This window comes from Falco peregrinus, chromosome 8 (assembly GCF_023634155.1).
Source record: "Falco peregrinus isolate bFalPer1 chromosome 8, bFalPer1.pri, whole genome shotgun sequence".
NCBI classification, from domain to species: Eukaryota; Metazoa; Chordata; class Aves; order Falconiformes; family Falconidae; genus Falco; species Falco peregrinus.
In genome coordinates, this window is record NC_073728.1 from 34,062,881 (window position 1) to 34,207,059 (window position 144,179).

General features: G+C 39.8%; 3 protein-coding genes across 4 annotated transcripts; 1 reads left to right on the top strand and 2 right to left on the bottom strand.

The window, feature by feature from the left end:
* The first annotated feature begins 14,497 nt into the window (after positions 1-14,497).
* Positions 14,498-65,789, top strand: CCDC93 (coiled-coil domain containing 93). The gene is made up of 23 exons (XM_055812009.1): positions 14,498-14,714; positions 15,806-15,919; positions 17,671-17,765; positions 20,356-20,467; positions 24,382-24,480; positions 25,743-25,799; positions 30,562-30,662; positions 34,202-34,241; positions 35,668-35,760; positions 36,229-36,279; positions 37,345-37,431; positions 42,257-42,373; positions 46,711-46,773; positions 46,968-47,041; positions 47,572-47,653; positions 48,941-49,012; positions 50,099-50,170; positions 50,443-50,551; positions 53,722-53,804; positions 58,031-58,068; positions 59,432-59,516; positions 63,300-63,413; positions 64,595-65,789. The coding sequence occupies exons 1-23, from the start codon at positions 14,673-14,675 to the stop codon at positions 64,646-64,648; spliced, it is 1,854 nt and encodes a 617-aa protein (XP_055667984.1). The 5' UTR covers positions 14,498-14,672; the 3' UTR covers positions 64,649-65,789.
* Positions 65,790-65,920: 131 nt separating this feature from the next.
* On the bottom strand, positions 65,921-83,594 carry LOC101923431 (5-hydroxytryptamine receptor 5A-like). The gene is made up of 2 exons (XM_005242398.3): positions 82,798-83,594; positions 65,921-73,500 (listed from the first exon to the last, which is right to left on the bottom strand). Exons 1-2 carry the CDS (start codon positions 83,578-83,580, stop codon positions 73,168-73,170), a joined length of 1,116 nt encoding a protein of 371 aa, XP_005242455.1. The 5' UTR covers positions 83,581-83,594; the 3' UTR covers positions 65,921-73,167.
* A 9,647-nt stretch (positions 83,595-93,241) lies between these two features.
* Positions 93,242-105,383, bottom strand: DDX18 (DEAD-box helicase 18). 2 transcript variants are annotated; one of them, XM_055812683.1, is made up of 14 exons: positions 105,182-105,383; positions 104,859-105,035; positions 103,719-103,862; positions 103,084-103,219; positions 102,501-102,601; positions 102,189-102,388; positions 101,986-102,100; positions 99,901-100,040; positions 98,894-99,055; positions 97,933-98,085; positions 97,104-97,217; positions 96,117-96,173; positions 94,611-94,788; positions 93,242-93,984 (listed from the first exon to the last, which is right to left on the bottom strand). In XM_055812683.1, exons 1-14 carry the CDS (start codon positions 105,297-105,299, stop codon positions 93,842-93,844), a joined length of 1,938 nt encoding a protein of 645 aa, XP_055668658.1. In that variant the 5' UTR covers positions 105,300-105,383; the 3' UTR covers positions 93,242-93,841. The 2 variants fall into 2 exon arrangements, with proteins under 2 accessions (XP_055668658.1, XP_055668657.1); XM_055812682.1 differs by having other exon boundaries at positions 104,859-105,041.
* Between the last annotated feature and the right edge of the window lie 38,796 nt (positions 105,384-144,179).

A 144,179-nucleotide genomic window follows, 5' to 3' on the forward strand; every position in this document is an offset into this window, starting at 1 on the left:
ATTTGCTCTTGTACAATGCCTAAATTTACTGTGGGTAATTGAGAGAGATCTATAGATGCAGCACACAGTAAAAAGCAGTTTTCCAAAGATCTATTGTAAATTGTGCAGATTTGGTTCAGTTGGAAAAATATTGTGAAGTCCTGGACACCAGTCTCTGCTAATTAAATTTTTTTTTTTGTGCGCTCTGAAAATATTTTTAATGGATCACAGCGAACAGAAAAGTGCAAACAGCAGCCTGGTTAAAATGTCTCTCATGCAGCTAGGAAAGCAATGGCAAAACTTTTGAACTTTAAGAAACCCCAAAAAGAGGTAGGCAAATGAGTGAATGTAGGCTCCATTGCCCCTTGTAAGACTTATGGATCATATAAAGTAGACTGATGGTATTTTTTTTTTTTATCTGTCTTGTGTTTACATAGTGCAAAGTGGGATATTACCCATTTAATCTGACTTCCTCTAGTTCTTTAGAAAATCCTCCTTAAACAGGGCAGGCAACTCCATTTTATTTTTGCAACTCAGATTATTCATCCTAACTGAAAACGTTGCTGTTAAGTTCTATGCATGGTCTGTTGATAAAAAATTAAAATAACGTTAAATGCGTGGCTCATTTTTTTCCCAGCTGAATACTTACTGCTCTGCTCATGAAATAGATATGCTGAGCATTTTCAACCATTTCTGTTGTTTCCTTTTTTGAAAAAAATTTACTCATTTCCATTAACAGCTAAAGGAAATTATTGGTATCCTTACTGATCACAGACTTTAATATTTGTTAGCCAATTACAATTGTGATATATTCTATAGCTTTTTTCCTAAGCCACAAACAGAATAATAGCATCACGCTCCACTGCAAGTGAAGTGATCTCAGCCTTTACATTAGGAGAAAATCAGAATGGTATGACTGCAGTTCATTACTGAAATAGGTAACTGATGAACTGAAAAGACAAAGGGCATTGTTAAATGAAATGTCATTATTAGAGCTGCTCATGTTTAACAAATGTACTGTAAGTTAATTCAGTGGTGTTTTCTCCAAAGTTCTCTGTAGGATGTTCACCATTCATGCTTACGTTTTTCATATGTTCAAGGTATTTTATTTTCTTGGTGGAAACAACACTGACTAAAGCTTAAACAAACACCAGTTAAACTCTTGCAAAAAATGATACATCAACTTCTGCACAAAGTTTACCTCCAGAGCTATTCCTCAGCCAGAGACCTCTGAAAGAGAAACCTTTTTGAATGTTTCTTTATATTATATTTGAATAAATGCCTTGTTTTCCTTGAAGGAAAATGGAAGGTAGATTCTGAGTTTCGTGGAGAAAAGATTTAGTCTTTAGGCTCCAATTCAGCAATCTCTGACTATGCAACAAAGCACTTTGGCACGTGTTTAATGTCAGGACCTGAAGCATCTGTTGTAATATGTTGCTGAATTGGGGCCTTAAAGCACAACCAGAATCTTGGACCTCATATTTTAAGAGCTGTGTAAAAGTGGTGTTCCGATATTAAATAAAAAACATATCATACTTTCAGCATCTGTGGGAAACTGTTTGCATTGCCCCAGAGGTGATAAAAATAATTTATAGACCTCAGTATTTTTCACAATAAGGAAATGACCTCAGCTTTGGCAATCTGAGGTAGTTAGTGAAGCTTTTCTGCTACATTTATGGATTTACTTGAGCTACATATTCTTTGACCTGTATTTTAGATTTATTGGCAGATACATAAGTCACAGTAAATAACCTAAAAAGCAATTGATGCTCTGTGCATTTTGTGCATGGACTGATTGACAGATTAAGAAGGGTTGCTTCTTCACAAGTGATTGAGACTTGTGCCCTTGCTTGTTATAAATATGTCTGCTGGGGTGTCATGTACATTTTTTAACCCAAAATTCTAATATAACTGAAGGATTAAAAGCATATTCAGATGATAATGCATGTAAATACAAGCTTGAAAGGAACATAGGTATTTATGTATGCTATGATAAGGGTAATCAAATCCTTGAGAGCAGCCTCGAAGCCCTCCCTTCTCTGAGCAAGTCCCACCAGCTTGATACCTCTCCCAGGAACAGGGCTGCATTCAAGTCTGTGCTGCAGAGCATTAATGGTCCAAAAGAGGGGGACAAGAAATGTTCCTCTCCTGCGGCTGTCACGCTGCTGACTTTCAGATCAGCACTGTTAAATAGCTGAGGACTTCAGCCAGAGCTTGCTAATGTCTTGAACAGGTTTTGAAATTAAGATCTGGGCCTTGAGTGCATATGCAAGGCACTCTTTGAGTGCTTTGCATAATCATACAGGATTGAGCAATTACTTTGGGATGTGATGGGGGGAGAGGAGAGTTGTGCTGGGTCTCTTCAAGTGGATCAAGCACTGAGCCGTAAATAGGGGAAATAGATACTGTATTTGATGGGCGAGCATCTGAGTGGAAGTCACAAACCCCGCAAGCATGTTTTTATCATGACACTGCTATGGAACTGAGATATTAATGACATTAAGTAGATATCCCTGATATCCTTTCATCCCTTTTTCGCTTTAGGCAATGATCTTCAAAAGCTGCAGTCAAATATCTATACAGACATCCCCATCATTTGCCTACTGGAAATTGGAAAACAAACATCCCCCTCTCCCATCCTTCCACCAGAAATGAGATTAATTTAAAGTTTAAGACAGGACTGTACAAGTTTATTCTCAGTCTCTTTGTTCTTGTGGCTTTAAACAGATCACTTATCAACCCTTTCGTGCAGCCTTTTTGATGGTAAAAAATGGCATTACAAAAGTTTTAAAGCGACCCATGGTGATATATCTTCATTCTCTCAGATGCAGCACAAGATAGGTAATAAAGAATAAAAGTTTACTCACTTGAAACTGAGCTTCATCCTCATCTGTTCAGCTATGCATAGATTTTAAATATGGATGTAAGAAAGAAATTATAACAGCTTCTACCTGTTCTACTGTTTCTATGATCAAAAACGTCACAAAATAAATATGACTTAGATTACAAACACCTATGGATGAATTAATATTTTCTGTTACTTGAATGTGCCAGGGGTGATCCGTGCACTGGAAATGAACCTTGCACAGCCGGAATATGCACGGAGCTCTATGAGCTATCTGCAGCAACACCATCCAGCAGGCAAAACACATTTTCTCGATTTATTTCACCCATTTGTTTAACTTCACTGCCATCTGCTGTTAAAGAAGGCACCCTGTACCGCAGGCCAGGCAATAGCTGTGATGTGCCCAGGCACTGACTGCCATAGCACTTCTAACTCTTCCACATTTTGATGTGCTATAAAGGATAGGAGGGAGATATTTGTCCACAAGGCTTGTGTCCCACGGGACACTATGCTACTGCTACCATTGCCAGGGGTTCTTCTAACAGACAAGAAGATGCTGTGTTTCTACTAAATTAAGTGTTAAAATGGACACTGACTAAATCCGAAGCAAGTCTGGCCCCAAGTAGGGTTTGTGCAGTCCTGTGCATGCTTATACCACTACCAAGGGAGCATTTTATCACCATCACATATTGTGAAGACTCCAGCAACACCAGCCTAAGTAATGCCATCGTTCTTTGTGCATGTTTCCCCTTCTGCATCTTCCCCTCCTTTTTGCTCTAGAAAGAAAGCCTTCCTCATGTTCCTTTTCACAGCACTATTGCCCCACGTTTCTTCAAACAGGTCCTGGAAAATCCCATCTTTTCCACCTAGCTTAAAAGAACCTAGAAGAACAGCTTGAAAAGTAATCAGTAATTATAACATCTCTCATTCTGTGCAATGGAAGCACCAGAAGTTTATTAGGCAGAGAGGACCAGACCAGATGGATCATCAGCTCTTGTCATTCAGTATGTCAGGTAGTTCCTTCCAGTCTAATTACTTGATGCTGTCATTTTCACTGTATTTAACAAACAGAAGTAATGGAAGTACTCTCTGTATGGGTAATGGGTTGCATCCAGAAAGAAAAAAAAAAAAAAAAAAGGAAAAAAAAAAAAAGATGGGCTATATATAAAGGCTATGAATTAAAAAAACAGAGTTTGATTATGGAAAATATGTTAAAAGTAGAAAATATTCTACCACCGATGGGTGCAGTTAGACATAGGAAGTCTGTAAAAGCATGACATTTTCTATTAGTTCCTACGTATGCTTATCCAGCTTTGACTCAATGACTTTAATTCTTTGGCATGATCCAATATAAAGCAACAGAAAACTTTAGTTTGACCTCAGTAGGCTTTGGCTGAGGCTGTCAGTAAAACTACTGTGCAAGCTAAAGCATTATTTGAAGATTAACCTAAATATTGTGTTTAGATAGTTAATCTGATGGCTTTGAAAGGCAAATGATGACATTACACGGCTATATACATTTATTACAAATAGTGTATTTTTACTTCGAAGTGTCAGAGATAGGCTCTTTTCAGAAGCAGGTTGCTACTGCAGCAGTAGCTCTTTCGCCATGGCAACACCTACAATCTCCTTGCTTTTCTGATATTTTTATTTAATTAACAAAAGGCTTGATAATCAATACAGCTGTAGAAAAAGCAAGATACAGTCTACCTCTTCTTATGCCTCAGCAATAAAACTGCAGTCCAGTCCTGATCTCAGAATATCTGTTCCTATCAAAGCTAAGTTATGAACTGTATGGCAGAAAAAATGTAGCTCAATTTTCAGACACTCTGTTAAGTGCAGACCTTGGCAGACAGAAAAATCTTATTTTGCCTTATAAATGGAGCGAATTTGATATGGAATTCAGTGAAGAAACACCAGAGTGGAACACCAACATGCCAGTTCCCAAGTGGAACACCACCCCTTGGGGCAACCACATTTGCATGAAAAGGTATTATCCAGCACTGGGTCACCTCTTGGCACTGGAGTGTGTTCTGGTGGACAGAATGTATTATCAGTCACACTCATGTCCAGATCTCCTGAAAAGCCTCTGTGTGAGACATGGAATAAAACACTCTTAAAATGGAAAAGTAAAACACTTTGGAAAGGTGTTGGTCTAAAGCTGACCAAGGTCAAAGGCCACAGATGTAGGGTTTTTTCATTATGATTTATTTCTTCATAAAGCATGTAAAATAACTGCTCTGGCTCTAACCCTTTTACCATTCATTTCTTCTTTTCTTCGATTTCTCCTCTGAAACAGGTGGATGTTCTCCTATGAACATGCACTCTTCGGCACAACTGCCTAGCATATACGCAGGCAGACTTTTGTAAACCAGAATCTTGTCAGAACTGGCTCAACATTTGAAATTCTGCCTCTGCTAGCAAGTTCATGAGAAATCACTGGTACTGCTGACTTAACTGCATGGCCTGAGAGCCACTGCTTGCCATCTCACTTTCGAACCCTCGGTTCACTTCATCTTACTGAAAGCAGACTTGGCTTTTGTCTCTCCCAGATCAGGACAGGCCTGTTTTCTCTGAGCAACTGTGAAGCATGCTGCTTCGCTTCATTTACACTTCCAGAACTAAAGGCAGGTGAATCCTGATGTGATGTTCACATAAAGCATATGCAGCTCATTTCGTCCTACTTTCTAAATCAAAAAATTGCAGGTTTTTTTCTACTATACAAAAGGAGAAGTAGAGCAGAAGGATTGACTACAAGGCAGCCAGCTAGGGAAACAGAGACTGACAAAAAAGAAAATGCATTATCAGATTTTTCTTTAAATGTGCAGGAGAAAGGGAGCTGGGAGAGAGTCTAGCCAGAAGAGATGAAGACAAAGCAGTGACTTTAAGCTCAGTAGAGCAATAGTCAAGGTAAAAGGTTAATTATGCTCTCTGTGGAAGTTCTAGTCCCCGAATCAAACGGGGCAACTGCATCTCCCTCTTTAAAGCAGTTACTGGATTTGGTCATTTCTGCTCCACACAGACTGTGCTGAACTGCCAATTTACAGCAGGGCTCAGTGCTCAGCCTCCCACCAGCCCTTGGCTTCCCCAAAGGAAAGGAAGTAATTCCTGCTAAGTCCATCTGCAGGGAACGGACAGTTTTATAGGATGGTGGTTTAGTTTACAAAATGTCCAAATAAGAGAAGGAACTTGTCTCTGCAATCACAGGTCACCACAGCCAGGGGCACAGTGCTCAAGGAGCACCAGTAAGTTCTAAGAGCAGGGCCAAGAGATAGGAAGCTGGAAGAGGTTATATCCCCTACTCAGAGGCAGGTTTAGGAGGAAAGCGGTAGTTGCACATCTACTTCCTACACTAAGCAAAAGTAACATGGATTCCAAGAAAGAAGGCAGCAGCAATGGGAAGCAGAGCTTGCTGGAGCTATTACCAGTTGCTTTGTGAATAAGCTGTGACTTTCGTAGCCATTCCAAAAAAACCCATACTGGACAGTATATGCCATGGCCCAGGTCTTCGTGTGTCTGTAGGAACTTTTTTCCTGATTTCAAAAGTCATGGAAGTTACAAGATGTCCTTCTCCATCTTTGGTTTCTAGAAGGCATAGTCACTGGTAAGAGGGTGCTTTGGGGATATGCAGTATAACTCCAAACATGTTACTTCCAGCCTTTCAAACTCACAAGAATATGAACTACTAGAGACAGTGGAGAAATTGCTAGAAGAATTCTACAACAAAAAGACCTCATTAGCCTTGAAGTATAAAAAAATCCAACACAGTCACTGAAGTCGGCCAAACTGCTGCTTCTGAGTTGACTGATAAGAAAACTGCTAACAATGTCAGAAATAAATCTTTGTCCTAAGTGGCCCTGCATAAAGGATGTGAAGCTGTGTAATAAGGCGTTGCCAATTCTCCCTAGTTTTATTATGGGCCTTGCAATATTCAATGTTTGTTTAAAGCCTGGCTCCCGGAATCAATCTCTGTTTTAATTAAGAAACAAACAAGAAGGGTTTTCTTCATTTTGTGGTTGCTGGGAATAAAAAACTCCAATGGTGCAAAACCCAAAAAAAGCAGATAGACCAACCTTCATATTGATATATGATTTAGATATACTGAATCACCTCATTTAAGTTGATTACATTATTTACAGAGATGAAATTTTTAATGTTCATTGTTTAGTAACACTAATGATGCTAAACCTGAGAGGAGGTTTCTTTGTTTAAATGACCCACCCTTTAATTAGCAACAAAAGAGCTTCAAAGAGATCCAGGTTCAAGTCAGTTGATTCCTTTGCGATAGCACTTGTGAAGGAAACAAAGCAGGTAGCATTGATGGCTGATGTTACCTGTACCAAGCAGGATATGCAGTAGAGAGACAAAAGCGTGCATCCATGGCTGTTTCCAAACTGAGTTGCCACATGACTGACATTAGATGCACAAGACACTGGCAACAGCATCACTCTGTGGCACACAAAAAAGGAAATAACCTTGTCTGGAACACATAAATCTGCCAAAGAGGAATCTGCACCTCCTGGTGTGTAACTTTAGCTCTTTGGCAAGACTGAAGTGCAGATGTCTGATTCTAAAAGCAAGAATCCCCACTGAAGTTGACTCTCAGCTGTAAACAATACACACATTTCTGGCCACAATGGGCATCTGCTTGTGCTGCTAGAAAGGACAGAAAACTGTCATGGATCAGTGTAGGCTGCTTATTGTCCCTGCAGGAGACAGCTTCTTCGAAGCTGCAGAGAGAGCTGAATTTGATGAACCTTGATTGTGAATGTAACCCGTCTAGATGGCTTTTTAACAGCTGAGCTAGAACCTGGGTCTTCTGGACTTGGGTCTCTTTTGCTTTCCTGCCCTCTAAGAAGCCTTAGAAGTCTTCTACAAATTGGAAGCTAAAGCTTTTGGAGATGTAACTTTTTCCTCCCTCATTCTTTTGGGCAGTAACAAACCTGTTTGCTAATTTACTGTTTAGTATGAGCAATTTCTCTCCGATTCATCAACTACTCTAACCTTCCTTAGCATTCCTCACTGCACAGAACAGTTGACCTACCAGTTGGATGTTTCTGCTACAGTGTGTTCAATATTGAAACAAACCTAACACTTCTAGAAGGCATCACAGGCTGAAGATTTCTCATCCCACCGCTGTGAGCTGGTGAGAGGAAGCAGGAGACTTGACTTTTCTTTCAGGATGATCACCATACGCTATGTGCGGACTTACTCAGACATGCTGCACGGTTTTATGCTAAGTGACATTCTGATAATTATCTTTATACTTTGGAGATGTAATGCTTCACTATCTTATTAAATGAAAGATTAAATCAATATTATGTAGACCAGGTTCGTATGATAAATTTAAAAATGACCTGGTAATTATATGACCATGTTTTTCATTAACTATATAATTGAGTCCCACACAACAGTAAAGAACCTTCATGGTTCCTACAGTTTTTACTTTTACCTAATTTATGGCAAGGTTCCCTGAGGTTTAGGGGGTTTGCACAGATTTGAAGTGTGACTTAGTCTGCACAAACCACAGCCTTATAAAACTAGTTCTTTGCAGACTAAAATTCCAGAAAGTGTTTTCTAAGCTTATTATAATTACTAACAGTTTTTACTAGTTCCTAAATAAACTCATATTAACTTGCCCTTGAACTTTACTGAAAAAATGGGTGCCACCATCACTGTTAAAAAGAACCTATTCAGAAAAATCACGTATTTTATTTTTCAGTACATTCAGGTTCAATTTGTGCTGAAATTAGCCACAATTCACAAATAATAGTCAGGTTAAGATCCATCCTTTTTTCTTACCTCTGAATAACTAGAACAGTAAAAGGTAATTCATTTTTCTTAATAATTGCTTCTGTGGAAAAAGAATATTTGAAAAGAAGGCTAGGCCAAGTTTCCTGAACACTGTAAGAAAATATTTGGATCACACACAGAAAAACCTTGAAATGTCCAGTGTAATAAAACTTGGGACTGCATTTCATTGTGCCCATAAAATCTGCTCCAAATCCTCCTAAAAAAAAGGATCAGAACAATTCAGAAAATGTTTGATTCAAATTACAAGAACTTCTCAGTGATTTATGGGACAGTGGAGATGGGGTCACTGTCACCTCAGATTTGTTTTCAGGACATTCATTTTTGTACTCCTTATGCATAATTGAATAATGAATTAAAAGATATTAAAACACACTGAGACAGGCTTTCCGAAATACAGGCTGCACACCACAAATACATTTTCTAATGGCAGCAGAATATAGTGATGTGTCTGGTGTCACCAGATGGTGCTCTTCCACCATTTGTCAAAGTGTTTGCCTTCCCATGAGCAAGATTATATTCTTAAAAAGATACGTTGTACTAATGGCAGTTTTGGATTATGCCAGAATCCACTGCTTTGAAGTAGTCTGAAGTGGAGACAGTAGAGTGAACAGTAGCAAAGGTAATTTAATTTAGGGTTAAAGTTACAGTGAGGCCAAAATTCCTAAAAAACATAGCTCTGGGGGACTGTTTCATTTCAGAATGCGTGTGTATATAAATTACTCAAACTTGATGTCTCCTAGACAGCATAGTGCTCATTTTTTTCTGCAGGCAAGCTGCATTGTAAAGCACCTTGTAAGTTGTCCTGGATATCTTAAAGGTGTGTTATTAGTGTCATGATGAGAAATTAGTATGAGAAGAAGATGGAGGATTTATAAAGTTAACATTGTTCATCCAAATTTTTTTCATCAAAAAAGGCTGTCCATTTTTTTAAAGTTAACAACGTGAAATAATTGTTGATGCAGTGCTTATCATTCACAGACAAGGCAAGGTCATATTTACTTGAATAAAACAGGAATCAGGTAAGTGGTAACATCTTTGTTCAGTACTTCACATGCCTTTCCACTCAGCCTTCAGCCTATTTTCCTTTTTGCTAAGCTCTATTCAAGGTTACACATCCTGTGCTCACCTTGTATCTCTACCCTTCTGTCTTTTCTACCTCTGCATCACTGATATTTTCTCTTGCTCCTCTTATTGCTTCTCTGCCTTTTCAATTCTCTTTCACAAAAGTTGATGTGGAAGAAGAAAAGCTGAAGAAACTCCTCCACTTTGGATTGTCTTTCTCTTCAGAGTGAGGTGGACCTGTAAGAAGTCTGTTACTGTTTCAGGTTATCTGACTCCATTGGAGAACTTAGTTGATCATTCTTACATCTATTTTAAGTGAAGGAGGTGCCAAACTATTATGACATGTAGAAGGTAAAGTCTAAATAGATAGATTTTGCCTAAAAAGGCCACAGTGAAAATATGTACCTCTCTGCCCCTTCATAAGAATTTGTTTCAAGACAGCCAGTAATCCAACAACCTACATTCTTTTGTTCTTTGGACATCAAATAAATCTTAGAGCATGATTATGTTTGCAAAAATTTTACCTTTTAAAAGTATATTATTAAGTTCCTGGGCTTTTTGTTTTCCAAAAATTCCAAATCAGATTTGGTAAAACAAAACAAAACATTTCTTCCTGGTGCTACCATCACAGACACAGCTGCGATCTGAAATTTAATATCCTGGCCCAAATCAAGAACTGCATGATGCACTTACAGTGCAATTGTTCTCATTTTCTTTGTACCTTCTCAGGTAAAGGCTCAATGACTCAGACTTAATTAGTTGTTCCATGGGTGATACTTGAGTCAGAAAACCCCACTTCATTCTCCCATAGATTAATTTCTCTTGACTGTAACAGCTACGGATGCCCTGAGACTTTCAGAAGAGATGCTGTGTAATGGTACTATCCCAAAGAAACTCCACTGTGGAAAATTACTTTGTGTCAGGGTGTACTGTGCGGGTCCTTGCCTGGACTTGGCAATGTGCGCCCATGTAGAAACCAAGAAACTCCTTGGTAGCCTGATTTTCAAAAAGGGCACAGTAGGCACTCTCTGAAAATCAAGCCTCTCATAGTTTCTCAAAACTCAAAGTACCCAAAATAACTAGTTACTTGAATATTCTGATGACGGTCTTCGAGTGATGTGACCAAAATCATGACATTGCAAAAGAGAAGTCTGGTAAAAACTTTCATATTAATCAGATACTTAGTTATAATATTCTTTTATTCTCCAGACAGACTGCTATGAGAGAGCTTGCATGGATGAAATTGTAAAGAGGACCAGCCACCAATTTTGTCAACTCCTGTCACATAGACCATGAGGGAGCTGTGTTTTATTTCTTACCAGAACATCAGCATTTTCACTATTGGACTGTCTTGTCATCTACGAATTCCACGGGCCACAAAGCCTTTCCTCTTCCTCCTGCTTAGACAAGGAACTATTGCGTGGCCCTTTGCTAACTACATCCCTGAGAAGGTGACCATGTACAGGAGCTTCTTCCACTTTCTCATCCACTACTCCCATCTGATTTACCTCTGTGTTGCCTTGGGTTTGGTTGGGATGAACTAACAGCTTGGTAGGTGAACTAAAGATGTTTGTGTTAATATTGCCAAACTTAATAAACAATATTTAAAATTACACAGACATAATTACCAAGAAAAATATGTTTCTATCTCCCCATATGTTTTAAACTATTAAATGCTGAGAATAGGAAATGTTCAGAGGAGCGACTGAATAGGATCTTGGCTGGACAGTAGCTTTTAGATGTCATCAATGGATGTGATAGTGGACATGCTTAAAATAATATTCAACATTATATGTGATTGCTGAAAGGGCACTATACCTTGCAAAATGTATCAGCCTGTTTGATGGGATGCAATGGTCTGGTGCAACCTCTAACACAATGGCTACTGCAACAGGTCTGTGAGTTTTTCGTTCCACAGTGCACAGTCTCACTTCCACTGATGGTAACTGGGAATTTGCAACTGCCTTATGCCTACTACATCTCAAGCAATAGATGAAGGGGAGCTGAATAACTATAAGGAGATGGGATACAACCAAAACAACAAATAGAAAAGAAGAGTAAATGCACGCAGAAGAAGACTGCTGCTGTGCCTGGCAGTATCGTGAATTTCAGAAATCTAGATGAAAACTTTCATGGCAGGAATCATTTCATTAGGGATCAGGATAGAAGAGATCTCTGTGCTGGAGCCACTGGGCAACAAAATGGGTTGAAAACAGCTTATCCAAGATATGAGCCACAGAAAACAATGCAAAAATTGACACTGCCTTTGAAAGGCTTGGGTTCAGTCCTGTGCAGATGGCTTCAGCTTCTCCTGTAATTAGGAATACAACTCAGAAGATGCAGTCACAGCATTACTGAGGTCCACAGTCCAATGAAATCACTGGGATCCTTCCCGTTTACTCCATGATCTGTCCATGATACTTTGTTTTATGATACACATAAAAAAATGTTGTACCCTAACAAAAAGATGCTGTGCAAAGGACCATTGCGCAGGGAGCTACACTTACTTTATCTATCATGCAGAATTTATGGAAATAAATCTTTTAGTCCTTCTCAGCATACAGAACATTGGACAATTACTTAAGTCTATTTATTTAACTGTGCTTCCCCAACACAGAGTGAAGCCCTTGCTGTTGCTGTTATAACCCCATCTCACGTTTTAATTCTTGTTATGAGAAAAGCCACTTATGTGCTAAAAGGTACAGTGAATATTGCTACATTTTTAGTGGTGACCAAGTCTGATGTCGTCAGAAGTCCGGGCTCAACAGTGAAATAAATCATGCAGTTATAAAGAGGGGAGGAAGCTCTGTAGCTCAGCTTCATGGGGTCAAGATTAATGAAACTGAAAAATCAAGACAGGTTTGTTCAAAGCAGCTGCACCATGTGCCAGAGCTTGCTTCCCTCCACAGATCAAAATAAAGCAGGGAAAGAGAAAACAAAGACTAAAGCTGGACCTGCTAGAGATTTGCAAGCACAAAATCTCCGAAAGAAGTGAGGTTTTTCTTTCTTAGACAGTACCCCTCTTGGGACTTTTTTTTAACCTAATTGGTATTTAGAAGATTGATTATCTGAATGTCATAGGGTACAACGGGTCTGTCTGGATAACTGTCTGGATTTGCATCACAATTAGGTATTGGGAAGCAATGCCTTTGCGGAGTATTTTATTAAGGTTCAAGGCATCAAAGATGGGTTGTAATGACAACAGAGATACATTCTTGTATTTTCATGCCTTTCCTTTTCATTTCTTAATCATAAACTAGGTGAAGGAAAATTCCAGCCTTCTCCTGTAAAGGAGAAAAATGGTTTCAGTCTTTGTGGTCACAAATGACATAAAGCAAATTGAAAGAACATACTACTTTTCTGTAAGTATATAATTTCAAGCCAGGTTTGTGATTTTGGGTGCCAGCTGCATGCATTTTAAAATCCATAGGAGTTAATTAGCCCTGTCTCCCTTCCTCTCCTTCATCATGCTTTAAAAATCCTGGGAAACAGTTAAGGTTCCCAGTGTAGGTTTGATCCTTCCCTTGTCTGATACTCAGTTACTACTTAGCCCCCTAGTTTATACTACCCTTGGCTTTTTATTTTTCTCTAATGTGTTTCTTTGAAAGGAATTTTATGATCATGGCTCAGGGATCTTTTTTCCAAGTTGATGTTTCTTTTTAGTAGTTACCTTGCAGCCTGTGCTGGCTGCTGTGTCTGAAGGTCATGTACATCCCTTCCTCACACTCTTCTGTTTCAACCTTCCTTCTTATCCATGCTTTTTGTTTGTTTGCTTCAGTCTTCCTCTCCATGACAATCAAATTAGAGCCGTACAGTTCTCTGTGAGAAGGCAGACAAAAAGCAGAAAGCCTGTATTGCTCTGGTGAGCATGTTAGCCTCTGGGGCTGCATAACAGTTTTCTGCAACTCTAATTAAGACATGGCCTGTGGTTACACCAGTACGCAGCCTGAGCCGGTCTGGCATATTTTTGCTTTTATTATTATTGTTTTGATCGCTGTGTCAGGGCAGCAGTCGGTGCGGACTGGCCCGTGTACGCTCTGCTGCCTTCCGACAGATGGAAACAACGCTCTCGCGTGGCTTTTCTTGTTCCTTCGCCTCCCTGAGATGTTTCTAGTCACAGGCTAACACCGAGTTTATTTTTTATAATGCTCTGCCTACAGTGAAGGGCCTAGAAACCGGGCTCCTGAGGCAGAATTGAGAAGACACCGCTGTCAGGTATTTCTGAAGCCACTGTCACCAGGAAAGGCCTCCCCGGCCTCCCCACAGGGCCATGCCCCCACGCCGTGGGACAGAGGTAGCACCAGATCAAGGGGGCGCAAAGGTTCCTCAGCATGGGACCTGCCTGCAGGTCTGAAAAAAACGGTTAAATCCCCCTCAGCGTTTGGTCACCAAAGGAAAGCCAGCTGCTAACGAGGCGCACCAGTGCCCTGTGGGGCTGAGAGGCCGTGAGACACCCCTCAGGTCACAGCGCACTGGGCGGCTCGTCCTCCATGCTGGAAGGCCTCAGGTCCCACTGCCAAAGAGAAAACCCCCAGAACCACACAGAGAAGGGCGACCGCCCGTAAGGGGAAGGCGGGGGGGGGAACACAGCCCGGCACCAGCGGGCGGGCGGCTCTGAGTCGGCGCCACCGTGCCCCAGGCGCGGCCGTGGGCGGGGGGCACCGGGCCCCCAGGGGCGCCGCCCGCGGGCACTGGCGGGCGGGGGCGGGACGGCGCTCCCGCGGTTGCGCTCCGTGCCGTCAGTCACATGAGCCGCCGGGGAGCCGCGCAGCCCCCGCCCTCCTTCCCCCGCACCCCTTTGGCCGCGAATGGCACGGCCCGGATGCGCTTATACGCAAGGAGGGTGCGGGTGAACCATTGAGCGGGGGCGGGGGAACCCGGCAGCTGCCGGCTGGGAACTGGGCGTTGCGACGGGGGGGAGCGGACGTGACAGGCTGAGCGGCTGGGCGCAGGCTGCCGGAGGCGGAGGGCGATGGTGGTCCCCCGGGGACAGGAGCACCAGGCCCCCCAGGAGGTACCGTAGTGGCGTCTTTCCAGCCTCCCCCACCCCGGGCAGAGCGGCGTTGGTGAGGCGCGGCCGCCCGCTGTTCCTCCGCCCGCGCTGCACTGGCTTCCGCGGGCTCCCTGCCCGCTCCCTCTCCCCTCTCCTCGGCTCCCCGCGGGCCGGGGCGCTGACCGGCCCTCGCCGCCGCGCCGCCAGCCCGGGGGTCGCCGCTGTACGGCGGGCTCGGCCCTGCGCCCTGCCCCGCCCGCGGCCCCGGGCGGTGGGGTCCCTCGGGGCGCGGGGAGCCGGGTCCCGCTCCCGGGGGCGGCCCCGCGGCGCTGCCGGCAGGGCCCGTGTCGGTCACCCTCCGTGCACCATCGCGCTGCCTTGTCCCCGTGGCCCATGAGGCTGTCGGGGTCCCCGTGGGAGGGAGGAGGTTGGGGGAGAGGGTGGTGGGGAGGGTGCTGGGGCGGGTGCTTGCAGCCCCCGAGGGGCCGGCTGCCCCTCCGGCCTAGCCACGAGGTGCCCGGGGTGCCCGGTGCCTCTGGGCAGCCACGTGTGTGCGTGGAGCCGGGGGGACCCTCCTGGAGCGTGGGGACAAAAGCCCCGCGCAGGGCGGTTGGGGCACCGCGACCATCCGTGCTGCTGTCAGTGGGCTCTTGGCTGGTGCCAGCGTTCCAGTTTGCTTACGCTTGCATTGCCCAAAAAGTGGAATTCCATGTGAAGGTCTCCTCCTGTTTTCGTAAAAAGAACACAGAAGTGTTAAATTGAGGTGTGTGATTTTTGTCAGCCCTGAATTTGAAAGAAATGTGCAAAATGGAGAATAAATTAACTGGCTAATGGCAATGGGGGCAACCAGACTGGCTGGAAGCAAGCTGTGGGCCAGCAGTTTGAACAGCAGAAGCAGATTAAAGTATTCAGCTGGGTGAAAAAAATGTGCTGTTAAATCCATATAGAAATGCGTTGCCTATTTCTTTAACATCCTTCAAATTAACAACCAAGTTACTAATAGAAGTCAAGGTTTTCCACATGGTCTGTGTTAAGGTAAAAGTTTGGAAAATGTTCATTTGCAGAATGAACGAGAAGCGCTGAATTAGTGTTGCGTTGTTTGTTTTGGCCAGGTTGAAACGAGAGAAGATGAGGAACAGAACATCAAGCTGACTGAAATTTTGGAACTGTTGGTGGCGGCTGGGTATTTTCGAGCAAGAATCAAGGGGTTATCACCGTTTGACAAGGTGAGACCAATGCAGTATTTCTAAAAACCTTTTTTTAAGGATAGGAAGATTATATACTTTTTCCTTGTTTAGCGGTTCTAGGTGACTTAAAAAAAAGACACTTGCAACACATGAGGCTTTTCTGTGTAAATAATTCTGGGAATGACCCAGTTTCAAACAGATAAGACCTCCTCAATCTTGAAAAACAATTCTGTGCAGCAAGGCCTGTTTTGGAGGAGGTGATTGGATGCAAGCTAGTTACTGCTGTGCTCTTCTGGCAGTGTTATGGCCGAAGTTAGTCATATATGGGGAATTTTGCCCCTCTCTCAACTGCAGTTAGAAAGACTTGATACTTGGACATAGCATGGTAATATTTTTTTTTTTTTAAAAAAAAAAGTTTTCCTGAATGAGAAATGAAGAAATACTTGTCTTGAGAGACTCTGAAAGAATGGAACAGTTAGCCTAGTGAGATTATTTTTGGGCTGTTTTTACATACCTTTAGAATGTCATGTATGTTAACCTTTCATTGTCCTAGACAGGAAGTATGTGATACTAACAGTGAGCAAAGTTCAGGTTGAAAAGAGACTTCTGAATTGTTTTAGGGCTGACTCTGTAAGAAATTCCTGAACCAAAGTTTGAGAACACAGAGATACAGCAGCATTGAAATGGACTCTTCTGTTTTCTGGTGTTTCTTTGATCATAGCACAGCCTTGCTTTGCAATGCAATTTTAGTTTCTTAAAACTGCTTGGCATTACTGACCTTAGCTGCTCAGGAGGCTGTGCACACAGACACAAAGTAGTTTCAAGGAGACAGCCTTAGGATGTAATAGTTGCATTTATGTGTAGAAATGGACGCATCAGGTTTATACTTGCCTAAATACAATTGCAAAGTTACCATTTCATGAATGCCCAACCTTTACAAAAAGTGAGCACTGCTATTGAAAATGATCAAACTGCTAGTGTAAAAGGGGTACTAGTAAACTGTCTCAGAGGGGAATGTGAGAGGGGGAAATGTGTTAGAAAACCTTGTATAGAACACCCTAATTTACTGTGTGATGTGGTAAGTCACTCCACATTTTAATCCCTTTTTCTGGACTTTGTGTGTGTTTAGACCATCTTGCATATTCATATACAAGGTTGTCTGTATATATTTACGTAATTTATGTCAAGTTGATGAAATGGCTTGGGATTTTTAATATGCCAAAGTATCTGTAGGAATAGGACCGGAAACAGAGGTTTCTACAGAGCTGTGGATTTCCATCACTATGTTGATACTGTGCCTGGCACTTGGTGTTGCATATGTTAGCAAGCAAAGAATAATAGTAGTAAAGGTATGTGTAGATATATGAATACAAAAATTATGATCCTTGATACAATTCTGACACAGTCACTTCTTAAAGATCTGACATTTAACATACTGTGCTGATTTATTTTTATTTTTTTTTTTTTTTTAAATTTGAGAGCTGTTTCAAGACTGATACATAAAATTCAGAATGTCACTGACTGCTGGGGTTTTTTTGTTTTTTTGTATACATGTATTGTATGTGGAAGTTGATACATGTATGCTATCTACATGTCTTTCAGTCTCCATAAGAATACTGAGGATGTATATATAAGGAGATATATATATAGATTATATAAGGATATATAAAAATACTGATGATGAGGTGAAAGTACTGAGTTGTAGTTTCTAAAATAAAGCCTATAAGATGTACTTGGGTTTACCTCTTCAAATTAAGATGGAACTAACCATGCTGTTGCTCCTTTGCTAGGTGGTAGGCGGCATGACGTGGTGTATCACTACTTGCAGCTTTGATATCGATGTTGATTTATTGTTTCAGGAAAACTCTACTATTGGTCAAAAAATGTAAGTGGATTAAATGGCAAGTGTGGTGGGTTTTGTTTTGGTTTTGTTTTTAATTTTTTAGAAAAGGATCAGAGGGTGGGGAGGGGGAAATTACCTGATACTTGCTTGTTATGAGACATACTTTTAGTCCAAGTTTCCTGCTTTTGAAGACCACCCACTTGCAAAACATTGCACTGGTTTCTGGATTTCTCAGACTGTAGTTCCATAACTTCTAAAACCAGAAAGAAGCTTATTCCAAAAAAGGCAGTGCTGTTCGCCTCTGGGCTGCCATGTTCTTGTATCACTACCAAGCAGTGAAAGTGCTTATGAGGCTGCACGTTGAACTGGATTTGGAACTGATCCAGATTAAAACCTACCAAAAAAACAACAAGAAAAGAAAATAGTTTTAATGTGAATCAGTTCCTGGATCTGGTTCTCTATGCAGCTGCACAGATGCTTGTGCTGGCACAAGGGGGTAGTGCAGAGGCCAAAACAAAGGGCAGAGGGAGACCACGCTGCTGGAAACTGGAGTGGAACAGTAGAAGACCTTCGTTGGGTTCTCCATGTCTGCAGATTTGTTGTGTAAATAACCTCTGATTCTCCTTTATGATTCTGAGTTGGAATTGTAGGTGTCAGCAAGCAGAATGTAAAGCATTACACTGTTGCCAAAAGAGTTACCTGCCCCATACTAAGGAGAAGATCCTTCGTGACAGTGACTCAATGAGACCATTTTGATTTGATTCATTTCTTAAGGCATGAAATTTGGTCATCAGTCACCTAATTCCTGTATTAGGGAGGTTTTAAGCATTATTTTGAGCTGAGAAAGGGAATACTTTGTAAACTACATTATTTCTTTATGCATTTCTGTGATAAAAGAGCCATAATTAAAATTTGAAGGAAGTAAGAATAGCTGTCAAGTTACAGTTGCATGAAGAGACTTGTTTGCTCCATGTAGTCAAAAAGAACATCTTTCTGTGCTGTTTTCTTGAAAGTCATTTAGCAGTGGCAAGCCTGTAATACTTGTAAAAATAAAGATTCATGTTTATTGCCGTTAAACTTGGAGACACTCAAATAATCATAGATAACTAACTACATAAAGCATTAAGTGCATGGAATTAAGTAGAGACTAGGAATACAGGTGGTGGTGATGGTTTTTATAGTTGCCATCTTTCCTATCCTGAAGAAGAGCAGGATAGGAAATAGTTAAGTTCTGAAAATGTTCTGTTATCTTTCCAGCTGACTGGAAAACTGGCAAAACAAAAACCAGGCTCCTCTCCCAAAACAGCAACAATGATTTATTTGTAAACCTAGAAGTGTTTGGAGTCACACAAGCATAGGCGGTTTTCATGTCCATGTAATGTTTATGGTGGCTCAGTGCTCTTGTGATCTTCTCGAGATAAGGAAAGTTAAGCTTTGTGTTTTCTCAGTATTATTCTGAAGGCATTTTGATGGTGTCCTGTTATTTAATTGCTGGGTTGAAATAAACATGGAAACATACATTAGGAGATGTTCTTGCATCTATTGGATAAATAACTTTTTTTTCTTTACATTTCATTTGCTTTGATTGTGCTGAGAGGCGCTGCTATTTTCATGTTGTAGAATATTAATATGGGGCCATAGTGGGAATTGCCTTATTAAGAATAAAGTAAAAGTTTTCACTTGTCTTAAGGAATGTAACTTTTCAGGCTCTTTTCCCAGACTATGGTCTCTTGTCTCCTGTCTGTTGCTTCCTTTTTCGTTCTTCCAGAATATCAGTTTTCCATTTGGGGGTTACTGAATATCAAGGTCAGTACTGGACCAGTTAGATTTTTTTTTTCCTTCATGGAAAAACAGTTTTAGTTTTCCCATAAAGTGTTCATCCTTAGTGCTGACACCTGCTTTAAAAACGTGCTTGACAGCACTGGCAACAAAAGAATACCTTGCTCTGAAATAAAGGGTTCAGTAGGAGCAGAATGATGTTCTTGTAGGTGAATCCCTTGTGTTAGGTTAATCCTTCCATTTTACCAGTTCTTACCTGAACTGTAGAATGAGACTGTAGCCAGCAAATTTCGTTTTACTCACTTCAAAACTGTGTGAAATATACTGTGTATTTAGCTTTGAGGTGTAATCTATATTTAAACTCAGTTTCAGTAGTAATGTCAAAATATATTTTGGGAGTTCTGCTAAAAAAATGTTTAAGTCCTTACATTTGATTCTGGACTTCCTTTAAGTGCGTCCATTTTACTTGGTCTAACTGTTCTTAAAGCTAGTGTTTCTTCATGTATGCATATATTATAATATGCAAAGGTGTTTGTAGATACAACTTACACAGGCATTTCAACTGACCAGACATGCAGATCTTAACATTTTCTGTGTAATCCTACGAATGAAATCACAAGCTAGGAGCCTGCAAGAGGGGTTCGATCACCTTTTCACATACATAGTATACATAATATACATAGTACAATGTAAAAGCTATTTCGTAAATGGAAGTCTGATTGCTTTTCACAGCTGTATACAGTGGAAGCCGCTAGAGGGAACCTTCTAACTACTGTGTTTGCAGAAGTAATTTGTAATTCACAAAAGAAAGTTGTAGCGTATATACATGTGTATTTTTGTTGTTTTATAATAGTGCCTTAACTGAAAAAATTGTGTCTGTATTACCAAAAATGAAGTGCCCTCATCGTTTGGAACCACATCAGATCCAGGGACTGGATTTCATTCATATATTTCCTGTTGTACAGGTAAGAATTTTGTGACTTACTGATACTTTGCTGAACAAGGCCCTGAAACTTGCATAAAAATTATAACAAAGATCTGGATTATTGTTTAGCTCTCTATTTAACTTCAGAATGAATAATCACAGAGAAGTAGTTTAAATGAATGTTTTTAAAGAATTGAGTGACATTGTGGATGATCCAATTCTGAAGTATTGCTTGATCCCCATTTAAGACAAACACAAACTCTTCTTCAGTTCTTTGAAATGGAGTCAGATTCTGCTTTTTGTGGAATGGCTGTGTAAAGAAACTAAAGTTTAAGCTTGTTTGGAATCTGATAATCTACTTTGTCAGACTAGGAAATAGAATAAATACCTTACCGTCTGTGTTTAAGCTTATGAAGTAAGTTACACAGTTCAATCAAAGGGATATGAATAAGCTGAAAGCCAGTTGGAGTTGTTTCTTTAAGCATAATTCATCCTTCATTTGTATCACTTAAAAACTGTACGGCTAGAAAAATAAATTGCTCTGATTTGGGATCCTATTACCATGTCTTTGTTGTGCACTGCTAACTGACCGTGTGCATGCTCATAGCTCTCGATTTTATTAAGGTTTAAGCTAACACGTGACGTGTTCCAGTTATGTGTGGTATCTTGAGAATCCTTGGTATGTCCTTATTATTTTTTGATTTTTACTTTCATCTGCACACAGAAATGTATCTTTAAGTAGGGAAAATGAAGACTGTTAAGCAACCTGCTTTTTCATCAAGTATCTCCTTACCTCCTGCCTGAGAAAGAATTCAGCAAGTAAGAGTTTCCTCTAAATTCCAGTTTGTAAGAAGTGGGGGAAACTTCCTGTTGTCTCTTTCTTGTTATCTTCTAGTAGGAGGCTCCTGAGGAAAACCACGCTTAACTGCACTCCCCACAGAGTTACGTGGTGTGTGCTGCTGTTACACAGCTTTCAAGCTGTGCTTATGCTGCCTAAAGTGGAAAGTTTCTATCTTGTTAATGCGAGTTTTTCCTTTTAAACTTGAAGATGATGGTTACATCTATCAAATACAAGACTTCTCTCACAGAAAAAAATAATTCCTCTGCTAAAGTGAGAACATGAACTATTTACTCCTGCTGTAAAAACTATAGCACTAGGTATTCTTTTCTGACCTGCTTTATCCAAAATCCCAGAAAGGAGAAACATTAATTCTAACCAGGGAGGAAATCAGCTTCTAGGATTCTCTGAGAGCAGCAATTCTCAGTATTGGTAGCTGGCCAGTAGGTGGTATATCTATTCCATACTTGTTGAAGAAGTCTTTGTTGACGAGCTTAGTTTTTTTTTATGTAGAGATCCCTTTCAGAAGGGAAGTTCTGCCTGCTGCTGGTACTGTTGGTTCCTCATTTCATCCCAACCAAGACAGGCTTTCAAGAAAACCTGTTGGTGTCACCAGTATACTATGTTCTGAAAAAGACCATGCAAGAGCTGTAATAGGCTGACCACACCATGGCATGTGGGAGTTAAATATTTGATAGTGACACTTTACTCAATGCTCTGCAAAGTTCAAGATTTCACTTGCTATCTCTTAAGTCTCAAATCAGTCCCCAAGTAATACAGAAGCTCTTTCCTCCACCTGGAATTGTGTCCCAATAGCTCTTACACTGTGCGAGCTAGTCTGGTGAACTTGATGGGAGGAATTTAGATGAATCCTTCCCTCCAGGAAGAAATTAGATTGAGTTGGCTTACTGCCATGGACTAGCAGAACTAAAAAAACCCAACTAAACAAAAAACTTTAAAAAGATTCCAATGGGCAGGAATGGTACTGTTCTTCCTAGTAAGTTCTGCTTATGTTCACGTAGAAAAATATGTACACAATCTTGTGTTGAGATGTGCTTTGTAATCAGTAGTCTGCATTTTCATCTTTCTTGTTGTCATCATCTTCCCCTCAGTTTCCAGGCGTTCATGGTTATATCGCAGAAAACAGTTGCTGGTTCAGACTTGGATGACAAGATTGATCTGATCTCTTATGTGACCTCCTGCACTGGCTGTCAACAGCCCACAGGATTTATCTTCTCCAATGTTATTTAAAATCTACTTCGATATTTGTGGCTTTTTGTGTGGTCTTATAAACATCAGAAGAATCTTCTTATACAGGCATGTGGTGGTTCTTGAACACTTCATGGGCTTGAAGATAGGTCTTTTCACAGTGGAGCTGTAGGTTTTGAAGACAGTAGTGATATATAGTAGGAAAATTTCATAGCAATGCATATAACCTAGCTGTAATGGCTTCTACCTGGGGTACAGCCAAGATTAATGAGATGAGGTCATGTTCCATGTGGTGTCTTCCGTCAGAGCATAATGGACTAATGATACAAGACAGATTCAGTGTTGGCTCTTGGCACTGAGAGCCCAGAACATTTTCTGTTCAACTTCCAATTGCTTCACCTTCCAGCAGGGCTCCAGCCCATCTCCTCCTGCTCAGACCGACAGAGATGGGTGCTGTGAGCAGTTCAGGCTTGCTCTGTGGAAGGGTGACTGTACCATAGCCCACAGACTGTATAAAAGCCACCTGGACTATTTGTGTAAAACAGGCTCCCAAGAGCCTCTCTGGAGTAGAGCAGGATGAACCTGTATGCATGTAGAGTATAATAGCAGTTTTGTATATGTGCTGTCAATCCTATGCTTCCTAGAACTGAGAGATTCATTATTTATTCAGTATGGCCTGCTCAGAAGGACAACGTGGATAGCTTTTAGAGTACAATAACGTTCTGCAGTTTTTGAATGTAGAATAGGATGTATGTTGTGCAGGCTGGTACAGCTGAGCTCTTGGTCTGGTGAGGTGTGCTGGCTATTCCATGGGATAGATGAAAACAAAAAAGGCAGAAAATTAACATTCCTTTGTTTTGCCAACTACTGTTGTGTATTTTTCTGTATTTTGATAACAACGTTATTAATGTTTAACAAGGAATAACAGTGAGTATTACAGATAATATGACTACATAGTGTGGTGAAATTTTAGCTTTAGTAGACTTCTGCTAGGATATAGGGTTTATGCAACTCAGATTCTTGGGAGGGCATTGTAAGGTTTTGGGGCTTATTTGGGGAGGCAGTGTATTTTTTTTGTTTCCTCCTTAAAGGTGCAAGCTAAAAGAAGAATGTTTAAAGTGGCCCACATCCATCTCTATTCCACAGATGCTCTTCATTTTCCTTTTTGGAATGATTTTATTGAAGATACTTGGATTACAGCATGCATTTGGCAAAATTCCAATGAAGTTCACTTATGCTTGTGAAGATTTCATATGGGTTTTTTATAAGTGAATTTTTCCACTATGAATTCCTAACAGTTGAAATTTGCAATGGAATTTTCTTTCCATACTTACTGTAAGAAATTAATTAGAATATAAAAGCAATTCAGAAGTTACAGTGCAAGCTAAATAAAGAGGATATCGGGCAACAAAATAACAATTTTGCAATACTAGTTACAAATAACATTCAGGAATGTTTTTGGGATACTAGGTTCTGCCCTAAGGAGCGTAGAAGGGAAGGCAGTTTGATCTTCTTTGGACTGTTGAATCCCACTGTAGTGTGAACAGTATGGCTCGTCAAGGTTTGTATGGTTCAATATAGTTCAACAGGATGAAGAATATTTAGGTTTTTATATGTAAATCTTTAATTATAAGAAAAGCCATGTGGTTTCCTAGCTTACACATTATCTGATTGCTCTACTGAGGTTTTTATTACATAGAAGAGCAAACTTTGTAAAAGTAGCCAATGCTGAATAGTTTTGTTAGGAGTAGGTCCCAGAGTTACCGTGTTAACAAATAAATGTTCCTCCGTGCTTAAAATGTGCTTTTAGATTTTTATCATGTATTAAAATATTTATGTAGTAGTTTGATGTTTGCTGCTGTTACTCTTCTCCTTTCCAATGATAGAAACTTTGTTTTTTTTCCCAGTGGCTGGTGAAACGTGCAATAGAAACAAGGGAAGAAATGGGAGACTATATCCGTTCTTACTCTATATCGCAGTTTGAAAAAACTCATAGGCTACCAGAGGTAAGATAAGCTAGTTGTTGCAATGCTCACATCCATACCAGCTTCACAGCTCTGAAATTGGCACAATATACCAGAGTTGCATTTGCTATCATTTTGTTAATCAGCCCTAGAGCAATCCATGTACATTCATAGATACTGGTTAACTTCTGCTTAATAGTTACCCTAATTTTTCTGCAGTATTTACTACTTCTCTGTCACTTTGGCTTGCCAGGTAGCTTGCTTCTGGAGTGCATATACACTGCACAGAGCTCTATCCAGGCTAACCATGTGACTGGAGCTACATGAAATGTGTTTGAAAACACCCAGCATGCTATGGAGAAGCTGATCTAACTAAATGAGAATTGGTGCGCTGTTAATGCTCTGTAACTTGGGTTTTGTTTTGGAGTGCTCAAAGTGAGCTCGTCTCCCTGTATCCAAGCCCCAAAATTTGTTCTTGAAAACTAGATTCCTGAAAAACTTCATTCAAAAACTGATCTTGGGGAAAGACAGAGGGACAGTTTTGTCTCCGTAAAACATGATTGCCAGAGGAGTGAGATGTACAGTTTTATCTAGAATTGTAGTGGTCAAATAGTCAAATGCTGTCCCCTTTGAAACTAAATGCTTAGAACAGTGTTGTGATCCTCTCTTCTTCCTATTCTGCACTAATGTTGTGAGGTTTCCTTGGTGTAGGGGGAGAGCTGGAACGAGCTTGGATTTGTGTCTGTAGTGTAAAGTCATTAGTTTTGTTGGTGCATATCCCAGGGCAATTCCATATTTAAAACCTAGAACCCACGTTTTGTCTCTAATTCAGTAACAACATTAAAGGTGATGTCCCTAATACTGTGAAAGATGCTTGGGATGGTTTGGATTTTATTTGGGTTTTTTTTATTATTATTTTTAGTGCTTAGAAAATAAATAAAAGTAGGGGAAACTTCTCTTTTCCACATTAAGCCCATCCCAATCTCATTTCTTCATAGTGTAGTAATGATTGGAGATCCTGGTAGTGGGCTGGGATTGCATTTCTGTCAGGTACTGTGTGAGCAGAGAGCAGAAGGACTGCTGATCTGGATACAGTTTTAAATAGGTAGGTACCCTTTTACAAGACCTAGCTACTTATCTGATGAGAGAAGGAAATATTTTTCTGTGTTACAGGGAATCATATTCACCAAATAATTGGGCAGCTCAGAAACTATTTGACAACTTTGTTTGCTAAATGCATTACAGTGGTTAAGATGTAATCTCTGTTGCTAGTATTTTTAATCACCTCTGTTAATGTCTTGCAGGATGATGAATTTATGCAAAGAAAAGAGAAAGCTGTCAAAGCAGTTACTGATATCTGTGTAAGTATGTTAGATTTTTATGATCAAGAAGCAAGTGGTTTCAGTAATAAAATGGCAGTGGTTAATTTTGTTTAATGTAGCCAGTCCTGAGTTCTCTCATGAGAAGGTCCCAATTAAGTTACATATTGACCTTCATTCTTAGAACAGGTCTCAAATGCCAGCATACCAGGTTAAAAAACATTTAGGTGTGTACTGTCCGAATAGGTAAACTCTGTCAACTGCCTGCATAGAGTGTGAAGTTCCACCCTGTCAAAACAAAAGTAACAAAGTAGCCTATAGGTTGTTAAACCCTCAGCAGACTGTAGCTATTAGCAGTTGGACTGTTTATCTTGAAATTAAACAAAATGGCAATTTAAACGTCTGCATTTCAGAACTTGTCTTTTTTACTACTTGTAATTAGCAGTGAAAATACCCTACTTTAGAAATGTTTTCTTCAAGTAGCAAATGTTGGTTGGGAAAGGTGGTATCACTTGTGAGATCTTCATCTGAAGAGGGAGATAACTCTTGGATAAATGGTTTGTTTATATTTTTTGAAAGCTTATTCATGAAGGCTACAAGGAGTGACATGTAAAATACATAGGCTATATGACTGTCTCGTACCTGTTTTCATATACCTAGCTAGCAACTTGAGTTTCTGTCCTTGCTTTCTCTGTAATTGCTGTCTGCTTGGGACTGTCAGTTTGCCGTTTCTGACTCTTTAACAGCTTGCTATCTTTTTGGTTTTTTTGGACCATCTTGATAAATTCACAGGCCAGCATTTGAGATGGGATGAGAAATCTGGGTATGCTTTGAATGGGACACTTCCAAGGCTGATTGATAGATGGTGAAACCCTTCTCTTTTGAGAAAACCAATGCTACTTCAGGGAGCTCTAGCCAGACACCCTAAACTCTTTGTCCATGGATGGAGGTGTTAAGTGCCAGCATACCAAGCTATATGATAGCATAATGGACCAGACAAGTAATCTTACCATTTGTCATGTTTTGGAGGCAGTTTTTCCTGTATTAGCAGTTTGAGTGCTGCTGAGCCTAATATATGTGGTTGAATTACAGTGCATGTTTATAGAAAAACATTGCTGTGGAAGTCTCCAGGTAATGACCAATGCAAAGCCCTTGTTAATCTATTTCAATAATTACTCTTGCTTTGAAAATTTCAATTACAGTCTCTTAAGTGTTGTTCCCCATGGTTTGGTTGGGTTGTTTTTAATTATTAGCAGGTTTATGATGAGTCTGTACTCCAGTGAGCAGTACTTGTCTTTTCAGTGAGATCTCTTTTCCATTTTACAAGTTAGCTCCCCTTGTAAATGGATATTATTGTTTTGTTTGTGCACCTGTATAACCCTTTACATTGAGAGAGAATGCAAACCTGTGTAAGAAAGCAAATTCCAAATGCGTGTTGTATCAAGTAGCTCTTGACATGCCCATTTTCAATTTTCAGAGTAATTGTCCTAGTTTTTCAAGTGTGGCAAAGTGTGTCCATTTTCTGCCTGCATTGTCCTTAAATAGCACTAAACGTTCGGTATCCAGGTGGCTGATACCAGCCTTGTCACTGAAGAGACAAAGTAGTCACAATGCTGTTAGGAGGCACCAGTACCTAGAATTTTTAATGTCATTTAAAAAAATAGAGAAGATACTTGATTAACAATGATTAAGGGATCCCTTTTGATTGCTGAGGAGCAGAGGGGGTTTCAAGTCTCAGTTTTTATAGTCTAATAATTTGATTTTTTATTTTTTCTGTGACATTAACGCATTTGTTTGGGACAGCTTGCCTAAAAAGAAGGAATGCAATCTACTTTTAGTATGCAGGTACCTAGTAAATGTCAGGTCCATTCAAGTTGCTTGTCCAAAGTCCTGGGGTGCTTGGTTGAGCTCCCTTTGCATATCTACCTGCATGTTTTCTGAAATTGCTTTTTGGAGTTTGAAGAGAATGCCATGGCAAAGGTGAAGCAGGTATATGTATGTCAGATCAGGTATTTCTTGGCTGGTTGAAGCTAGTGAGTGGGTTTCCACTTGCCCAGTATGTTAGGGTTGTTATTTTAAAATTCATAGGTCATGGTCCTAGAATCGTATACGCAGTATTTGTCTACTTCTGCAGCTAAGGGAATAGTTCCATGTTCAGGGTCCAAGAATGAAACTGATAATGCAAAGCAAGGAAAACAAGATCTTCAAAGTTTGATAGTATTTTGCACCATTCAGCTAGCCTGTCTAAGGATCTCTGAATAGCTCTCCTGCCTTTGAACGTGCTGGCTGCTCGCCCCAGTTTGGATCTATGTGCAGAGTTGGAAAAGGTATATTCTGTCTTCTCCTCTGGATCACAGATTTCTAGTTTTTTAGGTGCATCTTCATGGAAGATAAAGTTTTCACGTTGGTTCATCACTGCTGAGGATATCATTAGACACACCTCCCTCTTAAATATATGAGCTGTGTCAGGATTGCATCTTCTACAGCACCTGATCTTCTTTACTGAAGATTAGTTCATGAGATCTCTTAAGGCACCAAGGCATGACTGCAGTCTAGAACACATGGAGTGAATTTTCAAGCTTTCCTGTCTGTCTGTAGGAACTGTAAGAAGAAGGTGGGCCATTAGATGAAAGCTCTTCTGCAAGTCACCTTGAAATCATTATGCACTGGAATTAGAAGAGAAAGCCACTTTCCTAAAAGAAGCAGCAAGAGTGAAAGACTGGTCTGTTGCTTGAATTCATTATTATAAGTTTGGTCTAAGGATCTACCCTTCTCTTCTCAAGGGGACAGTACAGTGAGATTTATGGTCATGATCAGGCCTAAAGGTTAGAAAAGGGAATATTAATACTGGTAATGGTTATTGGAATAACAACTACTGCTGCTGAAAGGTGACTGCCTAGTGAATTCAGATTATCTTTCAGTGGTTTTGTTTGACTAATCAATTATCTGATGCCAAGACTAATGTTTATGGTATGATGCCTATGCTTTATATAGCACAGGTATAATATAGAATGCCATCATAAAAGCTACAATTGTTTTTACGACTTGTGTTGCTTTTCCATAGTACATCTTGTGGGAGATTCTAGATCATACAATGCTTTTTCATGTGACAGTCAAAAACGTAGCAAGACTTAATAGCTGGAAACAAGGATGACAGAAATTGAGATTAGAAATGAAGGAAAAATTGCAAAGGGTAACTGACAAATTCAGGAGAAACTTGCCAAGGAATACCATCTATTTTCACTTGTTTGAGGTCTTTGCTTTGGGATTACATGTCTTTGAAAAAGATTGAAAGCTATTTTGGCAATGTTATGGTACAGGAACTGCTTGTTGAAAATAATAGTTTGTGTTGTACCAAAAGCCAGATCAAGCAAAAAAAAAATACCTTTTTTATTTTCTTTCAGAATCTTTGCAACTTCTTGCATTAAATCTTTTGTCCAATGTGAATAGAATTTTCTGAAGTTAAATGTGTATATGGAAAGCCCAGGCTTTGGTTTCGACATTTGTTTTTGTAAGGGATGTTTTCTGAGCCTGTTCCTCAAAGCATTTAAAATACATGAATGAAAAAGAGAGGGGGGCGTTCCTTTTTTGATGCTGATTATTTAACGGTGATGAAAAAGTTTTTTTCTCTGCTGTGATGAGTGCTGGAATTTCATTTCAGAAAAAAATGAGAGAATGTAATCTAATTGTTTAAGGGGGACACTTTTTAAAGAATATCAATTGAAGTAAAAAGAATACCATTGAGATCACAGGTTCTTGTTTAGTTTTTTCCAGTATCTTTGCTAGCAGGATAGCACTAAATACTAGACTTCAGTTAACCTCAAAATCTTTATTCCAGCAGCGGAAATGTTGCATTACAGACTAACGCCACCCTAATCTTTCATCAAACAAACAGCATTTACTTCGGAGTTAGTTTTGCTATCTTGGTTCCAATTTCTAATTTGGGGAAAGTTGAGAATCTTATGATTATTTTTTGTTTTGTTTGTGCTTGAGGTAGAATAATTTTCCTAATGTTGTTAAATAGACTTCTATAGGGGCATAGTTGTTGTATGTGGGAGGAGGAAGAAAAAAGGTAATATAGGCCATATTTACTGTAGTGTAACGGTTGTGTCTGTGTTAACAGTTAGAACAGTGGCTCAGTCCTCTTGTTTTAGTTTTTTGTTTTTTAAATTGGAAGTAGCTCTGTCAGCGCAAAATAGTACTTGTGAATCCTTGTTTTATTTGATGAGCTGTTGTCCAGCTGTAGGATCACACTGGGATAGCATGAAATTGAATGATTTTAGTACCTAACTATTTAAGATATTTTTGTTCCTTAAATTGCAATAAAATCTGCTTTAATTCCACTGTAACCTGTAATCATTGAGTAGGTACTAATTACATTTAGTTATTTAATCAGAGATTAAAAATAGCATTAACTCGCAAAAGAGGTAACATTTCTAGATGCTGGTTTTATCAGCTAAGTCATAAGTTGTTTTTTTTTTAATAGGTGTTGATTGTGTTATTTTTTACTTTTCTTTCAAATGTGATGGAGATGGTTGAAGAAATAGTGTCTGTTGTTAAATACCCATTTATAATTATTATTATTTTTTAAACCTGGAAGGATGGGTCCTATAGCAAATTGGTCAGAAGTAAATTTGGTAAGATTTTTATCCTGTAATTCCAAAAAGAGAAAGTGAAGGATATTTATTTGGGTAAGTATATTGAGTTGGAAAGCAAAGAGTGGTATATATCACTCTAGGTAACAATTCATCATTTATTTTAGAAAAGCCTTCTACAAGCTCTGAATTTGTTCACTGTCTTACAGGAGGTTTACAAGCCTCAAAGAAAATATAAACGTCAGAAGGGAGCTGAAGAACTGCTAGATGAGGAATCAAAGGTTCATGCTACGCTTCTGGAATACGGCAGGTGTGAAAGGCTTCATTTAATTGTCTGTGGGTTTTGTATTGTGTATATTTAGAAGCATACCATATAAAATCTGGATCGTGGGATTTTTTTCTACTACTTGAGAATCAAACTTTCAGATTTCCTCCTCCTTGGTTTTGGATCTTGTTTGCTTACCCTGTAAATTCTTCAGGGACTGGACAGTCCTCGTGTGTGTGAACAATATTTTGTAAAATGGGAGCCCAAGTTCTGACTTTATGCTGCTGGTAGGGTGTGTTTATTTAAGTTGTTCTTTGCTTCATAAAAATGGCTGAAATTAACGGTGCTTCTAGGTGCTGTCTGCCAACCAATATTGCCTCTTTGCAAGCAATCCCCAGAAAGTGGGGTGGGGGCGAAGGAGCTGAAGTTGTTATTGCTTTTTCTTTTTCTTTTTTTTTTTTTTTTTTTGTAGTTCTTGTGTGGTTGCTACATCAGCAGGCTGAATCATGGTTTAGTGCTTTCTTGTCTTGCTTTCTGTAAACTTCATATACTGAGACCATGTTCCCAAGGTTTCCATTTATCCATTACTTTTGGAAGACCGTCTGGCTTATTGAGAGCTCTCTAAACACCTAAAAATAATGGTACAGTTTCTGATTCTATGTGTCTATTTCCAGTTTTCTTTTAATAGATTAGTGATATGGACAGCTTGTCTGCTGTCCGAGCTCTTAATTAGTGCAAATGACACATGAACTCATTTTTGTGTCTTCTATGGCTTCTCCCTCAAAGCCATAGATTATTTTTGTTGTTGTTGTGTTACTGTTTTGAGTACCTTCCTTTTACTCTTTTCGTGCATTTTTCTTGACACACAGTTGAAATGAGCCAAGTGTCCTGGTTGCAGATTGCTTATAATCTTCCCCTTTCATTCATCATCATATTTTGTGAGGGCAGTGTAGACAAATGTAATGGAAAATAAGCTGAAAGATGTTAAGTATGGTGAAATCCTCTGTGTGTTCCTAAGGAGTGAAACAGACACTTGGGTGTCCTTTTACTCAGCAGAGCATTTCTGACACTGCATCAACTTTATATACAAGTGGTTAACTGTAGAACTTTTCCCTTCCTTCCACCTTGAGTGCAGTTCAGTGCACTTACCTGAAGTATAGCGAGGTGCTCACAATTGGAGTCCAAAGAGCAGATATGGAAAACTGAAGTCCTGGTGTACTCCTGCCTATTTATAGTTTCTTGTACTGTTTCAGTGTCATTACTACATACTGGTGTCAATAGACCTCTCCTAACAAACAAGAAGAGTATAAAATAGTTTGTGCAGTTTAAGGGAATTTTTGTGTATGATTTTTCTAGAATAATTTTAATCGTTTGTTGTTTTCTTGGGTTTGGGTTTTGTTTTTTTTAAGTAAAACTTGGAATCACTATACAGCTTGAAAATTGAAATAAAAAGAAGATGTTTTCTGTAGAGCCTCAGAATTTGTTTTAGTTTTAGGTACTGTGCAACGGTTGAGACCTAAGTAAAGCTCATTTCTGCTGGAAAACATAAATCTTTTAATATAAAAAAGAATGAAAATGGATGATGGGGAAAGTTTAAGTACAGTAAGAACAGAGAAGTAGGAGGTGTTGAAGATATCAGGGAACTGCTCTTCTGTTGTATACGTGTGCATTGGTACATAGATATGAGGAACAGTTTGGGATTAAGAAAGATGACCAAGAATTTGTGACCTTTTGGGAAGGAAAATCCCTCTTCAGGACAGTATGTGTTGAGGTGAATTGCTAGGGCTCTGCAATACTACAGAAGAACAAAGGAAGAAGAGGTATTTTGTGTTTGAAGGGCATTTATTTAAATTGGTGATACGGAGGAAGGACAGTATTTAGAGTTACCTGATATGAAGGGCTTAACGTGGATTGGATAGAAGTGGGAGATGATAGGATAATTGCAGGATTTCAATGTATTCTGGTAATGATTTAATAATGAATTCTCAAAGCATAAAACTCTTGATCAGAAAACTATTTTTGATACAGTGCAAAAATAAAGAACATCTAAGAAAATGACAGTAGTGAGACACACAAATATCTGCTTTGTGTGTTTTGGTAGAGAAAGAAACCCTTAATGAAGGACATAGTATGTCTACTGTGAACTAGTGATAAATTGGCAAAGAGTTCAAAGACTCTTGCACTGTCCTGATGCCAAATGCAGCATTACTCGGATCCAACTGGTGATAGTGCCACATTCTAAGTTTGTTTTTGATCTTGTGGCCTCCAGCTTAGAGATTATCACGAGGGAGCTCGGATGTGGTAGCCTGGTGTTGGCCAGGGTCTGGCTTGAGAGTGGAGTGATGCCAGTGAGCATCTTTCCACACAGTTGCATAGTCTGTTTTAGTAAAGGGCATTCATTGCCACAGCTTTGCACATTACCTGTCAGCTTTCAGCAAAGTACAGTCAGTTTCTACAACAGATGTGAGATGTTAAGCCTGGGAGGTGTCTGGGCTCTCTGTTGATACAGCTGATGGTTGTTTTTGTTATTGCTGTCCTAGTGCAGTTCATTACTTGGATGCAGTTATTTCTGTGTGAAAATAAAATTGTGCTCCTACAGAAAGCAAGAAGAGATAATGATAATGGCAATGCTACTTACAAATGCTTCTATACTAATACAACTTTGTGCATATTCTGTGGAAGGTTAGTGCTCTGCCGCAGTCTTTGCGTTGCTAAGCTTTAAAGTACAGAGAGAACTTTAATGTTGGGGAACTCTTGAAGACTTGGGAGTTATGCTGTAGTAAAATACGATTGAATATACCTGCCAAGTATAAGTATGGAATAAATGGAGAACTGGTGACAATTGGTACGCCTGCTTAGGATTACTTTTAATTTTTAGCCATAAAAGGCTTATAAATAGTCCTGCAGTAGTTAAGGAATTAAACAGTTGTAGGTCTGAGTTAGAACTGATCTTGCTGATTAACTTTTCATATCTGTGTATGTGGTGGGTTTAGTGCCTTGTGAGATGTTCACTTGCTGATATCTAAGATTTCTTTCTACCTGTTTTTTCTTTAAGATGGTAATTCCCAAAATAACAACATAGCTCAAATGTCAGGTTTTTTTCTCTCACTCAGAAAAACAGATGTAAGGAAGTTTGAGTATATATTTAAAGCTCTGAATCCCATGCTTCAGAAAGAAGCTTCAGATTCATCAAAGCACACAAGAAGCATGAATTTTTTTGGGGAGTAGAGATTGCACTAGCAATTTCCTGAGGTCTTTCCAGAATTCAGTAGTACATAGCTAATGGCTTGGGATTAACTTCCAAATGGAAAGAGAGCGCTACTTTTCCCTTTCATGAGCTTTACATGGCAATATTTAATGAACAGTCTACACTTACAAATCGTGATGGAAGGGGTAGATGGAGCTGAAATTGTTCTGTAAATATGCTGCAGTACATGCTTGTTTAATTTATTTGAAGTACGACAAAACTAACCTGAACCTGGCTGTTGGTGCATTTCTGATGTGGAAAACTGATAGAAACTTACTGTGTTTGTGGAAGTCGTAAACAGCAATGTACTACTTTAATGTTACTGTTGTTCTTTTAGGAGATACGGATTTAGCAGACAATCTGGAAAAACAGAACAGGTAAAAATTATGCTAATTTTAAATACTTAACTTGCTGGAAGAATTACATTGTTTTTGTTGAAGTGCTGGTTACTGTAAGTTCTTAAAGGAATACAACGGAATAAGCAGCTATAATTTCTATTATTGCCAGCTCTTAAAAATGGCTAACTTAAACTAAAAATCTGCATGCCATTAAGGATGCTGTTGATTACAGTCTCATTTTTTAAAGTATTTCCTTCATCAGTACGCAAAGATCCCATTTTGAAAGTGTGATTTTTCGCTTAGAAGGAAGGATGTTTGGGTGTTGTGTTTGTTTTGTTGCTTTGTTTTGTTTTTTAGTGTAAGGTAATGACCTTACACTAAGGTAAAAACCCTGTCTAATGACTGACTTTTAACTAGGTGTTTCATGATGTGATCATTAAAGAGTTTTTCCTTTTCTTTCTTTTTAAAAAAAACCATTCAGCTTGGGAGAAATTTTGTAGGCATTTGTTACATAACAGGTTATTTAATGTGATAGAAAAACATGATACCATGCCATAAGTAAATCATAGTGCCTCTCGAAAAGCAGCATCCTTGCTGTGCTTTTGATGATTATGGAATCATAAAATGTCCTTGTCAGAGTGTTTTCAGGTTTGTTTTTTTTTATTTCAGTTCAGATATTACTTTGGCTACAAGTTATTACAGACAGAGGTAATGAAGAAACGCATTAAACATGTCACAGACACTGCAGTACATGGAGTATATTAAGGTTGCCTTTCTTCATTATCTCAGTATTCTGCATACAAATTTAGCATTCAGATTTTATAAGTGGAGATGTTTCCCAATCTAGGCATACCTCTTGTTCCCTAAAAGTAAATACCAGACTGCAGTCATGTTCATAGAATTTATTTTGTTTCTTAAAAAATATTATGGACTTTGAATTATTATATATTAGATGGTCATAATCATGTTTGTGTGAGTTGTCTTCAGTAAGGCAAAAATGGTCATTAGTTGGGTTACTGGTGAAGTAGAGTGACCTAGAAATTGATTGTGTCTGTCACCAGTTCTCATTAGTGTAGTAGTATGAAATGTGACAGACCTAGGTGATTTTATACCGATATTGAAATTATTAAAAAATGATTTATGTTAAAAAAAAAAAAAAAACAACAACCTGCTTTCTGCTGTATAGCAAACACATTCTGGGGCAGCTAGTTGTCTTGTGAGGTTGGTAGTTGTCAGGTGGCTGTAGAGTAAGGATTCTTTGTCCCAGACACTGTCTTGAGCAGCTGGAATACTTGTGAAATTAATGAGGGTTATGTTTCAGTTGGCATGAATTGGAGTGTGAAGATGTTCCAGGCTGAAATGTATTCTTAAGAATAGAAAACTATATACCAATTTTCTCCTTGCTGTTTTTATTCATACTTTAGAATACTGAAATTAGATATAATATTCTCTTTTTCTTTAAAAGGCTGAAGATAAAAAAATTGCACTACCTCCAGGGCTGGCAGCAGCAGGAAAAGCTGAGCCTTGTGATGAAGATGACCTTCAGGCCGCTGAAGAGGTGTGCCACATACCTAGTAGGCATGGATGTTACTAACTTGGGGGAGGACAGCAATTATCACTGCCCAGTCATTCTCTGTAAGAAGGAAAACTTCCATGCTTAGCTGAAGTGAGAGTTGCTTCCCACAGGAGAATATGGAACCTGAAAATTATATGTAAAATTAAATGTTTTTTGATTTTTAGTGCCAAAAGTTTTGCCTTTTTTTTTTTGAATCTGAGAATTTTTAAAAGGTCAGTTTTCAGTTGACGGTAGGAGCTGAATACTTTTGAGTGAACCTGTACTGTTATAAGGAAAATTTGGTAACTTTAGCTCCCCCTTCTTTAACTTGCACAGATTTACTGTCTCATTACATGCATTACAATACAGATATGATACTAATTGCATATATGTGCCCCTGTCACTAGGCTGAAGTAAGTTAATTATTGAAAGATAAGTTGTTATATGTAATTCCTTGTGGTTTTGTCCTAGCTTCGCATTAAAACTCTGATGACTGGAATGGCTGCAATGGCAACAGAAGAGGTAAACAACAGTGAAAACTGATAAAACTTTGTTTAAATTATGATTGATTATGGCAGTTATTTCTAAAATCAGGTTAGTGGTCTGAAGTCTTGGAATGACTGCATTTTAAATTTTCATGAAGTGAGTGCAAGAAAAGATGGCTTAATTGGGAAGACAGTATTTTTTATGAGGCTGACGACTTAATAATTTGCCTTGAGATGATAAAAGCAATATAAATAAGTGCCTCGTTCAAGTGGTTTCTACAAAGAGATTTTCAGGGGAAAGACGTCACAGTGCAGCTACATAAGATGCAGTATGATTTACTTTACTTATCTTGTGAAGATATCCAGAGGACTAATCGTTTTACTGGCAAGAGTGGACGAAAATTTTACATATTTCAGTGTGTTTTTCAAAGCACTGGAAAATATTTCAAAACACCATTCGTCTAAGGAAATGAAAATACTGGATGTGTATCTTGTTTTCTTAATTGGTTGTAGTTAATGGAACTTGTAGGCTGCTGTAATTTTGGAAATACTTACATTTTGATTTCTGGGTGACAGGACTGGGAAGAAATTCAGTTGCTAAACATTATTTCTGTTTATGCTGAAGCCACAGAAGAAAAGGTAGTAATTAGGCTAGTCTCCAAGTTGATTGACATGCTTTCTACTGAAATCCACTGTAGAAATCGGTTCTACTTGAAGATTTGTTTTAGACATGCATTCTTTGAAAGGTGCATTGTTTCACCCATCTGCATTTGTTATAATTTGGCTCAAAATGTGGTCTAATAGTGATTTTTTTTTTTTTATTACCGTGCATGCAAAATTGAGTATACAGAATACAATTAGAAGTTTTTGAAAATATGAATTCAAATTTGATAAAAGGTTTTAAGTGAGAAATTTCCATCAGCGAAGTGTTTTGGGGGAGCGGAATGTTTCTTTTTTAAATTATTAGAGATATATTTTTTTTTTTTTTTTTTACCCAGCGCAAAGGTTTTGTATATTTTTGTTAAAATTAGAGCTTGGGGAATTGCCATGGAAAAAGCATAGGCAATTCCACAACGCAAATATTTTCTTGACACAATTGCAGGGCAAATTGACAGCAAGCACAGTTGGTCAAATTGTTGGACTCCAGTCAGATGAGATCAAGCAAATAGTGTCAGAATACGCTGAAAAGGTAAGTGTGTTACCTGATTGTGTTTTACAGAGACATTTTTGATAGCTTGTTAATTTAGGCCTTAAGCTTCCAACTTAATTGCCATGATTCTTTTGAAACAACAGTGTGTCATATATGCTGTGGATAGCAGCATAGTCAGGATTCAGGAATGTATTTTAATGAGATTCAAATATGCACAAGCTTTTGGTATGGTAGTACATATTCCTGAATTGCATTCATGAGTAGTTAGTGTTTAAGCACTTGCTTAAACATTCTCATGAATAAAGAGCCTGAGTTGATATCTGTTCAAACCAGAGGCCTAAATTCTTAATGCATTTTAAAATGTTCAATGTTAAGTACAAAAATACAGTTCTGTGGGCCTGCTCAAAGAAGAAGCTAGGCTGCTCTCCTCTGATCCCACACTGGGATCTTACTTGCAGTGGGCTCCAATTCCCAGTCATGCCATGGATCTCTAGTTTTGAATATAGTATCATCAAATCCAAACCTTTGTTGCTTTTAGAAGTCAAGGCAATTAAATGTACATATTATCTCCATTACTGGTGTTCAACTGAGATGGGTTTTACAGTATTGTGAAAAGAAAATCTGGCTTTTAAAGCAATTAATACATACAATACATCACTGCCAGGTATGAGTTATAGGTCGCTCTTATTTGTCCAGTAGTCTTCTCATATTTCTTCTTTTTTGTTGACACATGTGAGGTATGGAGCTTTCCCTTTTGGGAGATAAACCCTATAACTCAGAGTCTATAGCAAATTCTTGGCCTTTCTTCATTATAAAGGATTAGAAGAACAGAAGCCCAAGGGTCATATTTCAACATTACATTTCTTCTGTTCTGAGAGAAGGCAGCAGGACCTTGACTATTATAGTAGAACAATGATTAATACTCTGGAAAGTAAGAACTGATTCAAGTCAAACCAAAAATATATCGCTTTTCAAATCTATGAGATGTGACCAAAAAAAATGTATATCTCTGTGTATGTATTCATGCACCAGAAAAATGAGAATTAAGGATGTTATCAAACAGTTTATTGAAGCATTAGCAATGTTTGGATATAGTTCTAATAGTTTTAACCCCTTGTAACTACATAGTTTGAAGAGCACAGCAGTGCTTTTTTGTCTACCAGTCCTAATAGAAGGCACGGGCCCAGTGAAGAAAGCTGTCAGACAGAATTCTAGATTCGATGTTGTATGTGCCAGGACCTTTCTTACAAGATGGCATTTTTGCAGAAGATCAGTGCATACAGTTTTCTGCATTTTCCCCTCCTTTCTGCTGCTATTAACTTGCTGGGCAAACTGGAAGGCAGATACCAGTGTTGTTCCTCACTTCCTAAAAATCCTGGCAGGAAACTATTGACATGGCTTTTGTCTGTCTATTAGTCACCAGCTTTAAGGACAGTTATTCAAAGTAGCTTTGATTTTGCTTGTTGGAAGGATTCTTACTCTGAGGATCTGTAAGTATAGTCATAAATAACAAGTGGTTTTTTCTAGGAGTAGAATAGGAGGAAAGCTTGTTCCCTGGTAAAATGAGAGAACAACTAAAACTAGAGAAGTGCTGTCTCAAAACTACCCCCTTCAAAAATTCCTGAAGGAGAATCCTGTACAACAGTTCTAAATGCTGTTTGTAAGTTGCTTCTGTCTTGAGAAGTTGACTCAGAATATTATTTGACTTCTGTACTCCTATATCAAAGATTACTATTACACCTTAAACAGTCAGTTGAAGTAACATCTAATGAGCATTTCAACCATTTAGTGTGGTTAGGGATTGTTGTTCAAGGAAGATATTAAATTAGATTTATTTTTTTTTTTTTTTTGGTTTGAGGAAACCCTCAAAGATAAAGTTATATGCAGTGATTTTTATCTTTGGGTTCCTGGGTCTTGGGAAAGCATCAAGGAAAAATGACAGCAAATTACATTGAAATAACTGCTAAAGATCTGCATGGAACTTGACTGAAAACAAATCTGAACTGCTACAGGCTGGAGATATTTTGGTTTTTTTTACCCAACACCCCCTGTGGGCTTGAGACTGAACCTCAAACTGAGGTAATTATTATACAGCGGTTTGGGTTGGAAGGGACCTTAAAGATCACCTAATTCCACCCCCCCCCGCCATGGGCAGGGACACCTTCCACCAGCCCGGGTTGCTCCAAGCCCCATCCAGCCTGGCCTCGGGCACTGCCAGGGATGGGGACTAACTATAACTAATGATGGAATTGGTCACAGATCTAAACCTGTAAAGTCTATTTGCTAGTAAGGAGAATGGTTGAACATGAAGATACAAACACAACTAATTACTATATTTACTACTGCTGCAAAATTTGTATTTTTGTACAGACTCTTTTTTTAAGAATGTGAAGTTCTGTAAAGAAAGATCATTACTCTAATTATTGGAAAGTGCTATAAGCACTGATTTGTGTGAGAGTATCTCATTACGAAGAATAACATTACTTGCATATCCTTCCTTCCTCCTTCCCATTTAAAACTTCTACATGTGAACAGTGGGAGGCAGGCTCTTGAAGTCTAGAATTAGCCATTTGTTTTGGCTAGCAGTTTTTGAGCTGCCATAGTTCAGTGATCCTTATGCACAATTATTATGGCATTTTAACTTAAATTCTGTCATAGAAAAAGGCTATTAACACTTCTTGTTTAACTTGCTTGATTTGGCTAAATTTTTTAGGGTATTTGAGCAGTTGTGGGGAACAGGAAGAGTGCAGAAGTGAGTCTACACCTGTCAGCAGTGGGGGATAATGTGTGTTAACAGAGAAGTTGAAGGATGTATCCACGTATCCCTTCTTGTCACATGTAACTGAAGTTCTTGTTTTGAGATAGAGTACCAAACTGATGATCTTAAATAGTCAGAGACACTGATGCTCAGATATGACTTTCTTAAATTATGTTCAAAAGGCAATGGCTGTTTTGGTCTAGTAAGAGACCAGGTGACAACAATACTGTCAAAAGCAAATTAGTTTCTGTAACTTGTACTTTCTTCCTTCTGTGCTAAAAGATGCATTTTTCTCAACAAACTAGAACCCAATTCCTTGGGAGCTTTGTAGTGTTGCTGCAGAGCAGATCCTTAGCCTGCTTTGACTGCGTGAGTCTTAACCCTAGTTTTTTCATTTGCAGACCAAAAGGATTTTTCTGCAGAAACCTCTGTATTACAGTGATGGTTATTTCCCATTTTCAGAAAGCAAGTTTTAACAGCCCACTTTTTGAGAGGTGACCTTTCTTTATGCCAAAGCTGTACTGTGTGCATTTTTACTATTTTTGCAAGAGCAGTCTCAGATTGGTTTAGCTTATGTTTCTTTCTCTTGCATTTCCAGTTTTCTTGATTTGCACATTATGCATATTAGATAGGCTAATCATATGATGAGGAGGATGGAGTCTTAGAATGCATGACATGATGAGGGAATGTGACGACTAAATTAGAGGAATAAGTAAATCTGAATGTGTATTTCTTGAATAGTTTGGTGTTACAGATGTTGCTTAGAGGCATTTTTCTTCTTTCCCAACAAATGGAAAGTACCCATGTGACTTGGGTTAAGATATCTGAGTCGGTCTTTTCTTGCTGTGGATGTAAAACTAACAAATCATTAAGTTGCTCTTCAATATGAATGACACAGGAAATGGAGAAGAGGAAGACAGGTTTTGCCTCTTATTTTTATTTAAAATTAAGCTGTTAATGAAGACTGGCTCTACCCGTCTGCCTAGAGTGGATACCAGGAGCAAATATGAGTGAGGAGGATTTCGTACTTCCCGTAACATTTTTGCTGGTTGTACATTGCAGCAGTTGTCAACATTTGATAATTGTTCAAAAAGCACTTGGTATTGAAGTCTTTGACAGACTCTGCAAATTGACACCTGACATACTTGAAAATTAACAGTTTTTCTAATGAAATATTGGAAAATGGATTAACTGGAAAAAGAAGTCAGAGTGCATGAGGGAAATTACCAAAACAGATGGATGGAGTATTAAAGTGAGGACTTCCAAAAGGTACAAACACTGTTGAGGCAAATAACCACTTAGACATCTAGCTATTACTGAGTTTCACTCATTCTTTTGTCTATAGCAAGTACACAATTTCTATTACAAATACTATTCCCAGTAAGGAATGCTTCTGGCAGCTTTCATTTCACAATTCAGAGAGAACAGGAGACTGGAGCCAGATTGCTATCTTCATTATGTATTTGAGACACTTCCTTGGTAATGCGTGCTGGATTGAGTGGTTTTCAGAGACTGGTGTCAGTAGCACACACACATGCACAAAAAAAATGCTTGAAGTGCTAAATGTATCTACCACACCAAGTATGTCCTTGTCATTCAGCATAAAGATGCATCCAAACTAGTATTTCAGAATCCAAATATACAATTTTTCAAGGCTTTCAATTCTTTCTATAGTTCTATATATCTACTTATTGGGGTATGAAGCATCTCTGATTCAACAAGGTCAGTAAATACCACTGCTTAACATAGTTTTAGCATGTTTTTGTATTTTCCACTTAAGAACTCTACCAGGTTTAACTGCAGCACGGATGCAAAAACTCTTTGTTTCTTCTAGTATGCTGTAGTATTTTTCCACCTGTCTCAGGGCACCTGACTTCATTTTTAGCTTGCTTTACCTGTTACCTTTGCGATCCAATTCAATTGTTCAGCCACTTCCTTATCTTGATGCGAGATAAATCAGGAATGCATTCTTTCTGTTGGATAGTGTGACACAGTTCTTGATAAGGAGTATCACAGGTTTATTCTACTTTGGCATTTCCTGAGCTATTGAAGAAGCAAAAAGTTATGGCATGAGGTCCAACAGGCTGTTCTTACTGCTTATTTTAGCAATCTGAGCTTTCTGCTGAGGAGCGACCAGAAAGGCTTGGAGCTGCCCAGCAACATAGAAGGAAGGTGGCATCTCTGAATAAGCAGATTTTGCAAAAAACGAAACTCCTGGAAGAGGTAAGTATTGTGTATGTAATAAAGAAGAAAACATTGATAAATGTGGTTGATCACAATGTTTTTGCCATCCAGAAAAAAACTTGCAAGCTATCTTCTGTACGAGCAATTTGTCATGCTGAACATTCATTTCAGCATCTCTGAATGTCTTGCTTGCACATTTATTACTAAGACAATGTGGCTGATTTTATATTAAAAAATTGTATAGCCCTGTCTGTGAGGAAGGGGCTAGCTAATCAAAACATGCTTTTCCTTCCCCCCCACCCCACCTGTCTTGGAGAAAAACAGAGGAAGTATCTCCATTTGACTACTTAGCTATAGTGTTGAATGGGCTGTTTCCATGATTTTAAGAAACAATTTTGGAGGTTACTCTATAATGTGCTAGAAATGGCTTTTTATTACATCCTGTCTTTCATATGAGCCAGCTTGTCTCAGGACTGACTGTGGTGGGATTTTTTTCTTGCTTGTTTGTTTGGGGGGGGTGGTTTTACACAGTCACTGCTTGGTTCACATCTTCACACTTATTTTAGGGGGGCAAAGGCTCTTGCATTTGTGCGCATACTCTGTAAGTAGGAGCAAGAACCACCATTCCTGTGTTTTAACCTACTTGTGCTATTGCCATTTAAACCTAGAAAAGAACAAGTGGAGAAGTTACGCCATTAATGAAATGTTGCTTTTAATTATGCATACTGCTGTAATCAGCAACATGCTACCTCTAGCTTGCAGAATTTGGTGAAAAGATAGTGCATCAGAGTCCGTAATTGAAAGAGCTTGCCAAAAGCAAATATACTTGAGGAAAAACTGTGGCTGACTTCTGTGGTTGATACTCTTGTCAAGTACAGCGCTGCTCCAGCAGCCTTCATCTGTGTTTTGTTTTGCTCTGCTCTTGTCAGCAATGTGTTAACGCCTTACATCTTGACTGGTTTTGCCTATTAAATGTTGGGGGTACAGGGGCTCCAAAAGATAGCGCTGTATAGCATGTTTTATGAGGCAGTAGAGTGTTCAGTCTTAGAAACAACAGAGGTAGAAGAATGGTAGTTTTGAAAGCCTTACCTACTATGGTGTAACTATGGCAGCACCAGATTTTTAACCTCAGCCACTTACTAGACCTGACTTTTTTTAAAATTCTACTTTTAGAAGAGTCTTTAACAGTACATTAAAGTCTTCTATTTAAAGGATATTTATTCCTTCAAGACTTAAATCTCCTTTCAGTAAAGCATATGCTGTAAACTCTTCAGTAAGGCATATGTTTTTGAATCTCTGGCTAGCATTCAAGTAATACTAAGTTTAAATAAAGCTATAGAAATAAAACCTATGCACAAAAAGTTGGAAAGACTAATTGCCTATCCTGCTCTGTGTTTTTTTCTCTTCTTTTTTCCCAACTTTAATAAAAGCTTTATGAAGAACTGGTGCAGTTTCTTCTTACTTTATTTTGCACAAAGAAGAATTTTCAGAGGGTAGAGAATGACAGTTTAAGTGGTAAATATTAGAACGCATTTCCTTTGGAACATGCTGAACAAGGGGGTGTTTTTTGTTCTTCTTAAACTGATGCATTTCTTGTGTTGCCCTATTGGTATGCCTCATCTGTTAAAAATGGCATTTTTTCCATAGTCAATAACCCTGTACAACTGTTAGTTGCACTGTATGTTGAATGTAAACCATGTCTGTCACAATTTCTCCCTGTTCTAGAGTGAAATACTAGGAAGTATTATAATATACTGAAATTAAATACACATTGACTTATTTATTTCACTTGAGTTTGTATTCTTTTAACACTTTGGTAATACGAGTTTTCCATGTCTATGTCAAACATAACTTTGGTGCCTTGTCAAGATGCTGACTGTTATTAAAAAAAAATACTGACAATACCTAGCATTTAAATTCAGGCTGATGTGTCAGGCTCCCAAAATCATAATATGGGCTTACAGAGAGTTAAATCCTGCATGAATTCCCATGTTGGTTTGAGTGTTTTTCCTGAAGTAGAAACAGAAATTGCAGAATGAGATCTTTGGAATTTCAGGAGTGCAGGGAAAACAAGAGGATGTTCAGTGTATCCTAAGTCATTGCAGTGTGTTTCTGTCACACATCAACTCTTCTTCTAAACCACAATGGCTATGAGACGGGCATATGAGGGAGATACAGATGTGCTGGGTGTATGTTGTAGAATGGAGACAGATGCAGGCTCTTCCAGCATCTGCTCTGAGCTAAGCAGGTTGCAGACTTGTTCCAGATAAGATGCTTTGTTGTCATGACTGACAAGTGTTAAACACTGCCCTGTTGTAACAAGGGGCAAGCTTGCTCAACTTCAAAGATATTCTAGTACAGTTCTGCAGCTTTTGGTTGTGCCCACCAGCTCACATCCATCTGCAGTTTTTCTGCAGTCAGTATGTAGGCATACTGGAAGCGTGCTTAGTTTGAATTTTTTTTAAAGAAGTGCAGTACCAGAACACTGCACCACAGCCCTTGCATTGGGAGAACAGTTGGTGTTCTTGGAGGCAGTTGGCTCAAGCAGGATTTTGGGGAGGACAACCCAGGTACGGTTGTGTAGGAAGAGTAGCATTAAGGAAACTGTGACAGCTAGCTCAGGTTTCAAACAACGAAAAAGTGCAGTAGCACAGTTCCCCACTCCTGCTGTTTCCTTGATGTTTCTTGCCTAGTTGAGCAGTAGGAGAGGCTGGTAAATGAGCTTAGCAGTTGTGGGTGGCTTTTGCAGCTATTCTGTGTTGTGCTGTTATGATCTGGAAAGCAGAAAGGATCTGACAAAGTCTATGCAGCCTCAATGACTGAAATGTTCAAAAGCATTTTTCTGTAACAGATGGCTCCCATTCTAGAGAATTGTAGCATATTGTGGCTACTGAATTAGCAATACAGAATATGCCTGTAACTAGATATATGCTGACTGGATTACATCTTCGTGCCTGGTGCAAGTAATTTCCTTTACCGGCTTCCCTGGCGTATGAATGAATGTATTTGCTTGCTTTCCAGTTACTGCTGAGAAGAAAGCAGTTTGGGGTGGGCAGGAAACATTGTAAACCACACAAAATTGATGCAGTCATTACTTTATTACAGATCTTCTTCTAACTGCCAAACAAACTTCATAATCCACAGGAAAACTTAAGTATTCCTGAATCTGTTATCATGCTATTTGTCATTTTAGCAGTTAAGAGCTGTTTAATTCTGGGTTGCTATTTCCAGTACATATGTCTCAGTGCTGAGTTTTCATGTGGGGGAAAAAAGTACTGACAGCTATAACCCAAATATAATCCTTTTATCACTTTAATAAAAGTTTCCTGGCTAAACTATTTTTATTTTTTTTTTACCACTTGCCAAAGACTGCTTTTGAAATCAGTGACAGTCAAGACCCCACTTTTAAAACATGTTTGAAGTTCTGGCTTTGGTACTGCTGTAAGTTTTGGCAAGAGTTCTCATAACAAATAGTTCTTTAATCTTTAGGTCAGTGTTCGTGAGATGTGGACTGCAGGCTTATAATTGTTTTGGGGTTTGCCCACCTACTTATAATTCAGTCTGTTGGTGAATTACTGGTGAAAAATATGGAAAACAATGAAAAAAGCTGTCTTTTTATAAATTTGGTTGTGGAAAGGGATGAGTCACAGCTCTGTGTTGTGAAGAGCAGCATGAAAAAAGTGGAACAGAAACCAAAATGTGCGTTTCTTTGTTTGCAACACTTCTGCTCTACTTCTGTAACCCATGTCCCATTTTTGTTGTTACGATTTGCAATTTAATCTTTATTTTTTTATAAAAGGACTATAAAAAAGGATTTTCTTCTAAAATTAGCCTCTATAAATTATTGGACAAGTGAAATATCCAGTGGTGTTTTGCTAACTGCCTTATTAGACTTCCCATATTTACACAAAATCATAAACCAGCTTGCTTATTTGCTATGAGCATGTCTGTGGTATGGTGCCATGGCATTTCTATGCAAGTCTTGAATCACCCTGACTTACTTGGAAAAGTATGAAATGGGACTCTTTTCTTTAGCCTAGTGTGAAACCAGACCAGTATAACTGGGCTCGATAACTTTGAGCAGTTTAGGAGAGATCCTGTCTAATAAGTTCACATTCTGTTCACATCTGTCTTTGAAAAGCTGCTGTTTATTCTGGGACCTAATACATGTTTGCTGCTGTTAATTAAATATTCAACCAGAATTCTTGTAATCAAATGCTCTTAGAGTAGATGACAAGAAAAGATGGTGTTTGTGATGGTTGGTGTATTGTTTAATAGACAACCTTTATTAACAGCTCAAAAATTGCTATTCTCTGTTACAGGTGTAATTGGCATGAATACAGAATCAAACTCTTTTTCTTTCTCTTTCATAATAGTTGCAAGTTAAATGTACTGATCTGCAGGCAAAATGTACAGAAGCAAAAAAGACATTAACAGAGGTAATCCTTTGGTTTTCTGTGTACTGATTCTAGCAGAATCATTTTTGAGAAGCTCTGTGTGTGGAGTGATGTATTAAATGGTGAAGGCTTTTGACAGCTTAACTCACTGATCGCATGGTGTGGGAATGCTAAGTACCTTGAAATATTTTATGTGTGGAAGTGTATTTCAATTGATTCCTAATTGCAACCCTTAGGTTAAGAGTTACAGTGAAAAGCTGGACAAGGAATTGGCAGCCTTAGAAACAATAGAATCCCAAGCAGATTCTAGGTAAGTTTCTTCCTTTGTGACCTGTGAAATTCTGAAAAATGGTGGTTTTAAAATGAATCATTGAATTTTTCTTGCTTTGTCAACCTTAATAATTAAAATTTAAAAATTAAATAATTCTCCAGCTTGCTTTCTAAAGACAGGAAAATATTACCATAGTGTTCAGTCAGAATGAAAAGTGTCGATCTGTAGTTGAAAATAATTGTAGGTGTTTAAAGCAGAAAAACCCTAGACACGTTTGACAAGTAGATGAGGCCTTCCTGATTTATTTTCTTCATATTGGAAGCCTTCAGCTCACATAAATTAAACAGGAGTCTTTCTCAAAACCTCCACAATAATGAGGCCAGAACATAGCAAACACATCAAAATACTCTTGTGTAATACTACATTTTTATTTTGACTTTTGTATATCAGTGGTGATACTTGGGGTTTTAATTTACACAGATTTTGCTGGACAAATGTCTTTTAGTTCTCATCTGTTTATAAATTAGAAAGTAAAAATCTAATGTGTCTTACTAGATCTTCAAATTTAGCTTATTACAGAGTCTGCGAGCGCTGGTGGCCATGAATGAAAACCTAAAAAGCCAGGAGCAAGAGTTCAAAGCACATTGTAGGGTAAGTTTCAGTTTCTTAAGTAAGGATTCATTTAAAACTTGGTAAATAAGCATTATACTTCTTCCCAATTTGTTGTGTTGTGTGTGTTTACTGGTAGTTCCAGGTTTATATTGAATATTGCCCCCGGCTTGATTTGCAGCAGAATTATGGACAGTTGCTCAGTTCTGCAGTGTATTGTATCTGCAACAAGGCTGAAGACCAAGAAGGTTGGAACTAGATCAACTAGCTGGACTTGCCCCCTGCCTTGGAGCAGGGAGGTGTAAGGAAGGCTGCCAAGGCATCTGAGTTTCTGTGGCCTTCAATGTGCCGTTGTGCCTGAGACTGTCGTACAGGGCAGTTCCCAAACATGGAATGCCGGATCAGCCTTACCCTGGTCACAGCTGTGGCTCTCCTTGGTTTCGTTACCATTCTGCTGAGAGCAACTCAGGGCGGGTTGATGGGGAGCACTGACACCTAAACTTGCTATTAGGTGGTACTAGATACCCACCTGTGCTACTCAGAACCTGGAATGGATTGTCTCTTCTTGGATAATGCAGCCAACACTGACTTGAGGGGAGGTACAGTGCCAAGAGGCGGGCTTCCTGAAGGCCCTTAGCCTTGGAGCAACACACCAAAAAAAGACAAGACTGAGATGAAGCTATTGCAGTTTTCAGGGCGTGTTTCAGTTTTACTGCGTAATAGCTGTTTTGCTGTTTACTGCTGTATTTATGGACTGACTAGAAATACGGTTGGAGAGAATAGTTTTCATTTTCTACCGTTTAAACGGTAACGGATAGGATTTAATAGAACGAAAAGCAGTAAAAAGAAGTGGTGCCCTGAGGTGTAGACTGAGCATAGGAACCTTGTTTTCCCATACATACTCCTTTGGAAATCTCTGAAGGATTGCAGTGGAAACTACCTTGCAAGTAATTTTAGATTTGTTCGTTTCTAGAAGTGCCATATGTTGCAGTCCTGTGTCGTGCTGTTACTGTTGTAATACTCCTTTGCTTCTTCAGTCTCATTTTCGATGTCAGTCATTAGTTGTCTAAGCTGGATCTAGTATATTTGAAAGAGAGAAATAAATCTGTTCCCATGTTTGATAAAAACAGACAGTTCTATGTAATGAGTAGTAATGGATGCCTTACCCTTAAGTAGGGAATGCTGTTTAATCTCACAAATTTAAATATAAAGTGTGTGGTCAGCTCCACAATTTTGTTCAAGGTGTATGTTGTCAAGCTTCCTGCTCTCCCCTGTTAGGAAGATAGGTCTCAGTTAAAAGCTGCATAAATTTGTTTGTTTGTTTTAAAGGAAGAAATGGAGAGACTTCAACAAAATATTGAGAATTTGAAAGCTGAGGCAGTGGAAAATGGGGAGGAACAGGTAATAGCAAATGTCTATATTCAGCGTGTTTTAAAATGTTGGTTTAGGTCCTGAATTTGGGAATGTACTCATAAGCATTAAAGTATCTGTTGCAATCTCTGAAAAAATCTGTTCTTTCCCCCCTGGTAGAGCCACAGTTCAGACTAATAGTCGTAGAAATACAGTAGACTGAAAATAGCTGTAATGTTCTTCATTATTCTTGGAGAATCCATGGGGCTAACTCACGGGTGGTTTTTTGTGCATTTTACTACTTTCTTTGTGGTACCTGAGGAAAATCTCTGGGTATTAAAAGCAGTGCATAGCTCTGACAAAAACAGGCCTTCTTTGGAAAGCATGTGTGTTTTGGTGGCTTTTTTTCCCCCCCTAAAAATGGATTTTGTTGAAGGATGAAAGCACAGGTTTTCAGTGGCTCAGTACGTCGCATATCATGAGCAGCTGTCAGAAGTTAGGCTTTAGCACAAGTGCATCCACACTGATGGCAATGAATAATGAATGAACAGAAAAGGAAAAGCTTGAATGACTTGTGTATTTAATGGGTAAGTATTTGATACATGTATGCCTCTGAAATGAGGTAGATTACAGGTTCCATGATACTGCTGTCGTTCTGAACACAGCATGAAAAAATTAAAATGTAAACCTAAATCTTAAATTTTTAGACAAGAAAAAATTATCTTAAAAGTCCACAATCCAGGATTCTAGAATACTTCTCAGAGGAGGGTTTATGTTCTGTCCTGGACTATGTTTATCCTTAACCCCTGCCACTGAATCAAAGTATAAACATTTAGACAAGGAGTATGGACAATCTTCCAATACGTATCTTCATTTAAAGTGTGACAAATCTTAAAAGCTAAAATGTCAAAAGTTTAAAAGCTAGCGAAATACAGTTGTTTACAGTAAAAGATGTCAGGTTTTTAATGCAGATTCTGAGTCATTGTTAAAAAAATAACAGCAAATGGTGGTGTTACTGTGGGAGCCATTAAACAGAAGACAGGCAAATATAGAAAACAAGCCCAGTCTGCACATTTTTGCACTACAGCCCTCATATGCTGCTCTAATACACAATTGTATCGGGCTCTCAAATTCTAGGAGCCGAACAGGGTTATAGAACAGCAGTACAAAACTGAGAAAGATAAACTTCAAAAGATCCGGCTGTTACTGGTGAGTAAGTCTGTGAATTTACTTGTACAAAATTATCGGCAATTTTCTTATCTTGTAACTTCTAATACTTCTTTTTGTTTTCTAATCTTAAAAAGTTTTTTTGTCACAAATCAATTAGGAAAAAAAAATTGAGCCTTAGCCAATGCGCTTTTTTTTTTCTTAAATTATGTAGTAACAAGGTATTGCTGGGGCAAGGTGTGGGGGGCCTTCATCCATTTTAAGAAGAGAGCAAGAAGAGGCTTTGTTTTCTCCCCTCTTAACTTTCTGTTCAGGCACGAAGAAACAGAGAAATAGCCGTTTTACAACGCAAGATTGATGAAGTACCCAGCCGAGCTGAGCTAACGCAGTATCAGAAGAGATTTATTGAACTTTACAGTCAAGGTATGTATATCAAGCAAGGAGCATCCTGCTGAAGGCTTAAGCCCTGAAAGGTGGGCAGTTTCATTTTGAGCGTATGGCATGTAACAACAGCACTTGCTAATTTTGTGCTATTTTAAGGGTCTTTTGGTATCCATGTCATACGCCCTATTTTCAAGGTTTTATAAGCTGGTGATAAAATTTTCCTAAGGGTGGAACTTGATGCACAAAATCTCTGGAGTAAACTGTCTGCAACAGGTTCAGTCGTTTAGGTTAATGACCACTGTGTTTAGGAAGTCCTTAATTAACCATTTACAAGTGAGGTTGCTGTAAATTTGAGTTGTGTTTAATTAATTGCTTTTAGCATTAGTTCGCTTTCATTGTTTTCATTGACATGAGATACGTGGTTGTGGACCACACTACGTCAAAAACTATGAAGTAAAGGCAATTTCTTGAAGAGAATGTTTTCTTTCATTTTTTACTTATAAATACCCTGCAGTATCTTGGTAAGATCAGAGTACAAATAGTCCTTAGCTCTTTTTTTGTCTGGTAAGAAGTTACAAAATGGGAAAATGTGCTCATCTGACTTTTTTTTGGATAGATATGTGTTTGCTGTGCATGGATATTACTGAACATGCAAACTGAATACAATTTTAAGATTGTTCCGTTAAACTGTTAACAGACCAGTACACTTGCTGGTGTGTATTTAATGTAGCTTGTGTATTAGCATAAGCTAAAAAAAGTTTCTACCAAGGAGAACTAGCAAATGTTTTAAAGAACCTCTGCATTTGTTAAATATGTGTGTGAACCAAGCTCTTGAAGGTTGAGCAGTTCTAAATTGTTGTCTAACTTGGATTCAAATCCCTTGGCCTGGCGAGAGGCATCTGTAGTGACATAGCTGTGTGCTCTCTGCCACGTATGGTGTCTAACTCAATGCAGAGAATAATGCACTTAACTGAATACAAGTCCAGTACTTCCTTTCCCCGGCTTTGCTTCTTATGTGCCATGCAGTTTATTTAAACAAGTCCAGCTATAAAGACAGTTTTGTTGTCTTGCATTACATTTCCGATAGATTGCTTTCTCTGTCATGTCTAAGAGAATTCAGACAAATAACCTATGGTCAGAGCATCTACCTGCTCAGAAGATGGAGGTTTCATTTATATACGAAGTACAGAAGGGATAAGGTCAAAGAGACTTCTTCAGCTTTGGGTGTAGATTTAAGGTGCCTTGAATTTTATGGGACTTCGTTTTCTGTAGCACAAAATGTGTGTAGTAACTTAGATAACACACTGCTCAGTTGTGGCCAGGAACCTGCATTGTACAGGTTGAGCTTTTGGAAATAAGAGCTGAAAATCTCTAGCAAGTCTTTCTGTGAATGGTGGTATTTTTTTGGAGGCTTTTCATTTAGCCAGATTCAGGCCATCTTCAGAGTTGCCACAACCTGGTTTGTGTGGGGTTTTTGTTTGGTTGGGTTTTTTTTTAACTTTGATTCAAGGGGTGCTTCTTGTGATCTTCAGTGATGCCTTCCAACCTCTGATTCTGTACTGGAATGCTTTTAGGTGCCAGTATTCTGTGCTTTAATTTTGACCTAACTGATCCTCCTCCCTTGAAAACATTAAGCTGTGGTTGTAAGAGAATAACTGAGGCTCTTGGCTCCTTCTTCCTCTTCTTTTTGTCTTGCCTTACGTGGGCCGTGGTGTGTGCCCGTAAGGCTCCATAAGCTGGCACAACTTTCTAACTTGGTGGAAATCCTGAAAAGTTTTCTTCTGAATTGGTGTGTGGAATCCACTCATAAAAGATCTGTGACTACCAGAGTGGCTGCAAGAAAGGGAAGAGAAGGTTCTTCTCTTGGGAAAGGCCTCTTCCATTTGGCAGCAGTCCAGCAAAACCCAAACTGATTAAGACAGCACACCTGAAGTAAGCCTGTTGGTGATCTTTGTGCTCGTGCAGTTTTTCAAGGAGCAGCCTGATTCCAGCCCTTGGAAGAATCTTTGTGCAACATGCAGAGCAGCCCTTATTAACTTGTCAACCTATCCCAAGCATTCCGGAATTCCTCGGTGCTTTCCTGCTCCTGGTACTCAGTAATGTAAAAGTGGAGGCTACTATATGTGTATACCATGTGTCACAATCGTACTGTGGCAATGAGAAACCTCTTTAGTCCCGAACGTGTTGCTACTGCAGCAGTAGCCACTGCTGGATTTCTGTCACTAAAAGATTTGGTTTCAAGCTGTGGGTTACTGTTGGGCTTCAGCTGGAGAACAGAATTGCACAAATCGGTCAGGATTTCTTTAAAAATGTGGATGTTTAGTGACATTGTGATATGGGAAGGAGGTCATGCTGTCTGTAAATGGTTCCATTCAAAAACTTAGTCCAGCGCATCGGTTCAGTAGAGATTTTATTTAAAGATGGCAACTTGTTACCTTTATAGTTTAATGTAATGACCACGATTTCACTCTGGTTTATCTTTTTTAACCCATACTTTTTTTCCAGGTCAGTGGTTCTAGACAGTGCTTAACGTATTAACCATAATTTTTGCCAGCTGTCCTTCACTGTTGAACTTTTTTGGGGAATCACAAATATCTTGGGTGTCCTTAGGCATTGAAGAATGAAAGAATAGATGAATACTTAGTAGATTTGAGTATCAGTCATCATCTTGTAGGCCCAAAGGCAATGTATGTCTGAGCCTCACCTTCCCCACCAAGCTATGACCAACGCCCGCTATCATAACCCAAGCCAGACAGTATTATTTCAGCATGAATAAACTGTAAGAAGAGAAAAAAGGCTTTGAAACAGTAAAAGCTTGCTTTGGGCATCTTGCACACGTGTAACTTGAAATAGGTACTATAATGTAGCAGCACAGCAGACTGTATGGTGTAAGGGTGAAGCTTAGGAAGGAAGGGGGAAACAGACAGTAGTAAGGAAGCACAGCTAATGGTGCCAGCGTATGTTCACATAAAGGTCTGTCAGCAGTTGAGGCTAAATTTAAACACTGAGCTGTGGAGTTCTCATAAAATCTGATAGCTGCAAACCCTGCTGGAGATTTACATGCGGGGGAATATTCTTCTAGAATGTATTAAAGAGTGTGTTCTGTTATTGATAGTGGAAAGTATGTTATATAAAGCCTATGAAGTATTCTTACAGATTCCATTTCACTTCATGCTCTTTTATTATTCTGCCCTTCTTTTTGTTTGCAGTTTCAGCAACTCACAAAGAAACGAAGCAGTTCTTTACCCTTTATAATACACTGGATGATAAGAAAGTATATTTGGAAAAGGAGGTAAGAAAATGTTATTACTGTTTTCTAAATATTCAGGCTGTGGAGGAGATAAATAGTTCTTACCTGGCTTTCACCTATATTCAGTCCTGTCAGAGTAGAGTTAACAGTCTTTAAGTAAAAATGAAACAACTGATTCATAAGAATATTTCTGCTGTTGAGGGGGAAATGGTCTGTGTTGTAAAAGAAGTGCTATTAGTACAGTACTGCACATTGTGTTCACAAAACATGAGTAACCTTTGAGTAGCAGATATCTGTCTTGGTATCGCAGGACCAAATTACCCTCTTTTTCTCTTTGGTCATCATCTTTTTATTCTGAACCAATGCTACAGTCGGTAACTTGGGAGAGCAAATTCCAGCTGCTCAGCTGTCAGCAACATTAGAGTTAATTCTTGGGGTCTGAGCCTGCCTACGCTACAGTTGCTGGTGATTCTACTGCATCAGGATCAGAAGAGTAGTTTTCATGAAAGTCACTTGTTTTTTCCCATCCCCTCTCTTCCTGCTACATAGAGTTCACATCTTTCTTGGGGATGACTTAATCAAGATATTGCAATTTTCTTTTTATACAATGGCAAGCATGTGACTTTAGTAAAGGAGAAATAGGAGCAGTCAAGACTCTAAAAAAATTATGAAATTACTTTTAAAATACATAGTGCTTTGATACTTCAGGCTTCTGTTTGTCCTAATAAAATAAGAACAGATTAGTTAGGCTTGCATTACTTATATATATTTTAGTTTGTGAAACAAGCAATAGTCACATTTCTGACTGTGTAAATACACTTTATGTCCTGGTTTTGAAGATGCAAACCATTTCGTTCCTTTAAGCAGCTGATTGTAATACATGTGCTAGGTAGTTTTCAGTTTTCCAATTCAAAAAAGTCACTAATTTATGTAGCTTCTTTAGAGGGTGTGCGATCCTGTCAGTTGCTTGTTGAAGGAGTAGGTTTAAATACAGAAATATTCTTTGAACACTTAACCTATGCTGCATGTACTGTACCTGTGGTAGAACTGTGAGGAGAGGTAGTTTGGGGGGTGGGGGTGGGGAGCAGGAGGAACTTTTGGTGGGCAGCAGCCCTTCAGAATAATGTTAGGCATGTACAAGAGCATGTTCACTGGGGAAGAAAACCCTACTTCATCTGTTCCTGACTCTCCTACTTAGTTCTACAGTAACTGAGTATAGTATCCTTGCTTCCATTTTGAAAACCTTAAAAAGTACTCCATCTGAGTCTGCTGGAAAGCTCACCAATGTTCTACTTCTGTGCAGAACTTAGTACCTTTTGCTATGGCAAACATACAAAGCTGGGCTGCTTACAGATTTTCTGGAGGCCAGGATGATGAAAAAACCCCCATGACCCAGAATACTTTTTTCACGCTAGCATTCTAGACCTTCCCCAGTTTACCCTGATAGAAGTATTTTAAGGTATGACTGCAGTGTCAGGGTAGATCTGGCTCTTTTATTTTGTGGAAAAGTACTATACTGTTCTATGGATGTTGTCAGAATTCAGGCTGCATCTCCATAAATTCAGAAGTAACTTCTGTGACCTAAGTGATTCAACAACACATGTAAATAATATATGTAAAACCATCTCAAGTTCTATGCTGAATTGAGCCTTATGGCTTTTTTTATTGGGGCAGGGTGTGTGTGTGTGTATATACATATATGTATATATATTTTTAGTTAGGTCAGTGAGCAGTACAAAGCAGGATCTTACCAAAGTTTAACCTGGGGTGAATTTGTCATGTGCTTTACCTAATTTCTGGGAGAGGTTTCAGTTCAAGGTGAGACAGTGCCTACCTGATGGTCCCTAAGATACTCAAATTATCTTGGAATTAGTGGTGTAACTTTTTCATCTCCTGAAAAATACCATTATGAATTTTCCTTGAAAGTTTTCTTTCAAGCATCTATTTCTATCAAACCAACAGTGATGATACCATGTAATGTCAGTTACATAGTGAATATTCTGGAACCCTAGCCGCAAAACTTGCGTGCCTGTGCAGGAGCGGGTGGTACAGTGGCTGGCAGTGGTCCTGGCGAATGCCTTACCTAAGTCTGTTAGATCAAGAGCTTCTTTTAGCTTCATGTCAATCACCAGAGAGGTCTAAATATCTTCTGATGCAGTCTTAACTTTGTTAAATGTATAATACAGTTGAGGTTTCCTTGTGTTGCTCTTAATATTATAATTAAGGTTTCAGCAAGTAAATATCTAGTAATGTACAAAAGATGCCTTTGGCATCTGTGCCTCATAAAGATTTCTGGAATATTCTTGTGCTAGTTCTTGTCTTCCCTCTGCTGCCCCCCCCCCCCCCCCCCCCCCAACCCTTTCATAAAATACACTCAGCATAATTGCGTTAAAATAACAATAGCAGGAATTGTTATACAGTGGGATTTTGGCTATAAAGGTTGTAGTTCTGACATGAAAAGTGTCTGTGTAGTTCAGCTGTTAATCGTATTCTGTGAAAGATTAATTTTTAAAATACTTTTAAACGCTTTTTTTATAGAATGCCTTTGACTTGGGATTTATACGCTAGTTTTGCTGTTTGTAATATAAGACATCAGCACTCTTACTGTACAGTAGTTGTGCAGTTACTTTTCATGACAGAATGTTTTGCAGTATAAACTGTAATTACATTACAATAAGCATGCATTTAAGAAATACCTTGAGGCAGGGATGTGGACTTAGCAAATATTGATGGGTCATGCAATAATTTCTTTCTTCTGAGTAACAGGAATTCTTAAGCATCTTAGCTGCCTCTGAGTCTGTTCAGAATTTGTTTGAATTTTTCAGAGAAAGGTCAGGAAAAACTACAGATTCTGCCATGCATGTGCTTGTCACTGTCTCATTCGGAAGATTTTAGATTTGGGAGAAAGCAGTTTAGCTTTCTGTAGCAGTGGGGCAAATGATTGATTCTGTTTGGAACACTTAGGTTTGCTTAGTACAGAACACTTTCAAATATTCATCAAAAGGAGAAACTGCTTGGAAGGTTTAACCACAGGTCTTGCAAGAAGTATTTAACACCAAGAAAGAATCACTTTAATTGCTACTTGGTGAATTTTAGTGCTCTCTGCAATTTATAGAAAGCAAGAAAAAATCAAGGTGGTTAATAGAATATGCTCCACATTTAGTTTAAACAGTTGGAGGAGTTTATAGGGAGCACAACAAAATATTTCTGTGACGCTGTTTCTGTCTTGATTCAGTGCAGTGTTAGGATCTTACAAGAGAAGCCATACACATGAAATGCTATTCTGTATTTTTTAGAAGTTAATCTTGTAACAGCCTGTAAAATACGTGTAAGCCAAGTGAGTAATGATGCATAGCTCTTTGGAAACCTTTAAAACTCTTTTGCACAATGAAAATTGTGCAGAAATTCACCCGTTCCTGGCATGCTTGTTGTCTTTATGGTATTGTGTGGAGATACTGGTTCCAGTCTCTGAAGCAAAAGTTGGGGTGTATGTGGTGGTCTGTTTGTTTGGTTTTTTTCTCCCCCCTTGCCTCTCCAATGCAATGCTTTGCTTTAGATTAGTGCTCTTGTTGCAGCTTCTTGACAGAGCTAAGCTGCTAATAGCTTCAAAACCAGCATCTTCAGTACTGTTAATACAATCTGGGTTTCTTTTGTTTGGGCAGTGAGGAGTTACTGCTTAGTTCTTGGTTTTGTGGGATGTTTTTGTTTGTTTGGGGTGGTTTTTAAAATATATTTCTGCATTTGCTATCCTGTTTTGGCTTGTAAGCATAAGTCAGGGATATGCCTAAGTGAAACAGTTCTGCCTTATCACTACAAGTAAGACTAATTACGCAAACCTAACAGCCACAACATATGCTTGTGCACTGTCACTGTTGAGCACTGGATGAGTACCTGTTAAGTTACTTATATGTCAAGTTTCAACACATGTTGAACACATTTATACACCATTTTACCTCATTGCTTTAGCTTGGAAAGTCATCACACCAGAAAATTCTCAGTGGTGTAATTGGGTGTCGGTGAAACTAAAAATCTCAGTTGTGGTCCAAGGCTTCTGGTTTCTGTGGCCCCTCCACTGGGATAGATTTTACTAATATGAAAGGATTGTGGTTTCTCTTCTGAAAAAGCTCATGGTGATTTTTCATACAACTGGCTGCTTGTCAGAGCAAAATCTACGTAGTCAATTTTCTAAACTAAATTTCATTTTATTGAAATCTCATACCAGAAAGGACAAATGTGTATTTCTTTTTTTTTTTTTTTCTAATTCACAGGTTAACTTACTGAATTCTATTCATGACAACTTCCATCAGTAAGTAATGGTCCTTTTTCTCTTGGTAGTTGCAATAAGTAGTACAGTTAGTTGGAAAAATGGCAGTGGGCATGAGTTATAGAGACTTTAAAATTGTTGGAAGTTTTTATGAACGTAAACTCCTATTAACTCTGTTTAAGCCAATGTTTGGGGAATCACAGACTTGGAAATGCCTAACTTCTATAGCCAACATATGTTTTTAATATGTGGCTCTTCAGTTGCAGATGTGGAAAGAAATTATTCAGTCATCATTTTCCTGGCATTAATTTAAATATTTTTCTCAGTTTTGTGAAGTTGTGGTTATTACATTAGTTACAAAACACTAGGCTCAGACATATTTCAAGACATGTTTATTATGAACTAACCCTATATTTAAAGGTTTTGTTATAGTGTGAAGTCTTTACGTAAAATCATGGTTCCCTGGGAAGTTTGAGGTCAAAGATCCATCTATGGTGCAACTGGCGGTTATTTTTCTCTGGGGTTTTTTGACTTCAGAAAAAGTCCAGTATGAATTTTTGTCACAGCAGTACAGTTCAGGTGTGTCATGGGGGAGGAGGTGGTGATTTAATAGTTTTAAACAATTCTTGCTATTACATCTTTTTATAATTCTGCTGTGAAATTCTGAGCTTCTCTTTTTTCTTGTGTCCTGTGTTGGTCAGAAATTTCAATATTCTTATGATTTAATTTTTTCCTCCCCTATTGTGATATCTAAAAGTTTAACTTAATTACTGGGTTTTGTTGTAATTATTTCCGATGTTTTTCTTTTGCAGCAGGGATTGTAGATTTGTTTTGCTCAGTGATGAGATTCTTTTGATTCTGTCTAGGCAGTAGAAACCAATGCTGTAATTGACAGCTGGGTTTTAGATTAGCTTTCTGTTGGGTGGGTGTGCGGGGATGATTGTATTTTCTTTGATTTATTTTTCTTCATAATGTTTAAGACGTGTTACAAGTCTAAAACCACATCTGGGCTTTCCCTGTTAAGGAAATCATTTTTTTTAGAGTATTTTCTGATTTCCTAGTCTTCTCCTAGTTTTCTTGATATTCACGACAGCTGCTATTCTTAAAAGCTTGTGCTTTTAGTTAGTTAATAGCTAATTCTTTTTGTACAACATAGGAGAGAAAGGAACAGACTTTAACTGACAGGGAGAACACTTCTGGTGAGCTCTGTAGTCTCTGTTCCCCTCTTTGATAGTTTATACCAGTGGAAGAGCTGCACTGTTACCTGAAGTCAGTGATTAAAAAGATGAATTGTTACACAGCGCACTCAGCAGTGTGACTTCTTGGACATCGGTAAATATGCAAGACGGCTGTAGATGACGTGTTGTCCCACATCCCTGTCAGTTGTTACCTTTTTTCTTTCCAGAGCAATGGCATCTTCTGGTTCTCGTGAGCAGTTTTTACGGCAGATGGAGCAGATTGTAGAAGGCATCAAACAGAATCGAATGAAGGTCTGAGATTCTTCTCACTTTCTTTGCCAGAACTTGGGAGTTAATTTCAGAAAAGCCTGTGCGTGGAGAAATCCACTACGTGAGGTGCAAATTAAGCAAGCAACTAACAATTACTGTTTCTTTTCACATTCTTAAGAAACTTCTCACTGCTAAAATTGTAAGGAATAGAGTAGAAAAGAGGTATTGTAACACCTCTCTGCTGACAGGAAGCTTATACCCCTTAACTTCACTATTGCCGCTGTAGTGATTTAGATACTTGAAACAGCTGTATGTGACTGAAGTCAGTGAGAACTCTTCCATTTGGATTGCACGGGTGCAGTCAGACCTGTGTCCCAGGCACGGTTTCTCAGGCAGCTGGAGCTGATTGAAGCTGCTTTCTGCTGCTGAGGAGGGTCAGCAGCACCTCCCAGAGTCCCAGCCATCAGCTGCCTTTGGCCCGGGCGCAGGGCTCATCTGATGCTGCGTTGAGTCAACTGAGGTGTTTCTGTTCTTTTTTATTAGAAAAGGCAAAGCATTGCTGGTGAGCGTGTTGTGTCCGTGGTGCAAGTGAAGGGGGTTTGTGGGTCAGCAGAGCCCCAGTGCTCGTGCAGAGAAGACAAAACTGTTTCTGGTAACATTTGGGGGCTGTTCTGTAAAAGCACAGCCTCAGTGGACTTGGGGCAGTGCAAGCATGAGGTCCAGCAGCTGCTCCACATAAAGCTGTCTACAGGCTTTTGCACGTTGGCACACAAAGAATAGGCTTAAGTACTTGGTAATGGTAGTTGGTAACTTGTAGCTATTGTGGTGTTTCACTCTTTTATTTTCATAAGTGAACATATACATAGTTTCTCAAGTCTGGTAAGGGGGCTCTGAGATGCTTTTCTCTATAGAGCCAGAAAATTCTTGGTAGTGGATTATAGCTGTTCTTTATTTGAGTTTAAATGGAAGTATGATAGACCGTGACTCAATATATACTAGAGGGTGTACTGAAAGTGTGGTCTGTCCAGGTATTGGGCTCTTTTTATCCCGATAGCTAAACAGAAACTTCAAGTACAAAATATAAGTATGTGTATATAGAAAAACCAGAATGGGATGCAACTCAAGCTGTTATAAAGCTTTTTTCCCTAATAAACTCTACTATAAAAATATGACGTTTACTATAGACTGCTGTGTTTGGCTAGTTCATTGCCTTTTTTTGCAATGAATTATTTTTATTTGCTTGACCTCTTATTTTCAGAGAGGACAAATTGACAGCAGAAAGAATAGTGATATTGGTGGTTGTATGTATGGATCATCTTTCTGTCTTCAAGGTTGTTGACATAATGAGTGACTCAGCATCAAACTGAGATTATGAAAATACTTTTGAACAGTGCAATTCTGACTAGTGAAGATGAGCTTGAAGGTAGTTACATTTCTTTCTTTTGGTAGAATGACGTTATTTCAATTGCTGCAGCAAGCAACCGCCCCAAATTGAAACTGTCCAGGAATTCAGTGTTTTGTTTTCTGTTTTATCCTCTGTTACGCACACAGAAGTGGGTAACAGCACAGCAAATGCAAGGAGTGAAAGCAGACCGAGAGCTCTGCTGAGACTTACTGTGGGCTCTTGCAAATTTTGAAGTTCATAAAATCATTCTGGACTGTATTACTGTGTTCTCAAATGGAATCAAAAGTTTCAGATGCTTCTTGTGAGAGGGAAGTGAATGGGAGCTATAATGTGAGATGGCTCATTATTTTGGGGGAAAATACAACTTCAGCATCTCTGATGATTACTGAAAGCAGTGGCAGCTCACATAGCTTGTGCTGTATTCCTGCACTAGCAGTTTGGCCACTGGCATATTGTGGGAGAGGTCACAAGTGACATTTTATTCCTAGATTTAGGTGTCTGGATCAGCAAAAGGTGGCAGTTACAATTAAGGAGAAAAACAAGTTTCTGAATGAGAAAGCTAAGTTCATTCTCAATTCAGAGAAAAAAATGTTATGATGGAGTAGATAATCATTTAGTACCTTCTGACAGTTGATTTCTCAATGCCAGTGAAGATACTGACAACACATGGATGCAAAGAAAGTTTTAACAGTTTGCTTGGTTCCTTGGGGAGCAGCTGTGCAGCAAAAGGGAAGGTTTTCTTATTCTTCCCCTAGGAAATGTCTGTTGGGTGACTTTCGACAGACAGGCTTAGTTGTATACTGCAGGGATTATTCAGCCCAGTGATGATTTGGTCTTACCTATTTGATTTCTGTCTGAAGTGCATTAGAAGTGCTCACAGTCAGTTTCACAATTCACTCCTAAAAGTGCATCCACTTCAGTTGTTTTCTGTACAGCCTTGAAGACCTTGTGCCTGAAGAGACGTTTCAGTTATCAAAGCCCATCATATTGTAACCACATCATAAAAGGCCTAAGGAGAAATTGGACATACTTGTTATGGGGACCAGTAACCTGTGAATAAGCAGTTCAGTGTGATTACAGATATTCATGAGACTGTCCAAGGACAGAGGAGGGAGGAGTATGTCAAGGGATTTGTCATAGTCAATGCATAAGGGAAGCAATTTATCCAAGGGTGGTAATCCTTACCTCTTTACAAGAATTTAGTTCCTAAGTGTTTCAGCAATGCTGGTTTTAGCCTCATCTTAAAGGAATGGGATGCATGTGATAATGTTTTGGGGTTTTTTTTCTGCATTAACACATTTGATGCTGTTTCTTCCTCAGGCATAACTTTAAAAACCTGCTGGCCCTGATGAGTTATATTAGGAGAGATTCCCTGGTGTTCTAGACAGCAGCTGGCTTTGTAAAGGAGACTTACCTTGTTAGCAGTGTTCATACCCAGAGAAGGTTGGGCATCTGCTCATTTCTTTTAGGTATAAGAATCATACACGATCAATGCTGATGTATAAATCTAGAAATGCAACAAGTTCTGCTGCTGTGGAATTACCTGCATGTTTGAGTTTTACATTATTCTTGCAGGTTTTGGAATTGCATTTTTCCCTGTCAAAATTCAGGAGATGAAAGCCTGTCAGAGAGAATGCAGAAATAATTTTGGGGGAGAGGAATGCAACAGGAATTTCTTACGGGGTTGTGCCCTAGCACCAGAGGGAGGGATGGAAAACATTTTCTTTAGACAAGCAGCAAACTTGCCCGTGATGCTGTAATGGAAGAACTTCATTAGAACTACCCTGGAGAGGAAAGCAGTCTGTTCTATATAGTAAGAACCAATCCCCTTCACATTTAGGGCTTTAAATTATGTTTGACACAACTTTTGGCACAAAGAGAAAAGATAAGATATTCTTACAATACCACAGAAGTAGACACATTCTTGTAAGACCACATAAGTGTGCGTCTTGAGCTAATACAGCATTGCATAGGAAGGCAAAGATGTCTTCTGCCCTCGGTTTGATACAACTCACAACTAAAACAAGATCTCAGTGTTGCATCAAAAAACTTTTTATTCTTTTTTCTTTTTTTTTTTTTTACATTACTTTCACTGTGTCATCATTGCAGTAGGATTGTTCAGTGAGCAAGATTCCTGTGATGTGAGCCTTAGTTTAATTCTAAATGATACTTATAGTGCCACTGGTACTGAGACTTCAGCATTAGGTTTCTAATCTTTTTTCTTTTTCTTTTTTTTTTTTTTTTTTTTAAAGATCTGGCCTAAATGTTTGTCTCATTTGAAGCGCAAGCCAGGGGTTTAATTCATGAAGCATCTGTCTCCCTTTGTCTATTATGGATAGTTGTTCCTTATGCAGTATATACGTGTGTGTGTGTATTCCTTATGCAGTGTATCGTCTCTTATCCTTCCTGTACACTAACAGATGGAAAAGAAGAAGCAAGAAAATAAAATGCGAAGAGACCAGTTGAATGATGAATACTTAGAGCTTCTAGAGAAACAGAGGCTTTACTTTAAAACAGTGAAAGAATTTAAAGAGGTAGGAATGTTTTTGCTAATGTAAACTATGAAGTGTTCAGTTACCCATTTTGGCTTGACTTGTGCATTAATACTGATAGAACATTTATCACACCATGTTTATGGTGTCTCTTTGTGATTATCTCCACATGATTCTTGGACTCTGAATTAAATTCTGGAAATCCTTTTTTCCCTGATAGACTAACACCCTTCCATGTTACAGGGGAAGGATAATTTGTTACTGAGCAAGTTGTGTATTTAGGTTTCCAGATGGAATCTCTTGGAGATCTATGAGCAGTTAAGTATTGGAGCAAAGAGTTGTGGCAATGTGTGTGAATAAAGGAGGGAATCTGGAGTCTCAGTAGTTATAAATACCTTTAGGAACCAGCCTTGTTTTCTTAACTACTGTGAAAGCACTGTTTAACACTTCATTGATTTAGCCTTTCCTGAGCTTTTCATAAACATGTGCTTCTGTTAATTATTGTCTCCATGATAACAAATGACAAAGTAGTGCTGTCAGGCAGAATTGTCATTTGGCTTCAGATGTTTGAGGAAAAACATCTTTTCATAATTTGTTCTGGGAGAGTTTCTTTCTGTTCCATTCGGACAGTACTCTGGGAGAATAACAGGGACTGTTCAGCTACTATTCTGATACACAGAATTTTGTGTCCTAGTTGCAGAAGTTAGGTGGAAGTTGCAGTTGTTGTTGGGGGGCATAAGTAAGCCATTTTTCTTCCACTGCCTTGTGAGGGAACTTGTACTCAACCTTGCTGTCCTTCGAAATCATTGAAGTCATGGTTATGGTACTGAAAACAGGTGGTACGTACTTAGGTAAATACATTTCTGAACCTAGAGTGTTCCCCGAACACTTAACTTTGAAAACTATCTAGTCAAGTTCCAGATCTCCTAAAAGGAACGTCAATTGCAGATTTATTCAACTTCCAAGTAAAAATGTGTATTTGCTTTAGCTACTTGTAACAACTTAAGACAAATGGTCAAGCAGCATTCCTTTTGGCTGGAATGTCACAGTGTTTAATGAATATTACCATTGGAATAACATCCTGGATGAACTGGAATTATCTTCAGCTCATCACTCACTCCATTTTGGAGAACTTTCAAAATAAAAGGGTTCAGTTTTGCTGATGTGAAGAAATAACTAGTTAAGAGCAACTACCTCCTCTTCTGTTCACTTTCTGTTAACAGGAATGCCGTAAGAATGAAATGCTGCTGTCCAAGCTGCAAGCCAGTTGTTCCTGAAGAACTCCAGCTGGTGAAGCCTATAGATGATTGTTCAGTCCACTGAATCTCTCTTGTGAGGTGACAGTTATAACTGCAATGTAGATATATATAGGTATATATAAAAAATGTATACACACAGATGTAAAAATCTGGGGGTTTTTCCAGTATGTATTCAGTTTTACATTCCTTCATGACATGGTTGTATTATTCATTATTGCCTCCACTACACAGTAAAGAGTTAACGCAGTACAGAAATAGAAATATTGTCTAATTTTATTTATTTGGGTTTGGGTTTTCTTCCACAGTAAGGACAATGGAGATGGTTTTTTGGTTGGAGATATTTTTTGCGCTTTAACACTGAATTAGGTCAAGATTCTGGAATAAGTAGATACGTACTGTGTAACATGTCCAGCACCGCAAGATGAGCATTGCATTATGCAGTGGTTTGTTAATTTTGGCCAAAAAACTCCACAGAATGAGATTCTTGAAACTCTCTTCACCAGCTAGTAACTTCACATTATATTAATTTACACTCTAGCCATAGATGAGATTCCAAAGGATAAAAATTAATTTCTAATGGTTAAAACATAAGAAAATGGGAACCTGCCTTGGATAATTCCCAGTGTAAAATTATAGATCTCTATTTTTATAAAGTCTAGCTGTTGTATAAATTTCTTTGAAATTACATTTTTATATATAGAGAGCGTGCTTGTTAAATTAATAGCTCCAGGAAAAAACACCTTAATCACTAGGACTATCATGTTACCTCTGGCTGGGATGAAAATCAAAGCCTGCGTTACCTGTAATATAATGAAGATAAAGATTCAGACGTTCTGCTCAAATGAACTGATGGCTCACCTCCGAAGACAACAACCTATTTACCCTGCTGAAGATTTGCCCTTGAAAGTTTAGAAACTTTGTGGAGCACTTTCTGAAACATTTTTCTATCTGTATATACAGTATTTTATAATTCAAACCGTTGCTTTTTGTACTTAACACCAGGATTTTGGACTGACTTCTTAATGTACATCTTAATCGCAGGACATCTTTCCTTCAGGAGAAGGAAAACCATGTTCTTTTTTCCCAGTAACACTGATGACAGTCCTGTTTGATTACTTTCTATGGCAGCGAATATAAAATAAAGAACGTTTGGAATCCAGTGACCTGCTATTGTGTTTTTCAGGTGGAACTTGCTTTAGGATCCTTAGTATGCTTTTGAATTACAAGTGCATTAAAAGATGAATTGTGTCAATATTCACTCATAAGGATGTTTTCATCTGTCACATTAAACAGCAGTCGGTAATATTTTGTTTTCCGTTGCTGCTTTTGGTAAGCTTGGTGTTTAGGTATTTGGTACAAACTATCGAACCTTTTATATGCAGAGGAGGTCCATGGAAGGTTACACTTGTCTTCTATAAGCATCTGCTTACAATACAGAATTCTCAGCGGAGATGTACAATACCTGATTCCACTCCTTTTGAATATAACAGAAGGTTTGATATTAGCATGTGGGTTTATACAAACTCTGCAGCATTGCGAACGGAGAGGCATGGGCAGTTGTTAAGCCTTGCTGCATAAGGAGATCGTTGGTGCTCTGTCCAGGTAAAATGCACACAGTGAGCTACCAGAACTGTGGTAGACCAGGTGCGGTGTGATGTACCCTCTCATAAATGAGACTGGTTTTGTGCCAAGTGGAACACCTTTCCTGTTCCTTCAGTACAAACGGAAAGAAAAACTTCATACTGAGCCAGCTTGTACCTTACTCCCCCATACTAGTTAGTGACTGAATATATACGGGCTGCTCCTCTTGTATCTATTCAAAAAGCCAGTCTTCCTAAAGCTGGAGAAATAATGAAGGCAAAATTATACTCGGAGTACATTCAAAGAAATTAAAAATTACATTCAGAGTTCCTTCAAAGCAGGATATTTGCACTGGGTGCTACTTGCAGACTTTCTGTAGTCAGCTTTGATATCAGGAGACAGTCTGCAGCACCAAGATAACCTGTCTGTGAATTCAAGCTGTGGTGTATTTACATACCATGCACTTCTAAAGAAAACAAAAACTTGAATGGACATTTCAATTGGGTTTATGATTTTAATGAAAATTGCTTTACTATGGAACAGAATTTCCCAGGTAGGGTAAGTAATGAATTCACATGTAGAATAAATGATGTGATTTTGTTCAGTATAACACTAAATGCTTACCTGCTACACACACAGTCACCTGGAAACTTCAACATGGAATATAAAAACATCAGTTCCATTGCTCTAGCAAGGACTTGGTGATTTTGACAAAGATGTAAATCTGGGGTTTGTGAAGACCCAGTTTTTGCTCATAGAAAATAAATCTGAGTCCAGATTGTAACTTACCCTAATGAGTCCATTTCTTTCTACAGTAGATTGAAACCCAGGGCAGATGGACATTTTTATCTTTGCTTTCAGGTTCTAGTGTGAAAAAGAGAGGAAAGAGGCTGGAGAGGTATGAAAAAAGTTATATCAGCTGTTCCTTGCTTTCTGCGGCAGGCTGTTTGTGCCGGGGGTATCATTTCTTCTGGGAGGCACCAAAATGAGAGAGGCACCTCTACTAACAGCCGGCTTTGTTCCTCCTGTGCTTAACCTGATGACTGTCAGGCTTAGCCTCTAGATCAGGCTGTCCCCAGTCAGTTCTGGTGTGGAGGAACAAGTATGCGTCATGCTATGGCTGCTTGTGGGATGGGGATTTTGGGGAACCATATCCAAGATGCTTTGCAGTTATAAACATGACAGTCCTGCTAAACAGAAACAATTGAGTTAATTTTGGCTTTCAGTAAAATAATGACAGCTGTTTAACAAAGTGAAGGGCAGTGTCAGGAGGTAACTTCTAAGTGGAGCTTGCAAAGGAAGGAGAGCAGTGCTTTGAAGTGATTATTTTCCTTTAAGTCGGTAAGTTTAATGTCTACCATGTCTTTGTGGAGATGTAAAGTCTTTGCATAATTACTGCATTCATTTTTTTGATCTACAGAATTAAAAATATTTTTAATGCCCACAGTTTGATTGGAGCTGTGCAGCTAAAGCACTAAATTCTGAGGGTGTAGATGCCTGTATGCAAAGGACTATACAAACCTACAGCAAGTAGAATCTGTCTTAATTCTCCATTTCAGCTGGTTGTGAGGAGGAGCTAAGAGTTTCCCAGAATTTTACCTCAGTATTGCTGATTTATTTGACTGGTTAAAGAGAAGGAGCTTGCCCTGTATTATTTTGCTGTTACCAGGCTTGTAAAATAACATTTATGCGGCTTGTAGCAAAACTTTTTTTTATTTGATAAAGCATGCTTAGAGCTTTAATTTACATTTCAATAAATTTAGTCTGATACGCTGATGAGTGAAGTGCTGTGAAGTAAGTCAGCTCTTTGCTTCAGAAGCTGACAGACTCTGAACTTAAGGCATACACTTACCTTTTAGACCATGACAGTTTTCTTTACATGCAGTTCCACAAATGCATTTGTAAAATACCTTTTGAGAGGTCAGTCAATGATGTACACCTAATCCAAGCATGAAAAAATCCAGACAATCTTTTTTTTACAGTGTGTCAAAATGAATGGAGTACTGTACCAAGTCACTGCTGATTTGAATACAAGAAAATCTTTGAAGGCAAGAGATGATGATCAGTATTTTTTTAAGGTTTCTTCCCTTCTTCATCTTTATCTCATGAAAAATCTGCATATTGAAGTGTGACCTTAGTGTGTAGGTTCGTGAACGAAACAGTATTTGATGGAAAAGAAATGCATGACATGCAAAAGCATTTCACAGTGTGGCAAAGTGGCACATTGTACTCTTTTGTGCTCCAGAGACAGGTATACCCACCCATATAGGAGACAGCAAAACTTTCCTGAAGTTTCTTTAGGAATGTAAAATTACTTGCATGAGGGAAAAGGGTTTACTTTTTTTAGGTCCCACTGTACAGGTGCTGGTACTCATGCAAAACGGCTAGAGAATTGTGCTGCTGGTACACCCACCTCCTGAGAGCCAGCCTTGCTAAGTCGGGCATGTAAGTAGAACGTGGATGAGGCGATACACAAATCTTACTTGCTTGGGTGGTGGATGGCATACGCTTAGGGTAGTCTTTTTATCTAAAAAAACTTCATGGACACGAGCTTGTTTATTCATGCAGTGTTGGCACAGCTATGGCTGCAGCCTGTGTGGACTCAGCCAGTGGCATGGGAGCTGGGAAGGCTTGGCTCCCTGGAGCTGGAGGCAGGCGCTGCCCCTTCCCCAGTGTTCAGGCAGGGCTGGGGGCCACCATGCTCAGCAGCATGTTCCTGTAATCAGCCACTCTTAATACCCGGTGGCTTGGTGGCTGTGGTGTAGACTATAGCTTATGACGTACTGATCACAAGGGTTTGTAAATGTGTGTTCTCATGACCAAACCCTTCATGTCTCTCTTTTTTGCTTTTCTTTTTTTTTTTTTTTTTTCTTTTCTTCCCCCACCCCGTCAATCTTCATGTGGGAAAGGCTTGGGAATTCTTATGTAAAACACCTTTTTAGATGGTGAGGCTGAAGTACGGTTGAAAGATCAGGAACTCCTGGGTACAATAATAGATTACGGAAAATAGATTGTGGAAGCTGTAGCATGGATGTCAGTCTCTTGGAAAGAGGAGCACAGAAAGTTACTAGCATTTTCTGTTCACATCCTTTGATCTGTGTATGATCTGTGGATTCCAACAACACAACAAACTGAGGCCTTAATTTCGATATAGCTGCAGGGATCTCGGAGCCTTGCTGCAGGATACAGCAGTGCCTTTCTGCTGAGCAATAGTCAATAGTGAGTTTGATTATTATTTATTTTGGTTCACACGGGAGTTATTATATTTTCTGGAGTTTCTTTGGTCTGTCTTGAAGCCAAGGATAACCACACCGCAATAACGTAAGTTCTAAACTCTTAATGTTTGAAGTGGCAGAAAGAGGAATGCTTGCATGCTCGATTTTACTCTTTCCTCTTTTTTTCAATTAAAATAAAGTTGCAAGTTTTAATAATGGGAGTAATTAATCATAAAGTGTCAAGGGAGGCAGAAAATTATCCACAGTTCCAACTTTTTTTAATCAAGGTTGACGACTAGCTAAGAGTTCTGCTCCCACTGTACCAAGTTACTGAGTGTGGCACACAAATCTGTGAGTAAAACTGTGCTTGTGGTGCAGGCCAGGGGATAATAATGCTTTTTCCTGCTTTAAGTGGGAAGCAGCATCCAGCACATGAGGCCATAAGCCCAGGTAACAGATTTCTTTCCCCCAAACTAAGCTCAGATTCCATATGACTAAAAACCAGCGCTTTAAATCCTGAGTACGTGCCACAGCTTTTCTAAACACCAACACAGAGCCAGTGTGGGAAGCCGATTCCGTCAGCAGCTTTCTAAAACCGCTGTAGTGAAATGAATCTGCTTGTTCATTGTCGCCTCTGGGTGAGCGTGAAGCCAGGCTGCTTTCAGTGGAAGCCTGTCATTCTGTAACAACCCACTGCTGTCACAGATGCTTGGGTGGGCAGAGCACTAAACTAGTTATCTCGAGAACTTCTCACAGTATAATTACAGAGGCTCAGACTCACCTCCTAAGGAAGCTAAATTCATCTTTGAGGAGGTGGAGAGCTACACTGTATGCTATGCCAGTAGCCCTGCTACCAGTTCTCAAGCTAGCTGAAGATGGCACTGCTGCATCTTCAACATCTATGTGCAGCAAAACCAGTGCAAGCGTTCAGCCACAGCAAACTGCAGAGCAGCCGCCTGGCTTTATGGTGCCTTCACAAGTTCCAGATGCCAAGCCATGGTAAAATGTACCTTCAAAATCTGTGTCACTTCTTGGAAGGGTTCCTGCACCAGGACCAGAGCCTGTCCTTCTAGTCAGCTGGCACGTACAGTTGGGAGAAATCTGGCTGCTGCTGCTGCAGCCAGAGTATGATGGGCCTTAACTTCAGTGCAGCAGGGCTGGTATTTGGTTTGCATGCTAGTAATGGCTTGTCTTACCAGGCAGACAGGGTACAGGCACTAAAATTTGGCCAAAGCATGATTACTGGCAACTTCAGGAGTGGCCACGTGCAGATCTGTATGCTTTCCAACAACCAGCTTAAGATGACCTCTTCATTTTCTCCTTCCATGTCATCCGTTTGGATTTTAAGGTGAAAAACTCAATTCACTTGAAAAATTCATCAATGGTTCTGAACAAGGCCTGCAGGTTTTAGTAACTTTCAGACTCTTAAATATGTGTCTTCCTTCTGGTTTAATTAGGCCTCCAAACACTAGTTTGAACTGTAGCTATTCCATATGCAGGCAAATTGAGATTCACAAGGGAGGTTTTTTTAATTTAGCATTTAAAAGTCTGAGCCGCTATCTAACAACTCTGTTTCAAATTCTAGGTTATTAAAATGTTTAAATTCTCATTGAAAGTGAGAGGTGAAGCATCCTCGGCAGGTACGTAAGATACACAGGTGGCTGTGGCTGCAGACACAGCAGGTCACACTGGAATTTCTTGGCACTGCAAGGTGTGAAGTACTGCAGTGCCTGGCCTGGCCATACACTGTGCTAGTGAGATGAGGCTGGGTGGTTCCCTTAAGGAACTGGAGGAATGTGTGCTTTGAGGTCATTAAATCACTTATTTAGAAAGGAGACAGACCGAGGCAATTTCTGAGTTGCCCATATACCTGGCATTAAGCTCAATTGACATCACCAGGTACATGAATCATTTCAGGCCACACTGCAGCAAATGCTGCGTTACAGTTGAGCAACTAAAGGCTGCATCATTCATCGTTTTTTTGTTTTTCAGAATACACAAGCTACTTTGATAAAACCTCTCTGACATGGCTGTTAAGTAGGTCAGTTCCTAGCTGATGGAAATATGCCGAGCTGCCATTGCCTGTGAGAGACTGCCAGGACACCAAGAATTTGGTAGGAGTTTCACGGTCAGCACTCGCATCCACATGATGCCCATTAGTTTGGTGACAGTCAGAGATGAGGCTGAGTGTGATATGCTGCAGTGAGATCAAGATACGGTGTTTGCCCGAGGGTATGCTTCTAATCAAAGGCTTGCTTAAGCAGCAGCAAACACAAAACTGGCACAGAAAGGCAACATAAAAGGTTAAACCTCAGCTCCAAAAGCAGTTGTGATGTTGTCCAGTGCCATCGCAGCTGTTTTGCCCTTACCTAAAGAAGCTTTAGGAGAACATAGGAGAGGGTGCTGGGACTCTGTCAGTAAAAAAGTTGTCATGCTAAAAATACTTAAGAGTTGCTGTCAGGCTCCCGCCCTGCCTCAGGGAACGGGAGGAAGTAAAACTCCCTAGAAGAACAAATACAGAGAGATGCTTGGCAGTATGCTTGGAAATACTTATCTTTTCATTTATTTAGGTATATCCCATTGGGACAAGTGTTTGTTAGAAACTATAAGAAACAATTTCAGGCTTGGTTTTGAGTTAGTTATTTTGGAGTGTTTGGAGTCACTTAGACCTGATGACCTCAATCTTTTTCTTACAGCAGGAGGAAGTTGATGCAAGCTGACAAATTGTGGAATTCACTCAGCAGGGTGATGAGCACAACATTTATGGGGCAAGGACCCCAGACAGTGCAGTAGAGATAGCCACCTACCGCTGCCACACAGCCACATGTTGCTGCCAGCAAACCTGCTGAATGAAGACAACGTTTGGCATTTGTCACATAAATGCATGCTTAGTTTTATGGTAGCGTGAAATAATAATGCATACAGTCCCCCTTCACTTGGCAGTATCAGGTGTCTATTTTGAGCTCACTTAGGTTTCAGAAAACAGGGAGAGCTTAAGCCCTGCAGAGGGAGAGAGTACAACACAGGTGAAATCTCCTGTGCAAGCAGTGAGAGGACATTCTCAGTAGCTCTGAACAATTTTACCTGTGGCTCTCAAACTTCACTTAACCCCAGGGGATGTAACTGACCTGTATTTCACCAAGATGTCCTGTCAGGCCTGCTGCTTGCTGGACAACATGCAGCCCTTCAATCACACTAGAGTGGTTTCGAGCTGCTTTGTCATCCCTTTTAATTTGACATCAATTCAACAACTAATCGAACACAGCATGTTTATTCCCTTCCAAATAAATCTCAAAAATGAAGCCAGCATCCTGCCCCTATCACAAACATTTCAGTACTGCTCAATTAGCAGTTCCCACTGATGCCTTTGCTAATGATGAGAGCACCATAGCATGGCACCTGTAGCTGGTTAGATGAGATCGGGTCAGTTAGATTTGACAGTCATGGTATCAGACACATACAGTGCAGACCTGAACACATGTTGATTCAAAGAGCAGACGGGAGGTATTCACTGCTTCAGTCTTCTTTGCCAACCCTGGAGCAGGATGTATGTATTTCCAAGGAGAAACTGTAAACTCTTGGTAGGTTTATATCCAAGTATCTTCCACCTTCTTTTTCATTGTTCCTAAATACCCTCAAGTAGCTCTTGCGCATGAAAGCTGTACATACCGCAGGCATGTTTTCCTCGGGAAATCTCTGCATTATGCAATAAAGGAATCATTTTCTCCTCTGTGCCCCCTTTTATTTCTGCTTTACAAAAAGGTTCTTGAAGGCATTGTTGTAATTTTTGTTAAATGCTGTATAAATGAGAGGATTAAAGAAAGAGTTGGAATAGCCAAGCCAAAGAAAGATGCTTTTCCAGACGGGTGGGATGTTGCAGGAGCAGAGGGGACTTATTAATTCTGTGATGAAGAAAGGGATCCAGCACAGTACAAAAACTCCAATTAAGATGCCAACCATCAGAGCTGCCTTTTTCTCTTTCTGTTCTCTCCATGTTTCTCCATCTGTCTGGAAAGTGATAGCTGCATGACGAGCTGTAAACACCATCTGTGGTTCATGCGAAGCTTCCTTCACCTCAAAACAAAAGCAAACATGGATTCTTACCAAGACAATTTGTTTGAGTGAAGTATTACTTTTAAATGACAGCACGACATCTGTGCACCTACCTCAAAAGGCCCCAACTCTGTTCCTTCCAAGCTAAAAGAAAGAAAATGCCCCAGAGTACCAAAACTACCAGACTTCTCATTATGTTGGAGAAGCTGCTGAGTGTGACTGACAAAGCTAAATAAAGAGTAACTGATGCCATATGTGTTGTGGGTATTGTTTTTCAGTTTATTGGATGCCTTGATACCTGGTGGCAAATTGGCTTGTTAAGGAAGGCTAACAAAGGCATGTGCCTTCTGCCCAGCCCTAGACTAGACTCTCCTGCGCTGCTACGTGGCCCTTAGGGTTTCTCAGGCCTGAATCATAAATGAATTTCATTCCACTGCAGGCCCTTGGGGTCATTTCCCTAAGGGAGAGACCTGAAACAAATGCCTGCTGCTCTTTGACTACAAGATAAAACTATTTCCTTCCGTCTAACTGCCTGGATGCAGAGCTCAAAATCCCATCTCTGGTGGGCACAGGGGCTCGGTACAACCGACCACTTGTTCTACAGAAGAGACAGAGTATACCCCAAAAACCCCGCAGCTAAATCTGCAGGGAAGTTTTTCCATCGGAACCCTTTTTAATGAAAGAGTGGGATTTTAATTAAAGGAAAGTTTTAAGAAATGTGTCTGATCTTTGGAAAATGCCAATATTTCATTACCCACCCAAAAAAAATCATAAATGGCTGAAATAAAACTGAATGCTTTGGAAATATTTCAGTGCAAAGTAAACCCATCAACAAAAGCCCCTTATGAAAGACAGAACTCTGGTGCCTTCTGCTCTTCCTTGACAGAGGCCATCTCATCACAGGCACTTTTGTCTCCTGGAGAGGGATAGCGCAGCGGCATTGCACCAGCTGCAGGCTGGTCACAGTTCCAACTGAGTATATGACAGTGGGAGCACAAGGATGGACCTGAAATGACATACCCTCAGGCACTGTGCCACGATTTTGAATTAGCTTATAAAACAGTAGTAATCAAAGAAAAGTTTTGCTGGAAAAGCACCATTTTCTGGTCCTCATTTTCAGTCTTCTGTCACCTGTCCTTTATTTCACTCCTATCTACTTGTATTCTGGCAAAAAGTATCCCATTGCCAGAAAACCACCATTTCAATCAGCCTTCTGTTCAAACTCTGGCTTCAGCAGAAGATACACACAAGAAAGGAGAACATGTCAGCTAGTCCAGGCTGCCGGCAGTGCCTCCTGCCTCCTCTCCGGCTACAGGCAAGACGCTGGTCTGGGCAGTGAGTACAGCGCAGTGCTCTGGATGGCAGGGAGACTGTGGCACAAGCTATCAATGTGCGTAGAGCCCAACCAGAAAAAGATACTCCCTTGTGATTTTAGTCTGAAGATTAAAGTACAGGCTTCAAGTTCTTCTAGGCACTGCAATTATGAAGACAGCGCAATAAAATGAACAGTTGAAGGATGCAACCTGAGGCTCTACAATTTGCCTAAGTGATAACTCACAGGCACTGCAAGACTTTGACACCACTCCAAAGATGGCTTGTGGTTACGTTAGCTACATATTGCACATGCACATGTCACCTTTGTGCAAGCTTTATAATACATGGAAGGCTTCCATTTAACATGAGCACAGCGACTCAGAGAGGGAAGTGCTGGCAATGGTGAAACTATCACTCTTCAAGACGGATATCCCCGCCTTCACCCTCAGACATGAGACATGGCTGCAGAATGTAAGAGCAGCAGATTATGGGCACAGGCAAATAATGGGGGAAAATGAAAATCACATCTGTCCTGACAATTAAAATGGGACACCCCTCATGTAGCAAGGATCACACCATTTGTCTGCAGAAGGACTTGCTCTGCACATCCTTGATCACACTCTGCAAAAAGGAATGAATGTATGACATGAGGACAAATTTGTGACAAGCAACCCTGAAAGATTATGTCTTAGCCCTGAGGAATAGCTACATAAGTATGCCTCTTGGGAAGAGCCATACAAAGGACTTTGTCACTAGCATCGGGCATAGTTTAGTACTATATTTAACCTTCAACTCTTACTCAAAACATAGAGCTTGCAGTGTGCCATCATCAAATCACAGCCTTTTCTTTTTGGTACTTCAGGTTTTAGAAGGCTTGTGACTGAACTGCAGAATTTACTAGCAGCAACTCTTTTATCACTTAGTCACATATTGTGAGAAAAAGTTTTAAAATTTATTTTGATAAAAGATACCACAGTCCTTGAGTGTTTTCCCTAATGAAGCATGCATTTACAGCCTGGTCAAGCTCCTACTGAGATCAGAGAGTCTTCACAAACTCCACTGATTGTTAGATCAGGCCTCTGAATGCTAAACAGCAAGTGAAAATAGATTGTGGTATTTTCTGTAAATTACAGGACAGCAGTGGTCTTCCTATCTACATAATTTCTACTTTCTCTGTTGCCACAGCTATTTTTTCAGTTATTTTTTTATTACTTCTGCCTAGAGCTACTGAATAATGTTGTAATAACAGCAATAATAATAAAAGTGCAAAGAGCAGCCTGGCGCTTCAGGAAAAATAATGGGATCTCTCATGGAACCTTCCACTAAGTAAACTGTGTAAATATCCCTGGCAGCCTGGAGATATTTTGCTTCAAGTTTCCATAAGAAATCCTTTGAAAAGGCTATACAAAATGTTCTTGAAAAAGTAACTGGTATCCCTGCTCAGTAAGGTCCTTCAACCTGTGCCTTCAGCAGGATTTATACAAGCATTTAAACCTTGGAAGCTGCATAAGTGCTCAGCCTTCCATGATCATCAGCGTCTAATGCTCACCCCGTACGTTGTTTCCAGCTGACTGGCTGCACATGCCGCGTACAACCCTCCCCGAGCTGGCCCTCCATCAGGCTCGCCTGCCACAACTGCCTCTCGGGCATTCCCAGCAGCGGGTGCCTTTCCATGTGCCAGCCCCAGCGTGAGCGCTGCCGCTTGGCAAACCTCTGATCCACTGCCCAGCTGCTCCTGGCGTGCACTGTCGCAGAAGGGACCAGACCTTACGGAGGGTTTCTAGCGAGGCCCTGTGCTCAGCGCTCCTGTGCTCAATGCCCCTGTAAATGCATCAGCTTTACAGAACTGTGCTCCCTCCCTGCCTGGTTGCCACATACACCTGCTACAGCACCACCAGCATCTCATCCCTGCTGTGGGACTGATTCATCAGGGGACAAGTCCACTAGATTTTTAAAGTTACACACAGTTTTAAATGGGAAGTGCCTTTCGTATCAGAAAATATGTATCACTGCAGACTGCAAAACTGAGAAAGTCCAACCTTTCATTATAATTTCAATTTATTTTTTTTTTTATTGTTATTGCTCGCTATATGATTTCCTGCAGACCTGACTCATCTCCCTGGCCTGGTCTTTGCAAGATTATCCTTGCTACAACTATCAGCCCCCAAGACCAAGTCAAGGCTGTTTGTTAGAAGCCAACCCACACAAAGTACTTGGAAAGTAAATTAGTCTACTACAGGCAAACTGTTGCAATACACAGTGCTGGCAGAGGAACCATGCTGAGGGATTCCCCCTTACGCAGGCACGGGGTAATCCACTGTAATTTGGCATTGTCTGAACAAGAGCACAAGCCAAAAAGATTATGTAGCTGCTTTCCAGCCTTGCCAGTCGTTTTCTTGAACTAAACACAGCTCTGACTATACCAAAACTGCAGTTTCCAGTGCCAATCCTTGGAGGCTTTGCAAGGCTCCAATTTCTAACCTAAGTGACAATACCTGACCAATATCCCTGTGCCACACAGAACAAAGGACAAGCCCAGTATAAAACCTTTCCCCCTTTCTGGGCCTACTGATGAGCACTAGCGAACAGGCTGTGACAGGGAAAAGGTGGTCACAGACTGTAAATTAAAGCAGTCCATGAAGATACCTTAGTTTATACCAGGGACATTGCTCATATGTGAGCGTCTCTGCACGGCGTCGCACACTGTTCTCACGCAGTGCTAGCAGCACCCTATGCCCCAGGCACAGATCTCCTTCCATCTGCCCAGGCACTGCTCCAGGAGCTGCGAGTCAGGACCAATGGGGGAAAAAAGCTGGTATGAGAAGACTGCTACTCTAAATCCAGAATCAGGTTCTGAAATCATGAAATCGGCTATTTCCAGGACAACAGGCTCTGAGAAGCGCAGAGATGACTGCTTTCCAGTGAGAGTATCATAAAAAGAGTAAAATGAAGGAAAAGATCTCTCAAGTACATATTCTTCTACAGACACAAAGGCGTTCAGTTTTAGTTTTAGAACTCATTCTTCTGTACGCTGATCAGCAGTTACAGTTCAATGACACTTCTGTTTGTCCCCAGTAAAATACTACTACTGAATGGCTGTACGTCCCCAATTCCTGTGCTCCTAAGCAGCCTTATAAAAAACGTGCCACCGAAGAGCTTCTGATGAAATCCCTTGATTTAAAATGTTACTTGTAGCTTTAATGATAGTTATTACTGGTCCTTTGTGACAGGTACCGTGTACGTGCTTGTACTGTACCTCCGGTGACTGCAATAACAAAACAACAGTAAAAGATGATAAACATCAATAAAATCTGGCTTACTACCACAAATTCAGAGTTTTGCCTGTTACAGTGTGATTCAGTGAACATCATGATGGCCTCAGTGCAGCTTTGGCATACTTCTTGCTCTTTTGAACAAGAACACGCGAAACTGAAATGCACAGCAATGGATCAAAACAGGAATGTCTTCACTTTCTTGGATGGTCCACCAATATGACAAACGGTACGTCTGATAGAGAAAAGGACACCTACTTTCTCTCAAAGGATTTTCTTCTGCTGTAAGCAGAAATAGCTGTGCATTTCTCCCAGGAAATCACTAGCCACTTTGCTTTGCTTCCTGCCCGACCTTTCTGCTATCTGACATCTGCTGCCACTCTTCTGGACAGTTGCACTTTTTTTCCTGACCCATCTCTTTTAGTTGTACAGAGGCAGAAATAAGAATGACAAGGCCTGTGACTCCTTCAGAGAAGGAGAATCTGTTTTCTCTCCCATATTGTCTGGATTGGTTATGTGGGTTGGAGAGGCTGAACAGGACAAGCTGCAGAACAGCACTGCACTGTTGGAGCTCTGGGGCCTGACACTACCTAAAGTAGGAGGCTCAGGGGGGACCTTCTGGCTCTCTACAGCTGCCCCAATGGAGGTTGTAGCGAGATTGGGGTCAGTCTCTTCTCCCAGGGAACAAGTCATGGGACAAGAGGAAATGATGGCTTCAAGTTGCCCCAGGGGAGGTTTAGATTGGATATCAGGAAAAGTTTCTTCCCTGAAAGGGTGTCAAGCACTGGGACAGGCTGCCAGGGAGATGGTGTGTTTAAAAACGTGTAGATGCGGTGCTTAGGGACATGGTTTAGTGGTAGGCTTGGCAGCCCTGGGTTAAGGGTTGGACTTTAAGATCTCAAAGGTCTTTTCCAACCAAAATGATTCTATGACTCTAGGTTTGGATCAGGCCTAATTACTCATGCACTATACGGGGTCCTTTGAGAGGTGAAAAAGAAAAAAAAAAACAAACCAAAAGCCACCAAAAAACCACCCAACCCTCAACAGAACTTGGTTTTTAATGCCTCACATGGAAACGTAATCCTGACTCTGCAATTGCTACATGTAAGTAATCCTGACATTCAGATTCTGCCATCCTTGGTTTTGCTGGGAAAAACCTATATGCTGCTAGTGACTTCAGTTATTTAAAAAGACACTACCCAGCAGTATCTGCTGCTTTTCAAGCAGTCTCGTTTAGTTCAGTTGGACTATTTACAGAGAATTATTACCTACTGTCAACAAGGTGTGATAGAGTATAGCTCTCTGTCAGTGATGGCATGTCACTAGTATTTTTTGCGAGGGCTACTCACATCAGTATTGAATCTAAAATTCACTTTATAAGGAGTTTCATAATTAGCAAGCAAATAATTATAAAAGCACCTGCCTAATTTAGGGTCCCAATTCTGTAAATTTTTTGTTTCAGGGAAATGTAAGAAACAACCTTTCATTAAAACTAAAAGCACCTCAGATGTTTCATGTCCATCTCCCTCACCTGAATTTTTTTCAAAGACTTTGAAAAGTGTTTTTCATTTTTTTCAAAGACTTGTGTTTTTCAAAGACACAAATAAAGTCTTAACCAAAATTTACTCAAAATAGTTATTTTGTAACTATTCTATTTTGCACTTCTGTAAGACTATAGAAACGTAAGGTATGTATGCCAACTGTCAACTCGGAGACAGCTGTCCTTTCTCTATGTAAATAGGTATCTATATACACACACGTATATACACAGCAGCCATTCGCAAAGCACTTTGGTGCCTGGTTCTGTTGGCTGAAAAGCTCGGTGCAAAAACATCAAGGTACCCTCACAATCGTTCCACTTGATGCATTAGTTTCTTCAAGACATTTCTACTGGTGTATGAGTACTATGTCCTCAAATCTTTTCCTCCTTAAATTAACTTGCTAGAATTAACCAGCTACACTGCTGGGTATACCTCAGGCAATAACCTGCAGCCCTAGCATGCAGCTGCAATCTAGTGCTACCTGACAGCAAGTATCAGAGTGCAACACAGATGTCTCTCTCAGCAGGGATCACTGCTGTTACTGCTCACCCCCAGCCTGGGAAGCGCTGCCAGCCTTGGCCATCAGGTGCCAAAAGCCCCTCTAATGCTACTCAGATCACCTAGTGCAGGGCACCTGGGGTGAGAACTAACACAGGTGCAGAGGGCACTTCACACCCAGAGTCACGGTGACAAGGAAATATGTTGCAAGGGTGAGCATGACAGGTGAGCATTCTCAGAGAACAAAGGGATGAAAGAGAGTAGAGGTAGGAGAGACACTAAAGTAGAAAGAAATGGAAAATTAAGAGTGAGTTGATGGGTAGGACAAAAGAAGTGGAACAGAATTTGCTCCATCAGAGATTACAGTGACAACCTAACTACCCCTGCATGTGGAGAAGCAAAGCTGGATCACCTCACCAAGTTAGCCGCATCCCCTGGCAACGTTAGATTTGCGTTTGCAAGAGTTTTGCCAAAGGAACAGTAGTGCTATGTTTGAAGATTCTTCTCCAGAATTCACTGGGGAACTGCTACTGTTCCTGTGGACATGATAGATCCTGCTCCAAGAAGCTTAAATAAGATCAGGATAAAACTTGGTGAGTAAGTCTCAGTCTCTTAACTTAGAAAAAAAATTGGGAAGAAATGCATCCCAAATGCCAGCTCCCTTGATCCACAGGTTTTTTTACTGTACATGTGTGCAGCTGGGCACCAGCCAGCTCTTCCTTTAGGTGAAGAGTAAAGGTTTGCATCTGAATTGCAGGTCTTTTTAAGTTAGCAAATTGAAGCTGCTGGGACAATGCAGAAGGTTGCCACTGCGTACCAATTGCAGATTCAAGAATCACTGTTATAAAAGGAGAAGTTCATATGTCAATCACTGCCAATATAAGAAATACCACGAACTACTGGCTTGAGCATTTGCTGGGACTGCAATAACAGCTATACTGGCAACCCCTTCAAAATGGGTATTCAGCTCACACTGACAGGAGCTGTTTTGTCAGTATAGCTTAAACCAGCTCCTAGACACTGCATCAGCAAAACCCACTTACCTGCCCACCTAGCTATGCCCACGCAAGGGCTTTTGCAGACAGAACTATGACAATTAGGAGCTAGACTTTTTCTCATTAAAACTGACATACCAACAATGTGTCTCTGTACAGGCTAAAAATTAAGCAGCAGTGCCTCAGCTCATTTAGCTTCCCAGAATTTTATATTCCAAACAACTAGTCCTGTACGAGTATGTGTGTGTGTAAAAGATAAACCATGCAAAATGCAAACCCACTACAAATATTCAGTTAGCTTTTGTGCTTTTAAAGATTATACATTAACTTAAACCAGTACATTCATCATACTCAAAACAATTTGGAAAGAAACCTGGTGCAAAGCTGGGGATGAAGGCCATAGGAAAAAAAACCTGCCACTAGAGGAGACATTCTCATCTTTTCTAACACATTTTACGCTTTTGCATAGAAGACAGGTTCAAAAATCAATTTATATTAAAACCATCTACAAGGCATTATGATCCAAATCTGCAAGTCTGACCACATATAATTGCCAGTGATGTCATCTCTTGCTAGAATCAGGGGACACAACCTACAGATACTTATTTGTGACCATAATAACATGTTTCTTAGGGTGACTCCAAGTCAAAGTTAGAGGTATTTAGCAGAGGAGCGAGGCTCTGCAGGATTAGCCCCAGTTGAACAGAAACGTTCCACATCTCTTCAGGTATCTCCAACATCCACACAGCTCATCTTTTGTTACTGGGAAGGGACTGGACTTAACAAGTACAACATGCAATCACAAAAACACACTGTAAAGAATCATTTCCACAGGTAAGAGTGAGAGTAAGAGTATGTGACAGAAAGCAGGGAGAGTTTACCGAGAGCAGTACCTTGGTGACATGGCACGGGTGAGAGCGGCATCATGCAGAGAGCTGGACTTCACAGGACGTGAGGGGCCAACTCCAACCCTTCAGCAGGGACACAGCCACCCCGTCAGCCAGGGGTATCCCCGAAACAAGACCTCCCACATGACTAGGACTTTGTGGGATTAGGGCAGTGTTTGGGGCAAGAAGTAGAAGGGTGTGGGTTTTAAGACAGCTGGCAATTTTTAAACAGAAACAAAATCACTCATTGCTTGAATACTAGGCAGTGAGCCGTATGCTCCCAGTATTCAAGGTAAAAGAGTCCAAGCAGGTAAATACAGTGTGTAATTTGCTTTTTAAAATATACGCCGACACTGATAGATCCCACACAAAGTCAGTGCCGGTAGATAAACGTGCGTACATTAACTCTGTGCAACGACCCTGGGATCTGCTTATGTCTTTGTTTACCCCATCAGCACTGTAAAAAAACAAAGAGGAACAAGCCCCAAGGAATGGATAGTTCAGAATGAAGAGACGACTTTTAAATGGCTCTCCAGGCTGGCAGCGAATGCACCTGTCACTTACTCTTACGGCACACTTAAGAAAAAAAAAAAATATTAGAACTCCGAGGGTGGCACGTTTTGACTGGCTGATTACCGCTCACATCCAGCCTGCAACAGAGCAGGATTCCCACCGGAGCACCAGGGCACACTTCAGCCTTCTCCCCCTGCCAAGCCCCCCGCTGCAGGGGGCACGGCTGGGAGCAGACAGAAGCAGGAGCGCAGGTGCCCGGGGTGGCAGAGGGGGGTCTCCCCCCTGTTCCCCTCCTTACCTGGGCAGCCTCGGGCACGGGCACCACGGCGTTCCTCCTGCGGCCCCCCCCGCGGAACCTGGCGGCCTTGTAGATCTTCCAGTAGACGAAGAGCACCACGCAGAGAGGCAGGTAGAAAGCCCCACCAGTGGAGACGATGGTGTAGGAGGGCTCCTGGCTGACCTGGCAGCGCTCCTGCTCGGGGCTGTAGGTCTCCCCCCAGCCAAAGAGGGGGGCAAGGGAGATGGCAGCGGAGAGCACCCAGGTGAGAGCGATCATGAAGTTGGAGATGCGGCGGCGGGTGACCAGCGTGTACTGCAGGTGGCGGGTGATGGACCAGTAGCGGTCCAGGGCGATGGCGGTCACGTTCCAGATGCTGGCTGTGCAGCACAGCACGTCGAAGCAGACCCAGACGAGGCAGAGCTCCCGGCCCAGCCGCCACCGCTGCCCGGCCGACAGCTCCTTCACCAGGCTCAGCGGCATCACCAGGGCCGCCACCAGCACGTCCGACACTGCCGTGGAGGCCACCAGGTTGTGTGGCACCCGGTGGAAAGCCTTCACTCGCAGGATGGTGGCCAGCACCAGCAGGTTCCACAGGAAGGTGGCCACGGTCAGGAGCACCAGCAGGGTCAGGACGAGGATGGTGAAGATGGAGAAGGGCTCCCGGCCCCTCCACGTGCTGCCGCCCACCAGCGCCGAGGCAGCCGAGGAGGCGTTGGTGTCCCCGTTGGCTGACGAGGCGTTGGCACCCACGCTGGGCTGACACTGGCCCCGCGGGGCGCAGGGGCTCAGGGGCTCTGCCATGCCTGGGGCGGGGGTCGGCCCCTCGCCACCCCGGCACACGAGCGCTCTGCCCGCGCCGCACCGGCCCCGCTGCCGGGGAGCGGCCGAGCCGAGCCGAGCCGAGCCGAGCCGAGCCTGGGCGCACCCCGCCGGCACTGGCCGCTCCGCGCACGTAGCGGGCGGCTCGGCGGGACGGCGGCGAGGGGCAGGCACCGGGGGGGCGGCACCGCCGCTCCTGCCCCGCCCCAGCGGCCGCCTCGGTGGCGGTGGCGGAGCCCCTCCGCGGCGTCCGGGACCGCGGCGGCGTGGCGAGAGGCGCCGCCTCCGCCGGCTTCCCCCACGGCCCCCCCTGGGCGGCGGGGCGCCCCCTCCCCCCGCGGCCCCCCCCTCCCCCCGGACGCCCCCTGTCCCCCCTGCCCCTGCCCGCCTCGCTCCCCTCAGCGCTCCCGCCTGGCCTGCAGCAAGCGGCCCCTTCCCGCCGGCGCCCCCTCCGAGGTTGGTCACGGTTTTCGTACCGAACACGAGTTATTTCTAGGCTGCAGCACACAAATGGCAATTTTTCCTGATTTAAAAAAAAAAACAACAACCAAGACTCCCTGAAATACTCTTAAATTTCTAAGTGGCCGGGAACATCACTATCTTTCTGTCTGTTTCAGGCAGATTCACGTCAGAGTTTCTTTACTAAGGGCACCTGCCCAGCCTCTGAGAATGTGACTTTCCCCTGGCCCTTTCCAGCAACTACGCTTAAAATCAAGATGTTTCAAAAATAATTTTAAACCTGTTACACAACCTCTTTTAAGGTCTGTAAGAGATGCCAACAGGGTGGTACGTATGAGTAATAGATGGTGACAAGTAGCGTGACAGGATCATATAGCAACCGGGGTATTTAAGGTGTGTTTGAGGTATTGTATCTAGGGTCTTTGGGAGGTATCCTTTACCCCAGCCTGCTTTCATTCCTGGGGTCGTTTACAACCCATAACCCAGCATTTCACCCCCTTGCTTCCCCTTAGTCTATTACCAGGGCAATTCCAGTGGGAGCTGCTGGAAAACACAGGCTCTTTTTCCTTACCAGGTCATACGGTACTGTTGAGAGATCTCCAAAGGAGTTTGAAGTTGTTGAACGCCAGTAAATAAGATAAAGAAGGTCAGTGAAGTTTGTTTCCTTGCAAATAGCGGCACAGCCACAATCACAGACTGTAATGGGGAAGCTTGGGTTCAGGAGGTTAGCTGCTCGTTTTTGAGGTAGGGAAGGAGTATTTTCTGGGTCAGAATAGTTCCATCTAAATGAATGCTGCTCAAGTTGACGTTCTTCACTTGCATTCACATTTGCTGAAGAAACAGCACTGTCTAACAAAATACAAACCTCCCTCAGCACCACTATGTTAGCCACAGCAAGCAGGGTCTGGCTTGCCTTGCTCAGGGGTTTCAGCTTCAAAAGCTGGAACAATGATGAAATATTATAGCAATGAAAGAAAATGACTGCAGTCAGAACAACCAGGCTGTTTTGTTGGTTAACTTTTGGATGCCACTTCACTCACCACGTGAGCAATAGAGCAAATAAATCCTTTCCCAGACTCATAATGCAGACATGATTTTAATTGTTCTTTTCTAGTTATTCTAGTAAGTGCTCTAGTGTAAGCCAGCAGCAAAGAGAAAACTATCTGCATTACTTGCCATCTTTTATTATTAGGAGAAAAGTATTTCCAAGTGCTAAATGTCTTGCATTTTGCCACTTGAGTTTGCAATAGGCAGAAACTGACAGAACTTGACAGGAAAAGCCTTTTCACAGTACTGCTGCACATTAAGCCTAAAGCAGCATCTGAAACAATTAGACACTGGTAAAAATCTGTCAGGGTTGGCAGGACATGTGACTGCTTCACAAGCAGCTTTGCAGGCTTTGTCTTTATATGGTTTTCTAATTTGCGTCTCCTTTTGTTAGTGAACGCCACTTCTAAAATGCCAGCTAAAGAATTACTGAACAACAATTTATTCCTTTAAAAAGCACCCAGACCTAAAAGCAGTAAGGGAAACAAGCAGATAAAAAAGCCCTTCAACTTCTAAATGTTTCAACAATTGTCAGTCCAATTCTGTGAACTTAATAAAGGAATAAAAGAATCTTGTCACAATTTGAATAACCCCACTATTAAAGAAAGACTGCAGACAAAGAAAACTCAGACTAACTGCAAATGTTTCATGTTTAGAGGCACAAATGGGCCAGGATGTGATCTGTTTGTTCCTACTCCTGCAGGAAATGAGGTTCTTTTCCTTGTGTGAGGGTACTCCATTTGTGGGTTGCAGACTATGTGTGGGCCACCATTAAAACAGCCCAGATAATCTCAAAAATCTTCCTTTCCTAGAAGCTGTGTGCCCCCATCCCTTTACTCCTATTTATTATGTCTATGTTACATGCTGCATCCTGGTAGTTACATTGCAGTTCACACATCAACTGCACTGAAATCTCCCACTTTTTCCTTCTGCTGAAATAAATTAGTCTTTTAATATAGAGGCTTGAATAAAGTCTCAAGGGAATTTATTTTTCCTTGATGATTACCCCACTGCTGTCTTGTCCTGTGAATGCAAAGGCTTAGTGCTCCTCAAAGATTGCTATGGCAACACATTACAGTGTCTCAGAAACCAGTGTATACTTTTAAAAAGAGAAGAGGGAATTTTAAAAACCAAGGAGACTTGCATGTATTAATGTATTCTAAATAACAGAAAAGCAAATAAATATTGCATGAAATGTGGAAAAAAAACCCACCAAGAGACAAAACAAAACTAAAACCTACTTTTCTTCTTCTACCGAAACTAAAGGAGGAGCTATTTTACTTTTTTATACAATTACAGTATTACAAGTGGCTGTCACATTGAAGTGCAATGAAAACAATGAAAATCCTTTGTTTCATTCACTGATACTTTTCAGTGACTTCAGAAACTAGAGTCTGCATCTTCGTAGTTTCTTTTTTCAACGAAGTATAGTGGTGTGTATCCTCAAAAGGTAGCTGGTATCACCAACTGTTTCATTGCTCTTAAAATAACCGAATAAATATGTGACTAAGGACTTGGAGCTAGATGACAGAACAGTAAATAAAAAATAACATCATGGATGTTTGGAGCTTTGTGGGCTAAGAAGTCCAAGGGATGCAAAACGCAAAAGGGTGGAAAATAGTAAACTACTTACAAGTCTTAACAGTTGAAATCTTCCTTTGCATCTGTTCTTGCTTTTCCCTGGTGACCTGGGAATTACTGCATAAAGGACTTGTGACAGAGGTGAGGAATTGCAAAACATATTTCCTAGCCCTTACCACCTTACCAAACACCACCTGCAAGACTCGCTCTGCTGGCTGCCAGTGTTGAATCTACTCAGACTCGGTCTTGCCATAATTTTATTTTTTTCTATCAGTCTGAAAGTTCTGAACTTAGCTTAAACCTCCCTGCACCCTTAGAATTCCTGCCCAAGCTCCCCTTTGTACAGTTGTGCTAAAGAAGCAGCTGTCTTCACCAGACAGCAGCTACCCAGGCCAGCTTCATTGTAGCTCTCCATTTTCAAGCACTTTCAAGAACAGCATGTTGCTTAGGAATGGCTTTGGAGGATGACGATTCATACAGATAACAGAATTTCAACTCATTATGTGAAGCGATGATGTATTTTTATAGAAAATACATAACATTTAAATACAGGTTACATTTTTTCAGAAGTTTGCTTTTATCTGTTAGAAGCAGATTATTTCAGACCATTATAAAGGGGCTACGCTGAACTTAACTGCTTTGACTCATTTTCCATTTTTTGTTTTAGATACTAAGTCCTATGAGAGCTTCTAGTAGATGCAGTTTTATTTCATCCTCTGTTCTCTGCTAGCTCTTTAATAGAAAACCAGCCTCCTTTATAAAGCATTTTTCAGAAAACTCAGGTCATATAAATCCTGCAACTAATCTGATAAATACCTAGAAAAAAATTCACCTCAAGGGAAAAACAAACCCTCAAAGGCCTTTTGACAGCTGGTTACTTATTTTTGATTGAAAATATGATGGAGTATCTAGATGTCACATAAATGCTAGCTAGTATGGATTTTATTAATAAGCAAATCTTTCACAGAATACTTCTCATTCAAATACGAGTTTTATGTAACCTATGAGGATGTAAGCCACTAAGTGGAAGGTCTGCAAATACAAGGGACAGAAAGATCTGTATAGCTAATGAATTAGGTTTGCCACAGGGGTACGTGCGTTTGTTAACAGATAATGAGCCCTAACACAGCAGAGGCCAACACATGAGTACAAAGGGGATTTATATAGTAGCAGGTTTGTTAACATTAAGCTTTGCTCCTGTTGGAGAGGCCACATAAAACAAACCCTCAACTAATCTATAATTCAGTAAAACTGATTTGTTTGACCTCAACTATTGGCTTCTGCTACTGTCAATAATCTTGAGGAAGAGCCAGACTTCTCTTTTTTTTTAGTTATCATTTTGACTATGTACAAGAACAGGGCTTTCCACTTGTAGATTTTAATATTTGTGTCCATTTCAAAGTTAGTTAGGAATCTACATCCATTGATTTCTATTTCAATTGGTGTTTGAGAAAGCTGTGGTGCCCAAATGCCTTTGATTCTTGTTCTAGCTTACTTCAAACCTGCACAGCAACTCTTTTCACATTTGTCTTAAGTTTGGTAGAAACAGCCTTCTTTCCTTGGACAAAAAGTGTTCACAAAATGTCCCTCATGTGGGCCACCTATCACTACTAACTAACTCCAATGTCATTATAATGTGGAATGAACGTAAAGCAAGATCATTGTGTGAATTTATCACGAGTACAAGTCTGGAATATGCATGTGTGTGGTTTATTTCTCTGTGCAATACTTCTGAATGGACAAATTTCATACCCATACTCAAAGAATTCTTTGGATGAGTTTAAGATTAATTAAAATCTGTACACCTTATGGATTACCTTGCACCTGAAATAGCATTGGTGTGGCATCACCTTGAGTAGAGGATCACTGCAGGTCCCCTCCAATTAAAAATATTCTATTCTATTAAGTAACTTCCTTATTTATAAATAATCCTTTGCTGAATTTATGTAGAAAGTGGGACAGAAAAATATGGAGACTTTACATAAAGTTATAGTAGTCCATACTTGCAAAGCACCAGAAAAAAATCAATAAAATTTTGCAATGAAGTAGGAAATACAATGTTTAAGTAGTCATTTAACACTTCATATAGTTTTGTTACAGGCCATCTGCAGCTAGGGCTTGGTACAGGTCAAGGATTCTTTTTCTAGTATTAAAGAATTACCTCTTTTAGTACTACAAGCCGTTTGGCTAACTTTTCTTCTGCCACATTTAAGAGAGAAATGTAAAGCTATCAGTGAATACAATTTTTATGGAAATATGAAGTTACTTCATGGTGGCTTTTTTTTTTTTTTAAAGCAATGTAATTTAGGGTTACATTTATGCTTTCAAATTACATTTTGTAGGTATTCGTGTTACTATGTACCTTCATAAATTCATTCTCAGGTCCATTTAATAACAATTAAAAGAAAGGTGCCAGGCAGAACTTACCTGCTACTCAAGTCTGCTTTCCCTTCCCATACAGAAAGGATTTTAGTAACTAGAAGCAACAATATATCAAGAACACCTATCCAGAGCTTATAAGGAAGACTCAATAGGTCCTACAAATTCACATTGTCTGTCAACCCCTGTGAGCAAACATTTAGGTTCAGTTATGTAGAGTAACACATACAATATTCATGTAATTCTCAACATTCGTAGGTGATTGCAACAACTCATAGAGGAGCTCAGAAAGCTCGGAGCATCTAAACATCTTTAGATGACAGCCAAAATAAAGAGAAACATTTGGAAGAACTTTTGGAACTGTTATACAAGATTTTGCAGAGCCTGTAATTTTCTTTTTTTTCATTTTGACCAACTGGGAAAATACAGGAGATGGCTGTTTTTTTCAGTGTTGTAGCTTACAAAAGTGTTTGGGAAGATAGACTGCTATTGTACAGTGTGCTCAGATATTTTTTTAAAAAGTGAATGCAGTTCTTAAGCTAGATGACACCAATATAACAAAGTAAGCATGTGTCTAGACAGCACCCCGATTTTTCCATTTGTCTTCCATTCTCCCAGTGGCATCCTTCCTATACCTCTCCTCACAACTCCATATCAAAAGCTTATCACAGTGGCTAAAGAGAGAGAAAAAAAGGTAATATTTTCCCCACGTGGCTGTGCAATAAAGAGATTTGACACAAGCAACATTATAGTATTTATGACTTTGATGCAAGCCAGCAAATTTTTTAGAAGCGAAGAGCATTCCAGTTGAAAAGGCTGGATTCTTATTATCATGGCTCAACATCTTCTATAAATCTAGGGCAAAAAGTAGCATCAAAAACAGTTGCATGAATTCTCTTGTCAGGACAAACAACTAAAATCCTGAGGAAACCGAACTAGTACAACAAACGCCAAGAGCACACAGATTTTACTTTGCATGCCTAGCCAGTTTATTCCAGGCTTCTTTCAGCATTGTTAGTTTGAACAAAATACCAGCCCACCTCTTAAGGGCTAATAACTGGCTCTTTTCTAGTTGTTAGGTTTTTAGATCTCTGTAAAAGCCCTTGTTAAGTTTTGGGGGGGTTGAATTAACTGGACAACCATCCTCTAAACAGAACATTGGTAGAACTGGGGGGAAAAAAAAAAAAAAAAAAAAAAGGGAAAAAAAAGTCACAGACCTGTGCTGTGTCCTGTCAGTAGCCAGCCTTCCTTCACAGTGGGAAGAAATTGGAGACCTCTACTAAAATGTGTGGTGTTTTTTTTTTTTTTAAATCACATAGTCCTTTTCACTCTTCCTGTGAGAACTTGCTTCCCCTAAGCCTTAGATTACTGGCTTGAAAGCAAATCATTACAGTACCTAAAGCTTACTTAAACTGAGTCAACTCATACGTGAAACAAGAGGGCTAATTACTGCCAAAATATAAACAACTTATTTACCGCAGACCTACATAGATAGCATCTCACCCAGTTCTCAAGTATTCTTGCTCTGTGCTGTCAATAAACATGCCCTCTAGCTGCGACAAATACGATGGCAACACTTTCTGACTAGTCTTGTGCTTGTCTGTAACTCGGCAGCGTTATGGCACAGGGAACTCGTATCATGACAAGATTTTTCATGATTATGAGCAGTAGGCTCAGCAATGGAATTCTCCTTTATGGGCCTGTTCCAGGAACTGTCAAAAAAATCTTCCAGTTCATGCAGGACAGTTTTGATCACCCTCTTAAGTGGTTTAAAGAGTCCAATTTCTTTGTCAAGGTTCTCGGATAAAGAAGGCAATTTCTCAAGGCACACAATATTAGTCCCCAACCTATCAGTCACTGTTATGAGACAAGCCTTGAGAGTCTGATGGCTGAGGTCTATTAACTGCTCACAAGATTGATAACAGGGTAAGTTGCAAAGGAAACAGATTTCCAATCAGTTTGACAATCTTTTAAACTTCTTGCAACACCATAGTAGAATAGATGCTGCCTGATACACACAGATATTTCATCAGAAACTATTTTTCACTTATGATTCCATAAACAAAAAGAAAGGTAACTGCATCTACACAACCCAGGAAGCTGGAGCCCTGCTCTTTCAATTCCCACTTAGTCTCAGCTCAGGAATTTATCTTCTGCTTAATCAGGAAATTACAGCATAAAATAGCAGACTATGTAGCTACTACAGGCTGGGCTGCTGTTACATGTTTATGTTTATGTAACAGCATTAACTTTTTTTTTTTTAGGGTAAGCTAGTACTACTCTAGACCAACACCATCCAGTCTTTTCATCTCCTAGATGAGATCACTTCAAAGATTTTTTTTTTATTACGGTATATAAGAAAAGGCAAATAAAATATACCAGGGAGTTGTGCAGACTTGTGCCAAACTCCTGTTTTTCAATTGTCCTTGTTTCAGACTTAGAAACTGACAGTGCCTCAACTCTTCTGCAAAAATTAGGTGGAGCTGGAGGTTGTCCAGCTGCTGGGAAAGCAGTCAGCTTTCTGCTCCCAGAACAAGGAGCAACAGAAAAAAGCCGTTCTCTGTGAAGCAGATTTTTGCCTACAGAGCAAAGTAGCCGGAATTCTGATGGGCTTTTAAGCCCAACCAGTTCTGGCTATGCAGCACATGGTCAGACAGGTGGTCACTGACTGTGCCCATCATCTCAGCTTTTTTCCTGTTCCAAACAAATACTCCACACTACTTCATTCACACTGCTTGTTCCCACATAACCACGCTCTGATCTTTACAGTGGTTTACTGTAGCTTTGCTTACATCTCTTTCCAAGTAAATGATTTTGCAGTTCATCTCAGTCTGTCAGAGTTAATTTCACTATAATGTAAGTTAATTCCCATACTGTAACTGCACAGCTTGCAGATGTAGACAAAACCCCTTAACTGTATGATGCTGTAGATCTCAGAGGAAATTCTTAACATGTGCTATTAATGAACAAGCATGAGAACTATTTTGACATCTATTATTTATAAATATATAAGAAACCCCAGAATCAAAGATTAGAACGCAATGCCCAGGCATCGCCTGCTTAGTATTGCTTACCCTTCAGAGCAGATTTTGCTTTTTCATTGCAACTCTGGAAGCATAAGACACTCAAATCCTAGTAACAAAATTAATCTACTTAAATATTTTGACCTATCAGAAGTCCTTAATATCTGACCAATGTTATTACGAGTTTTGAAAAGCCCATTAGGGCTTAAAGTCAGTTATTTCATAGAAAAGGGAAAAAAAGGCAAAAGAAGGCAACACAGTTCTAAATGATGAAAGCACTGGAACAGAATGGTCCTGCTGTTTTCCCCAAAACCCAATCCGGTTTCTCCAAAGGTCAAAAGAAAGTTTGCCAGTGTTTTTCTGCAATACTTCCAACGCACATGCCATAGTTTTAAATCTGACATGCTACTTCAAAAGACCTAAGGAACAACAAACAGCCCATTTGATACTGGAATAACTACATATGCTTTTGTATTTATAATTGGTCCTGGATTACATTTTAGATGTAAATTAAAAGCTGTTCTACTGTAATCACACAGGGCCCAGATTTCTGGATTGTGACATTTCTTTCCTTGCATTGACAGATTTTTAACGTACTATTGCCCACCACCACTGTAGCCTTGTAAGAACATACCTACCTCTACAATTGTAGATACGAAAACAATACACGTAATAGACTCTACTTTGGCCCAAACGTATTCTTTTTGTAGTTAGTCTCCACTTTTCTTCTGTTTGCAATGTGTATTCCCCTCCTCTTCCACTGCAGTCTTTCTATTTCTCCCTCAAAATATTCTTCGAGTGTATTTATATCCCATTTCAATTAGCGAGTCTCCCCACCCCCTCAATCCTGTGGTAGTATCTTGGACCTAATAAACTAATACTAAGAAACAATTCACTTTTGTACTTACAAGAAACCAGTGCAAAAACTCTCACTGCATCAAGGTTATGGAGCATTTTAAAAAAACAGTATCTGGGCTAAGTGCTTCAATTTATGCAATTTGCGTTTCTTGATTCTTTGCATATTCATAAGTGAGTACACTAGACTACCAGATTGATAAATTCAGATTTAAAGAGAACAGGAAAGAAAACCAAACTAGAATGTTACCATTTTATCACAACATTAAAAGAAACAAGTGTTAAGCATGTCTCAGATGTAGTTTAAGAGATTTTTTTTTAATCTTGGACACTGTACTTGTAATACAGATACGACTGAAATGAATCATAAGTTCATACAACCTTAATTATTTATAGGTATGTTCTGTTCTAAAGGAGTCTTCCTCCATTCTTCAGCATATCTGATGGACAGAGCAGAGATCTGTAGCACTAAAAACCCTAGTAATGATTCATGTGATTAATTTTTTTTTTTAATCTTAAATCTTACACTGTAATCTGTTGTATTGTGTAATCCAACAATTTTCAGAGGCCTGCATAGGAAAAAGGGTAAATGAAGGAAATTCTTCTATAAAACCTGGGTTTTTTCTTTAATAAAAAGCACTATAGTATTGACTTAAGGTAATTATATTCAGCGATCTTTTTCCTTACAACAAGTGTGGCAACATTAGCTAGCCATATTCTCCCTTTCTATCTTTAGTCTGCCTTCCAATGAGTCTTCCTGTATAAAATATGTTCCCAGAAACAAAACCATAAAGACCCCTAAAACGTGAATAGAGCAGTTTATATTGGAAGTAACTCCAAGATGGTTTTGATCAAGGTAGTCTATTCCAATGCCACAAGCCATTTTAATGAACATGTAATTAACGAGAAAACTGCCGACGGTCCGATTTCTTGCTGATGTGTTTGAAGATTTTAGCTTTGTGGACATTCTTCGCTTTCTGGTAACCAAATCCCCCACCTCCACCTCTTTTCTGTAGTCTTCTGCCATGGTTGCTGTTAACATCTGGAATTTTATTGGTTAAAGAACTTAAAAAGGAATAATTTGAAATGTTGCTTTTTAGATATTGTAAGGGTTAATAATGTGAGAAAAAGTAGCAGCATTATACAAAAAGCTGAGTTGCGTAACTACAGACAAAACTAGAACTTTGTGCCTGTGATTGTAAATAATGCTTTTATTCCTCCAGTTGTCCAGCTAAGTTGGCCAAAGTACTGCTTCAAATTCCATCCACTGGCAGGTTTGATAGTAGCCTAGATACAGTCTTCTATTTCATGCTCTTGCCCCTCTGTTTCAATATTCCATGATTATTAAACTTAAACACTTACCTTTCAATGAAAGTATTTTACATGGATGAGAACAATACTCTAGAAGATGTATGCATGTATGCATTCCAGTTATCTGCCACCCCACAGCAACTGAAGTGCATACAGCATGTACGTGCACTAAGACATAGATGTTTGTAGGCATTTTTTGTAGTTTTAGTATTTGGTATTTAACATTTTCTTTGATGCATTTATGCGATTAATAGCAAAAAAAAATCATCAGGATTTGAAGTAGCATAGGAATTATCAATGAGTTGCATTTAACATAACACAGAAATTCAGCTTTGAAACACTGTAGTAAAAGGATACTGAGGTCAACAAATGGAGGAACTTTAAAACCAAATGAAAGGCTGACTTTGGGAAGATCCAAGTTATTGACATTATAGATCTGCTTCAGAGAATGGGAGTCGTAAGCTCTAATGTAAGCTTTGTATGCTTCCTGGGCTGACTTGTGAAGGAAGTAGTTCTTCTCAATCAGTTTTTCCAGCTGGTGAGGGATAAAAAAACCCCAAAACAAAACAAGAGGCATATCCAATTATAGCTGTACCAAATGTATAAATCATATTCAAGCAGATTATTTACTGTGTGAGCTGCAGTGACATTCGCTATTCATTTCAGCAAAATTGCCCTGTGACAGTAGAGTGAACATACATATATCAGAGTGCTTTTATAAATAGAGGCACAAAAAAGCCTGAAGCTGAATTACAGTACCAAGCCTCAGCAATATGAAAATTCAAAGAAATATTAAATTGGGTTGTCCCTAACAAGCTAATCGAGGAGTATACAACTGCAGCCACACCACAAAACTGTGTATTGGGAATTAATGGACAACAACAGTATACTTTTATGTCAGACATCTAAACTGTATGAGTCCATGTAATTCTATAAGTAGCCTTATCCATTTGGTGCAAACGCATCATAAAATAAGCAGTATTAATTCTAACACAAAAATGCAGATGCACTAGTGTAGACTAAGACAATTTATTTGTTGTGGGCTAAGTTCCCAATAATCTTTTGATCCAAGTGCCTCATTTGATGTTTAATGTATATATTAATTCAGCACACTAAAAATAAGTTACATTAGACTTCATTACTTCCTAATACATTTGTAACTAGGATCATCTTTCTCTGCAAGGACTGTCTTCACTGCTTCTAGTACTTGGTATTTCAAATTTAAACTGCAAAGAAACTTTACAGAGCTCTTATCAGAATAATGATTCACAGGACTAAACAACAGTAGAAATCCACATCCACAGAATTATCTACACTGTTCTTATTCAACTTTGTGCTCAATGGCTATTTTTGTAGCACTGGAGCACAGAACAGGTTTAGCTGATGCTGGGCTTTATTAACACCAGCTAGTTAAAAATACACCTGGACTGCACACTAACATTTCTAAGTGTTGATACTGGCTCTCTTTCTGCACAGTGAAGTCTAAGTAAATCATCTTTTAAGACATATGTTACTCACAATTAATCTGCAGATACACAACTATTCAGTAAAAGCTACCAAGCCCCTGTTTGCTATGCCAGACAAGAACATTCTGTTTAAAAGTTGAAAGCAGGTTTACATCACCGTGGCTTTGTGATGTAATGGGAAAAAACAATTCTTACAAGCAAATAATGATGACAATTTAATACTAGCTATTAAAAGGGACAATATAACAGAAGGATTTACTGCACAGTACTCATCTACAGAAACTTTTCTAAACAAGTATATGTATTCTTAAACTGCAGCCATTATAGACTATAAATTTCTCCACATAAATTATTACACAGGTATTCAGAGTAGCTGTAGTATGAAGTCATTTCATACCTGAGACTGGATGTCTGAAATTTTTGACCAAGAAAATTCAAATTCACTTAGTGGTACCTTAAACAAAAAAAAAAGAAATAAAATATAAAAATTATTTATGCTGTGTAAATAGTGAACGTGTTTAGGACCTAAGACCTGTTGGATTACAGAAGATTCATTTTTTTAATACCACAGCTGTATCATAGAATTGTTTAGGTTGGAAAAGACCTTTATGATCAGAAAATCCAAAGTAAACCCAGCACTGCCAAGTCCACCACTAAACCATGCCCCTCAGCCCCACATCTGCATGTCTTTTAATTACCTCCAGGGATGGTGAATCCACCACTTCCCTGGGCAGCCTGTTCAAATGCTTGACCACCCTTTCAGTAAAGAAATTCTTCCTAATCTCCAATCTAAACCTCCCCTGGGGTAACTTCAGGCTGTTTTCCCCTTGCCTATTGCTTGCCTTTACATCGATATGCCAGTATTATCACTTCCTTTAAGCTAGAATAGTAAAGGTGCTCAGTATGTCATGTAATTTTACCACTCTAGCTTTTGCTTTAGAAGCCATACCACTTCAATTATAAGTGGCAAAAATCTGGAGAGCAACCAAAAAACCGTGCAGTTTGTTCATACTAAAATGATTATGTTTTGAAGAAAGCTATGCTTCTTTTGGAATTAAACAAAATGGAACTGAGTCTTTAAACAGAAAAAACCCAAAACCTACAGAAGCAACATCCAGGTTTTTTTATTTCCTCTGGATGGTCAAACTCCCAGTATCCTTCCACAGAGAGGTCACAAAAAATTCATTTAATTTTTACTAACACAAGTTGCACATTCGCAAAGCTACTGTATGTACACTTAATATTTACCTTTGTGTTGCTGACTTTAGTCTAAACAACAGAACCTATTTGCTTAAAAAATTAAAATGTTTGATTGTTACAGTTTTTGCCTTTAAAAAACCTGTTGCACAGTTTAAAAAAATTTAAAAGTTAGACATAAGTTTACCCTGGCTTGTTTTAGGTAACGAAGAAAGCCCAGTTCTTCTGGTCGTAAAATGAGCAGAGCGTGCCCTCTACCATTTATGCCTCTGGCAGTTCTACCAACACGATGAATATATTCCTTTTGGAAAAAATAAGAAACAGCAAGTCCAATCAGTCTTTCAAACATGTAATAATCAAACAGCTGCACACCCCACCCTCCATCCCCCCCGATTTTAACATTAGTGTAATACATAATCCATTATTTTTTAAGACTTTTTCTTAGCACTGACACATGGATGAGGGAAACTTAAGTGCTGAAGATGCAAAGCATAATTAGGCTGAGACAGAATCCCTGACTAAAAGTATTTTACCTTTTACTGAAATAAAAAAAAAATCTCACTCTACTATAACTGAAAATAAAACCTTGCTTTTGGTATATTTGCTGTATATGTCAGAATTGAGTTTTTTGAGGTTTGCTTGTTTACACTGGACATTTATTCAAATAAGAAAACCCCAAATTTCCACTGCAAAAGCTGTTAGGAGACAGTGATGCATATTAGCTCATACTCCTCCTGAGACGAGTTTTGTTGTTTAACTTATTAGATTTCAAATTAATTTAACAGCACAAAGAATAAAGTTTTTAAAAGCAGCTCTTAAAAAGGTTAACAAAGGTCTCAGCTACATGGAGCATTTCCTAGGAGCTGGTCAAAGAAACGGAAAAAATCAGCAGTGAGAGATGAACATGGCTGAATCCTGGCCTCTGTCAAGCAGCAGTTTCAACTTTTCTCTACAACTACATTTGTAGCTACGATTTGACTTGCTGCTGCAAAGTTTCTCTTATCTCCTTAACTTACTTTTGGATCATCTGGAGGGTCATACTGGACAATCCAGTCAACTTCAGGAATATCCAATCCTCTCGCAGCTACATCAGTGCACAACAGTATTCCAGATTCTGCATTACAGAACTGGAAAAATGTTGTAGTACGTTTGGTTTGTTTCTGCTTGCCCTAGAAGGAGAAGGGAACAGACGCATTAATGATGAACTATCAACTGAAGGGGAAAGAAAAAAAAAAAAAAAAAAAAGTCTGCCAACTTGTAAGCTTAAATCTCATTTCACATACTATAGCACTGCCAAAAATGTAAAATAATTTGAGGCATCTTTCTGTATAAAAAGGACATTTGCAAATCTAGCAATAAGATAGATTACAGGTTAAAAAACAATCAACCAACTACCATACTTGTATCAGTTCTATCAAAGTATACCAAAAAAACCTCCACAAGAACAAAATTAAAAAAGGACATTTATGGTCAGTTATAACTGTTTCATAAACTTTCAGTCAATTCTTTCTCCTAAACTACACATTTTGTGGTTTTGACAAAATATTTTAAATACTCATCCAAATGGTAAGAACTGGCATAATAAAACCAAACATCACCCTGGCCTTAGAAAAAGCACACAACACTTCAGAGATCACAGCACTTGAATTCCTCTGACAATAGCTTTGCTCCACAAATTGAGTTTTAGTGCTTGTAAAAGGCAACCTCTTGGAAGAAAACAGAAAGCTTTCTACACATAGAGCATAAATTAATATCAGTGTTCAGTCCTGGTCTGGAAAATAGCAAGATTAACAGTATTGAGGTGTTGTTATTATACAGTCTTTATCTCCTTCCTCTACAGACTAATCGAGATCATCATCATTTTTCTGAACGCGGCATCTTTTGTTAGAAACCGGACTGAAAAAAACAAGGCAAGTATGTCAGTAGCAACTTACAGGTACCACTACCACATTAAAAATCAATGAATAAAATACTTACATGAATGGCCAAAACAGGCAGATCAATATAGTTGAGTAGTTCATAGTGGTACTTTACTGACATACATGAAGAAAAAAATACCATTAGTTTCTTCTTCCGGTTCTTCTTGAGGAATGTGAATAGCAAAAGGAATCTTTTTTCAGATGGACACACGACATATCCCTGGAAATTTTTAAAATATTGTTAAATAAAGCAGTATGGAACAAACTTTTGTTTCAGCAATACCATTAAATCAGGGAAGTGTTATGTTGTGAAACAAATAATTCTTCCAGCTATACTGGGCCAAACCACTCTGTTTATGGGCTGTCCCTCTCCTTCGTACATGAAACTCCTAAAGATGATAAAGCTGGCAAGAAACTTCTGTACTAACTTGAAATATGAAGTAATTTTTAATTAAAATTACTAGCATAAGTTCAGTGAAAAGTAATTAGTTTATACAATAAAAATTAATTTCCAGAACTTTCAATTACTGACATCAGGCATGAAAAAAAACTGCATAGGTTCCCTAACATTTTTTTTTATGATGTCAAGAATTTTAGTTTATGGAATTCTTGCTACTGGTTTACTCCATTAAGGTAATAGCTAGCTACCGGTAATTTTATAACAACATTCATCATGTCAACTGCACAAACACAAACTACTGTGCAACTCCATTTAGCTACTATCTGCAGCAGCAATAATGAAATATATCTGAAGTGTATTTATCTCTAGTAACCAACATGAAAATAGTCAGAAAGACAACTGGAGTGTAGGTGTGCAATACAGGTAAGAACAGACAAGTGTAACTATATTACTATTTCATGAGGTTTTCTATCATGTGTCCTGCAAACAATGACTAGATACACATAACTTACTATAGTTAGGAGACTAAATAAAGCCCTTCAGGCAATTGACAGCTTTTGCCCATTAGGACGATAAATGCATTTTAAGATAGCGTCTGTACAACCCAGTTAAAAACATACTGGACTTCACAGATCATATTCCTTTTAATAACATCTGTGCTTTACCTGTTCAAGACCATCTACTGTTGCTGTCTCCTTGTTATCATCAACCCCAACGTATAACGGCTCTTTCTTCAGAGAGATCTTTGCCAGATCTTCAACCTTTCTGGTTTGTGTAGCAGAAAAAAGCATTGTCTGTCTGCGCTCTGAAAAAATATTTATTTTGAAAAAGACAGCCTCATTTTTTGAACGAGAATTCAAACAGAAAGTCCATAAAATCTCCAGCTGCAAACTCCCCTACTTTTTTCAATTAAATTCGAGTTTAAACATACTGCTGCTGACAAAGAGAGGTGTAGTTGTATTATGGATCGTACAGTATGTTTACTTAGGCTGCCCCTACCCCCAAAATCCTAACAGCTATCAAAACACAGTATTATCTCTGGGAAAATGTTAATAACTATTTGCAATCCAATTTAGATACAGACCAATGATTTAAATAGAGACCAACCTTGTAATTCTAACTATAAATCAGTTTTACTCCCATATTAAAATGCTTGTGTTAAAAAAAAAAAAAATCATGCTAGACTGTGCAAGAAAAAAAAACTTACAAAAGCGCATTGTTACTGTTTGTCTTGCAAAATCAGTCTTGAACATACACGTTTGTGCATGCTATTTAGTCATGTGGCAGTCCATCTGTGTCGGACCTCAGCGACTTCAAAGGTCTTAGAGCCCGTGTAGGAAATCTGCCTGCCTGTCATCTCTTAGCTCAAATACACATCCTGATCCTGTAACATTTTCTTGTTACACAAGTACATGGAAAATGCAGACTTAGCCTGTTCCATTTCATAGCTGCAAGAACAGTAGCAATTGTTCCTGCTGAACAACTGGTGCCACTGTTTTTGAAAAACTGCTTTTCTATTTCAAAGTGTCTGTTTCAAAATATAATTTACTTCCTAATGAGACAAAAAATATTTAAACTCATGCAAAGTAAAAATTTCTTTTATCTGTAATTTTCCACCATGAAGAACACATCGTTTTCCTACTTCCATTTTTAGCACTGTTCATTAACAGTCCTTATGGGATGTTATTTATTACATTTATATATCTGTATTTTAAACACGCAGATCTGCATTTAAGATGTGGAACCTCAAACTATTTATCACTGCTTTTTCATGTACTGTTTCCATGGGGTTTTTTTTCTACATTTTGAAAGTTAAAGGGAGAGAGCCTGTTTGGCTCTGAGAATGTGTTTAATACATCAATTATAATGAATAGCTAAATGAGAAATTAGGAGAAGATTTCAAGGCAAGTACTTCATCACAGAATGGTTGGGGTTGGAAGGGACCTCTGGAGAGCATCCAGTCCAACCCTCTACTAAAGCAGGTTCACCTAGAGAAGGTAGCACGGAGTTGCATCTAGGTGGGTCTTGAACATCTCCAGAGCAGGAGACTTCACAGCCACTCTGGGCAGCCTGTTCCAGTGCTCTGTCACCTTCAAAATAAAGTTCTTCCTCATATTCACACAGAACTACTTCTATTTCAGTTTGTGCCTGCGGCCCTTGTCCTGTCACTGGGCGTCACTGAAAAGAGCCTGGCCCCATTCCCTTGACACTTGCCCTTAAGATACTTGTACAGATGGTAAGATCCCCTCTCAGTCTTTTCTCCAGGCTAAACAGGCGCAGCTCTCTCAGCCTTTCCTCATAAGGGAGATGTTCCAGTCTCCTAAGCTTAAACTGCCTTAAACTTCCCTTCTTAAACGTCCTTAAGATACTGTTCTTGGAGGTATGAAGAAAATTCAAACTGCAAGTCAGAAGACCTTTTCCCTTCTATTTAAGCCTTATTAGGAAATAATGAATTGTAGGAAATAAATGGGCAGCGGAAGATGAATGAAAGAACATAGATGTTAAACTAAAAGGATCTTACATGAATAAAATTATATTCCTAAAGTGCATATGAAAACTCTGTCCTTCAGATGCATGATGTAAAATAAAGTAATATATACTATCAGAAGAAAAGGACAGAGTAAGACAACCACTCTGAAGTGCATTTACAGAACTATAAAAATTAATGACTTCTCTTATAATAATCGAGTCATAAAGGATACATAATGTTAGTCAAATGATTTCCAAGAAAGACAGATTTTTTTTCTTACTTGGTAGAAGTTTTATGATCTGTTTCATTTCTTCTTCAAATCCAACCTCCAAGATACGATCCGCCTCATCAATTACCAAACACTGCAAGTTCTTATACATGAAACCTGGAGTGTTCTAGAAGATTAACAAATTCAGAGCCAGACAAGGACAGGAGTTTTATTATGTTTTACTAACACAGATTAGACATGAATATTTTATCTACCTGCATATGATCCAGCAGTCTTCCTGGTGTTGCCACAATTATGTTGATTCCATTTCCAAGTTTCTGTACTTCTGCTGATCTGTTACTACCCCCCATTATCAGACCATAGGTGTGAACATGATGATTCATAAGTTCTTTAAGAACTCCATAGGTCTGCATAGCAAGCTCCCGAGTAGGAGAAAGAATAATAACACCTGTTCCTAAAAAATATATCAGACAAGAGTAAGTTACAACTTGTCCAATCCCCCTCCCAGCCATGTCCCTAAATGGCCATGCCACAGTAAAATTCCACTGTGAAATAAAGAGCCTTACCGTTTCTAGGCATGAATTTTAGCTTGTAGATGAGCTCTACTGCAGGAATAAGAAACGCAAGTGTTTTGCCACTACCTGTTTTTGCAGCTGCTAAAATATCCCTGTATACAGCAAAGTTAGAAAAAGTAGTATTTAGTTGATCGTACAGAGAAAGGAACAATCCTATTCTGAACAACAGTGACAATGTAAAAACGTAACAAGGCTTAAAGAAAACCAGTAGAGTTGGTATTAAAGAGTTTGGTGGCAGATGTAGTCCACAGTAATCTGTCACTAGTGACAGCATGAGACAGCGTCTTTGAGACACCCTGATAAGAAGACTAGTGAAAACAGACTTCTCTGCTGCCAAAGCCAGTTGCAAAGCAGTTTCTATGAGCTTATCCTAAATACTTTTCAGGTGCAACACAGATATACTTTGTTCACTTGTATTAATGTCTATAAACCAAATACATAAAACATATGAGAAAGTATTTTAAAAACCCCAACAGTTTAGCTGCAGAAAGTCACATTTCATGTAGTTAGCTTGCTAGCAAAATTTACACAACATATGGGGTCAATATAGTGATTGAAAAGATGTATTTCTTACCTGCCTTCCAGAAGCGGCTTAATACTTTTATGCTGAATTTCAGTCATGTGTGTAAAACCCATGTCATTTATGCCTTTCAATGTATTCTCACTGACAACACCAGCCAGGGAAGTAAAAGAATTGTCTTCAAAAGCACCTGAAGAAAGGGGGGGGAAAAAAAATAGTCAAACTTATTCCTTCAATTCCATCCACTAACCTAGATGAAAAAAAATTAAAGGACTTTTCCTTATTCCTTTCTTCCATAATATCCTAAGACACTGACAAAATACTCCCTATTAATGTGTCCCTAAGAATACTACAGAGCTGTTAAAACACGAATGCACTGCTGCTCCTGCCAAGTTTACTAGTCATACACCTCCATCTTGCTCTTAATTGACTTTTTCCTCTGCAGTAAAACATATGTGGGTATATAGGTTTTCAAATGTTTTCACTAGCAATTTTAAGACTAACAAGAGTGTGCATATAATGCAAATTTCAAAGAACAGTAACTGAGTGACAACTGTACAGTTGCCAGTGTCATGTCACTGACATTCAAACATCTGACTTATAAAACTAATTTGAAAACTGAAACTTGCTCTGGAAGAAAGTGTCAGACCCTGGATTTTTGCACACGTGAAAAAGAGAATGCAAGATACCTGTTACACCTAATGGTAAACTGGGCACTTCATCCTCCTCTCCCTCCTCCTCCTCCACTTCTTTCTCTCCAGAATCCTGCTTATCTTCATCTTCTACCTCCACAGATTCATCTTCTTCAGTTTTTGCTTTTTTAGTTTCTGTATCTAGAATGTTATTTTACAGTAGACAAGTCAGAGATACGAAGGATATGTTCATCATTAAAAGCTGTTCCACAGAGTGAATTTCTTTAGGCTATAAACCATGTACAAATGTCATGCTTTTTTCATGGTGTGGGAGCAGGGCAGGAGAAGGGGAGGCAAGTTTCTGTGGAAATTTCTGAGGCAGACAGCAAAAATATTCCTAAGCTCCTTCCACACAATCCACTTTGCATAGCAGAATAACAAAGCTTAATGTATGTTATATGACATTTTCTGTGGAAACATGATAAATTATCCTTTAACAAGTTACAAAATTATTTCCTATCTGTAATGCAGCCATCAACTTTCCAACACAGTTTGTGCTCAGGACATGTGAAATGCAATGTCTCCGTTCTGCTTTAAATACCTGAATCTGCTGAGTGTGACAGCACCTCTTTATCTGCATAACCGTAGTAAGTGGCACAAAGATAAATACATAAGGGATAGAAGCTTCAAATACCTATGTGCGTATGTGTCTCTATATATATATACATGTAAAAATATACACAGATGTAGCAGCGCTTGTGGGGTATAGTTTTTGGGGGTAGTTTTCCAGCATACTTTAGTTTCATAATACAAAGCTGTTGCCCAAGGTGGGATGCACTGCTGGAAGATGTGCTGGCTGCACATTCAAGCACTGACGGCACCCAGCTGTCAAAGCTCTGCTTTGGGTTGACGTGTTTGATATCTATTATAAGCAAGCAAACAACCATACTTTGTGTTATAAAACAGAATCCTATGCAACAAACTGGTTGCTACTGGTTTAGTATGTATTAAAGCTCCAAAGTTACAGCTGGAACAGGACCGGTAATGCCGAGGACCTCCCGGGCACACCAGGGTGCTGGCCACAGCCGGGCCCACGAACTCTGTCCGACAGGGCGGAAACCGACAGTAGGCGCTTTCCGGGGTCCCCAGGAACACCTCAGTGCTGAGGGCCTGGCTGTGTTTGTCACGCTAACGTACCGCCCTGAGCATCAGCCGCCGCCTTCCTCTTCTTCTTCTTCTTCTTCCTCGCCTCCCCGCCGCGGGGAGCGACCGCCGCCTCCCCGCGCTCCTCGGCCGCCGCCGGCTCTACCCCGGGGGCCTCTGCTTCGGGGGCGACCGCCGCCGCGGTGCCCTGCGATGCCGCCTCGCCGGGCACGGGCACTGCACGGCGCGGGGGCACGTTCCGGAGAGACAAGGGGGGGAAAAACACAACATCAGCGACGGCTCCGCAAGCGCTCGGCCGGGGAGAGGCCCCGCAGGGCCGCCTGCCCGTCCCCGTCCCCGTCCCGTCCCCGTCGTACCTGCCCCCTCGGCCTCCCGCAGCTTCAGGTTGCGCTGCCGCAGCTTCAGGTTGCGCTTGTGGATCTTCCTGCGGAGCAGCCGCATGGGCAGGTTGCCCGCGGCCACCGACACCGACATCGCCGCCGCCCGGCCCCGCTCAGCCCGCCACGCGTGGGGGGTGCAGCGCGGCGCACGCGGGCCCGCCGGAACCGCCGCCCGGCCGCCAGGCCTGATGGGCGGCCCGCAGCGCCCCCCGGCGGCCCGGAGGTGACAGCGCCGGCCGGCAGCGGCTGGGTCCCCCCTGCGGCGGGGCGAGCCCGGGCACGGCTACCGCGCCGCGCCGCCTGTCCGGCCGTGGGCGCTTGTCCCCGCTGCCCGTCCCTTAGCGCCCCGTTTTACCCCTGGGAAGGGACTCGCCGTCTCCGCCACAGGCACCCGTCTTCGCCCGGTAGCGCTGCCTCCGCTGGTGGTTACAGGTGCTTAACTCCAACGCGAGGAGTTATGTTCCCGGGCATCCATCCACCTGCGCGGTGCCACATGTAGGAGAGGTGGTTTCAGGTACCCCCTGCGTGCCCTCCCGCGGGCAGCCCCTGCCTCCCTCCAGCGCCAAGCTCTGACACTTTCGGGCCGGCAGGACCCCCGGCGCCGACCCCGGGGATAAAGCACAGAGCCGTGCCGTCGGGGCGGTCCTGCATCTTCCGTAGCCGCCTGGCCCACTGCCGGCTCCTCCTGATAGCTGCGAAAAACGTGGAAACCCCCTGGGCTTTCAGTGCCAGCCAGCGGGCCAGGTCTGGGAGCCGGCCGCTTCCAGGGCACGGTTTCTTGGAGCTCTGTTAGGCAGCTCTTTCCAGCTGGAGCTCCCAGCTGCACCTCGATTCCAGTGATCGGCAGCATGACTTTTCCTTTTGCTGTCCTCCTTTTTTTTCTTTTTTCTTTTCTTTTTTTTTTTTTTTTTTCTGGCTCTGCATCCTCTTCCACAGCGCAGTTCCTGGAGCGCCCTTCCCATCCTTCCTGACCAGCAGATGGCACAAACAGTACAGGGATTTGCGGCAGGTTGCTTGGCTGTTTTAACCAGTAACCACCCTGTTAGAAATCTGAACTACAAACTGTGTAAGGTTCAGCCTGCAATACCTTGCTGTAAGGCAGAATAAACTGCAGAACTATTACTATAGTAATTTCGAAGTCTTTCTTGCATATAACATTTATTTTTTTTTAAAGCTATTGAAACAAAAGTAATTTTTCACCATCTGTAGTTGTTGTCTTGCAGAGCCTGTATGGATCACCAGGATGAGATCTAAATTTGTTCTTCAGAGTATGAATTGTGTGATCTTGTCCAGACTTTCACAGACTGGATAACAGGTCTGGCCACTGGCTAATTCAGTTGAAAGGGTAACTGCCATCTCTATCAGCCATGTTTGAAAATAAAGTGAACTGTCCTCTGCAAGAAAGGCTTTTGGTACAAAACTCCAGGGGAACTTGGTTCAAGGCTGAATTTTAAGCAGGTAAAAGTTCCTTACTGCAACTCAGTAATTTAAGTTCTGGACATATTTCCTTCCTGGCTACCTTATATTGTGTGCACAGAATGTTTTTTTTAAGTAGATATGGGTTTGCTCTTCCTAGTCTGTACTTATTTATACATATGTGACTAGGTTTGCTATTTGGATCCAGGTTTAACACAGGTGATGATCCTTTCTGAAATACAGTCATTGCACAGATAGAGTGAATTAAACATCTGGGCAGGAGGTAGCTGACACTAATACTTACGCTGAGGGTGTCCTTCAGGCATCGTATGGTCCACGTGTTCTTATCTTAACCAGGATCATTGCTATTTTGCTTTCACCCACATCATCACATCCTCAGCTCTGCCAAGAATTAGGACCTGGAAACACTGATCAGGTAAAATCCTAAATAAAGAGCTCACCTCAGTGTCCATGTTGGGTCCCAGCTGACTTGGCAAGTCTTTGTGAAATTGCATTAGTGTGGCATGAGGCCCAAACTGATAAACTGTCCTGAGAAGTTATGTTAGATGCCACTGAGCAGAATATATTGGCTACGTCAGTTGGCTATTATCAGCATGGCACTCAAGGAAAACTTTGTTGTGTTTGTAGATAAATGATGATCTTGCATCTGTGTAAACAGATGTCATGGCATTAAGTATAGGAACTCAGAAATTAGAGGTTTCATTAGGTGGCAAAATATCACGTGCTCCAAGATTGCCTTGTCTCAATATCTTGTAAAACATGTTGGTAAGAGTTAGCAAAACAGAATGCTTCTCTGGAATTTTCAAAACATGTTTTATGAGCTTCTTTCTTTTTGTCTTTGTTTTTTCTTCAAGCTGCAATTGTGGAAAGTTACAAACAAGAAGACTCAGAAGGCAATAATGATAATTTTATTGTGACAGGTCTAGGCAATAGTTTAAACCACTAACTGATGTTAATGGTTTCCTTTTCTCTGAAGTCTGCATTTCTTAGATATCATATGAATTCCCCCAGTACCTGTCTCATTTCTGTCCGACAGATTCATTCCTAATTACTTGATTTACTAGGCAATCGTTACTAACAATAGGATTTTCTCCAATGTTTATTGAGTTGTTGTCAAAATGTCTCAAATTCTCTACATATGATCTTGCAGGAAAGTTTGTAGGGAACCATGTTTTGAGTTAGCCAAGCCTTTATAGACCTGAGTAAGTCCATACTAGATACTGTAAATTTATCTCTGAAGATGAATGTTTTTAATGTGCTGCCAGTGTCAGTATTTTATCTCCCAATTCATCATTAAAGCCAAATTCAAAATCTTTGCTCCTACTTACCATTAACTAAACCTGTGTTGATTAACAGTGTAATACAAAAGTAGTCATTGACTTCAGTTTTATCATTGCGGGTAGACGATGGTGATTTATACAAAAGATATCAAAATCCCACATAGAAAAGATCATGGAACAAAAGTGTGTGGTCATTTCTGGGTACTCGAGTTGTGGTACAGAGCTGAATTAAGGCAGATAGGTTTTATTTCCAGAAAGCAGAATGTCTGAAAAAATGCTTTTCTGATGTCTTAGGTTGGACATGAACAAAACCACTAGTGATGTCATTTGTGAACATCTGCACCATTAAGCTAAAAGTTTTGAACTAGAGAACTAGAGCTTTTTATTGCTTGGAGAACCTTTCAGAGTTGTCTTGTAATTTTTAACAGATTATAAATTTCCCTGATAGATCAGATTTATCTGTCAGACAGTAGTAAGTTCTAGATAGGGACTTGGTTTAAAACCAAGTATCAGATACAATTTTTTTTCAAATGTGTCTTACTTATGTAAGAAAAAAATCTGTGTATGTATGCAAGTGATGGATGCAAAGGTATCTGCAAGTTTGTTTGTCAGAGTTGTCACAGTGGGGTTTTCTGTTATAATTGTATAACTCTCTTTTGTTAAGAAAGCTTTGCCATTTCCAAAATAAATATATAGACATTTTATATTTAACACCTACACACTACAAAAAAAAAAATCCTCTAGGAAAACAAGGTGCTATATACATTTTTATCCTCACAGAGGCAATGAGAGAACAAATAATACATAATACAAGAGCAGTACACAATTTGTAATCTACTACTGGCAGGCAGGAGGGTACCATGAGGATAACCATAGTGTAAAAGCATGCATGGCACATAGATGAATAGTTTAGATTTTATTTTATTTTGTTTTATTTTAGCAATGCAGAACAAGTTGTTTCTGATATCTGTAATTTAAACTTACAACGTATTTTTGGGGTACTCAGAAATTGCGTTTCTGAATTGAATGAAATAGTGATCAAACATTTTCTATTCTGTAAACAGGAGGCTGTTTACAGCTGTTTGTTTCAACTGTTCTACCATCCCTAGTAAGAGTTGATAAATAGCTTGTTTGGCACATGACAGTAAGGTAGTCACTTTTACAAAGATAGCACTTAAATTCATAATATTTTTCTTTAGATATGAAGATCAATTCTTTCATATTTTCCTGTTTAAAAAAAAACCCCAAAATTAGTGAAGTTTTTTTCAAAATACTGCAAAGGCTACAAGTAGGACCAAGTGATTAATTAACAGATTAATCAAATTGCAGGTGTAGCAGCTAGGATATAACTTACAGACTGACAGGATCATAATCTTTAAAATAATAATTTTCTCAGGCATAAAAGGCTTTCCTTTTACAGTGCCCTCATTAATTTAAAGATTCCTAATAAGTATATTACTGCCTCTTATTCAGGAGTGTGTCTTTTATATTGTCTTACCATTTACATATCTTCATTTAAAATAGCCCTCTTCATATAATATAAAGTCACAGTTGAACTCCGAGTATGAAAGCTGAGACAGTAAGTGAAATACATAGGGTCAGCTAAAACTCTTTGTAACTATTTTGAAGATAAAATATGGAGGGGAAGGTGAGAACTTTGGATGTTCTGGGTGCATGGCAGCTGTATGGTGACAGATCTGTGGCATTTCGTTGATGGAAGTTCGAACACAAGATGTCATCCTAGCTGGGAGATCGCTCTAACACAAACTTGCCATTAGTTGAAGAGGAAAGAGAATGAAGGATTGAGGTTACTACCCCCCCCCCAAGTTGTCCCTTACATGTGTTCCTTTGTTTACCTGTCACAGACCACTGTTTCACTACAAAATTTTCTACACCTTGCTGAATACTTCTAATTTAATTCGATTATGCCATTTATGATTTTTTAAAATTGTTTTAAAGTTGGTTCCTGAAATTTTAAGTCAGATTTTACTTCCTTGAATAGTAGCCCTATGTTTCTCATGCTGTTAGTGAAAAAGATGATGGAGAATGGAGTGCAATATTCTTCTGAGTTTTCTTCAGTCTTACTCATTTTCAAACATTTACCTAGAAATCTAAAAGCTTATGGAAGGATGCAACTATTGTGGAAAAACTTTCAGGTAACGTCACATAGTTGAATTGTTATGTTTCTTCCTAAATTGTGTAAATCTTTTTGTGCTGGAGAGTAATACTTTCTTTATGTAACAATTCAAAAAAGGTACAATCCTTTTACCTTTACTCTAAACAGTGCAAAATTCTTCCTTCAAGGAAGAAGGGGTTGAAAATCTTGAATTAAACAAAGCATTATTTAAACAATGGCATTAGCATTCTTCTGATTACGGATGGGGAACAGATACCTTAAATATTAAACTCCTTGAGCTCGGGGCCATGATTTGATTAAGACAGACAGTATGCCTATGTTCAAAATGATGTTTACGCTTTAAATGTTTGTTTCCTTCATGTATAAAATAATAAAAAAGATTTTGCAGTGCAGTCATCTGTCTGGGACTTACGAGAACAGAACTCAATGCCTTGTTGTGTTGTAGATGCTCACATTACCTTAAGTGATCATTAAGTGTACAGTAAGTACATCTTCATCTGTGAGATGAGGATAGCCATATTTCTTTATTCCCACTGCCTTTTTGTACTTAGATATCAAGCCCTTAAAGCAAGGACTAATTTTAAAAATATGTTTCTATAGGACCTATGACAGAGAAGGCCTGTATGTATCAGGGAGCTCTGGGCACTGTTGCAATACTAATTATACGGAAGTGTATTACTCTCAACCACCAAAATTTAAATATACAAATAAATACAAATATACAGTAACATACTATTTTGTTACAAAGTATACATATTAGGGGATTAGACTGTCATCAGTCTGGACAGAGGAGGAAACTAAATAGTGGACATAGAACATGTCAAGGAATCTGTGGTACCTCTACCTGAGTGTGCTTTCAGCCCTGTTCTGAATAACAGAATACCTTCAAGAAAATATCATATGAGTTCATTGTCATATTTTCTGCAAGATGCAGTTAGGAATACACTTACTAGTGATTTCTTTGAAGTGACTCACCCCTCCTTTGCCCAATCTTGTTGGTATTCTCCTACCTCCACAGTTTTACACTACTCTTCTGCTTTACATAATTCTGCATGTCCTTAAAACCAGTGTGAGTTACTTTTATGTTTAAGACTCTTTCAGATTGCCATTTACAGGAGTTTTAATATTCATGAGAATGGTTATTTCTTATATGTCTGTTATGCAATACTGGTTTTTTGGATTGAGGCTCGGTGGGACCTTGGACAGCGCTCCGTCAGAGAACGCTCAATGGCTTGTATTACTGGACTCTGAGCTTTTACGGTTCAAGCCTTTATAAACTGTGTCAAGCTGTATAGTTATAATTATTGCACATGTTGGCTTAACCTATATAGTGTAGTCATAATGCATTAGCCTTTCCAACTTTCACTTGCCTGTCCTTTATCATCAGTGACATTTTCCCTTAAAGGTTCAGAGCAAGCATGACTTTATGATCAGCTGTAAGATTTAACTAAACCAACTTTTTTTTCAAGGAAGGCTATTGTTGAAAAAACCAGGAGATGGCAGGCTTTCTTAATGGATCAGAGTTAAATTCTATTGGTGGTCATAATTTCTGTTCTTGTGCCACCGAACAGGGAAAAATTTAAAATGAAGTGAAGGAAGAGCCACACTTCCTGTCTTGTTAGCAGGTTAGCTAGCACAGCAAGTCACTGCATGCTTGACCCCTCTGGTATCTTCCAAAGCATTTTCTTTCAGGTGTCAGATCTTGAACAATCGCATAGATCCAAGGGGAATTGTGGTCTTTCCAGTCTTCAGATTGGCCTTAGTGCGGTTTTCTTACCTGGCTGTTTCAACATACCTGAGCTACAGTTCTCTGTTCTCTGGTAGCACATAGGAGAAGTCAATGACTAGCCAGCCTTCCTAAGACTGTGTACTTCATCTGAAGGCAGGCTGTTTCAGAGCAAACTATCTCAGAAATGAAACACAATTCATTCACCTATGTTTAATCTGTAAAAAATGTAGTAATCCAGAGACTGTATGACATAGTCCATCTCTGTTAGTTTGCTCCTTAACATATCTGTCACTGTTCTTGGACAACTCAGAGCCTCCACAGGGGATCAAGATGGCTTAAACTGGCTGTGGTGCTTTTGGTGTCTGTTCATGTAACATGACAAAAGGCAGTGGCACATCAGCTTATAACTCAGTGGGATATCACTCTACTAAGATATGTGATTGTCTATTCTTACTGGAAAAATAATTGCTGCACAGCAGTATTAGATATCAGTTTCTTTTAATCTGTTGGCTGCAAGCATGAACAAAAATTTCTAACTTTTCTATGTGTTTTTCTGCAGAACAAGCACCAGAAATTCTGAGACAGGAGAGCATAAAGATGGCTTCAGCTAGGTCTTTGTCCTTATTGTCACAGTCCAACCCAAACAGGGCTTGGGAAAACCGTGATCTGCCTTCAATTGTTTGCTAGAACCAAGTGATAGCTTTAATTCTAACAAACTAATAATTATGCATTTCCATAGTCATCATGGCTTTTGGACTCCCAAAGCTCCTTCTCAGTGTTACCACTCCTTCCCTTAAACTGCAGTAAGGTCCATGGGAATTGAAAGTATACAGAGACCTAGGGCACATACTATTCATGACCATGTCAGGCTTATACATTGTTTGGACTAAACTTTAACTTATGTTGGGGAAAATTCTTGCTTTGTACCTTACAACCATTTCAAACTGTCTTAAACAACCCATCACTGACTAATAGCAATACTGAGAATAATACCATGAATAAAGTCTTTCAGGCAATGCTGAATAAGGTAAGCAGATGAAGCAGCTATCTAGTATTTATTAAGTATTCCAGTTGCTACCTGAGCTTACTGAAGAACCAAGCAAAGGGGGAAAACCAATAAATTGTTCCAAATGTCCAGCTATATTCTCACTTATCATATTTGTCAGTATTATAAGGGAAAGGTTTTTGTTTTTTTAAGTTAGTGATAACAAACCTCCATGTCATTCTTGTGTGTAAGGGTTCTCAACCTTCTTCTGCAGCTCACCATGTTCAGTTTTATGCATGTTGATCGATGTCTTGCTACTGTTTTCCTGAGCGTCCATGTCTGTAGACATCCTGCAGATGACTGGCTCTCACAAGAGTTCTGTTTTTAATTTGGCATGCAGAAAGATGAGCTGTTCACATCTAACAGAAGGCAAATGTCTGGACTTCTGTGGCAGGATTCTGCAGGTGAGAATCGTGTACATGGTAAGGAGTATCTGGATATAGATTTGGAATATGGTTACACTGAGATTGCAAAACTCGTTGGTGTGGCAAAACTGCTTCATATGCAAATGACACTGAATATATTGACAGAAATTTGTTATTTTGTCGCTTCACAAAGTCTCAGAAACAATTCCCAGATAGCTATAATGGAATTTACCTTAGCTGTGTATATGAAGTTTCAGTTGCTATGCAGCATCATAATACAAGTCTCTAAAAGCTATGTTAAACATTTAGCTTGCACTTAATCATCTGCCAGAAATGTTTAAAGGCATAATGTCTCATTAATAATTATTAAATCATTGAGTTGTGCAAGGAGAGATGTTCCATCTTTACTTACATAATGGTAAAACATAGGTCATTTACCAAGTATGCAACAGCACATCAGATAGTCAAATTTTCTTGAAGGGAATTAACAGAGCATTATTAGAGGATATGTATTAGTAAAGGAAGGAAACATTTGGTGATTGAAACAGTGATCAGCCATGGCATACAGTCTAGTTTCTACACTCCCCCTTACTCTGATAGCTTAAAACATTCTCATGTAAATTGGCAGGTGTAAAGAAATGACATTAGTAATATAACCAAATTTATTTCAGTGTCACTTAGTTACGGGACTGGGACTCAGAAAATACATGTGGAGCTTCTACCTTTGCCACAGGCACCCTGAAAAAAATAATTCATGGTTACATTCCTGCCATCTAACTATGGACATTAACAGAGGTCCTGTACTAAAAGCACTGGCTTCAAGAAGCAGTTCAAATGTCACATGAGCTCTATAGTGGTGTCTGTCTCTCCTCATTGACTGTTGGGACTACAGAGTGAATAGCCTCTTAATATAGACAAGCTCCTTAAATGCAGTTTTGAAAATAGTGCTGGATGTTTATTTGGGTTTGTACGTTTTAAGTATTACCTGGCTGAGTTGAAATGTTGTGCTTCCCTAAAGGGTTCCTCATGCCCTTTTTTATAGTGATCAGTAATTACTTATGGTTGCTTACCCATGAGAGCAATCCATCTTTGTCCCAGGTCCAGGTTATGCAAGGAATCAAAGTTCCTGGTTACTGTCAGAGGCAGGGTCTGTCCTAGGGCTGTTCCTGTGTCCTTCTGGTGAACACTTTGTCCTTGGGGAGCCTGTCCCCTTAGTCTTCTCTGCACAAAACATGAGGAAGTCCTGGTATTCAGCTTGCTTTGCAGCAGTTTTTGTGCCCACACCTTCATTCCTCTTCTGGAAGTTATGGAGAGAAAAAAAGTATTTTTTTTAGTAAGATTGAGTGAAATGGAAAGGATTTTTCTTTTATTCTAGTCTCAGAACAACATAATTTCTATATAATGCCCATCCTTTGGAGTAATAGTGTGTTTTACCCTTTCCCATCCACGTCTGTAAGGAATGAAGATAATTGAAGACAAAGAAAAGGATGCAGCAAATCAGCACAGGTAAGCTCCAGTCAGAGAGCAAATGTACTCATTGTGTAGAGTGTAAAAGGGCAATTTAGGGCTTTAAATGAAGCCTGAATTACTTCAACCTTGAATGGCAAAATGCATTAATCTGTAATTTTGTCATTTCACAAAAGAAAGCAAGAAAACCACTGGTTTAGATGGCAAAATGTGAAAAAAAATATATTTAATCCTGAGCTGAGATTTGTACATTTCAAGAAAAATACAGCAAGGATGCACATGGAGATCAGGAGCCTAAGACACAAATATATATTTTGCAGATGTGCAGCAGGTTTTGATGAATGAAGCAGATCTCTGTGTGACTTCTTAGGCTATAAGCCTTAACACCCCAGCAAGTGTAAGCATTCAAAAAATGTCTTCTGTCTAGACACCAAATGTGGAGCAAAAATTCTGTTGTAAAAATGCTATTTCAAGTGCCATAGAACTAAACTTTGATTTAAAAAAAAGTGATAGCTGACTTCAAGAAAATAGTTTGGTTTTGCTGTACCCTGGAGCCCCCTGAGTGTGCTCTTCTAAAAGAGCACATTCCCTCACTGACCCTGACCACAGTAGTGGGACAGTCCTTTGGTGATGCCCAAATTCTATGTCTCACATCCCAGCACATGCTACATTTCAGTTGTCACAACCTACACGTTGTGTATCCTCAAAGATAATGTTTTCTCAAGATCCCTGTTACATCCTGAAATTAATGGCACTTGGTTGAGCATCTCACATCAGAAGGAAAACGAGCATCTCTGCTGGTGGGTGAGCTTACTATGAACAGTGGAGGTGGCTTTGGCCTGAGGTCAATAGTGTTCCCTGTACTCAGAGGCTGCCTCATCCAGGCCCATGTCTCACACAGGTTTGGGCAGTGTAGTGTCTGGGATAAGCTGGATGCCACGTCTCAGCTCCCTCAGTTGTTCTCCTTGAATTTCATGAACCTGTTACAGGATTCTGGCACAATAAACTCAGCAGAAACCATGAGGGAGGGTAAGGAGCTGGCAGAACACTTTATTGGACTGTGTGTTGAGCCATGGAGCTGTGCATAGTGCAAGTGAGGTGGTGGGGACGTAAGTATTGGGACGATGTGAGTATTTGAAGGACTATGTTGGCAGCTCCCTAAGGATGGAGTAGGTTTTGCAAGTATTATTTAAAATAAAACTTGCTATGCTGGGAGCTCAGATTTAGGACATGCACAGATCTCGGCCTCCTCAGAATATACATGCTCTGTGAAAATTGCGTTTTCATTTGTATTCCGCATTCATGATCTTGCAGTACTCTCACATTGGCTGATGTTGTACAGGTATTTGTTGGCCACTGTGAGACTTTCTCTGGAGTCTGATCGCTCAGGGTAAGAACTTACCTGCAAAAGTAAAGCCATTTGTTCTGTGCCATAGAATTAGTGTTAGTCACTTTTTCTTCTGACAGAAGAAGATAAAGCATTGAGTAAGTCTGGCCCTGCAGGTGATGCTGAGAGACACTGGAAGATATAACAAATTGAATTCCCTAGCCAGCCTGATTTTAGAGTGTTTACTTCTTCCAGGGAGGTTATACCTCACCTCCACCATGCATTTCTACACATTTACACCTTTTACAACTTTATACCTTACTAGGTAGTTAACTGTCTTCAAAAAGGATCAACAAAGTAATTGTAAATATTTTTTTTAATTATGTAATTTCCAACATCATATTATCTTTCCATTAAACAGTGCCGCTTTAGCAGAGACACAGACCTGTGAGGCAGCAGCTGTGATCTGTTAAGCTCTCCTTCATTATTAATGTCTTGTTTTCACCAGTTTTAAGACAGATTCTCTGAGTCATGTTTTCAAAACCGTCTTGTAGATTCGCACGTATGATTTTAAGTGTGAATGGTTTGAAAGCTCCCAGTGTCTCTACCTGACTTCTGTGATTTTGCCTTTTTATGTTGCAGCGAAGATGCTGAATGAAGAACTGATCCCATTTCAAAATTATGCCTCTATCTTGTTATATTGCACTTAATGGGAAAATGTTTATAATTTCAGCATGTAATTTTCTACAATTCTCAGACAGCTTTAGTGGTATAAGCAGTACTCGGGGCATGTTTGAGAGATACGCTTTGATTAATGAAGAACAGACTAGTGAGCTAATATGAAGAACTGTGTAAAGATTAACATTTTCCTATACTATTGGAATGGAAATAGACCCTTAGGTAAAATATTTTAGGAAACAAATCCAATAAGGGTCCAATTTAAAGAAAAAAGTCCGCTTACATGCATAAGTACAGGTGTCTGACTTTTCCTCTCTGAAAGAATTGCCCCCAAAGTTATAAAATAAGAATAATTACTCTTAGCAAAATTTTCTGATCATTTATTCTACCTGGATTTTCTGGAGTACATTTTCAGATCATGGGTTATATGTTCCTATCTCATTATCACTAATGAGAATTTCAATGCAGCACATAATTTTACTGTGCTATTTTGTCTGACTTGTATTACACCTGTCAGTCTGCTTTCCTCCTGCTATTTCATTAATATTTAAATATTAATATTTAAAGGTCAAACTTAGCCTGCAGTGATACAGAAATATATTATTCAGTTTCATCTGACTTGAGGAGAACGTCTTTGGACAGTGTTCACTAGACAGGGAAAAAGGCAATCACCATACACTTTGCTGCCTTTTTAATGCATTTTTCTTCTCCTCCCTCCAGAAAAAATTGGGCAGTTTCCATGTGAGAGGGAAGAGAGAGATTTGTAAAGAAATGAAGTGTAATTCATACTGCAGTCAATGGGAGCGAGGCACCACTCTTCTCCGTTCCTGGAGAGTCTGGCACTGAAGCAGTTGGAGAACTGAAAGTCTTCACAGGACAATGAAGCAAAACTCTTTGTCTGCTAGAATTGCTTAGTGGAAGATGTATCTGTCAGGCTTGATGCAGCTCACATTCAGGTCAGTGAAAGAAGGTGTGTAATGGCAGGATCTGGGCCAAAGTCCTCCCCCTCCGTGCAGCATTCTTAAAACAAATGTGGAATACATTTCAACAGTATGGCAACCTGGAATAAAAAAGAAATGCTAGGTGTTAAGTATAGTGGTGTGGTAAAGGCAGTGCTCCGAATGAAGTAGCATCTGTTTACACAAATATTTAGATAGCTGAACTGTGTTCCATATGTGGGATTTTGTATTTTGAGCAAAACCGGATTATCCCAGAAACTGCTTACCTGTGTAAATATTTGTGACATCAGAATTGAAGGTTATAAGGTCAGGTTTGCAAAGTATTACGAATACAGGATGCAAATTCCATAAAACAATGTTATTTGACTTGAGGCCATGCTAATGCTAACATTTTTCTGACTGAATCCTCCTGAAAACACCAAAAAAGTTATATGGCCTTTATTTACTTGCTGTGTTCCAGAAGGTAGTCTGGTGCTGCAGAGAAAATGGAAGAGGTCCTACAAAGAGTGGGATGGATCTGCTTAGATAATCTTCACTGTATCGAAGCTGCTTCTCTTGTGAATTTAAAGGAGTCTGCTGTGCAAACACTTGAGAAGACAGTAAAATTAGAGCTGTGCTTATGCTGTGAATGTAAATTGTTGCCTATAGCATGCACTTGCTTGGAGTGCAGGAGTCTTTGCAATATTCACTCACCTGCAAACAAAAGGGTCCCAGGAAAGACCTAGTAGAGTGGTCTTCTTGACCTCAGCCATGAGATACTGCTGCAAGAGCAAGTGGGTTATGTGGTAGTATCCAAGTTAAATGTAGCGTATCTGTCTTATCCACACTGGTTATTGACATATTTGGACTTGTGCCAAGGGACACAAGGGACCCAGCTTTTCTCATTGTCTTGTCTCAATACATGTCAAAGGATTATGCAGACTTGAACCAAAATTGTGTTCACACAATGTGGACTCAGTAGTAGTTTGGGCTGAGCACAAGTTGGACCAGATGTTGATTATATAGACATACCTTTAGTGCTGGGAAGCTGTGCAGCTTGACATTTTATTGTAAAAGGTTATCAAGCTGCAGGGCAACTGTTTAGTCAAATTGTCGAATCTCTACTATGGATGTGAACAGAAGTGTTAATTGTTGACCTCAGTGGAAAAAAGATCAACCTCCAAGTGCCTAACAGTCTAAATAATCCTGAGCTGATATCCTAAATTGTCCCTTGACAGTTGCTCACAAACATTGAATGTCAGGCTGTATGGTTTGGGTTTTTTTCATTTTTTTTTAAACCATGGATCTACATATTGTGCCATTTGAGAGTATATTAGTCTTCCACAGGCAATGTAAAAAGACCAGAGTCCTTGAGACTTTGAATTTGCCTACTAATGCATGGCTGTGAGGTGGCAAATTAAAATGGACTGTATTTCTTTTTTCTGCAACATTTTACCTAACGCAGACATGTTACAACAGAACTTTCCATTTCTGCACAATGAATTGGTGATTATAGCTTTTGCTATCAGGTATAAAAATAGAAATTGTAAATGTATATACTTTTAACAGGAGAAATTATCTTCAGCTATATAGCTGTTTATCTAAAACCTAATGTCATTCTTATGAACCCAGAGCTACCTACTTGTAAAGGTCAGATGTAAAGTTATAATTAATTTTGTGACTCTCCTCAGCTTAATATCATTAGTCAGTGTGATTTTCTGACCTCAGCTGGTGCTAAGTAATCAAATGCCCTTGCTGTATTTCTAAATGCCTCTTTTGAAACACAAAACAGCAGTAAGAAGATACGGTTGCAGATACATTGAAGGGAATACTTAAAGTGGGTTATAATCTAAGTAGCTGATCTCTTATCAGTTTTTGCATATCATCAAAGAAGAAAAAATACTTTTAATAAGCCAATTGAATCTTCCAAAGTTCAGTATCTGAATAGTTCCTCTGGGGGGGTGTGTGTATGGGAAAAAACAAAAATCTTCTTTCCTGCTGCCATAGAAACCAGCCTTAACCAGGACATTACACATAAAAAGAGCACCCTCTGGCTTCACATTTATGTTGCATATGTATTCCTTTTCAAATATGAAAAATGACATTTAATTTCTAAAATAAGTAGTCTGTTGATCCTCTTTTAGATTTGGCTGCTTTTGCAGAAACAAGGAAGTAATTTTTGGCTAAGAAATGAAAAATACGCAGACCCTAAAGAGTCTGCAGAGGCAGCCCAAGTGCTCCCATAGACTTCTAACACATGGCTGAGTGCTCTGGGTGGAAGGAGTCAGAATGCTCCCATTGTGTCTCAGCATGGGGGAGAGACAGCAGATGTGCACCTCTTCCCTTACTGTGCCATCACGTTTTGTATACCTCCTCATAGACAGTGGGTTTTCATAATTTCAAGCCTTTTTTTGTAAGAAATCAAACATTCTGTTAGAGTGGGGCAACTGATACAGCCATTTTCCTGTAGCTCAGTTCTTACCATAAAACAACATGACCCATGTTTTCCAAAGAAAGGAGCTCGTTTGTGCTTTGATTGATAGGAGTCCATCTGACAGCAGTATTTGCCTTGAAAAGTAGTAAGTCTCATTACAGTGTTACAAGCTGAACACCCCAAAATGAAGGCACTGAAATGACACATGAAATGCTGTCTCTATTGGCATGGAAATTTTGGCACATATCAATTGCTTCTTGTGGAAAAAGAAGAGTACACTAGTACATTTTTGAAAATATCATGTTCAAAATTGCAGAAAATTTCAGTTCATTTTAGTGTTGAATCTACATTTTTAATAAAACCCCCCCCCCTTTTTTTTTTTTTTTTTTTGAAAATGGCTGAACTTGTTTCAGTGTGATCCTGCTCTAGCTCTCTGTTTCTAGAGACAACTTTAAAACATGCTAGTTTTAGGAGAAGAAACTCTATGCAAACTACTAATATAGCTATGAACTGAATTAACAGTAGTATTTTTCCACACGTTGTGTGTGTTTTCTGTATATCTGGTTTTGGTACACTACAAGATTGCACAGTGCAGATTGGAACTCCAGTGATCTTTTTATCCTTGACACTGTGATGACTCTTGTAGGGAGATAAGGATGGGCTGGACTGGACTGGGAACATGACTGTGTAAAATGAAGGTCAATCTGTCTGCTCAGTGCAGCTATGCTTTTCCAGTCATTTCTCCAGTTTCTACATTCAACTTTAGGAAGAATATATGTAATGCCAGCATAGGTTAAAAAGGCTTTCTACCACTCCTGCTGCCTTGGGAGGGAAGCCTGTCTGACTGCTGTGACTCTAAAATAAGAAGCTGAAATGCTTATTTTAACATCTGAGAGTGAAACCAAAAGGCAAGGCTAAGGTGCACATTCTGGAGATGTGCAGGAGTGGACCACGGGGAGTCCAGATGCATCATTGCAACAAAGGGACCTAGCAAAAAACACTCTTAGGAAGGATCCTACACTCTTGTTTGTCTGATGTTGCTCACATAGCAGGCACTGCCACAAGGATAAACAGGTAAGTGAAAGCAGCCAGATCACAGCCTAGTTAGTTCTACATATTTTGCATATATAATGGAAAAGCACTCAGCCGCCCGCAGGCTGGGTAATGATGGCAGCTAATTGTCAGTAGGTACAAAATACTGTGTCTGTTGCAAGGAATGTAGATACCTGCGGTCAAGTCAGGGTGCACTAGCAATATTCTGTGTGGAAGTCTGCTGTTCATTTCAGTAACGTCTGGGTCAGCCCTCAAGGCTTTGTGAAGGGTGTGCTGAAAGCTGGATACCCATGCTGTAAAAGAAAGTATTTCATCATAGCCCTGTCTTTTTTGCAGTTGCTGGTTTCATTCTAGCACATGCTGCATTTCTTTCTTCTCTGGCTGGTCTCTGTGTTCTCACTTTAAAATATACATCTCTACCTTAAAATGCATTTGTAGATCAAAAACTGTCTGTGTAAGGATAGCCTCTTCCTTCTAAACAAGGCTACACTCAGAGAATACTCACTGACTAGTGTGACAAGAGACAGCTTTGAATGATTTTTTACTCTGTTAGCAGAGTGCTGGCGAGGTTTGCTCAGCCAGTACCACAAAGAAAAACACTTCTTTCCTTGTCTCTCTTCAGCACTAGACCCATTTGCTAAGTCACAGCTGTGCAAATACACTGACAGCGAGGGTGTTGGACAGGTGAAACTGGGCACCTCATCTGACCTACACAGCCTTCCTCTTTGATGATAACGTCCTACAAGAAATAAAGAGCCAGTATAAGGTTTAGATCTCTCTGCCTTTCTAGATAGTAAGACTATACTTTCACAGAATAGTGGATTAGTTCAAATGAGAATTAAATGAAGTCTCTGGGATGTTTCCAGGTGCTAATGGCTGGGGTATGGTATAGGAAGTAGATGCCAAGGTAGGTGTGCCAGGGCTGCTTCTAAGGAAGAAGCAAAGTCAGAGGTGATGTAAAGGCAGTACATAAGGGAGGAAAAAAGCTGTTATATCCGTTTTAGCTCCTTGGTAAATCTTGTTTGACCAAGGGGCTGAATTCAGAAGCATCTTCAGGCAAATGAAGACAGACTCCCATGCCATGGGCTGTGTGATTAGCAGATGTGTCCATAGAATGACTGACAGATTGACTATGGGGATGCAAACCTGGGACCAGGCAAAACTTAAACGTGAAGTTATATGTATTTCTTCACACTTCAAAGCAAAGCTTGTCTAGATTAATGGTCTACTTCTTTGGAGCAATGCAGTTCATTAAGATAGCTCCTTAGGGTGCAAAGTCAAGTGTTTTGAGGCTGAAAAATGCCAGATTTACATTTGGCCATGAAACATTAACTATATGTCCAGTGTCTTAAATTATAACATCCTACTTTAGTTCTCTACAGAGTACCCGTGCTATTCAGTGTGCAGAAGGGAAAGGAATAGGGCAACTGAACTGGCCTTGACTAATTGCTGTGTGCCAGGCTTTGCTACTAATAGCTCCCATTTCACTTGATTTCTATTGAATATAATGGATATTTAATGTTAGTCTGGTGATACCAGACTGCCCTTCCAGTTGAAGACTTCAAGTCCTGTGTAAATGGTACCTTATCTTCGCAAGCTTTCTGCAAATTAAATATTTAATTTTACAAAGACAGCTAGATAACCAAATATGAAATTATATACTTGGACCCACAGGTACGTAGACTCAACCCAGAAATATAACCTAGATATAGGGGCTCCTGACCTTATGTTTTATTAACAATACTCTTTCTCTTGTCTTATGTCTAGTAGTTATTGATTTTCAATACAGATGGGAATCAGAAATCTATGTTCCCTTTAAATAGATCTGGTGAAAACTGCTGGAATCATGTTTTATAAAATTTCAGGCAGGGTCTCTGAAACAAGTTGAATGAATCTATTAGAACCAGCTGTAGATCTGTTTCTAAACTGCTAAGTCACAAAGTCTGAAAGTGAAGTCTATTGATAGATCCAGCAATGTTAGTGGGAGAGGAGACTTAAATAGATTTTTCCTTTCGCAGTAACACTACGTGAAACTACAAATTGAAACTTGATCTATACCTATATCTTCATTACAGTTCCCTCTTTCTGCTTCCTTCTGCAGTGCATGCACTTGCCATAAATCCTTAAAAAGAAATTGCACCGTTACACCACACCCTCCTACCAAATTTTGTGTGAGTCTGTGGAGATGAAACTAGGATTGTGACTGAATTCTCCCCCAGCAGCCTATATAGCTGGTCAGTGTGGGACTGGGAAGACTCTGGCTAATGGGAATGCCAGAAGAGCATGGGGAGATAGGGTGACAGTACGTGCTGGGGACTGTGCGTGGAGACAGTCCAAGCCTCCTGCTGAGCATGGTAGATTTTAGCTTGAAAATGTTAGTGCTTCATTAGAAGTATAAACTATCGATTTTTTTGGCCCAAGTTGAAAAAGAGGTGCTTTAAGGGTGGAAAAAAAATTACATATAATACTCCAACAAATATATAAACAAATATATTTTAAAAAATCCTCCAACAAATGTGGCCTCATTACCATGCATAAGAATAGGTTTGTAGAACTTGGAGACAATTTTAATAGAAAACATACTAACTACTTTTTAAAAATGCTGCACTAGGACCATAGGTGGCTTCTAGCAGAGACCAGTGGCATGTGTACAGCAATACTGGGAGGTGTGATTGCAGCACAGGAAAGCAAGTCAGTTGTCTGTAGGCAGAATTAATACTGATAGCAGTGATACCCTAGCATCACAGGCATCAGGTGAGCTGCGCCTGTTGGTCACAAATTTCAGGTGGATCTTTGTAAATAAGGAGTGTTAACTGATATGCACTGGTGTTGGTCTGCTGTCCCCTGTGGCTGTTGGCACAAAAGAAAGATCTGGCCCTGAGGTGCTGTTCAGACCTCAGATACCCTATGTATTCTTTGCTCAGGCAAAAATGGTATTGTCTTAGGAACACAGAGAGAGGGGAAAAGAGTAACAGTAGATGTTGTTCTGGCAGTAATGGAGGCCTGTTTATGGAGTGAATGATTTGTCTACATATCTATGTGGAATAAGGCTGCCAAAATTCCTGCCAAAATGTAACCACCAAAAATAAATATAATCATACCAGTGTCTTTACTACATAGTATGCTAATTTCTTTTCTTAGCATGAAGTCTGGAAGGGAATATCCATTGACATGAAAACCTGCTACGTAACTTAAGAAATAATATTTGTCTTAATCCTCCTTTCCTTTTATCTCCTCTCCCTCCCCCATTCTGTCTCCTTCCTGCTGCAGTATGATGTAGTGCTACTGAATGCTGATGAGACACATCAAGTCCAATCCCAGGCACTCATTACTGGCCAGCTAAGTTGGCACCATAGCAGCATTTAATACTTCTGACTGGGAGAAAATCTATGGAGAAAGCTAGTCATGACATTGAATTGCCTAGGGAAAATGTGGCTTTGTTTTGTGTTTTTATTGTATTTATTCAAGTCTGACTTGATTATATTCCCTCCTCATCATGTTTGCCTCAAAGAGGCAGTCTTCCTGTGTTCAATGATCTCAATCTGTTTTCTGAAGATGCACCTACAGAGAGAAGCCAAGACCTTCTTTCAGCATGCAGTGAGAGAGATTTATTGTTCATATTTCCTACTGTTTCTGTTGGGGTAGTGCCTGTGTGCCTTGGTTGAAATGCTGCTTGCTCCAAAGTAGTTTATAGATGAAACAGATTCAGAAGAGAAACTGAGGCAGAGAAGTTTCAGAATGGAGAGCGGTATTTTGAAAATCAATATTTGTGCTATTTGAGACATATAAACACTGCATTTAGGTAAGATTAATCAATATATAATTGCTGTTGAGATTATACTAAAGCTAAGAGTACGAACAGAGAGGCAGTGATTGCTATTAAGTAGCAACTGACTACAAGTCGGTGTCTGTGCATGAAACAACTCTAGGCTGTACTCAGCCTAGGATGCCTTTGGTCTTCTTTGCTGCAAGGATGCATTGCTTACTCATGTTCAACTTGTCTGTCAGGATTCCCAGTTCCTTTTCTGCAAAGCTGTTTTCCAGCCAGTTGTTCCCAAACTGAACTGGTGTATTGGGTTGTTTCTTCCCAGGTGCAGGACTTTGCATTTCCCTTTGCTGAGCTCCCTGAATTCCAACTTCGCTCTGTTTCATTCTTCAGCTCTGCTGGGGTCCTTCCAACTGTGGATAACTGGCTAGCTGAAAAAGTTCACATAGACATAGTCCAGCTGGCTGGACAAAAATGCACATCGCTCTCAGCTTATCTGAAGTAAAGCAAAAATACACTGTCTTTGGTTGTTCTTGTTACACAATAACAGGAAGATTTCGGTGGGAAAAGAATGTTGCAGGTGGGAACAGATAACTACAGAAGGGACGGGCTTGGTATTTAGGCAACTAACCAATAATGAGCTTAACTTTTGTAATATGTATGAGCTGATTATAAGAAGGCATAAAAGGTGACTGTAAGAGACAATAAACGAAGTCTGCTGATCACTCATATTGAGTGACTGTGTCTTCCCTCCATCGCGACATCCAACCACCATCAACTTCTATCAACCGCTCCTCCCAGTTTTGTATTGTCTGCAAAATTCCTGATGATGCCTTCCTGATCTGCCCCATTGTTCTGGTTTAACCCCAGCCAGCCGCTCACTCACTCCCCCACAGTAGGGTGGAGGAGAGAATTGGAAGAGTAAAAATAAGAAAATTTGTGGGTTGAGGTAAAGGTGGTTTGATAGGTAAAGCAAAAGCCGCACACACAAGGAAAGCAAACTAAGGAATTAATTCATCATTTCCCATGGGCAGGCAGATGCTCAGCCATCTGCAGGAAAGCGGGGCTCCATCATGCATGACGGTTACTGGGGAAGACAAACACCACCACTCTGAACATCCCCCCCTTCCTTCTTCTTCTCCCAGCTTCATATGCTGAGCATAGGTGTTGTATGGTATGGGATATCCCTTCGGTCAGTTGGAGCAAGCTGTCCCGGCTGTGTCCCCTCCCAGCTCCCTGTGCAGCCCCAGCCCCCTTGCTGGTGGGGTGGGTGAGGAGCAGAAAAGGCCTGGGCTCTGGGTGAGCGCTGCTCAGCAGCAATGAAAATATCTCTGCGTTATCAACACTGTTTTCAGCAGAAATCCAAAACAGAGCCCCGTGCTAGCTACTGTGAAGAAAATTAACTCTACTGTAGCCAAAACCAGCAGACACATCATCTAGATCATTAATGAAGATTCAAACAACAGCAGTCTTGATATTCATTCTTGGGATATACCACTAGGGAACGGTCTCCAGTTGGATTTTATGCTGCTGATCACAACCCTTTGAGCCCAGCTATTTATCCTGTTTTCAGTCCACCTCATCATCCACTTATCTGGCCTGTACTTCATCAGTTTGTCAGTGATAATGCTGTGGTAAACAGCGCTGAAAGTCATAATAAAGTAGAGATAATCAGGTTTTACTGTCATCACCAAGCTGATCTTGTCATCGCAGAAGGCTATAAGGTTGATCAAACATGATTTGCCTTTCATAAATCTATGCCAATTACTCTCAGTCACCTTCTGACCTTTCTGACCTGTGTAAAGGACATCTGTGAGACTTTGTCCCTTCACCTTCCCTGTGACAAAAGTGAAGAAGCCATCTGGTCGGCAGTTCCTTGGATCCTCCTTGCCATTCTTGAAGACAGAACTGATGTTTGCTCTCTTCCAGTGCTCAGGAGCCTCCCCTGATCACCATGATCTTTCATTATTGACATTGGCCATATTTCTCAGGTTTTGTGAATACACACCATCAGGTTGCATGGATTTATGTAAGCCCAATCCATTTAAATATTCCCTAACCTGATCCTGCTCTATGAATGGTAAGTCTTCCTTGCTCCAGACTTTCCTACAGGTCTCATGGACCTGGAATTGCTGATGGCAAGCTTTATCAGTGAAGGACCAAGGTGGAGAAGTCATTGAGCACCTCAGCCTTCTCTGTGTCCTTTGGCACTAGGTCAAACTTCTAAAAAATTATAACGTGTGAAGTTGCCACTGTGGGAGATTGCATGAAGATGGTTCTGTGTGTTTGATCTCTGCTTTCACATCTGTCTCTCACTGATAAAAGTGTCTTTCATTTTCTGATAGAGCAATTATCTGACACAAGTACACTCTTCCCAAAATATCAAGTATTGCAATCCAGCCTGTCAAGATAATCCAAAATGTAATCTCCTGGTGTGGAGGTGCAAGAATGCAAGTTGTATCCTTCCGTATTTTTCCTTCCTGGTAACTGTGGTGTGAGTTCCTCTGCAGCTGTAAGCATCTCTGTGCTTAGTAGCACATTCTGTTACCAGAAATCCCATCTCTGAATCAAACCTGAATAATTTAGTACAGAAAGTTAACATTAGAGCAGATATAATCCTACTGCCTAATGATCATGTGCTGCGCTGCGTACATTCTAGTGAGTTGAATTATGCTGAATCAATTTTTATCAGAATGAGATGAGCATATGCACTCCATACCTAAGTTTTATGATAACTTATATAAAGTTCCTCCAAATTAGAGAACAGGCAGATGGTTGCTTAAACGACTTGAGTTTCTACTTGTGTGCTCTGCTGAGGGGTAAGCGCTATAAACTGGATGATCCATATCCTTTTAAAGGAAAGGTGAAATGATGTGCATGATGCTGTGGTCAAAATGTTTCTGTTGCTCCTGAATCAAAGCTACGTGTAGCTCTGGCTGAGGCTTGTGAAAAACAGCATTTAATTTGACCTATATGCACTGCTTGCTCATCAGTGCTGCAGCAGACAGCTGTTTTGCTTCATGTCAGGTTTCTCACTAGTCCTGTAAGAAATCTTTGGCAAATGATTTGCAGGGTTTTCATTCTAGGTCAGCAGTTTGCAAACACTCTTTCAAAACTCAATTAAAATGTTCCGTTTCACATTGGCATGAGGATAATAAATGGAAGAATTTCAGTGCTTAATATGTCTCTCCCTCAGAAATACTTCAGATTGCACAGCCGTGAACAGCAGTGCTTTATCAGAGATTAGTTTGTTCAGATTTCCTCCATGACTGAAAATTGTTAACAAGGATTCAGTTACTGTTGTGGGGAAGCTACCTAGGAAATAAAGGCTATTGCTGGCTATTTGCTGAAGGAGTCAGTTGAAGTAATGTATCCATTAAAGGCAGTTGGTGCTTCTTTACAAGTTTCTACTGTCTTAAAAAACTATCTTTTCTGATGTAGCATCAGGTAAAAACAGAACCGCAATATGTCCAAATTGTTTATATGTCTTGTGCTATATCTTATGAGTACTGTCTACAGGGGAGATCCAAAATGGGGACAATGTTGTCTGTGCCTCTCACCAAAGCTCCTTGATCGTGCATTGCTGTCTGGATGCACACAAGTAGGATGCTGCTCTCTCATCTGCCACTCTTGTATAGCTCCTCCGAACAGTTTAATACTCTGGAGATGAAGTGCTCTCCCTCTCCTCCCTGCCCCACAGCAGCTGTGGGTCACGTTTCAGCTTGTGGCAACCATGTGTCCCTAGTAGTCTGTACGGCTGAAATGCATGTGTTTTCATCTGCTCACAGCACTTCTGCCAGTAGCCATGGCTTCATCCAACAGCGGTACATCACTCTGTACAGCTCATTCTGGCTCAAGTACTAAACATTTGGACATAGAAATTTAGTCTAGAGATTGTGCTGAGTTTGTCACTCTGCCCTTCAGCACACAAACTGTTTATGTTTTTGTTGAAGAAAAGATAACGTTTGTATTGAGTGGGAAAAATTATGTCATTTACTGCTTTTGTCTGCCCTCCACTGCAAAGTATGGGACAGCCCCCTGCTTACCCCAGTGCTTCTCACCCAGGTATCACCAGTTTTCCTACGGTCTTCCTTAGCTTTGACAGATCTCACCTTGGGGTGATTATGCTCAGTCTCCCACTGGTTACCCCTGGATTGTTTCCTTCATCAAAGGAATTGTCATGCTCATCACTTCTTGCTGCTCTGTCTGAACTTCAATTAGCTCTGCCCTAAGGGCTTCTGAGCCTGAGGAGCTCTTTGACAAAAGTGGGTTTGCTCACTAGGCTAAATGCAGATTTTCTGACTCTCTTAATACCTATCCTGCCTAGCTTATCTTTGCATTGAGCTCCCTCATCTATAATTAATACATGTCAGAGATGAATCTGTGCTATAAAATTTTCTTATGAGGATGAGTTCGTCCATGAAACTATTTATCAAGTTCTGCTCACCTTGACCATAGCAGTGAATTCCTTTGTTCAATTATTCACAGCCTTGCAAAGGACTATGCTCTAATCTATCAGGGCTAGTAGAACTCAGGACTAATACCTCTTAAGTCTGGATCCAAAGTTCAAATAACATCTTAATCACAGATTGAATGGGATGTGCCATTGGCTTTGTAATGTGAATCTGTCATCAGAGGAATTTAAAGCTGCTTTTTTTTTTATGGTTGTATTTGAAGGCCTTATTTTGATTACTCGAATAAGAAAAAGACAAGTCAATACTGCCTCAGAATTACATTTAAATATATGAAATTTTGGTGCAAGGGTATGAATGACCTGACTTTTTCTGGTGTGCTTAGTCTCTGCAGCTTTCATTAACTTCAGAGAGACTTGCAGCCACCTGTACTTCTGACCATAATTTTCCAAGTTTACTTGACTTACCAGTGACAGAGCTGGGAGAACAAGTCGTATTTTTCATTAATGACTAGTGATTTTGAATATATCAAGGTTTTAATTTCCAGAAATCTCACAAGAACACTTTTCTTTTGCCTCTCCTCCTCCAGCCTCACACATAAACAACACATCTAAAGATCTTCCTTTGAAAAGTCAGGTTGCTTTATTTCCAGGTTTCAGATTAAAACTGAAAATGCAAAGTTCTGAAAAGTGCTTGTCACTCACAAATATTGACCTGACAATAACCCCTTTCATCTGATTTCATCTCCAGCATCCCTCACAATTCACTCTGCCACTTCTGTGAAGCTGATTCTAGTGTTTTCAGCCCATCCTGTTAAATTGAGAAGAATATTTCTATTGATTCAGAAAGCAGAAGGATTAAGCTCTAGTGTGTGCTTTGCTCCATTGTGCCAGGGAGTGCCTTATAACCAATTTATAGCATATGCAGCTTTAGTTTACTGAGTCAGGTTCCAATATCTAACTGTCTGCTTACATCAAGATTGACATCCTGACACAGATAGTTATTTATGAGTGCTACAGTCTGTTTAGAATTAAAAATTTTTTGTGTGTGTTTTTTGTGTGTTTCTGCTGTGGCTGCCTTGGTAAAAAACCAATCAGTTTGAAAGCATCTCTCTGACTCACTTGAGCTGGGTTCAGCTGACAAAGGTACCTACTTTTGTCACAGTAGAGAAGAGTCATTAGGTCATGTGGCTGATCCTCTTCTTTGGTAGTGTCTGCTTGGAGAGTTTGTGCTTACATTTTTCAATATTCTGCCCATTGAAATAGTATGATGTTTAAAGGGCTACTGTCAAACTGATAGGATTAAGAGCAGAGTTTGCTGTTGTGTATTTCTTTATTAGACAGACTGCTCACTGTGCTGTCTCTCAGTTCTTAGTTTTTAAAGGCTGGGCAATCAAATGGGCATGAAATTGGTGATGTTAATTATTTTTTTAAGGCTGTACTAAAGGACTTAATCTCAGTTTGGCTGTACTTAGCAGTATATATTTAATCCAGAAGAAAATTAAACTACAATAATGTCTTGAGGTGAAGGTGAAACCGAGCTAAAGCGCCTTAGCTACCAAAACATGTTCTGTTTGCAAACATTTTGAAGAAAGAGATCTACAAGCGTGAACCAGCAGCTGTCATTCTCTGTCTTGAGGGCAGGTTGTCCATCACTGATGCAGAGGACTCAGAAGGTGCTGTTTCATGCTTGTTCCTTATGGTGTCTGGACTCCCCAGTCCTATGAGTGTAGTATCCTGGGGAGCTGATAGTTCAGGCCATGGAGATGAACTTTGGTGATCAGCAGAGACATGAGAAAAACTGAGACCAATCATGCAAGGGCCACATGTAGAGCTTATCACTGAGCTCATTTTCTTGAACCCAAGAGATGGTGATGCTCTAATGCTGCTGCTGCACATGCTGTAACTCTGCTGTGTGCTTATCATGAATGTACTGCTGAAGGGCAAGGCCACATCTCCTGCTGCTGTTCCTTTGCAGACATGACATTGGGATTGGAGGACTGGGTCTAGGGGACAGGATTGGTTACCATTTCCTTCTAGACAACAGGAATGTTCCTCTACTTACTGACAAAGTGGGGCTGTGCAAGGCTATGGCTGCATGTAGCCTTACCGATATGTCTATGAGCCCCTCAGTTCAGCCCCAGTTAGGATATCCTGTATCCAAGCAAGAGCTGCCAGTTTTCCCTGGCTTGGCTTGGGGCTGGTGCATTGGTGTTTTCCTCAAACGTGCATTTGAAGGCTGCCTCCTCCCAGACACATTCCTGTGCACGTAGTCTGGAAACAGAGCAGATCGCAGGACTCCTCCTTGCTCCTGGGTGTGACAGGCTGCCAGCTCCGTCGTCAGACTGATGCCAGTCTAACTGAGAAGGCTGTGTGCATCGCTGCTGCCGTGGGGTTCAGACCGCGTGCCACGTGCGAGGGTGTGCTGGTGCTGACGCTGTAAAGACCTGATGGTGTGGGCTGTGCCTGCAGTCTCATTATACCTGTAAGCATATTTCTGCCTACAGATATTGAACATACAGTCTCTATATATCCAACGTATCATGAAAAGATGTTGCCCCTTATTGAAGGCTGTGCTTGAAAAACAAGTAATTAACATGGAAAGCATATAGGATAAAATGGCGAAGATTGGTACTTTGCTGTGCTGTAAACTCAGTTTGGAAAAAGAGACATTTATCTCCATTTTGAAAACTGCTTAGTTTTTTGCTTCTTTTCTATACATTATATGAGGAGAAGAAAATGGGAAAATGATCAGAAAAGTTGTGTGAATACATTTTAATAATAATTTTAACATAAAAAGAGAAAAGTCATAATTTTGTTCAAGTAGCTCATCTCCATTCAGACAATACAGAGGTTACTGCAGAGCTCATGCCTTTGATTTCTTACTTTACTTTGGCTTGTGTACCAACCAATTCTTGTTAAATATTTATGGACAAGATTAAAGACTTCATAAAACTTAGCAGCTGGCAGCTGTCCTCGCCTAAAGGATAATGCAGAGTTTTCATTTTAATTGGATAACTATGTGACCGAAATATGCAAACCCCAAGGGAAATACAAGAATTGAAATATGTAAAGTATTTTTTTAAAGAAAATACCCTTTTACATTCTGTACTTTCTTATTCCCTTAGTAACTTTTGTCTGAAGGTGAAATTGCCATTTCTTTTTCACGTCTTTCTTTTTAAACTTTTATTTAAAGTTGGTTGGTTTTTTTTCCCTGGGAGTTAAAGTTTTCAGATGGGATTCCTTCTGTTATAGGCCAGACGTGAATTAACATGCCTGTATTCTTCCTTCTTTAGTCTTCCTTCTCTTCCTACACTATTTCAGTTTTTTGTGTTCTTAATTACTGCTATTATTATGTTAGTGGAAATCTTTGTATTCCACCCTTTGAAGATTAGTCCATCGATACAATCTTGTAGGCTAAGGTCTTCCACATTAACTGCCTATACAAATGTTCTTCTCCTTCTGTACATCAATACTTTACATACATCTTGCAGTCCAGCTAAAAGAAAGGGCAGCTGTAGCTGAGGAAAAGCAGGGAATCTCATTTCAAACCTTTTTTGTCCCTGAACCCTTTGCTTCTGCCTTTCTAAAACAGTTTTCCCCACTAACTTAAGCTGCCTTGTGACTACTGAAATCGGTAAGGCTGTGACTGTCTTTGCCTGAATGTCTGCACGGAGTGTGGTAATAAAGCAACAACAGTTTCTTTATTCATCCATTCAGCATCTCATAATGCAGGGACCCGTGTAGTGAAATAATACAGTTCCTGGCCCCTCATTTTCTCTCTGCAGAGATGCTCTCATGTTTTTCTTTTTAAACCCATTTTATGATTAGATCCATTTTCTTTAATACTGTTCCTTAAGATATTTTCAGATGTGTGTGTATTACCTGTGCTATACAATCTAGTTTGTTATCACATGAATAATTTAAGGTAATCAACATACTTCTATAAATTTTAGAGTCATGTGTACCTATGTGTACTCGCTTGTTTTGTCCTGAGTAATATTTGCCTAACAGGGCATGTACTGTTATGCTCAGTTTAGCTTAGCTTTGCCATTGAGTTGTAGGGGCTTTAAAATTACTGCTAATCCCTTTGTCCAGGACATTGTGACCTAAGCTAAACCAGGCTTCTACTTCTCCATCAAAAGCATGGGGAAAGTCAGACACTTCCTTGCAGAGGTCATCAGGTGGAGAGAAGAGCACACAGGAAGTGCTGTTTCCTGTATTTCCCAAGAAGAAAGGTGGAGAAGGTGTATACATTAAATGGGCATTATCAATACAGATTAGATGCACTAATTAACTGCACAATTTCTTATGCACTTTACATAATCTCTGTGACACCATCTCTAATATCTCAAGTATTTTAAGGAGCATGTCACGTTATCATTTCCCTGCTTTGTGACCCAAATACCTTTGACAAAACTCATCCTCTGTTTTTTTTTTTTTCTTTTCTGGTGGAATTTTTGTGATTAAACAAATACATTGCAAGAAAAAGAAGATATGTTATCCCCACACTTTCTTAATTCCATAATCGTGTTAGTGCTACAGGTAGTGTCATCCAGCAAGAGTCACTACTATCTGTCACTTTTTTACTTCTCTACTACACTTTCTGTGACAGGTCCATAGAAAGGATAAGGGAGTTATTCCTAGAGAAGTGAGTTTTCCATTATCTCTTCTGGCTGGTGTTCTGGATATATGATAGTCTGGAGTTTTAGTCTTATCGCTTTTTATATGATAGAAAGGGTTTGTTGTATATAGCATCTGAAACCTCTTACATGCTGGACATCTAATCTAGATGTGACAGAGTGATGAGAAAAGACTGTTTATTAGGAATGAATCCAAATATTATCTTGAAGCTGTTATAATATACCATGTTTTTGTTCTGCCTTTCAGAGTTCTTGGGCTATGTGTCTGTATGTGAGATTGTAGGAGTACAAGGCATTTGATAGAGCAGAAATCCTTCCTATTGCATTTTGGGTTTTCTTCATTGGACTGCACAGGCTAGAGAAGTGTGCATCTCAATGATACCTAAGCCACTTAGTTATGTAGATAGTTGTAATATTTTAAAAAAAATAATTAATTACTCTCTGTGTTAAGTAATGATTTTGGCAGAGTTTTAAACAGAATTAAGGAGAATGTTAAAAAACATAATTAAAACAGATGAAATCACTGGGGTCTTTTCCCCTCCTTCTCAATCATGGTTTTGCCTGCACAATTCAATGTTTCAATACTGTAACATAGAGAAGAAGAAACCTGCAAGACCAAGAAAACCAGGGAAAAGCAGAATGTTTCATTACTTGGCAATGCTATAATAACAATTGGCGCAATATAAGCTTTACATGAATAAGAAGGAGATTCAGTATTTGCTTTATTACTGCAAACAATGTTACTTAGACTCATATGGGTTGCACAAAAGGCTATAACATACTGGTAGGCTGAAAGTAGACTTGTAGTCAAGAAATCCACAGAGGACTACATTTTGCTTGAGTATGCATGAGGAAGGTGTACCTTTAAAGGTTTCTGATGTACACAGTTGGTAACTCACAATGGCCAGATAGTCAGAAAGGGTCCCCATTTGTGTGTGGTTTGCAGGAAGAAGGTGTTAAGTGGAGCTGATTAACTGCAATTCCTCTTGACTCAGCCTCTCTGAGAATCAACTCTCCAAACCTCTGGTTCAGTCCCTGAAGGGCATCCTTTTTATCCTGAAGAATGTCTTAGTTCCCATCCTGTACTCATGACTCATTAAGTCAGCAGCTTGTAGGACTCTGTGCTAGCCTGTCAAAATCTAATAATAGAGAGCACTCATCTTCTGCACTGCCATTGCCTTTGAGCTGGCATCTGTATCTGCACATCTTTGTCTTGGTTGAACCCCACCTTTGCAAATTGGACCTTTAGTCTCAGAGTTATTGAGCAATATTCAGAACTGAAAAGAAGACTCTGATACATAGCTTTTCACCTTTCTTTCGCAAGCTCTTGGGCCAGGCCGAGTACAAATAGCTTTTCACAGATCAGTTGCCTGTACATGAGTTGTCATCTCTGAGGATACCTCTCCAAAGTTAAGCAGTACTTGAAAGTGCTATGAGAAAACCAGACTGAGCACTGTTGCAAAGAGCTCTGGTTTTGAATTGTACAGCAGAATGCACTTTGAGAAGAAAACCGCCAGCATTGACCGGGGATGGGTTACATGCTACCGGGAACGACAGCGACTCCTCACTGCAGGGAACTGAGAAAGAAGGAAGGGACCAAAGGGGGAAGTAATGAAGCATAAGGGAGATTCCTCTGGAAAGGAAAGGAAAGCAAAATGCCACCAACAAAAAAAGTTGGAGGGATGAGGCTGCCAGAGTTGGCAGAAACATAACAATGCCTCATAAATAAAAGCAGAATGGAGAGACAAAAAGGGATCAATGAGATTGCAAAACCCCCACATCTTTGGGGAAGCCTTTTTATCTGCCATACAGCCCTCAGCCTACAAGAAAGCTCCTTACTGCTTAAAGGAGTGGCAAAGAAGCTTACATGACCCACAGCAAGATTTAAATGAAATTGATAGTAAGTTGGTCAAAGGGAAGAAGAGAAGGCGGATTTTCTTCTGTCATTAAAATCCTTAGAAATGTAACATTCAGCCTTTGCTTTTTTCATTTTTGTATTTAGGGTTTAAGTATTGGGCAAATTTAGCATATTTCTCTTTTCCTGACCACTGTATCAGGTGGAAAAGCAGGACCTACTTTTGCTCCTTTCAAAGACTTCCCCACTGAATCTCCTTTAGGGCTTAAGAAGACTTGAAAAAGGCCCACAGAAAGTGATTACTTTTCTGTTCTTACCCTTCTTCCTTCCTCTACCCTGAAATTTCAGTAGGTTTTTGTCACTGAACACTTATATTGAAAATGGAAAAAGCAATTAGAAGAAATATAGCACATTCCCTTGGGTCACCACAACCTTATTTACCTGCAGCCATTGGCTTTAATGTTAGAAGCCTGATATCTACTTTCTGACACAGCTTCCAAGGTGCCTTATATGCATAATAGCACTGGCATGGGGAAACTTCTGAAATAAGCACAGAAGTATGACTAAAGACCCTCCTAAGGCATTAGTACTGCCTTGAAAAGCAAGCTCAGGATGAAGTATCTAGTTGCTCACAGTTGGAATAGCAACACTTAAACTGTATAGCATGAATTTAATCAACGCTTTTTTTTTTTTGTCATAATGCATAGCTGTAGGACAGCTGTGTTGCTGTTCCTCACTGCTTCCCAAGCAATGTTTTGTGAGTTTTTTGTATTTTTTAAGTGTGCAGTAGAAAGTGTTCTAGGTGCTTTGCAGATTGAAAGGAAGATACAGTGCTAGTATCAAAGGCAATACCAGAAAAATAAACAGGCAATACCAGTAAAAATAAACACAGGCAGAGAGAAGGCCGTATCCATTTTGGGGTTTGCTCTGCTGGATGGTAGTTTTACATCAGGGAATTGTTTGTCCCAACAGCTAAAACAGGACAAGAGAGTAACAAGCAGAGTGATGATAAGGCACTCCTTCTATGGATAGTGAAAGGCAGAAGCAGAAAACCAGAATTAGGAGATATATGTGTCTTTATTGTCCCCAAAGGACCTGTGGGGAAGAATGTGGGATTTAAGGAACAATGGTTTTTTTTCTGTTATCTTTCATATGTAGGGAGAACATGCTGGGAACAGTATGCCCAGTTCAAGAATATTACCAACTCCATTTCTTAGTTGTATGATCTGGCAGTGGGCTGGCAAAGACTTAGAGTGTGCTTCACCTTTTCCTCACTTTCTTTCTCTGTTAGGATTAACCAGAGGGCAGTGAGATTTGCTTTCCCCTCCTTGTGTCTCCTGGGGCATGCAAGGTCTGAGCAAGGCCACAGAACAGCACGGCTGTAGGGGCTGTATTCCCTGGTTTTGCATCTACCTGGGGTTAGACCTTTATCTGGCATAAACCCAGCAAGGCTCCTGCCATGCAAATGCAAGTCAGCTTCTTGAATGTAAACACACTAAATACTCCACTGGCGAGTTAGCAAGATAGCTTCTGTAAAGAGAACAGCTTTCTGTGGGAGTACTTTGCCAGGTGCTGGTTTCCTAGTATGATTGATCTCTCTTTTTTGTACTTGTTGGTGGTAGACTGAGATTGTTGGCTATGTATTAAATGATTCATTGACAGCTTTGAAGTCTACAAGGTAAAATTCATATTTCTTTATCATCCATTCCAGATGAAGAAATTAACTTTTCTTCATAATGATGCTTTGCTTCCTAATTGCTCTCTCTGGCAGTCCAGACTCCTAGTCAATGGAAAGACCAATCCTGTGTGAATGAGGAAGAATTCCTTGTCCCAGAAAGAGGAACAAAATGTATCGCAAGATGGAAAAAACAGGACAAGAGAAAGCCAAGCAAAAGGATCAAATTATTTGGTGTGCTCTACTATAATCTTAATCTGTATATTGAAATGCTAAAAAAATTCTGAAAGTATCTAGTATAATTCTAGAAAGTTTATAAGAAAGCCTAGCTGGATGTATATTTTGTAACAGCTTGTCTGTTCACTCTGACCATATGCTTTTTCTTGCACACAAATCCGACTATTGTCCTAACCAGTGGTCTTAGGTGGTCTTGTACAGCCTTGCTGAAGACCTTACTCTTTGACAAAATTGCTCTTGGCAGCTGCACTGGCTGTATTCAAGTTAGTTTGGGTAGGTCTGTGCTAAGGTGTTGCACTTTACAATTTGCAAGTCTCCAGTGGGATGTTAATACCACACCAGATAAAGCACTGTTTGTGGGATTTGATGGGATTACTTAACAGACCGTCTTCCTCCATATGAGTCTAGCAGCACTGTGGCTCAGACAACATGCCCTCACAGCTCCATTTCCATCCCAGCTGGACTGTCTGCCTGCGGAGTTTGGTCCCAGCCTGAAAGAGTTAGCAAGGTTGTTGAACTGCTGACAGTTATCCTCTCCCCAGGTAGTTACGAACAGGCAGGGATGTGGTTATAGATTTTGTTTGCTGGCTAGAGTGCTGGCAGCTTGGCAGGAGAGTTCAGTATCAGGATTAGACAGCTGTAAACTACCTGTCAGGAGGAAGAGGTAGGAGAGAGATTATGACTGTGGTGAGGTCTGGATTATAACGCTACCTGTTATTTGGGGCCGTGTTTAATGACAAGATGCAGCTCTGTGAAGGCTAAAGAGTAAGTATATAGACAAAAATGTGTGCTGGGGTATATATCCTCACATGCTCTCTTTAAAATCGTTGGCACAGGGGTGTCAGAAGACCTTGTTTTAGGCCAGCAGCAAGGCAAGATTGCAGCTTGAATGATTCCCTTCCTCCTTGAGCATCATATTTTTCTGTTCTGTTGCAGCAAGTAAACCAGCAAAGTTAAGCAGGCAGGAGCTAATGAGAGGCCACTGGAAAGCAGTATGTGAATAATGTAAATGTCTTGCTATGATAAGATGGTGTATTTTCATTAGGTTGGAACAGCATTGACAGGGCAGCTGAAGAGCCCTTTGGCAATATGAAGGCTAATTACTTGCCATGAAGAAACGAAAACTTGTCAAGCAGGAGCTCTGTCATTGCTCAGTTCAATAAATCAAGGCAATAAATCATACCCAACAGAGTCCCTGTGCCATTTTAGGCTAGCTGTAATGTGTGTGGGAGTGGAGAAACCGAACACTGGAAACAGTGTCATCTTAAATAGGGGACGGCTTTATGAAACAGAGGCTTGGTTTATGAAAAATTATTTCCACACATGGGTTTTATTGCTTTTTTGAATAATACATAGACACCAAATGAGGTGTACGGTGAAAAGGGTGCATCTGTAGATGAGTATAACATGGGAAACTGGAGATGCAGCGAAAGAGATTTATTGCTTTCTTTACTTAGGTGCTTCGGATAAGAACTTGAAATGTGTTATTTGGTTCTGATTCCCCGCTGCACGGCCTCCAGATTAGCTGATCAAGAGTGTTTTCAGAGGTGCAAATAGCTCTTCAGGGCAAATTGGTTCTCAAGGGGTGGTTTTCTGCCTCTGATTTCTGATTGCCTTCTGGATTAGGGGACCACTGAACATTACTCTCAGCTGGGCACTTCTGTTCCAGCTCTGCTGCTGACCCTCCTGACCTTGAATAATACGCTGCTGCTCTCTGTGCTGTACCTTCAGTAAAATGAAGGAAGTAACACTTGCCTTATTTCTAAAATTCACTGTAAGTTATATATTAAGATACCTAGTAAAAAGTAGTAGCTGAACCTTCTTTATTGTTGCTTTTGTTGTGAGAGAGGTTATTTAATCAGGATACCTAAAATCACTTCAATACTGTCACAGAGCTGGATTTTATTCAGACTGGAGGAGGCTGCTGTTACTCCTTTGTGCTTGTTCCATGATCTGATCTGCAATTGTAAATACTCTCTCAGGAGATCTGAAGATGTCCTTTCGGATCTCTTTGAGATGGCCAGCTTCTGCTGCATTTGCTTATTAGTTTATAATTAAAACAAGCAATCTATGATTTCAAAGAGAAATGTTACCCTTGCTTGGTTTTAGCTTTTACATTTGTTCTGAACAAATACTGTATCGCATGTTGTTTTTCCCTGTCATTGATCACAGCAACTCCATTTCCTCACAAATTATCTGTGTAATCAAAATGTGGTGTTCTTTTACTCTTGGGCAACATTTTTTTTTAAAAAATGCTATCGTTATTCAGCAAAGTTTAAGCACAAGTTTAAGTCCCACTAACTTTAATACGTTTCAGCATATGCTTAAACACTTTGTGGAAGTGAAGCCTGATGCACTTTTCTGAGGATCTCCAAAAGCTGTTTTTCATCTCCTTATCCTCTGAGATACTACAGACATCAATATCAGTGGTACATGGAGGTCTACTCAGCTTCAAATCACATTCTTAACAAGCAGATTCACCTTTCTTACAGATATTTTAGTGTCTCACTACATGGAGGACTTGAATGGGAAGTAGTGTTAGGTCATAATAAACTCATATGAAACAGGTGTGCTAACAGTAAAGCGAAGAAGAGATTTAAATATGTTTGTTTTGTTTTTCTTTTTTTCTAAAATGGCATTTTTATAGGATGCATTTCCTGTCTTACTCCTGGTATTTCAGCATATGCCAGATGCCTTCCCACTGTTCATGGATTTTTCAATTGCAAATTATCTCTGAAACATGTATCATAACACTTTTTTACATCTGTGCTTATTGATTTACATACTTATGATATTCAGTCAGTACTTCAGCTGATACCAACTGGTCATTCCAAAAAAAGAATTTCTTTAGCAAAACCCCAAGTAAAATACCTATTTTCAGAATCAGATATTTCTCAACACCCAGAAATATGCCAGTATACCTGTCCCTTTACTTATATCCAGATATTTTTCTTGAAAATACTTAATAACACAAATGTAACAGCCTTATCAGTATGTGACAGAAACCTTTTAAAATGAAAATATTTCTAGTGTGTAAGTATTGCAAAGCTGAATAATACTGTCTAACTGCATAAAAATTCTCTGAAACCAAGGATTTTCATTGCTGCTTATTACCATTCTCAGTAGCTTGATTATTTTAACAAACTTAGTAAATATAGCTAAGGGAAATGAGCTTTACCAAAAGGCATGAATATGGAAAAGAATTCTCTATTCAGAGACGTTCAATACTACTTATGCTTCATTACAAGAAGGATTTAGTTTTGCTTTAGAAAAAAGGGACATTAACAGAGCTTTTAGATGGTTTTGAGTCGAATGCAACACGGTAACATTGACAGCACAGTTAGCAAATCTTGTGCTTGGCACCATCTGATAAGCTTATATGATTGATAAAGTTAAGGTTGTATGATGCAAGCCCAGCTTTCACAGAAACCCAAAGAACCCATTATTGCATCAAATCTGATTTTTCCTATTTCTCAGGCTGCTACTTGACCTCTTTCCTATGCCCAATGACTTTTTAGCTGGGGTGAAATACTTTAGTGGGTTATCTGACAGAGAGCAGGGAGCTCCAGTGCCCTGTTCTTGTGGTAGGAAGGGAATAAATCTGATGGGTTTCAGCCCCCGTACTGGAGAGAATTTTCTTTCTGTGTTTCTTGCCTCCCTGCCTCACAATCCTGAGATCTTTAATTTTTTTCTGAACCCAAATCAGTATGATCATAATGCCCATAACAGGTCACATTGGCCAAACCATGGAAGAATGAGGATTCTCTGTGCCATCTCTGATCCATGCGTCTGAGTGTGCTGAACCTACCAATGTCCAGTCTCAATGGAGCACAAACCAGCAAAATACACTGACAGTTTGGGATGGCAGAGGTGGAAGGAGGTAAGAAGCAGATCCCTTTTGATTTCTGAGTCAAAAGGCTGAAATGTTGTAACCAAATGCAAAGAAAGACAAAATTGCTTTTTGCTGAAATTTTTCATGAAGAAAGAAAACCTGCATTAAAGTTGTTTTGCCAACGCTAGCAAAACATGGCAGCTGAAGGTGCATCCACACGTGGTGGACTTTGAGTGTCTGGAGTAACAAAGTTTTTGCTGTTGAGAGGAAAGCATAAAGTTATTTTCATAACTAGTGCTATAGAATTGCAACAAAAAGTATTAGGTCTAATATAGCCCTACTGCAAAACCATGAACAACAGACATATTCACAGAGATGTATTTAATCCATTGTGATGCAACAGCAGTTGCAGAACAGAAAAAAAAATATCCTTATGTAATTCCCTCATCTTCACTGGATAATAAAATCTCATTAATGGAAGAGTTCAACTTTTGTCAAGTTCCTTGAGGCAAATTTTTTTATGAAGATAGCAATTTTTTTACTAGCAACTGAAAGGTGAATTACCCTTGGGTAACACATATATGTGGAAATACCCTAAGATCTTTTCACAGTGAAAATACTGTATTAGTGGTCATGTTTCATTCTTCTCTGTTTCTTTTTTTTTTTTTTTTTTTTTTTTTAAATTATGTTGCAAGTAAGGACTTTTAAAAGCATTAGCATATAACATATTTCAGAGTCTATCAGCAGTTGTATGATGAACTTCCATTTTTAGGTTGGGTTGTATAAAATCTCATTTTGGGCTGATAGTCAGCAGTAAAATATGTTGGAAACCATGCTGCATAGGGGCTGTGGCATATTTATCTCATATTTCAAAATCACTTCTCAGAAATTGAAATCTTGTATTTATGCCATCAGTAAGGGCTGAGGGTAAGCCTTTTGTAACAAAAAATGATAGTTCCTGGCATAGAAACTTAAATTTGAAGGGCTGAGGCTACAAAAAGAGGACTTACGGTATCAAATTTTCAGAGGTATTTAAGCTCCTGACCTAACTGAAAATTGTTGGAGGCATCCATGTAAATGCCTGCGGAGATCTAAGTCTCAGGTAGGGCAAAATTAATGTTAAAATGCATAGCCTAGTGCCTGAAGGAGATTCAGAAATGCTCAGTTAAGCACATAAAGGAGGGACCATAAAGCATGAGCCTGCTTCTTAGAGAGCAGCTTAACCCTAGACTGACACTGAGACGGAGAGTGTCTTTGGTGTTGAACTCAGACCTAAAAAAGGATCTGGGGGGAAAGTTTAATGAGTTTGCTAAGCTACCCTCTTAGTCCAAAATGTATCTTCCTCTGCTTCCCTTCTGCCTTTTCTGGTGAGCTTCTGGTCCCATTATTGAGACCATTTTGCTTGCTGAAACCACAGAAATCAAACTCAGTCAAAAGAAAAAAAGAAAGACTTTGCCTTACTTGATAGCATTCATGTTTAATGAGTTGCACTGGCTTTCTGTGAGATAAGACAAGTGTTAGAGCCAGAGTATGCACGAAGCAGGTAACTAAAATACGGGAGAAGATTGTGAAGCTGGATTTTAACCTCCTGAGACCTGAATGCCATAGTTCAGGTTGATTCATAGGAGCTAACACAGCTGTAGCACAGCATTATTTTGTACCACTACCTTAGACCTTCCCTTGGCACATGACTTCACTTTCCAGTTGAGGAGGAAGAAGAGGGGGCTTGAGCCCTATGACCTTATGCATGGGCTGTATCTAACAGGAAACCTGGCTTAGCAGATTGTCCTTTGCATGCAAATGAATGTTTTATGTCTATATTGCCCTTTCCCAGGAGAGCACTGTAACTTCTGGATTCTGGAGGTACCCTTCCTCTTAGCCCTTCCTGCTGAAGCCATGTTGGTGTTCTGTGGAGAATTTGGCAGTGCTGGAGTGGTGGGAAAAAGCAACCCTGGGTAAGTCAGTGATGAGCTATCCTGACGTGGATAGGAAGAGGAAAGTGGCCTTCTGAGTCTGAGCCAATGCTCTGACATAGCTTTTGAAAATCCCACCCTGGACTACTTTTGCTCTCTCAGGCTTTCAGCTTTCATCTGGGACCACAAATATTGCTTGAGGTGAGAGATCTTGAAACGTGGGCAAAGCTGTTCACTAGGAAACTTCAGAACCTCCCACTTGTTTCACGTGGGCCACCACACAGCTATAAACCAGTAATAAAGTAAAACCTAGATCGATTATCTAAAGAAGAAAGATCTATTATCTCTGCAATGTTATTAATCCCAGCTCATCCAGTCTAAATATATTTCAAACTGGTTAATATTCCATGCTGTAGCTGTGGGGACATTCTGTACTCCTCTCAAGCTTTGCATTTATGAGCATGCTAAATTTGCATCCACAGTATGCAGCTTAACGGCAGGTGATTTTCTAGTGCTAACAACAAATTTGTAACTAGTTTGCATGCACAGCCAATCAATGCTGACTACTGAGAAGCAAGAAAAAAGAAATCCACAGATAACATTTAAAAACACTTTTAGAAATGCATCCTGAGGACTTTCAGGCAAAATTTATGTAAAAGACATTCTTTTCTCCTACTCAGCTCCTATGTATTAGCTAATTTTTTTATGTTGTGTTTTTGAAACTCTCTGATAAACAGGTATACATCCATACA

What these genes read in the sequence shown, in the direction of transcription:
- CCDC93 (XM_055812009.1), top strand. Translation starts at nt 14,673, where the DNA reads ATGGTGGTCCCCCGGGGACAGGAGCACCAGGCCCCCCAGGAG. An exon ending in GGTTATCACCGTTTGACAAG is followed by an intron (nt 15,920 to 17,670) that starts GTGAGACCAATG and finishes CTCCTTTGCTAG; the next exon opens with GTGGTAGGCGGCATGACGTG. An exon ending in AAGTATATTTGGAAAAGGAG is followed by an intron (nt 53,805 to 58,030) that starts GTAAGAAAATGT and finishes TCTAATTCACAG; the next exon opens with GTTAACTTACTGAATTCTAT.
- LOC101923431 (XM_005242398.3), bottom strand. Translation starts at nt 83,580, where the DNA reads ATGGCAGAGCCCCTGAGCCCCTGCGCCCCGCGGGGCCAGTGTCAGCCC. An exon ending in CCGTGCCCGAGGCTGCCCAG is followed by an intron (nt 73,501 to 82,797) that starts GTAAGGAGGGGA and finishes TTTTGTTTTGAG; the next exon opens with GTGAAGGAAGCTTCGCATGA.
- DDX18 (XM_055812682.1), bottom strand. Translation starts at nt 105,299, where the DNA reads ATGTCGGTGTCGGTGGCCGCGGGCAACCTGCCCATGCGGCTGCTCCGC. An exon ending in TTTACCATTAGGTGTAACAG is followed by an intron (nt 103,220 to 103,718) that starts GTATCTTGCATT and finishes CCCTTTCTTCAG; the next exon opens with GTGCTTTTGAAGACAATTCT. An exon ending in TGCCTGTTTTGGCCATTCAT is followed by an intron (nt 98,086 to 98,893) that starts GTAAGTATTTTA and finishes TTCTCCTTCTAG; the next exon opens with GGCAAGCAGAAACAAACCAA.